Source organism: Macaca mulatta, chromosome 11 (assembly GCF_049350105.2).
Source record: "Macaca mulatta isolate MMU2019108-1 chromosome 11, T2T-MMU8v2.0, whole genome shotgun sequence".
Classification (NCBI taxonomy): Eukaryota; Metazoa; Chordata; class Mammalia; order Primates; family Cercopithecidae; genus Macaca; species Macaca mulatta.
This window is the reverse complement of record NC_133416.1, coordinates 110,073,573-110,217,751: the sequence shown is the minus strand read 5'-3', so window position 1 is coordinate 110,217,751 and position 144,179 is coordinate 110,073,573. Positions and strand designations below refer to the sequence as shown.

At 40.9% G+C, this 144,179-nt stretch overlaps 1 protein-coding gene and 1 long non-coding RNA gene across 2 annotated transcripts; both read left to right on the top strand.

The window, feature by feature from the left end:
* The first annotated feature begins 33,070 nt into the window (after positions 1–33,070).
* PAH (phenylalanine hydroxylase) lies at positions 33,071–105,844 on the top strand. The gene is made up of 13 exons (XM_001094859.5): positions 33,071–33,362; positions 37,410–37,517; positions 54,380–54,563; positions 71,987–72,075; positions 82,572–82,639; positions 87,645–87,841; positions 90,016–90,151; positions 91,210–91,279; positions 95,823–95,879; positions 98,343–98,438; positions 98,992–99,125; positions 102,224–102,339; positions 103,515–105,844. Exons 1-13 carry the CDS (start codon positions 33,303–33,305, stop codon positions 103,556–103,558), a joined length of 1,359 nt encoding a protein of 452 aa, XP_001094859.1. The 5' UTR covers positions 33,071–33,302; the 3' UTR covers positions 103,559–105,844.
* Positions 105,845–110,727: 4,883 nt separating this feature from the next.
* Positions 110,728–124,695, top strand: LOC114670929 (uncharacterized). Its single transcript, XR_003720774.2, has 4 exons — positions 110,728–113,157; positions 116,601–116,662; positions 123,810–123,914; positions 124,177–124,695. It is a non-coding gene; the product is annotated as an uncharacterized LOC114670929 (long non-coding RNA).
* Positions 124,696–144,179: the final 19,484 nt, after the last annotated feature.

The window sequence follows — 144,179 nt, the reverse complement described above, 5'->3', positions numbered from 1 at the left end:
GTTGAACAAGTACAAACAGACAGGAATAGATAACATGAGGTATATGCTAATCATCTAAGATGTTAGAAAATACTGTTTAGATCTGAAAATGATCAAGGTTGACATGGTCATTGATTCATCAAATAACTATGAAACATAATCAGAGGGGAATAAGACTCAACGAGTGCCTTCAATAAATTTGTGACTTAGTAGACATTAAAGGAGATGTATAAGAAAGTCCATTAAAACATGCAGTGGGGGCAGCCATGGAGAATCTTCTTCCCCGTGCTCCCTTCTTTTTGAACTCCCACCCTCCTGCATCTGCCAGACTACCCCCAAATAAACACACAATCTAGGAAAAAGTGCCGGACTTGTTATGCAAACACATCCTAATGCCATCCAGCCCCTCTTGCCCAACCAGATGGTCACCCCAAGCTTCTCCTATGTAACAATTCATGAGCAGACACTAATGATTTCAACATACACACACCCTTTGCCACACATTACTGTTAGGTGCAGTGAAAAGGCAAGTCACTTGAGACAAATCCCAGAAGATCCTGGAACTTTCTAGCGCTGTGACCTCTGGAAAGTTGCTCATCCTCTCTCAGGCTCTATAAAATGAGGGGGTTGAGTAAGATGCCTCCCTTCTGACTAAATAGAGAATACAGGTGTGGACCACATAATCCTCTAGTGGCAACCATTCTTTGAACAGACAAACTTGTTTTGCTGTTCTTCTCCCACTGCCCTTCCACCACAAGAACCTTCAGGGGGCAAATGATGTCATCAGTGAGACCAGTCCTTGCTGGTGCCAGGATTATGGCTTTTTGTAGCCAGAAGGCAATGTCATGGGGTCAGCATGACTTTAGCCCTAGGGACCAGGGCAAGAGATCGGCCATCGACACATCAGGATGCACATGCAAACAGATGAAACTCACCATTGTCGCCGACAGCATTGCTTGGAAAATAGGTTTCTCCTCTACTCCTGGGCAGTTTTGGGTCTGGAAATTGGGATCCCGAGAAGCTGTAATTTCTGCCAGTTGTGTGGGTCGTTCGCCACCTGCCGGTTGTTTCTCAAACTGCAGCTGGGACTGTGAACATTTGCAACTTGATTCATTCAGGACTACTGGATTCTATTCTGTTAATTCTTCTCCATACAATTTGGTGCAACCATAGAGCATTGTGCGGACTGAATGACGTTCTACCCTGATACTCCCATTAGAGATATCTGAGATGTTTGTTAATATTCAGATTCTGAAGCTTTATCCCAGATCCACCAAATCAGAATCTGGCAAATCGGCTCTTTTAACAAGCTACTTGGTAGTCCTTTTGTATACTAAAGATAAAGAACTATTTCTCTAGAGGTATTCGGGGTGATAAGACAGTCTCCATTACTCAGACTCATGAAGAACTAATATCTTCTGATAAAGAAGTTAAACTAGTCATGTAAATATATTAATACTTTATTTGGGTAAGAGGATGCCCTAGTGACTTGAATGGGAGGAGAGGCTCAGTAAGTTATTACAAAGATGGCCTCTGATACAGGCCCTGAAGAATGGTCAGAAACTTGCAGGGGGAAGAAAAGAGCCACAGGAACAACGTACCCAGCCCCGGAGCCTTTCGCTTCCTTGGCTTTCTCCACTCCAGTAGCCTTAACCTCCATTCCTCTTCAGTCACCCCTTTCAAGGCTGCATCTTGGGCTTTGCCTTTATTCAGAAGAGCCCCACTTTGGAAATCTTAACTTTCCATTCCGACTGTGTAGCTTCATCCTCTGATTCTTCCTTATCCTCACTTCTGCCCTGCCTCTCTCCAACCTCCTTTCCTGAGCTCTATTTCTTCCCAATCTGGTCACCCCCAACTCAGGCAAGCTTGATTGATTAACTCATAAACCTATAACTTATAAAATGCTTACCTTCCCATCCTAAAAGAAAGCTGATACACTCTTTGACCTTGTGACCACCTTTAGCTCTCTGCCAAATTTTTTGAACATTAGTCGACACCCACAGTTTCATTTATCTCCCGCTCTTCCCTCTGGAGTGCCCAGAGTGTGTCTGTGGGAGTCTTTCTGGATGAGGTGGGCTGAGTAAAGATTGTGGGTAGGCCTGATCCAATCTGTTGAGGGACTGAGGATGAGTGAAGGAGAACTTACTCTCTCTGACTGTCTTAGAGGTGGGGCAGCAGTCTTCTCCTAACTTTGGACTCAGACTCATACTGGAACTGTAGTCTGGGTCCACAGTTTGTCAACTGCAGATCTTGGGACTCCTCAGCCTCCATAACCACCTGAGCTAATTTCTTGAAATACATGTCCATCTACATCTAATCTCTTACTGGTTCTGTTTCTCTGGAGAACCCAGACTAATACACTCACCCCTGACTCTATTCTGCTACATATAATGGATACATCAGGTCCTACTTTACTTGATCATCTCAATGCATCTGGCCCTGTTGATCACTCATCTCTTCTTGAGATTCTCTCCTCCTTTGACTACCATGGTTCTCATCCTTCTGATCCTTTGTTTCTCAGTACTTAGTTTTTTTTAGTTTCTCATCCCCAGTGTCAAGTTTCTTATTGACATATGCTGCCCTTAGAGTTTAGCTTCCACCTCTTCTGCTGATGACTCTCAAATTCTTGGTTCTGGACTGACCTCCCTGGGATCTGAAACTAGTGTGACCAACATTGCTACTGGAGTATTCCATGGGTGTATCAAGGGCAACATATTTGAAACCGAGCTCATCATGCTTACTCCCTCAACTAGTTCCCTCTTTTTGTGTTCTGTATTTCAGGGCTTAGCACCACCTGCCCACACAGTCAAACCAAAATCCTGGGGTCATGCCACACTCTCACCACTCTCTCACAGCCACTCCACAACCACCAAGTCTTAACAATTATACACATGCACAGATACAGACACACACATATACACACACATACACAGACACATAGTATGTATATAATATAAACAAATGTACATAATGAAAACTCCATCTGAATTTAAATCATTTTCTTCCTCCCTATTACTATATCATTGCTTTACTTCAGTATTGTCCCAGCTGGTAATCATGCTTTTAGTTTAATCTCCCTCAAATACCTTTTCTTCACTGCCACCAGAATGATCTAACTAAATGTCACAGTCACACGTATAAAAGGCATCAGAATGTAAATAAATGGACCTTTATATTACAGCCCCAGACAAAGTGATCTTTACAAAGTATCACATACCCTATTGCTCCTCTACAAAACCTTTCAGAAAAGGATGGCTGAATAGAAGCCTTCACCTATCATTCTCCCCACAGGAACACCAGATTGTGTGACTATCCACACAAAAAAAGCATCTTCATAAGAACCAAAAATCAGGTGAGCGATCACATTACATGATTTTTGTTTTATATCACTGAAAGGGACACCAAAGTGGGTAGAAAAGACAGTCTTGAATTGCGGATGCAACTCCTCCCCCATCACCCCAACACTCCAGCAGCAGTGGCCGCATGGCTTGGAGAGAGAATCTCTGTGCTTTGGTAAGGGACAGCAAAGGGATTGTGGGACTTGGCATTGGAACTCAGTTCTGCCCTGCCACAGTGGAAAGCAACATCAGGCAGAACTCAGTCAGCACCTACAGAGGGAGTATTTAGACCGGGCCTAGCCAGAGGAGAACTGTCCATCCTAGTGTTCAAAAGTTTAGTTCCTATAAGTCTCAGTAACATGGGCTAAACAGCTCTTGGATACTAAATAAACTTGAAAGGCAGTCTAGGCCACAAAGACTGCAATTCCCAGGCAAGTCCTGATGCTATGCTGGGCTCAGAGCCAGTGGACTTGCAGGACACATGACCTAGTGAATCCCCAGCCAGAGTGGTCAAGCGAGTGCTTGTCTCACCCATCCTGCAACCCTTGGCAGCACAGCTCACAGCTCCAGGAGAGACCCCTTCACTCTGTTTGAGGAGAGGGAGGAATAAAGAGGGCTTTGTCTTGCAACTTGAATATTAGCTCAGCCACAGTAGAATAGAGTACTGGGCAGAGTCCTGAGGCCTCTATTCCAGGCTCTAGCTCCCAGACAACATTTCTAGACACACCCTGGGACAGAAGAGACCCCACTGCCTTGAAGTGAAAGACCCAGTCATGGAAAGAACCCCTGGGCCCTGAATAATGAGCAACAGCAACCAGGTAGTATATTCCATGGTCCTTGGGTTAGATTCAGACATGCTGGCTTCACGTGTGACCCAGCATATTCCTAGCTGTGGTGTCAATGAGGAGAGACTCCCTCTGCTTGAGAAACAGAGGGGGAAGAATAAAGGGGACTTAGTCTTGGAGCTTGGGTATGAGGTTGGCCGCAGTGGGGTAAAGTAGCAGGCAGGCTCTTGGGTTCCCAATTTCAGGCCTTAGCTCTTGGATGGCATTTCTGGACTGCCCTGGGCCAGAGGGGGCCCACTCCTCTAAAGAGAGAGTCTCAGACCTTGTAGCATTCACCACAAGCTGCCCAAAGAGCCCTTAGCCCTCGAGTGAAGATCAGTGATAGCCTGGCAGTACTCCCTGTGGGCCTGGGGCAGTGGTAGCCAGGGTGAGAAACCCCTCTGCTTGTGGAAAGGGGAAGGAAGAATGGGAAGAACTTTGTCTTGTGGCTTGGGTGCCAGCTCAGCCACAGTAAAAGAGAGCACCAGGTAGGTTCCTAAGGTTTCCAAACTCCAGGGTCTGGCACTTGAATGTTAAAGAGTTAGTTGTTTAATATCCTTCTTGCAGTATGGGCTTCCATCTCTGGACAAGCCTGGGGCTGGGAAGAACATGTCATCACTCTGGCTGGCTTTACCACCTACTGATTGTAGAGCCCTAGGGCCTTGAGTGAACATAGGTAGTAGCCAGGCAGTAGTTGCCACAGGTCTTGGGCTAGATCCAGTGCTGTGCTGGCTTCAGATCTGATCCAATGAAGTCCTAGTGGTGGTGACCACAGGGGTACTTGTGTCACTGCTCTGCTCCCCCAGCTCCAGACAGCTCAGCACAGAGTGAGAGACTCTACTGGTCTGGGAGGAAGTAAGGAAAAAGAACAAGAGTCTCTGCCTGGTAATTCAGATAATTCTTCCAGACCTTATCCAACACCACCAAGGTGGTACCTCTGTAAGCTTGCAAGCTCCACAGTATCACTTGGTTTGGAGTTTCCCCTACTGCAAATACAGCTGCAGTGACCAAAAACTTAGATTACCATATCCAAATGTATTAGAATATCTGGAAATCCTTTCCAAAAAGGACTACTACAAACAAGCCCAGATGATGAGAACTATATGAAACACCTAAGTCTTCAATGCCCAGACAACAATGAACTAGATGGTCAAGTATCAAGACCATCTAGACAAACACGACCTCACCAAATGAACTAAATAAGACACCCAGGAACCAATGCTGAAGAGACAGATATGTGACCTTTCAGACAGGGAAGTCAGAATAGCTGCTTTGAGGAAACTCAACATAATTCAAGATAACATAGAGAAGGAATTCAAAATTTTATTGGTTAAATTTAACAGAATTTGAAATAATTAAAAAGAATTAAGCAGAAATTCTGAAGCTGAAAAGTGCAATAGACATACTGAAGAATGTATTACAGTCATAAGGTAATTGACAAAGCAGAAGAAAGAATTAGTGAGCTTGAAGACAGGCTATTTGAAAATACACAAAGGAGACAGAAGAGTAAAAAAGAATGAAGCATGCCTACAAGATCTAGAAAATAGCCTTAAAAGAGCAAACCTAAGAGTTGTTGACCTTAAAGAGAAGGTAGAGAGAGAGAGATGGCGGTAGAAAGTTTTTCAAAGTTTAATAGCAGAACTTGCTGAACCTAAAGAACAATATCGATATTCAAGTACAAGAAGATTATAGAACACTAAGCAGATTTAACCCAGTTAGGACTACCTGAAGACATTTAATAATCAAAAAAGGTCAAGGATAAAGGAAGGATTCTAAAAGCAGCAAAAGAAAAGAAACAAATAATGTACAATGGATCTCCAATATATCTGACAGTAGACTTTTCAGTGGAAACCTTATAGGAGGCATGGAGAGAGTAGTATGACATATTTAAAGTGCTGAAGGGAAAAAACTGTTTTTTCTTTCCAACTTTTATTTTAGGTTCAGGGAATACATGTACAGGTTTGTTACATGGGTAAATTGTATATCACAGGGGTTTGGTGTACCAATTATTTTGTCACCCAGGTAGTGAACATAGTATCTGATAGGTAATTTTTCAATCTTCACCCTTCTCCCACCCTCCAACCTCAAGTAGGACTCAGTATCTGTTTTTCTGTTTTTTTGGCGTGTGTCTATCTTCACTCAATGTTTATTTGATTTTCTATTCTTGCATGAATTCACTTAGAATAATGGCCTCCAGCTCTATCCATGTTGCCACAAATGACATGATTTCATTCATTTTTATGGCATAGTATTCCATGATGTATATGTCCTACATTTTCTTTATCCAGTCTACCATTGATGGGCATCTAGGTTGATTACATGTCTTTGCTATTGTGAATAATGCTGCAGCAAACATGTGCATGTGTGTATCTTTATGGTAGAATGATTTATATTCCTTTGGGTATATAATATAATGCTGGGTCAAATGGTAGTTCTGTTTTAAGTCCTTTGAGACATCTCCAAACAACTTTCCACAGTGGCTAAACTAATTTAATTTCCCATCAGCAGTGTATAAACATCTCCCTTTCTCCACAACCTCACCAACATCTGCTACATTTTTACTTTTCCACGATCGCTGTTCTGATTAGTGTGGATGGTATCTCACTATGATTTTGATTTGCATTTCTCTAATGATTAGTGATGTTGAGCATTTTCTCATACACTTGTTTGGTGTGTGTATGTCTTCTCTTGAGAAGTGTCTGTTCATGTCATTTGCTCATTTTTAATGGGGTTGTTTGTTTTTCGTTTATTAGTTTAAGTTCCTCATAGAATCTTAATATTAGACCTTTGTTGGATGCATAGTTTGCAAATATTTTCTCCTATTTTGTAGGTCTTCTCTTTTCTCTATTGATAGTTTATTTTGCTGTGCAGAAACTCTTTAGTTTAATTAAGTCCCACTTGTCAATTTTTTCTTTTTGTTATAATTGATTTTGGAATTTTCTTCATGAAATTTTTGCCAGGGCTGATGTCCAGATTGGTATTTCCTAGGTTTTCTTCTAGGGTTCTTAAAGCGTTAGGTTTTATAAGTTTTAGGTTTTTAAAGTTTTAGGCCTTTCAATCATCTTGAGTTGACTTTTGTATATGGTGAAAGGAAGTACAGTTTCAGTCTTCAGCATATGGCTAGTCCTCTATCCCAGCGCCATTTATTGAATAGGCAGTCCTTTTCCAATTGCTTATTATTGTCGACTTTGTTCAAAATCAGGTAATTATAGGTGTGCAGCTTTATTTCTGAGTTCTCTAATCTGTTCCATTGGTCTATGTGTCTGTTTTTGTAACAGTACTATGCTGTTTTGGTTACTTTAGCCTTGCAGTGTGGTTTGAAGTTGGATAGTGTGATGCCTCTGAATTTGTTCTTTTTGCTTAGGATTGTTTTGAATATCTGGGCTCTTTTTTGGTTTCATATGAATTTTAGAATGGTATCTTCTTATTCTGTGAAAAAAAATGCCATTAGTAGTTTCATGGAAATAGCAATGAATTTATAAACTGTTTTGGGTAGTATGGCCATTTTACCAATGTTAATTATTCCTACCCATGAGCATGGAATGTTTTTCCATTTGCTTGCGTTGTGCCTGATTTCTTTCAGCAGTGAGATTTGTAATTCTCATTGTAGAGCTCTTTCACCTCCTTGGTTAGCTGTATTCTCAGGTATTTTATTATTTTTGTGACTATTGTAAATGCGATTGTGTTCTTAATTTGACTCCCAGCTTGGATGTTACTGTGTACAGAAATACTACTAACTTTTATACATTGATTTTTTTTTATTCTGAAACTTTGATGAAGTTGTTTATCAGATCTAGAAGCCTTAGGGCAGATACAATGGGGTTTTCTAGGTATAGAATCATAACATCTATGAAGAGAGATAGTTTGACTTCCTGTCCTATTTGGATGCCTTTTATTTCTTTCTCTTGCCTGATTACTCTGGCTAGGACTTCTAGTACTATGTTGAATAGGAGTGGTGAGAGTTGGCATCCTTGTCTTATTCCAATTCTCAAGCTTCCATCTTTTGCTGTTCAGTATGATGTTGGCTGAGGGTTCGTCCTAGATGGCTCTTACTATTTTGAGGTGCGTTCCTTAGATGCCTAGTTTGTTGAGGGTTTTTAACATGAAGGGATGTTGAGTTTTATCAAAAGCCTTTTCTGCATCTATTGAGAAGATCATGTGGTTTTTGTTTTTAGTCCTGTTTTTGTGATAAATCACATTTATTGACTTTCCTATGTTGAATCAACATGGCATCCCAGAAATATAGTTTACTTGATCCCTGTGGATTTGCTTTGTGATAGTTCCCCACTACTTTTGTATGATTTTCTAAGACTTTTTGTAGACCTCTAAGAATTTATGAATCTGGGTGCTCCAATGTGGGGTGCATATATAGTTAGGACAGTTAAGTCTTCTCATTGAATTGAACTCTGTATTATTATGTGATGCTTTACTTCATTATTTTTTATTATTGTTGGTTTAAAGTCTGTTTTGCCTGAAGTAACAATAGAAACCCCTGCTATTTTTTTGTTTTCCATTTGCTTGATAGATCTTTCTCCATCTTTTTACTTTTAGCCTATGGATGTCATTCATGTCAGATGGTTCTCTTGAAGACAGCATATAGTTTGGTCTTGCTTCTGTATCCAGCTTGCTACTCTGTGTCTTTTAATTGGGAGGATTTATCCCACTTACATGCTAGTTTAATATGGGAATATTCAGATTTGATCCTATCACTGTGTTATTAGCTGGTTGTTATGTAAATTGTGTATTTGCTTTACAGTGTCAATGACCTATGTACTTACTGTTGTGGCCAGTAGTGGTTTTTGTTTCCATGTTTAGCACTCGTTAAAGATTTATTATAAGGCAGGTTTGGTGGTAATGCATTCCATTAGCATTTGCTTGTCTGAAAAGAGTTTTATTTCTCCTTTACTTTTGAAGCTTAGTTTGTCTGGATATGAAATTCTTTGTTGGAATTTATTTTCATTAGGAATGCTGAATATAGGTCCCCAATCTCTTCTGGTTTGTAGGGCTTCTGCTGAAATGTCAGCTGTTATCCTGATAGGGTTTCCTTTGCAGGTGACCTGCCCTTTCTTCTCTAGCTGCTTTAATATATATTTTTCCACACTGACCTTAGAGATTCTGATGACTATGTGTCTTGGGGTGGTCATCTTGTATAGTATATCAGAGGTTCTTTGAATTTTCTGAATATGAATGTCTACCTCTCTAGCAAGATTGGGAAAATTTTTGTGGACAGTATTTTCAAATACGTTTCCCAAGTTGCTTGCTCTCTCTTCCTCTCTTTCAGTGATGCCAGTGACTCATAGGTTAGGTCTTTTTACATAATCCCACATTTCACAGAGGTTTTGTTTATTTTTAAAAATTTGCTTTCCTTTGTCTTTGTCTCACTGAACTAATTCAAAGAACAAGTCTTTGAGCTCTGAATTCTTTCCTCAGCTCGTTTGATTCTGCTGTTAATACTGTGTTATGAAATTCTTGTAGTGAGTCATTCAGCTCTATTAGATCAGTTTGGTTCCTTCTTAAAATGAAAATTTTGCCTTTCATCTCTTGAATCAGTTTACTGAATTTTTAAAATTCCTTGAGTTGGGTTTCAGCTTTCTCTTGAATCTCTACGATATTCATTGCCATCTAGATTCTGAATTCTATGTCTGTCATTTCAGCCATTTCATTCTCCTTAAGAAACATCACTGGAAAGCTAATGTGGTCTTTTGGAGATGAGAAGCTTTGGCTTTTAGAATTGTCAGAGTTGTCATGCTGGTTCTTTCTCATCTGTGTGTGATGACGTTCTTTAACTGTGGTGTCATTTGAGCAGTCGGTTGGCTTCATTTCTAGATGTTTTCAGAGGGCCAGGCTTTGTGCAGGGTCTGTCTTTGTGGCTAAATTCTTTCCCATGGTTTCACAGTGGGGTGTATTAGCAAACTATTTTTGCTGTTGTAGTTTCAGCTGCAACTCAGTAGATGGCACTTAAACATAAGGGCCATTAGACAGGCTCTCAATTTCATGGCTCCTCTGTATTTCCTCCTGCTTGCCTCCACCCTCTCAGTGCTCTGACAGTGTGGGCTCCTCTTCCAGTGAAATGCTGGCCACAGATCTTGGCTTGGCACTCCCAGGTTGCACACTGCAGCCCTGGGGCAAGCTTGGGCTTTTGTTTCCTCCCTAGCTTAAGGTCTGCAGGGGCAAAGACCTTGGCAGTGGCAATGGCAGGCCTGTCACTTATATCTGGGAGCTCCACCCCAGAGAAATGCAGAACCACTGCCAATTGGAATAATCACTTACAGGTGGGGTGGCTGCTTTGTAGTCCCAAATTGGGGGCCCTGCATGGTGAAGAACAGCAGGGAGTCAGGGTCTCACAGTGAAGAGAGACTGGGCTCCTGTCTGCATGGAAACTGCATGATGGAGCTGTGAGCAAAACGATCAGGGTCTTTGTTCACTCCCCAGCCCAAGAGTAGCAACGGCAGGTATCATGGCAGTGGTAGTGCCAGAAGGGTTGTCAGTTGCTTTTGGGAGCTCTGCCCTGGAGAAACACAGAGCTGCTGCCAATGGGAACATTTAGCTAAGGGTGGGACAGCTGTGTTGCAGGCCCAAGCCAGGGGACCCTGCTGGGTGAAGAGCAAGGTGTATAGAGGGCTCTTGGGGAAGACAGTCTGGCCTCTTTTCCATAGGTCTTCTGTGGTGTGCTGGAAATGTGAGTAAAGCACTCAGGTTCTTTGTTGTTCCTTTTTCAGCCAGAAGGCAGCAGTGGCAATGGCAGAGAGGCTGTCAGTTGCTTGGGTGTACTCTACTTGAGAAAGACACAGGGCTGTCAGTGGAAATGTTCAGTTGGAGGTGGGATACTTACTCTGCAGGCCCAAGTGGGGGTTTCTGCCTGATGAAGCGCAGGGTGTAAGGAGCTCACAGGGAAGAGAGACTGGGCTCCGCTCTGTATGGTGGCTGAGGCATGTTGGACATGTGAGCAAAGCAATCAGGGTCTTTGTGTGTTCCCAGTCCAAGGGCAGAAAGAGTTGATATGCTGCCATGGCAATGGTAGAGAGCCCATTAGTTATCTCTGGATATTCTACCTCACAGAAATGCACAGCCACCGCCAACTGAAGTAAGAAGGTGGCTGTGGTGGGAGCTCAGGTTGGGAGGCCCTGCTGAGTGAAGTGTAACAGGAGCAGGGACCAGTGTTAAGAATAATCTGGCTCGTTTTCTGTATGACATCTACTATGGCATGTTGGAGGTTTGAGACAGTATTTGGGATCCTCACTACCTCCCTGGCCTGAGGGAAGTAGAAGTGAGGGCCAAGACAGCAGACAGCATGCAGCAGCAACTGAGGGTCTGTCATTTACCTCTGGGAGTTCTGTCCCAGAGAAATGCAGAGCTGCTACTGGCCCAAGTGCTTAGGTGGGAATAGGGTGGCTGTTCTGGGGTCCTGGGCCAGTGGACTTTGCCTGAAGATATGAAGCAGAGGTGAGGCTTGCAGTCTGTCCACTCCTCAACATGGTGGACACAAACCCTATCCTGAGGGTGAGCAAGAGAGCTTGGCATTCCTTATTGGTGAAATACACCCCTACAGCAGGTGGTGTCGGGGTGCTCAGGGATCCAAGATTCTTGGGGATCCATATGAGTCTGAGTGGTAGCTCTGCCCAGATTCTAGGCAGCTGTCCATGTCAGTTTGGAGGCCTGGGAGGGAGAGGTTGCGGGGAGAGTCATAGGGAATCTCCTGTGCCCAGAATTGCAAAGATCTATGGCATAAGTGTGGTCACTAGGGGGCCTCTTGCTCACTCACCCTTTCCCCATGGTGGGGAGACTCCCTTGCTTCCATGCCAATCCTGGGTGGGCACCTGTCCTGCCTCATTCTTCTCTGCTCTCTCTGGTTCACTGTTGCTTCCTTGATGAATTCCAACATGGCTTCCTGTACAATCTTGTTGAAGAGCAGTACTAAAAGGAAAATTTATAGTGTTTACTCACAACTTTATCTCCATTCCATGAGAGCAGTGCACAGTAGTTGTTTCCAGTCAGCCATCTTGGCACCTCTCCTCTGGAAAAAAATGTTTATCCTAGAGTAGTGTATCCAGCCAAAAAGTTCTTCAACATGAAGGAGAAATAAAGACTTTCCGAGGCAAACAAAACCTGAGGGATTTTATCAACACCAAACTTATCCTACAAGAAATGCTGATGGAGTTTTTTAATCTGAAAGAAAATGATGTTAATGAGCAATAAGAAATAATCTGAAGGTGAAAAACTTACTGGTAATACTAAGCACAGAGAAAAACATAATATAATAAAATTGTAAATATAGTATATAAACTATTCATATCGTGAGTGGAATGATGAAAAGATGAGTAAATAAAAAATCATAACTACAACAACTTGTCCATACATTGAAAGTACAACAATATATAAATAGAAATAAAAAAACATTAAAAATCAGGGCAACGAAGTTAAAGTGTAGAGTTTTAAAATTAGTTTTCTCTTTGCTTGTTTGTTTATGCAATCAGTGTTAAGTTGGCATCAGATTAAATTAATAGATTATAAGATATTATGTGGCAGCCTCATTTGTACCCTTAAATTAAAAAAACAATGCAACAGATACAAAAAAAAAAAAGTAAAAAGCAAGAAATTATAACATACCACCACAGAAAACCACTTTCACTAAAAGGAAGACAGAAAAGAGGGAAAGAAGAAAAAGACCACAAAACAACCAGAAAAATAAGCAACAGAAATGGCAGGAGTAAGTCCTTACTTAATAATAGCATTGAATATAAAAGGACTAATCTCTCAGTATTAGTTCTTTCTCACACTGCTAATAAAGACATGCTCGAGACTGGGTAATTTACAGAGGAAAGAGATTTAATTAAATCACAGTTCTGCAGGGCTGGGGAGGCCTCACAAAACTTACAATAATGAAGGACAAGCAAATACGTCCTTCTTCACATGGTGGCAGCAAGGAGTGCCAAGCAAGAGAGGGAAAAGCCCCTTATAAAACCATCAGATCTCCTGAGAACTCACTCTATCACGAGAACAGCATGAGGGTTACTGCTCCCCCATAATTAAATTACCTCCCACTAAGTCCCTCCCACAACATGTGGGGATTATGAGAACTACAATTCAAGATGAGATTTGAGTGGGGACTCAGCCAAACCGTATCACTCTCCAGTCAAAAGACATAGGCTGTCTAAATGGAAAGAAAAAGTAAGTCTCAATGATCTGTTGCCTACACGTAACACACTTCTCCTAAAGACACACATAGACTAAAAATAAAGAAACAGAAAAACATACTTCATGTCAACGGAAACCAGAAAAGAGAAGGAGTAGCTACATTTAGACAAAATATATTTCAAGAGAGAGACTATTAAAAGAGACAAAGAAGATCATTGTATAATGATAAAGGGGTAAATTAATCAAGACAATATAACAATTGTAAATATATATGCACCCAATGCTGGATCACCCAGATATACAAAGCAAATATTATTAGAGTTAAAGAGAGAGGTAGATTCCCATACAATAATAACTAGAGACATCAACACCTCACTTTCAGCATTGAGGAGATCACTGATGCAGAAATTTAACAAAGAAACATCAACTTAATCTGCACTATAGACCAAATGAACCTAATAGATATTTACAGAACATTTCATTCAATGGCTGCAGAATATACATTATTCTCCACAGCTCGTGGATCTTCTCAAGAATAGACCATATTTTAGGTGACAAAAGAGTCTTTAAAAGTTCAAAAATTGAGATTATATTAAGTATCTTCTCTGACCATTATGGAAGAAAACTAGAAATCAATAACAGGAAGAATTTTGGAAACTATACAAACACATGGAAATTAAGCAATATGGTCCTAAATGGCCAGTGGGTCAAATGAATAAATTAAAAAAGAAATGGAAAAATTTGCTGAAACCAGTGATAATGGAAACACAACAAAGCAAAACCTTTGGGTTACAGTGAAAGCAGTACTAAAAGAAAATTTTATACCTATAAGCATCCACATTAAAAAACAAAAAACTTCAAATAAATAAGCTTACAATGCATCTTAAGGAACTAGAAAAACAAGAGCAAACAAAACCCAAAAGTAATAGAAGAAAAAAATAATAAAGATCAGGGCAGAAAGAAAGAAACAAAGAAAACAATACAACAGATCAACATAACGAAAAGGTGTTTTTTTGAAAAGATAAAACAATATCATCAAACCTTTAGCCAGACTAAGAAAAAAAAGAGAGAAGACCGAATTAAATAAAATCTTATATGAAAAAGGAGACATTACAACCAATACCACAGGAATTTAGAGGAACATTAGAGGCTACAATGAGCAACTGTATACCAATAAATTGGAAAACCTAGAAGAAATGGATACATTCCTAGACACATAAAACCTACCAATATTGAACCAGGAAGAAATCCAAAACCTGAACAGACAGATAACAAGTAAAAAGACCTAAGCCATAATGAAGTCTTCCAGCAAAGAAAAGCCTGGTACTGATGGGTTCATTGCTGAATTTCACCAAACACTTAAAGAAGAAATAATACCAATGCTACTCAAACTATTCTGACAAATAGAGGTGAAGGGAGTACTTCCAAACTCATTCTACAAGGCCATATTACCCTGATACCAAAACCAGACAAAGACAAGTGAATAAAGGAAACTACAGACCAATATCCTTAATGAACATTGATGCAAAAATCCTTAACAAAATACTAGCAAAAGAAATTCAACATCACGTTTAAAAGATCATTCATCATGACAACATGAGATTTATCCCAGGATACAAGGATGGTTCAACATTTACATATCAATCAAAGTGATACATTATATCAACAGAATGAAGGACAAAAACCATGTGATCATTTCAACTGATGCTGAAAAAACGTTGGATAAAATTCAACATCCCTTCATGATAAAAACCCTCAAAAAACTGGGTATAGAAGGAGGATACCTCAACACAATAAAAGCCATATATGACAGACCCACAGGTAGGGTCATGCTGAATGGGGAAAGACTGAAAGCCTTTCCTCAAAGATACGGAAAATAACAAGGATGCCTACTTTAACCACCGAAGTTCTAGTTAGAGCAATCAGACAAGAGAAAGAAATAAAAGGCATCAAATTTGGAAAGGAGAAAGTCAGATTATCTTTATTTTTCGATGATATGCTCTTATATTTGGAAAAACCTAAGTATTTAACCAAATAATAGAACTGGTTAAACAAATTCAGTAAATTTCAGTATACAAAATTAACATAGAAAATCAGTAGCATTTCCATATGCCAGCAGCAAACAATCTGAAAAAGAAATCAAGAAAGTAATCCCATTTACAATATCCACAAATAAAATAAAATACCTAGGAGTTAACCTAAGAAGTGAAAGATCTCTACAATGAAAACTATAAAACATTGATGAAAGAAATTGAAGTAGATGCAAAAAAATAGAAAGATTTTCCATATTCATGGATTGGAAAAAATAATATTGTTAAAATGTACATACTACCCAAAGCAATATATAGATCCAATGCAATCCCTATCAAAATATCAATGACGTTCTTCACAGAAACAGAAAAAAAAAGAATCTTAAAATTTAAGGAACCATGCAATACCCAGAATATCCAAAGCTATTCTGATCCAAAAGAACAAAACTGGAGGAATTGCATTACCTGGCTTCAAATTATAATACAGAGCTATAGTAACCAAAACAGGATGGTAATGGCATAAACAGACACATAGATCAATGGAAGAGAATAAAGAACATACAAACAAATCCATACATCTACAGTGAACTCGTTTTTTACCAAGGTGCCAAGAACATACACTGGGGAAAGGACAGTCTTTTCAATCAATGATGCTGGGAAAACTGGAAACCCATATGCAGAGGAATGAAGCAACATTCCTCTCTCTCATCATATACAAAAATCAAATCAAAATTTAAGACCTAAAACTATGAAAATACTGTAAGAAAACATTGGGGAAACTCTTCAGAACATTGAACTGGGCGAAGATCTCTTGAGTAATATCCCACAAGCACAGTCAACCAAAGCAAAAATGAACGAATGGGATTATATCAAGTTAAAAATGCTTTTGCACCACAAAAGAAACAACAAAGTGAAGTGACAACCCACGGAATGGGAGAAAATATTTGCAAACTCTACATCTGACAACCAATTAATAACTAAAATATATAAAGAGGTCAAACAACTGTATGGGGAAAATTCTAATAATCCAATTGAAAAATGGGCAAAAAATCTGAATAAACATTGTGAAAAGAAAACATATAAATGGAAAACAGGTATATGAAAAGATGCTTGATATCATTGATCATCAGAGAAATGCTAATCAAAACTGCAATGAAATATCATCTCACCCTGGTTAAAATGGCTTATATCCAAAAGACAGGCAAAGAGGAACCCTTGTATGCTGTTAGTGAGAATGTAAATTAGTACAACCACTATGGACAATGTCAGGTCTCTGAGCCCAAGCTAAGTCATCATATCCCCTGTGGCCTGAAGTAACTGAAGAATCACAAAAGAAGTGAAAATGGCCTGTTCTTGCCTTAACTGATGACTTTCCACCACAAAAGAAGTGAAAATGGCCTGTCCCTGCCTTAACTGATGACATTACCTTGTGAAATTCCTTCTCCTGGCTCATCCTGGCTAAAAGGCTCCCCCACTGAGCACCTTCTGATCCCCACCCTTGCCAGTCAGAGAACAACCCCCTTTTCCTGTAATTTTCCTTTACCTATCCAAATTCTATAAAATGGCCCCACCCCTATCTCCCTTCACTGACTCTCTTTTTGGACTGAGCCCGCCTGTACCCAGGTGAAATAAACAGCCTTGTTGCTCACACAAAGCCTATTTGGTGGTCTCTTCACATGGACGCGAGTGAAAGAGAACAGTTTGGAGGTTCCTCAAAAATTGAAAATAGAGCAACAATATGATCTAGCAATCCCACTGCTGGGTATATACCCCAAATAAACGAAGTTACTATATTGAAGAGAAATATTCATGCCCCATGTTTATTGCAGCATTATTCATAATAGGCAAATTTTGCAAGAAACCTGTGCCTATTAACAAACGAATAGATATGCAAAATGTGGTACGTATACACATGGAGTACTATTCAGCCATAACAAGAATGAGATCCTGTTGTTTGAAATAACATGGATGGAACTGGAGGTCATTATGTTAAGTGAAATAAGCCAGGCACAGAAAGACAAACTTTGCATGTTCTCACTTATTTATGGAGGCTGAAAATTTAAACAATTGAATATTTGGAGACAGAGAATTGAACAATGAGTACCAGAGGCTGGGAAGGATAGTGTTGTGGTGAAAGGGTAGATGGTTAATGGTACAAAAATATAATGATATAGAATGAAAAACTTCTAGTATTTGACAGCACATCAGGGTGACTACAGTCAATGATAATTTCTTGTACATTTTAAAATAAAAAAGCATAATTGGATTGTTTGTAACACAAAGAAAGAATAAACGGTTGAGGGACAGGATACCCTATTTTCCATGAGTATAAGCATGCAATGTGTAATGTGACTATTAAGCACTGCATGCTTGTATGAAAATATCTCATGTACTCCATAAATACACACCTACTACATACTCACAAAAATTAAAAATTAAAATAATGAAAAAGCCTCCCATTGTTCTTATAAGAACCCACTGTCTTTGAAGTTCCATAAGAGTGAAAAACCTGCTTTGCCGCCTTTCATGAACTCAGCACTCATCATGGTGTCTCGAACAAGGCAGATGTTCCATATATACTTGTTGAAGAAGTGAATTGAGTTGGTGGAACTAAAGCTGCTTACATAATGTAAGATATATGTATATGTAATACAGGAAGTGGCATGCAAAACACTTAATGTAATGGTCTCAGAAAAACTGTCCTTCTCCTGTTGTCATCTCTGTAGCCTCATTTGTCCCTTGGCATGGGCTCTCTAGGATCACCAGCGATCTTGTCATGTGAATATCTTCCTAGCCTCGAGCAATTGGGTCTTCTCTCCAAGGAGCCCACAGAGTCTGGTGCTTATTTACTGAAGAGCAGGCATTTAATAAATGTTCATTGTAGTTGATATTGATGGTATCATATAATCATGGTTGTTAACTTGCCAAAGTCTAGTGCCATTTCCTTCTCATAAGTTGTAAGTATAAGAACTGCACAGTGGGAAGAGCAGAGGCTCTGTACTGTTGGGTCCTAAGGGTTTGGGATAGTTGAGCAGGGTGGGCTTGACTTGGGAAGCCTTGAATGACAGACAAATGGTTTGGTTGGGATGGCCTGGGAGGTTTTTAAGCAGAGAGGCAACACGGATGATAAGTCTGAAACAATGGAAGAGGGATTGGAGGAGACAGACTCTGACTGCCTCACACCTCTTTCCTGACATCACTTTTTCTGAGCTTGTTCAGCACACACACCACATTCATTTATTCATTTATTCTTTCAACACAGACTAGAATGTAAGCCCCAGGATGGCAGGGGCTGTGTCTGCTTCATTTACCAGTGGTTTTTTGGTGTCTAGTACAGGGGCTGCCACATGATAGGAGCTCAATAAATATTACTGCATCAACATTTATTGGATACCTACTATGTACCAACAAAGTGGTGGGTTCTAGGATGCAAAAATTGAAAAAAGACTTAGTTTCTGTATTGAGGGAGTTAACATAATATTCCTTTTTGCAAGAGGGCAAGGAACAAGGCTGAATGCAAAACCGGAATATCAACAGGGTGCTGACCCAGAACAATGCAAGGGGCAACTGACTCTCCCCAGGGAAGGTAGGCAAGGAGATTGAGAGAAGTAGCAATGAAAGGAGAGCTCCCAAAATGAAGTCATCAGAGCTTTGCGTAAGAAACAATTCATGGACCTTAGATCAAGTAGTGAGGATTAAAGCTCTGTCTATGTGAGGTTTTGGCTAGTCTTTCTACCTAAGACATCCTTACCTCTCCTTTCTGCTTGGGAATCATCTTCCTTTCCTAATCATCACCATCAACCCTCGAGGCAGTCAGGGGCATCTGTGGTGCTTTCCCATAGTACTTGGCCCCACACAGCCAAGCTCTAACACCTACCCACCCCACTGCCATTTCCCTCTCATAAGCTTTAAGTTGTTGGGGGAGAAGGATATTTTGTTTGATTCACATAGTTCCTGTGTGGGAGTACATCCAAATTTTGGAAGCCTGTGGCTAATAAAACTTTGGGGCTCTATTTAAGGAAAGGAATACAAAATTTTAAATATAAAATTTGATAGAAAAATAAATATGTCTTTAGAACAAAAACCCAAGGAAATTCCACATTACTGAAGGCTGGCAAAATGCCACAAATTCCAGGTAAATTATATAATATTTTTATTTAAAAATTATTGAATCAACCTCTGTAGTAATTGTTTCTATATTTTTGGTGTACACTCTGATTATCTCGTAATTTTTACTCTCATTATCTTCAGAGAGAATAAAAAATTTATTTTTTCTATAACATGATTGAACTTTGTTTTTTTATTATTGATACTATAGATACCTAAGACATATCACTTCACACAAATATACTGAAATGTGTAGTTGTAGAACTACTATAGATTTGTGCCTTACAAACACAGGAATTATTGTAAATTGATTTCACACAATTCTCAACAGAAATGGGGAAGAAAAGGTGTGTGTTTTTGCTTTACTATCAAGTATATTCCTGACAAGGAGAGAAATTCTGTTTTGATCAGGGATTAGAGAGAACTAGACCCCATATTACATGCTCTCCAAACTTCTTCTCAAGACCTTAAGACCCAGTAACTCAGCATAGTGGACAGCAGGGGCATTCCTGGAATTTCTTCTTACACTTAGCCAGGAAAACAACTCTTATAAAAGTAGGTGTAAAAGATGTCAATATAACCACTATACACTACATTAATTTTCATCCTACCCTGTTCTTATCTGGATCTCAAAGATGTCTGTGGCCACTGGCCATGAGGAGAAGCATGATGGAGAGGATGTTAATGTGGGAAGAGATGGCAGTCATACCTGACTGTGGTTTAACTATCCTACTTTGGCAAATCAAAAAAAAAAAAAAAAGATGAAAATATGTAACCAGACGAACTCATTTCTAGGATTCCTCTAAGAGCCTCAGAGCTTATGTAGATGTGAGGCTCTAAAGCTTTAGTTCATTAGCTCCATGATGAATCTGCCTCTGCTGCCTGTGAGTAGGTGGTAAACACGTACTGAATGAATGAATGGCAGAAATAAAATAAAGAGCATTGAATTTGGATTCAGATAGCCAGTGTGACTTTGAACAAGTTACTTAACTACTCACTTTATTTCCTCATTTTCAAAATGGGGATAGCAATCTATAACTTACAGATAATGTATTTGAAAATACTCTGTAAATCAAAATGTAAAATACAAATAGAAAAATAGTTTGTAGAAACAACACATAATAGAAGGTCTCCTACTTAATATCTCAATGAGTCCCAGGTCCACAGGGATCTTCTCAATGGTTAGATTGAAGATCACAACTCAATGGATCTCTTTGTTCCTTCAAAATTAGAAATGGAGCTATCTCTGAGAATGGCATTCCCTCCATCCACTTAGCAGACTAGGAGTCATCTTTGACCTGTTTCTCATGCTGGCTCATATCTAAACTGACTCCTCTTTAAAATTTCTAAATTTTTCTCAAATCCATCCTATTTTCTTCATCTTCACCCTCAGTATCACTTTATTCCAAGGCATCATGGCCATTTCTCACCTGGACAAGTGCAATCACCTATTAACAGCCTTTGATCCCCTCCATTCCACTCTCCGCCTTGCAACCAGAGTGGTCTTGTAAAAATGCACAGATCATGGAGCCACCTCTGATTACACACTTCAAGGGCACTCCAACTCTCAGGATAAAGATAGAAGTTCCTTGCCATGGTTGACATGGTCTACCCCAAGGAGCTTTCCACTCACATCTTCAACCAAGTTCCCCATTGTTTCTACACCATGACCTTTGCTCATGCTATTCCCTCTGCCTGGAAGGTTCTGGAAGGTTCCAGGTTCTTCCCTTCCCTGTTCATCTAGATATTTCAACTTTGCTCTCTGAGATTGTGAAAACTTCCTAGGGAAAAGTTCTCAGAGTATTATGTACATCTCCTTCGTGGTTCTTGTTAAGATTACAAATTTGAATTTATTCCTGTGATTTGACTAATGTCTGTATTAGTCTGTTCTCATGCTGCTAATAAAGACATACCCAAGACCGGGTAATTTATATAGGAAAGAGGTTTAATTGACCCATAGTTCTTCAGGGCTGAGGAGGCCTCAGGAAACTGACAATCATGGTGGAAGGGGAGGCAAACACATCCTTCTTCACATGGTGGCAGGAAGGAAAAATGCCTAGCAAAAGAGAAAAAATCCCTTATAAAACCATCAGATATCCTGAAAACTCATTTATTACCATGAGAACAGAAGCATGGGGGCATGAGAACGCCCCAATTTGGGTGGTGGCACAGCCAAACCGTATCAATCTCCATTTCCTACAAGAAGCACAAACTTAGGAAGGCAGTTGTAACCATGAAACCTAGAACAGTGGCTCTCTTGCAGCAAAAGCTGAATAAATACTTTTAGATTGGATGGATGAATCTCATATCTAGTCCTCCAAGTGTCTCCTTAGCCTTAGAACTCAGCCAGCTTTTTCCCCTGGTGAGACAGACACAGAGGAATTAGAGAAAGAATTCATATCCATGATCAGGTCTGTGTGTTATCAGGAAACTGAGCACCATATGGCCTGATGGACTGTGTACCTCAGAATATGTGCCTCCAAATTTTTTTATTAGATGAGTAATGACTGCAGTCACCAAAACTTAAGCTTTCAAATGGTCGAACCTACCAAGTCCCTGCAAGGGTCAGGGGTCTCTAAGTGGACAGGGGTGTTTAGACCACACCCCTTCCACTAAACATTTTGCTTCCCTTGAGAACCAGAGGGAAAAGATAATGGGGACTTTCTTCAGCCGTGACATCACCATACCTGATATTTTCCTTTCTATCCCAGAAGAGTACAATATCTCAGATTCCTCATCCACACAATGAGAATACTAAAAACCTATCAACAGTAATTTATTGTACATTTAAAAATAACTAAAAGTATAATTGGATTGTTGTTACACGAAGAAAGGATAAATGCTTGAGGTGACAGATACCCCATTTATCCTGATGTGATTATGACACATTGTATGATTGTATCAAAATATCTCATGTACCCCACAAACATATAAAACTACTATGTACCCGCAAATATTAAACATTAAAAAAATTTAAAATAAAAGCCTATCTCATTGGACTGTAGAAAGTATCAAGTGAGATAACCTGGTTCCAATGTACCTGGTACTGAGTAACTAAGTGCTGAATTAATTTTTTTTCTCTCTCTTCCCAGGAGGAATGAAATAGAAAAAATAAAGCTGAAGGATATTTCATTCATGTTCAACTAGAAATCCAATATAGTTTTAGGCAAACTATACTTTCCCTTGCAACTGTACTTCCTTACGTACATGTAAGTGGGAAAGAATAAATGTGACAAACAAAATATCACTCCTGATTTCACAATCTAAACAAAACACTGCCTCTTTCTAGGTTTATGTTTTTTGTTTTTTGTTTGTTTTTTGGCATAAGGTTGGGGTGTATGCTTCTTGACGTATCTACATAATGAGGAATACAAATCTTTATATCTTTTATCAGTAACTATTCATAGTTTAATTGTGTAAATTTTAAAATATCACACTTTTATAATCTTGAACATACTTGTGCATATTTTTTCTACATTTCTGATTATACTAGTAAGCATTTAACACATAATGTGAACCAGGCACCATGCTTAGTCCTGAGAATTTAGAAATACAAATATTTGATCTCTGTCCTGAGAGTTCTTAGTCCAGGAGAGGAGACAGAAGAGTGGAAACAAAATCACAAGAAGAATGTGTGAGTTTACAGAGAAAACTGCCAGGCACTGTCTGAGTCAAGGAAGGGTGCCCACCTCTGACTAGGAGTAATGAGTCAGAAAAAAAAAAAATGTTTTTGAAGATGTACTGTACGAATTGACCAGGTGAGTATTGATCCTTACTCCTAAGCCTTCCATTTTGGCAGCTTCCCCTAGCTTTCACCTTGAATTTTTCTTCAGACCAAGTACACCCTGATAACCTTGGATTTGATGTCCCTTTCTCTGTTATCAATGGCTGAGCCTGCTCTGCCCCTAAGTGTCTTCTATTCCTAATCATATTGTTGCTCTGTCCTCTGAGCCATCAGACTTCAATCCAGTCCTATTTGTGACTTTGCTACCATAGCAATAGTCAGTGGGGTTTCGGTAAAGGTTTAGCAACCCCCCACCCGAACAAACAGTCTTTGCTAATTTTCATGATGTAAAGACTAACTCTATGACTGACTTCAAGTTACCAACATCATGTCACTGAACACAGAATTGGGAAGAGACGTGCAGTAGCGTATTATGTCATATTTCTACCACATAGATACAATGGACATAAAATAATGTTAAAAGCATAGATACTAATAAAATGCAGTAAAATAATTAGAAGTAATCTTCTTGGAGTATTTATTACCTTTGTTTTTAATATAACTGATTTAATCACAAATTTACATAATTTAGTTTTAAATTGTGGTTCTGTTTAGAAATATGCTCACAAAATTATTGATTAGTTCTTGAAAAATAGTCTCTGGAGCATCTATGTGAACTATCAGGTTGGTGCAAAAGTAATTGTGGTTTTTGCATTTTTTTAATGGCAAAAACCGCAATTACTTTTGCACCAACCTAATACTTTTAGCTCACAACTGGCTATGAACCAGTGACATGAATTTGTCCTGCCTACTTCTCCAGAATCAGTTTATATCTCTCTCCTTTTCACTCTCTTTACCCCCACCACAACTGGCTTATGTATGCTACTCAAAAAAAGTCCCATTTACTCATACATTAGAGATTTTGTATAGGTGTTTCCTCTACCAGAAATCCCTTCCCCCAGCTCTTTGCATTTGGAGCCTTTCTATCACTCAGTTCTCAGCTCAAATATCATCTTGTTGAATAGATTTTCCCTCAGCACCCAACTTAAACCAGTATCCCCATATAGTCTCTTACCTCTTTTTAAAACTCAATGTCTTCTTGGTCACTGTAAGTATTGAGTTTATCTTGTCTTTTGTGACTATTTGTTTAATGTTCATGTTTCCTAATAGGATGTGAAATCACTTTGAGTAGTAACCTTGACTGTCCTGTTCATCACAAACAGGGTCTGGCACTTAGTACATCTTCAACAAACATTTGTTGAATAAATGTGTGCATGAATGACAGCACTCAGTGATCTCACTCTGATGTTGCCGAGAAGGGATGATAATGCAATGGCTTCAGAGTCTTGAGATCATACATATAATGTATATTATATATATATTGATTTGTACTTAAACTTTGATCAAATGCACTTGATTTACTAATTGACTTTATTATGACTCAACGTAAAGGCTAAATTCTGCTAAGAATTCCTGGAATAGCCTGCCTGAAATCTTATTTTAATGAAAACCATGACTTCATACCTTGATTGCATTGGATTTATGTGGGCTTTGGCTGCTCTTTAGATTTCTGGGTTGTCTGTGAGGGAAAAGTTAGACTAAAAAGAAGGATGCCATGGAAACAAGGTTCTGAAGAAGTTCGTGAGCCATGCTGACTTTTTAGGAAGTTCCCTTAGTGTTTGCAATGAGACATTGCATTTTTCTCTGAAGTCTGATGAAGAAAGAATAGTTTTAGGACAAGTAAATCCATCTTAAATATCATTCCATGTCTCTTAGATTGTTGGGATTATATTTGGTTGTGAGTGACAGAAACTCTAAAAAAAAGAGTTTAAACAAAGTAGAAGTTAATTTTTCTCATAAAATTCTAAGTCAGCAGTCTAAGGCTGCTGAAGTGATGCTTTATGGTATCAATAACCACTAATGCATCTTCTATCTTGAACCTTTCCTCCTTTGCCCTGAAAAACATGGCTCCATTCCTAAATTTACCTTATAATTCAGTATGGCTGCTCCTGCTCCAGTCAGCATTTTTCCAGCCTGCAAGAAGGAGAAAATGGAAAGAGAAGGGTATGCCTCCTCTATGGGCAATACTTAGGCATTGCACAGACTACTTCTCCTTGCATTTCTTTTGTCAAATATTAGACCTGGAGTTACACTCAGCTGAAAGAAAGGCTGGGAAAGGCAGTTTTTATTCTATAAAGGATTGGGGATAACTAACCTTGAGTTTCTATTTCCATGAGAAAAAAGGAAAGAAAATGGAGAACCTAGCTGTATATGCCACAGCTCCCTTTTTTTCATATCAAGTTGCCAAGCAGTTCCTAAACATCAGTGTAACTTCTAGGCAGACTTTCTACACTTTCATAACATTGGCAAATGAGTAAACCAGGGACCCAAATGAATTCACACAGTTTATTGTTCAGGGCACAACAAGCAACATTAGGTCCATGTTTTCATTGATTCTCCTTGTCTCCCAAGTCCATGGGTAATGCAGAGTGGATCCAGGTGGATGCCAAGCGTACAGTTTCACAGCCGAGAATCACTGAGCTTGGGACATTCTGATCCATACAGAAGCTGATGGCAAATTCCTCATCCTCCTCTACAAAGACAGGCATTGTCTTTACCTTGGCATGGAAACAAGTTTTCTTCTGATGAGATGTTGAAGATTTTATCATTATGGAACGTCTTCAGAGATGCAGATGTTCTCTATAATTATTATACGTGTCAAGAAATAATTCTGCTGTCTGACCCAAAGAGACAAACTATCTCTAGCCTCTAAAGGTCTTTGCTGTGCATGTATCCTTGAAAAGGTAGTCCAAGACATGTGGAAATGCCATGGAAATTGTCTCTAACATCCCCATTTCCTAAATTCTGTACAAATGCATAAAACTGGTTAAATATTTAAGGAAATAGCTTAATCTTTAAAAACCCATCAGTCTAGTTGCTGCTAATAGTACATTGAATGTGATTGTTTTGTTTTTGCTGCTTTGGAGTTGGAAACTTTCTATACAGGACATGCTAAGAGATGAAGAATCCCATTTTGTGGGATTAGACTCAATACTCACTGTAAGGATTTATAAGGACAAACCAGAAGACTAAAACAAATGGCTGGAAAGAGAATTTCACTAGAGATGTACCAGTGTGCTGTGACATTTTTCTTTTGCTTCCACTGGAAGGGGAAAAGGGTTCCCTCCTCTTCACCTTATACCAAGTTAGGGAGGTTAAAAAGAACCTACCAGAGAGTTTGGCCTATGTCCTCTGGACTTTGGGGGTGTAGAAACTGCCTAACTCGTGTATAAAGGCAAAAACCTGGATAACTTCTTTGAATATTGAGCATAGACAGAGAAGAAGCTGGACTCCACCACTGGCAGGACAAAGGTATGTTTTTCTTGAAATAGGCTGCACAGGGAAATTACCCCAAAAGAAAATTGATTGTGGGATGGACCTCTTTAAGTCAGGTAGCATTACCTGGACTGTGAGACCATGTTGAAAAGCCTCTGGGAAATCCCCAAGACATGTATAAAATACCCCATTAGAGAAATAATCAGAATTTAGCCATCTTAGGTATAGACAGTTCACAGAAATTACAATAGAAATTACTTTTAAATGTGTATAAACATTGCTCAAAATAAGGTACATTCTAATTTAAACTATAATGTGTTTTTTCCCCCTCCAGAATGGTGAGAATCAAAAATTCTGGTAAGTTCTCATGGATGGTCTATAGGCCACATGTCTGGGTACCTAATATTTATTCTGGTCCCACAGCAATAAATTCATAAGTGTTCTTGGTTCAAGCAGTTTACATTAGCATGAAGAGCTTGAATATGATTAATGAGAAGTTTGTTCAGCCATAAGGGTACCCTGTGCTATATCCTCTTCACCAAACTGTGCAATGTGTGAGTAAGATTAATGTGTTCTGCTGAAACCAAGTGTGTTGTATACAGTCAAGTCTCTGTCCAGAACTGATTTAGTCTCATGCTCATCAGGCTGTGTGTGAAGGGGAAGCTGAGCTTCCATAAGGTCTAGCATCTCTCATTCACGCAGGCATTGTCATCCACAAGTGTGTATGCCCTGCTGAAGATTGCAGGCTGTAAACGTACATCCTGCTTGTTCGTAGGTGATATTGATGACCTTTTGTGCTGTGAATCTTGACTCAGCAGACCTCTTGATTTAATCAAGTGATGTCTGGTCTTTCTGTATATCTGAACTTACTTCTTGACATTGCCCAGTGGTGAAGTATACAATGTCACATTGGGTTGAAAAGTATAGGGAAAGTGGACATTCTTTTATTATGTTGGTAAAGTGTAAGTTGGTAAAACTCATATGGATTGATAGACTATACATAACTGTTTAACGGAGACAGTCCAATTTATATCTGTTTTTTTTTTCAGTGTAATTATAACTAGTACCTCATTTCACTATCAAAACATTCCCACATGGATAATAAATTATATGGTCATCCTTTAAAGGGTAATTTGTCAATATGTACTAAAATGATAAATTCTCATATCCTTTGACACATAAATTCAACTTAAGGTATTATTTCACATAGATATCTTCTGACATATATGTAAAATGATACATACAAAGTTCTTCATTAGAGCATTATTTGTAATGTGAAAGATTAGAAACAACATAAATGTTAATACTTACCAACAGAGTACTGATGAAATAAATTATGATAATCCACATAAAAATACAATGGAGCCATTACAAAAGAATAAAGAAGGTCTTCATGTAGTAAGCAGGGTGACCTCAAGATATATCATTAAGTTTAAAGTTTAAAATGGCAAGATTTACAGCCGGGCACAGTGACTCACACCTGTAATCCCAGCACTTTGGGAGGCCGAGGTGGGTGGATCATGAGTTCAGGAGATTGAGACCATCCTGGCCAACATGGCGAAACCCTGTCTCTACTAAAATACAAAAAATTAGCTGGGCATGGTGGTGTGCACCTGTAGTCCCAGCTACTAAGGATGCTGAGATGGGGGAATCACTTGAACTTGGGAGGCAGAGGTTGCAGTGAGCCGAGATCGCACCACTGTATTCCAGCCTGCCGACAGAGCGAGACTTCATCTCAAAAAAAAAAAAAGGCAGGAGTTAGAATCATGTATGGTACACTACTATTTGTGTAAGAAAAGGAGGGAAGGAATATATGCACATACACTATCATAATTATTTGCTTAAAAATCTCTAGAAGAAACTGACAACATTGGTTACTTTTGGAGAAGAGAATCAAGTGCCTAATGAACAGGGGAATGTAAAATAATTTTCACTAGGTTTTACATTTTGATGTTTGAGCCATATGAGTGCTCACCTTCTCAAAAATAAATGAAAGAAAAATGATATCTAAAAGGAAGAAATTATATAACTTGGAGATAATAAAACTTGGAGTAAAAAAATAAAAATATAGCAAAAAAATAAAAATACAAGGAATAACTTTCAAATCACAGAAAGGAAATTTGACCTATATATCTAGCAGAAAGTTAAAATAGGCTGCATGGTGAGATAATCCCAAAAAACAATTGACTGAGGGTGGACCTCTTTAAGTCAGGTGGTATTACCTGGACTGTGGGACCATGTTGAAAAGCCTCTAAGAAATCCCCAAGGCTTGTACAGGTAGATCTACAATGCAGGTAGATTAAAGATCTAGATATGAAAGATCTAGATGATAGGGAGAAGAGCACCTCTTTGGAACTTTGGGATGGGGAAGGACTTCTTAAACAATACTCTATACTACAAACCACAACAGTTTTTTAAAGGATGGACTTATTATTTCAAAATTACTTGTTTTATTGTTTAATCACGGAAGGACACCAGTTGACAGTTAAGTGACAGTGATTGGGAGGCAATGTGTTCAGTGACTGAGCTAATATTTGGACCATAGAAATTATTGCAGCAAATCTATAAGACAGGAATCCTAGTAGAAAATGGGCAGAGAATATGATGATAAACTATTCACAGCATGGGAAATCTAAGAGGTATAAATACATAAAGGATGCTCAGACTCATTAGTTATGAGAGAAATTAAAATTAAAAAAAAAAACACACCAGCTCTAGCTGATCAGGTTGGCAAAAATTCTGACCTTTGGAGAACACCACATATTAGATATATCCAGCAATAGGAACTCTTTTGCCTTCGGGTGGACATAGAGACTGGTCCAAGTCACTCTAAAGGGCAATCTGGCAGCACTTCGTGAAAGAGTGTATGTTCCCTGTGATTCATAATAACCCCACTCTTATATCCCAGAAAACTTCTACCCCAGGCCTATAAAGGAAGAAATATAAGGAAATGCATCACAGTATTGTTTGGAGTGGTGAAAAATTAGAAACGGCTTAGGTATCCATAACTGGAAAATAAAGAAGTCAAATGTGGCAGATACACACTGGGATATTCTGAATCAATTAGAAAAGCAAAGAACTAGATAAATATTCAGCAGCATGGCTAGATCCTAAGAACACAGTTGAAAGAAAAAAGAAACTATGAAATCTACAGTACATCCATAGATTATAGTACATCTGTAATGCCACATCACATATCCATGAAAAATAGACGAAAGATATGCACAAACATTTCTATGTATTTTACAAGTTCAAGGCCAAATGTCATATTAGAGAAGTTGCCTCTGGGGAAAGGCAATGAGAGTGAAGAATTATGATAAAAGAGAACGAATAAAACAACAAGAGATAGGTCATGTAGGTTTTGTTTCTGTGCCATGAACTCATGGATTATGATTAACTCAACCTTCTGCACATGAAGATAAACAAGAAAGAACTGATAAACCTGCAATGGTTGGGTAATCTTCAACTTCCAAATCAGTGAAGGTCAGCTCTAAGTTTGCCAAGTACACAACTTCTCATCTTGCGACATGTTGCCCACCTCTATGCAGTCTTAAAAAAATACCTCAGTGGTCTACTGATTTGACTGTGGATGCTTCTTCTAGATGTGCCATTTTTTTCCTCAATTTCCTTAGTATCCAGCCCTACCCTCATTATAGCAACACACTGCATTCCATCCAAATTGAACAAAAAGCTTAAAAATCATCTGCAAGTTTATTGCACAAGCAATCTCTTATCTTAGTGCATAAGTAAATGTTTCCTTTTTGTCAGAATAATTTTTTTAAAAGAAGTGATTAGATTTTCTTCTCTGAGTTAGCAGACGATTAAGTGTGATTTCCTCTCAACCTAGATTTGGGGCATTTTTATGTGAGATAGGATTAAAAATTCCATTTTTGTACAACCATTTAGAGAAGAGTTTGGCAGTTCCTCAAAAAAACTAAAAGTAGAGCTACTGTATGATCCAGCGATTCCACTCCTGGGTATATACCCATAAGAAGGGAAATCAGTATATCGAGGAGATGTCTGCTCTCTTATGTTTGTTGCAGCACTATTCACAATAGCCAAGATTTGGAAGCAACCCAAGTATCAATCAACATGGGTTTAAAAAAAATGACGTACTTTTATACACAATGGAGTACTATTCAGCCATAAAAAAGAATGAGATCCTGTCATTTGTAATAACATGCACAGAACTGGAGGTCATTATGTCAAATGAAATAAGCCAGGCACAGAAAGCCAAACATCGCATGTTCTCACTCATATATGGGGTCTAAAAATCAAAACAATTTGATTAATGGGGCTAGAGAGTAGAGGGATAATTACCAGAGGTGGGGAAGGGTAGTGAGGGCCCGGAGGCGAGGTGGAGATGGTTAACAGGTACAAAAAAATATAGAAAGAATGAATAAGACCTAGTATTTGGTAGTACAACAGGGTGAATATAGTGAAAATAATTGAATTATACATTTAAAAATACCTGAAAGAGTATAATTGGGTTGTTTGCAACACAAAAGATAAATGCTTGAGGGGATGGATGCCCCATTTTCAATGATGTGATTATTACACATTACATGCCTGTATCAAAATGTCACACATACCCCATAAATGCATACATCTACTAAGTTCCCACAAAAATTAAAAATCAGAAAAAAGAATTGCATTTTCAGCTGTTATGGGGAGAAGAAAGAAAAGCTATCATTTTGTTGCCCTAAAAATTATGTTGTCCTCATTTCAAACAGGAAAGAAAAAGTATTTGAGAGCCAGTGCAGTGGCTTGGTGTTGGGCGAAATATAGATTGAATTTGGGCCATTCGTTTAAACTTCCTGGGCCTCAGTTTCTTGCCTATTAAGAGGGAGTGCATAGTTCATGGGATTGTTGAGAGGAAGAAGTGAAACCATGCATGTGGAGAGCCTGGCACAGTGTCTAAGACAGAGTGTGTATGCAAATAAGTAGATAACATTGTTTGCTTTTCTTTATTGCATGCCTGTAATATTTTTGGAGCTGTCACATTCATTGCCCTCAAGTAGCATCAAGAGATGAAATGAAGTTTGTAAGAAAACCCGGAGGCTGAGGAATACAACATGTTTTATGTCTTCTACATTGAAAAATACTGGAGTCAGATAAAGAATACATTCTCCTGAGGATGGAAATCAAGATCTTGGCCTTCAATATTTAACAACATTGATCTTCCAACTTACTATGGGAAATATTCATCAGGCCCCTAAGTGTTCCTTTTGGACAGAAATTACACTTGTTATATCTGTATTCTTAGCAGACAGTAGAAAGTCTGGTACATCATAGAGGCTTAAGGAATCCTAAATATCCCTTAAAATTCTCATTTTAAAGACCAAAAAAAAAAAAAAAAAAAGAAAAAGAAAGAAAGAAAGAAAGAAAAAACAAGCATGGACTTGACCAAATCAGTGGTAGAACCAAGAGTTAAACCACTTGTTTTGAATCCTAAACCTGAATTTTTATTATTTTTGTTTATTTATTTATTTATTTATTTATTTATTTATTTATTTTGTCAGATGCTTGGTCAAAGAACAGTGGGAGGAGAGGGACGGGTTTCCAGCAACCTTTATTATTGGCTTACTTTCTTACAGCCCATTAATTTCTCTTGGGAAAATATTAAGCAGGCACTCAAGGCTTGAGGCCACTGAGTTTTTACATCCTTTCTGAACCTCTGAACCTGCTTTCCAGTATTCTTTTATACTTTGTTTTACCTGCTGGTCACTAATGCCTCACCTCAGTCTTCTCCTCTAAAAGTGTGGTTAATGACATCTTTCTGACTATCTGAAGACCACTGGCCAAAACCCACCAGCTCACTCATATACTATTCCCCTACTTTACTTTCTTCAAAAGACTTAGCCCTGCCTAAACTTATTTATATGTTTATTTTCTGCCCACCAGAATGGCAGCATGGCTGGGGAGGCAGAGTCTGTTTTGTTCATTGCTGTATTCCCAAAGACTAGAACACCACCAAGCACACAGTATAGGTCTCAGTAGTTATTTGTTGTCAAATTTATGTGGACATGCTTTTAAACAATATCTTCCATTTACTGAGTGTTTATGTGGAAGAACTGCACTAAATTTTAATGCATTTCTTTATTCCTATTCTTAAAACTTTCCAGCAAGGTGGCTCTACCACCCTCTTTTCTGAGCTTCAGGAGCAGTTATGCGAACAGCTGGAGAATACCAGGCTGGATTTAAACCCAGATGGCTCTTACATTTGCTCTTTACCTGCTGTTCTCAGCGTTCACGTGACCTCTAGCTGTAGTTTTCTGAAGTCAGCGCACAGCAAGGCACTGTGCTTAGAGGTTAACAGAAGGGAAAACAACCACAAAAATCTAAATGAGAATCCTGACTGTTTCAGCTGGGGGTAAGGGGGGCGGATTATTCATATAATTGTTATACCAGACGGTCGCAAGCTTATTCCAATTGCAGAGAACCCGCTTCCCAGGCTTCCGAGAGTCCCGGAAGTGCCTAAACCTTCTGGGGCTTGGGTGGCCGGTCGCTGCCTGGTGTCTTCCCATTACCCAGGGCGGGCAGCCAAGTGGTGCCTCCCGCATCCCCCACACTTTCCCTTAGCCCTTCCCCTCCGGCCTGTCCTGGGCAGGTGACCTGGAGCATCGGGCAGGCTGCCCTGGCCTCCTGCGTCAGGACAACGCCCACGAGGGGCGTTACTGTGCGGAGATGCACTGCGCAAGAGACACCCTTTGTAACTCTCGTCTCCTCCCTAATGCGAGGTTAAAACCTTCAACCCCACGTGCTGTTTGCAAACCTGTCTGTACCTGAGGCCCTAAAGAGCCAGAGACCTCACTCCCGGGGAGCCAGCATGTCCACTGCGGTCCTGGAAAACCCAGGCTTGGTCAGGAAACTCTCTGACTTTGGACAGGTGAGCCACGGCAGCCTGAGCTGCTCAGGTAGGGGAATTTGGGCCTCCAGAGAAAGAGGTCTGAAGACTGCTGGTGCTTCCTGGTTTCCTAAGCTCAGTAAGAAGTCTGAATTCTTTGGAAGCAGATGGGAATGTCCAGGAAGTCAACAGACAAATGTCCTCAACAATTGTTTCTAAGTGGGAGAACATCTGTCCTGGGTGACTTTCACAGGGATGAGTGACCATTGCTTTAGGGGGTTGGGGATCTGGCCTCCAGAACTGCCACCAATTAGTTGTGTGTCTTTGGACAAGTTACTGTCCCTCTCTGTTGTCTGTTTACTTTTCTGTACACTGAAGGGGCTGGTCCCTAATGATCTGAGGTGGGATGTGGAGTCCTTCTAGATTTCTTTTGTAATATTTATAAAGTGCTCTCAGCCAGGTGTCAAAATGGCAAAATTGTGAGTAAGTATCCTCCTTTCATTATGGGAAGAAGATGAGGCATGAAGAGAATTCAGACAGAAACTTACTCAGACCAGGGAGGCAGAAACTAAGCAGAGAGGAAAATGACCAAGAGTTAGCCCTGGGCATGGAATGTGAAAGAACCCTAAATGTGACTTGGAAATAATGCCCAAGGTATATTCCATTCTCCAGGATTTGTTGGCATTTTCTTGAGGTGAAGAATTGCAGAATACATTCTCTAATGTGACCTATATATCTACCCATGGCAAGAAGTCTACTCCTGGACTCTGAGATTCAGTCATAAAGCTAGACCCGGGAAGCAATGTGAGTCTGTAGCGCTCTGTCATCTGTAGGATTAGGGAGAAGAGTTGTCAGTAGAGAACAGGGAGGCTGAAGAGAAAAGAATGGTTGATGTTAACGTTAATATAACTAGAAAGACTGCCCAACTTTGGACTGATTTTTTTTTTTTTGAATCTTTAAAAAAAAAAAAACTTCTTATGAAAATGGTGCATGGCTCTTAGGAGATAGAACTTATTGTACAGAGGAACAGTGTGAGAGTCAGAGTGATCCCAGAACAGGTCCTGGCTCCATCCTCCACGTAGTTTTGTTGCTGCTGGCAATAGGGTCCCCACAACTGTAGGAAGCGGTTAGGGGCAGCGATCTCATCAGGAAAGGATGGGGGTTTAAAGTTCTTTATAGAGCACTTAGAAGATTGAGAATCCACAAATTGTATTAATAACAAACAAATAGTGTCTTGTTATATAGTAAATGTGAATTTGCAGACACATTTAGGGAAAAGTTATGATTCAAAAAAATAGGCTGCATATTTATCAATGGTTCTAAAATTTTCTATGGTTAAGAATCACCCGGGATGGTTTTGAAATGGCAGTTTCTAAGACAACCTGATTTAATAGGTTGAGGTAAAGCCCAGGGAACTGCATTATAAGCTGTTAGCAGTGGTATTGACTAACTCTATGGTGACTGGACCAGAGTAAATCTTTTACTTCGCAAGAAACAGAGGACTAAATTCCCATATTATGTCCATAGCAAAGGGAACTATATAGAACAATTGATAATTTGGAGCTGGAGTTCTTGACCAGCCTCCACTACCTATGTGGCTTCAGGTGAGTTACTTTCTCCCTTTGGCTCTAAGTTTTCCCCACCTGTAATGTGAGGGAGTTTAACTAGATGAGCACTAAGGACAAATCAATTTCTGTTGGTTAATTATTATAAAGTACCATGCGGGCATCAAATGTCAAGTGGAAAGCATAGATAAAGAAGTGATTGTGCACCTGGGCTGAGGGGCACAAACATTTCCCAAGAGAAGTGAGATCCAAAAGAGCCTTTAAGGAAGGTGAGATCTTGGAAAGGGAAATTTGGTGATTACTCTAATGAGGAGCTAAAAAGGCAAGAAAGAAAGCAGCTTGGCTGGAAAGGAGGTTCTGTAGTAGGCCTCCAGATATAAGGTACCCCAGAAACTGCCAAACATCAGCAAGAAGCCATGGGGAGGGAGCGTTTGAGGGATTCTAAGTAGAAGAAGGACACGAGGAAAAATGTCAGGCTGGATCCATGCAGGCCACTAAGAAATGGATTCAGGTGATGGCAGTGGGAACGAAGAAAGGACCTGATGCCCAGAGGCATTTCTGGAGAAGACGAGATCAGACTTGTGATTGGCTGAACACACACTGGAGTGGGGTGGGGATTGGGAGGTGACTCAGCTTTAGCCCAGGTACATTCAAGTCTGAATTGCCCTAGTCAAAGGTAGCACCTGTTGACGTGTATCAGAAATATCTTACTTTTCTTGGAAGCCAACAGGAGAAAAGTGTTGCCAAGTGAACTAGAAACAGGAATATCTTTTGTCATTTCACAGACACTGGAAAGAAGACTCAGTGTTCTTTGGTAGGAAGAAGACTGAAGTCAAAGAGTCATCTGTACCTTTCTGGCAGGGTTTAAAAGGGGGAAGGGGAATAGAGGCTGCAAGAGATTGTGATTCATGGACAGTATGCAGAGATCACATGACCTGGTTTCAGATCCTGGCTCCACTGCTAACTGTGTAATATAGGCAAGTTACTTAACCTCTCTAAGCCTTAATTTTGTCATCAATAAAAGGAGGCACTTGGTGCCTAATAAAACCTACCTCTTAGGTTGTTGCCAGAATTACATGAGATAATCCAAATCAAGTGATTATTATAATACCCGGAAATTATAGGCTCTAAATAAATGGGGTATTAAGCAGTTTTTTAGAAAGATAACATCACGATCAAAATAGGGATATTTAACGGTTTAGTCTTCCATTTCATTTGAAGCTCCCTATAATCACTCTTGCTGAAAAATTTGTTTTTTCCCTCATACCTCAGTTTCATGGGGATGTTTTGGCAAAACTCTGCATTTTCTGAGTTGAAAGAATTTTTTGCTAAGGGTCATCAGTATTCATGAATTCTGAGCTTGTTATTCTGAGTCACTAAGAGTTTCCTAACACAGCCTTCTCTCATTGAGATGATGTAACATCCATTCCATTAATTTCATTAACTTGCTTACAAGAGAGTAATTGTTCTGCAAATTTGTTTCTTCTCAGTTTTAGATACCTGCTGTTTATTGTGGGCACACATAGAATTTTATGTATTATTTTTAAACTTAGGCTAATGTTTTAGCAAACTCTGGAATGTCAGTCCTAACCCCAACCTTGGTTTTCTGTCACGTGCACATAGTAAGTGCTAGATCCTGGACATTCTTTTAGATTTAGTTTAAGACTAAGTTTATTTTCTAATGGATTATTTGTATACTTTCATGGATTTTGTGGCTCTTTTTCAACAATTGGATATCTCAGATCTCAGCATATGGGAGCAAGTTAATGCATCCCGAGATCTTTGCCAAAGGTCAAGAGGTCATTTTTGTGTGTTTATAATATTTTCATCATTTTTATATATTTCTCAAAATTCTTTTTAAACTGTTCTTTTCCTTTTTTCATCATCTGAATACTGTTTTGACAGAGCTTGTTATTAGCATGCTTTTACAGATAGAAAACGAAGAAAGCTGAGTGATTTGCCCAAAGTAGTCCACCTGGAAAATGAAAGAGAGAGGATTCCAATCTAGGTCTTAGGACTCAAAAGCCTGTGTATGTTCCATTTTTAGTACTTTTCACACTGTATTTCTCAATATCTTTCTGGGACATTTTATAAACCATATTATATCACCTCTAAGGATCTTTCAGTTTGTTATATATGTGTCTATTAAATTAGATTGTGAGCTCCTAAAAGATAGAGCATTGTCTTACTCATCTTTAAATTTCTCAGAGCCCAAATAGTGTCTGGAACCTAGTAGGTGCTCATTAAAAGTATCGAATTTACAGGATTGAATGGTTACATCAATGAATAATTGAAGCTTCCTTAAATTGATAACTGACTCAGTGGCATCATTGATCATTTAATTGCCTTGGACTTACTTATTTTCCACCACACTACATATTTCTGTATGAAATATATATAGCTCGTTGTATTGCAAGATTTAACTAGAAGAAAGAGTTCATGTTTGCTTTGTCCATGGAGGTTTAATAGGAATGAATTGCTAAACTGTGGAAAATATTTTAACCAAATGCATCTTATCCTGTAGGAAACAAGCTATATTGAAGACAACGCCAATCAAAATGGTGCCATATCACTGATCTTCTCACTCAAAGAAGAAGTTGGTGCATTGGCCAAAGTATTGCGCTTATTTGAGGTCAGTGCTACATTCATGTTTGTCTTGGATAATGTCGTAGCAAACTTCCATGTTATTTTCTAGTTAGATGCAATGAAAAGAACACAGGATCTGGAACAGGCAGATTTGAATTTCAGCTCAGGTTCTTACATTAACCAACTGTGTGACCTTAGCTAAGTCATTCAATCTGTCTGAGCTTCAGTTTTCCATTCATAATATAGTGCTGATAATATGTGCCTTGTCAGCTTCAACAGGAACTTTGTGATGAAATAATGTGTTTTGTAAAATGCCTAATCACATGTGTGATTAACTATAATCATATGTGACACATGTGATTACATTTCACATAACATGTAATCACATGTGTCACATACGATTACAGTTAAAGACTAGACAAAAACGAGAAATACATATTAATTCTTTTATTCGCTAAATTAATATTGATTGTCTTCTATGTGTAGGTATAAAATAATATGCAAGACACTGTTCCTTGCTTCAAGCAGCTTAACGCAAAACTATGTTTTAGAAAATAGCTAATGTTCTTCAAGACATTGGTAAATGTTTTATGATTAAAGTGGTTCCATAATTAATAAACTTGGGAAACTTGGGCATATTATTTTACCTGATTTCTTTATTATAGAACTTTTAGAGTCTCTAAAACTAATTATACTAAGTCGTTTAAAGAGAGAAATGTATATATTATTTTCCAAACTTACTTGACTGTGGATCCTTTTTTATTTTAAGAACATTTATTAACATCTTGGAACAGAGTTTAGGAAATATTGATTTGGGTGTTTGCTGGGCAGCCAAACTTCACAGAATTCCAAATAGGTTTCCTCATCCAGATTCCTCCCAAGTACTATGCTAATATTTTTGCTGGGATTTTGTCCCACCTGAAAATGCATTGCTTTATACTGAGATTCCTGTGACCTCTCTAGCTGATTGGGAGGCAGGGGTAGCACATTGGTCAGGGTTGTGCACATAGTTAGTGCTCAGTGTGTTTGGGCATGCAATCAACAAATCGTTTTGTGGCATGACTGGATATGATTAGATATCTTGTGAAAACCTATGATGTTCTCAGCACTATGGGTGGGGAGGAAGATGGGGGATACACAGAAATTGTAAGGAAGAGAAACTGCCTCCTTTAGGATCTATCAGGGGAAGCAAATATTCTGAGTAGCTGGGGAGGGAAGGCAGAGCATGAGAAGTTATCTCAGTAAAAGGTAACTTTATAGACATGATCTTATTCAGTCTTATGAAAATAACATGAGGTAGGAGCTATTTCTGCTCCCATTTTTCAGAGGTAGAAACCGAGGCTTAGAGGGATTAGGTAAATGTACCCAAGGTCAAACAGCTAGTAAATACTGAAGACATCATTTAAACCCAGGCATTCTGACTCCAGAACCTACAGACACTCTTAACTGCTATTCAGTACTGCCCCAGACAGAATGGGCTTCATAGTTTGCAGGGCCCAGTGCAAAATGAAAACGTGGGGTCTCTTCCTCAAAAACAGGAAACAACGCTGTTAAAAGTACTAGAATATATAACTTTGTCCTGTCTTCTGTGGTCTCTCTCATGTCCTGTTATGGTGTTTTTGATTTGCCATTTAGTTGTGCTCTCCTTCCCTGGGCACAGTGGCCCTCTAACTGCTGGGTTCCCTCTCCAGCCAGTGCTGGGCTGACAGTTAAGCCTCTACCAAGGATGGGGAAATCCATGTTTCATTTCCGTGGGCCTGCTGCACCAACCCACAGTGACAAGCTATCCCCCAAGAGATTGTAACCTCTGGATGGAGAATGGAAACAAAGCTTGCCTAAAGCCAAACCACCCGCCAAATCCCCTGCCAGATCTCCCAGGGTTGGGGGAGAGTGGCAGCTGAATATGAGCTTCCCCGCAAAGGCCATGCCTCCAGGTCATGACGCTGGGCAAACGGCAGTAGTGGTGGTGAGGGAAGACCAGGGAGGGGAAGGCTGTGTGGGCCCAGAGGTCCAACAAGCTTGAAAGCAAGCCCTTAGAACCATGGCTGAGAAGGTAAGGAGAGGGCAAATGGTGTGATTACACATGAGCTGAGTCTCCAAATACCCAGCATGTGCTTCATTGTCCCATTGGACTTTGCTTATCAAACACAAATTCAAAAGTCGTTATTAAGAATTTCAACTCACGCCTGTAATCCCAGCACTTTGGGAGGCCGAGGCAGGCGGATCACGAGGTCAGGAGATGGAGACCATGCTGGCTAACACGGTGAAACCCCGTCTCTACCAAAAATACAAAAAATTAGCCGGGCATGATGGTGGGCACCTGTAGTCCCAGCTACTCGGGAGGCTGAGGCAGGAGAATGGCGTGAACCCGGGACGTGGAGCTTGCAGTGAGCCCAGATCGCACCACTGCACTCCACCCTGGACTACAGAGTGAGACTCTGTCTCAAAAAAACAAAAAAACAAAAAAACACAAACAAATTTCAAGAAGGTTGCAAAGAACATGAAGAACATGAAACCCCAAGTGTGATTCCTGTGGGCCGACACTGGACACTGGTTGCACATCCCAGAAGCTGGCCCTGACCTCACACCTCTTTTATGAAGCTTTCCTTGAATTAATTACGATCTTCTCAGTGTTCCCAAAGCACTTCTTATGTTTAACTGCAGCACTTCCTTGTTTGCTCAGTGTGTACATTTATGTCTAGCCCTGAGGATGGTTTCTTCAAGAAGGGAACCTTGAGTCATGTTTATATCCTCAACAGAATCTGAGTTTTATATATGTTGTGTTCAGTTAAGAATGAAATTCAATCTAAAGAAAATTTTTTTAACTTAATACATTTTTTAAGTTAAAAAATGTTTTAAAAGTATCTTTTCACTTTTTGAACCAATTATTATTATTATTATTTTTGAGACAGGGTCTTACTCTGTCACCCAGGCTGGAGTGCAGTGGCGCGATCTCAGCTCACTGCAACCTCTGCCTCCCAGGTTCAAGCGATTCTAATGCCCCAGCCTCCCGAGTAGTTGGGACTACAGGCACATCATGCCCAGCTAATTTTTATAATTTTAGTAGAGACAGGATTTCACCATGTTGCCCAACCTGATCTGGCACTCCTGGACTCGAGTCATCTGCCTGCCTTGGCCTCCGAAAGTGCTGGGATTACAGGCATGAGCTACCAGGCCTGGCCAGAGCTGGTTAATTTTTACCCTGAGTTTTTAAATATAATTAAATCTTGTGATTGAATATATGAATAAGTAGAGAAAAGAGATCTCCTATTTAGAATTCCAAACAATTTAAGTAGTGGGTTTTTATAGTGACTTTTTTTCCCAAAAAGTACCACATGGAAGGGGGAGAAAAGTCTCTTTACAGTGGTGACATGTGACAAAGACACCTCAGCCATGTGACCAAAATCAACATTATTCAAAAAGAAACTGAGTATTAAAATAAACCTTTCCTTAATAGTAAAAAAATAAAATTAAATTAACATAATCAGTGATGTCATGTTGATAGTATGAATTCTTGGTAGGATGAAAATGGTTCATTACCCCTGTGGTCTTCCTCCCCACAATCCATAACCTCCATCTAACCATGAGAGAAAAAATCAAATGAATCCTAATGAGGAACATTATCCAAAATACATGACCATTACTCCTGAAAACTCTCAGGGTCATCAAAAACAAGTACTGTCTGGGCGATTTTCACAGCCGAGAGGAGCCTAAAGAGGCATGAAGATTCAGGCCAGGCATGGTGGCTCACGCCTGTAATCCCAGCACTTTGAGAGGCTGAGGCGGGCAGATCACCTGAGGTCAGGAGTTTAAGACCAGCCTGGCCAACATGGTGAAACCCCGTCTCTACTAAAAACACAAAAAATTAGCTGGGGGTGGTGGTGGGCACCTGTAATCCCAGCTACTTGGGAGGCTGAGGCAAGAGTATTGCTTGAACCAGGGGGGCAGAGGTTGCAGAAAGCCGAGATCGCACCATTGCCCTCCAGCCTGGGCAACAAGAGTGAAACAACATCTCAAAAAAAAAAAAAAAAAAAAAAAAGACATGAGGACTAAATGTAATGTGGTATCTTGAATGAGATCCTAGAACAGACAAAGGACTTTAGATATAAACTAAAGAAATTTGAATAAAGTATGGTCTTTAGTTTACAACGTGCATCAATATTGGTTCATTAATTGTAACCTGTGTTCCACATTAATGTAACATGTTCATAATGAGGGAGACTGAGTCCAGGTTATGTGGAAACTCTCTGTGCTATCGTTTCTATTTTTTCATAAATCAAAATTATTCTTTAAAAATTGCCTTAAAAAATTAAACCTGGGGGAGGAGAATTTATGTCTGAGTGAGAGCAAGCAATGAGTGTAGAGAAGAGGGACAGCGTTTTCTGAGCAACAAACTGTCCATGAGAAAGAATATATCTGTAAAATGCACCTAACTTTTTAGCTTTTATATTAGATAATCAGCATTTTCTCCTTGAGATGTTGCCCCTTAGGCCTAAGTCAGAGTTAATAGATTAAATAATAGTAAATGAACAGAATGTTTTCAACCTAGTAAATAAACAACAAGTAACTAAATTATCAGAACTGGATGGAATGCACTCAAGACGTGTGTTTGTGTGTGTGTGTGTGTGTGTGTGTGTATGTGGTGGTGGTGGTGTGGGGGGGCCAGGAAGGGGGGCACATGAATGTGTGTGAACTTTGGTTGAACTCTCTGAAGCGTTATCCAGAATCTCAACTACACAGGTCAGTAAGTGATGTTATTACACCCATTTTACAGAAGAGGAAACAGAGGTCACTATAGTGGGTGACTGAAGAAGGGTTGTTAGTGAGTATTGATTTTTTTTCCAAGCATACTTCAGAAGTTGCTGTAGACATTGTATAGGCCAGTATGCTTCTCACCTTAGTAACAGCCTGGCAAAATGTTACAATCACTCAAAGTGCTGAGTTAAGGCTGGGCATGGTGGCTCAAACCTGTAATCCCAGCACTTTGGGAGGCCGAGGCAGGCAGATCACTTGAGGCCAGGAATTCAAACCAGCCTGGCCAAAATGGCGAATCCCTGTCACTACTAAAAGTACAAAAATTATCTGGGCATGATGGCGCATTCCTGTAATCCCAGCTACTCAGGTGGCTGAGACATGAAAATTGCTTGAACCCGGGAGACAGAGGTTGCAGTTAGCTGAGACCACCCCACTGCACTCCAGCCTGGGCAACAGAGTGAAACTCTGTCCCCCTGCACCCCCCCCCAAAAAAAGATGCTGCGTTAAAAGAATCAAATTCTAGTATTTGTGGAACCATGTTATGCAATGAGCTGGGCACATATGACTGTTGATTTAATCCGCATTAAACTAAGTGAAGGTAGTGCTCTCACTTTATGGATGAGGGCTGAGGTTCAGAGTGGCTGAGTAATTTGCTCAAGATCACACAGCTAATGTGCAGTGGAAATGGCATTGAACTATGAATCTCAGATTCCAAAACCCATGATCTTTCTATTACACCCCACACCTCTGCCAAATACAGATATCCCTGAACATCTGAATCACTCTGGAGTTTTTTAAAAAATGCAAATATCCTGGCCCCAGTCTCCCATTCTTGGGGGAAGGGGGCAAGAGTGTCTGTCTCTGGGTATTTTTTCTTTCATATTGAAAAATGCATTTAAATGCAAGAAAATTAACTACTAATATTCCTTCCATCTATTATCAACCGCTGTTAACATTTTGACATATCACTTTCAATTTTTCCTGTATAATTGCAGTTTCAAAAATTACAAATTAACATATTGTTTCTTAAGAAAAAAAAATAGAAGATAAAGCTACAGTCTTCTCTGATCTCTCCTCTATCCTGATCATTCTACAAACTTTCTAGCCAAGACAGCATCATTATGAGTTTAGCATATTTCCTTCCAGGCCTTTGGAAAAGTATGTTGATATTAACAAATGTCATACTGTGCACATTGGTCTGCAACCTCTTTCAGTGAGCACAATGGAGTGGCCAAGAGGATGGACTCCATGTATGTAGGGCTGTGGCTTAGAAAGGGTCACTTGTCTTCTCTGTGCTTCAGTTCCTCATCTGTAAAATGGAAACAGTAATCGTGTCTGCTTCATAGGGTAGTTCTAAAGATTAAATCACTCAATGCATGTGAAACCCTCAGAATGTTTATTAACTGTTAAGTAAGAATTACTATATATATATTTCTTGAATGCAACATTTAAAAATGTATACATGTTGACACATACAGAGCAGGTTCATAACTTTTAACTTCTAAAGTATAGTTCTTAATATATGTATATCATATTTTATTTATCATCCCTCTATTTTTGGCATCCATGGTGTTTTCTGTTTTCTGTAGTCACAGACAATTCTGCAGTATTTTGTTCAATTTTTTTGGTAAGTAATATGCAAACATTTATTTTGAGTAGATACCTATAAGTGGAATCTGGTCCTAGGATATAGACATCTTTAGTTTTAATCAGAACTACAAAGTTTTTCTCCAAATGTCCTGTAAGAATTTATACTCCCACTGGTTTGACATGAGAATACTGATTTCCCTATAGATTTAAGAATATATGCTTATTATTGCCTTTAATCTTGGACAATATAATGAGTGAAATGCAGTAATTTATTTATTTAATTTTCATTTTTCTGATTATCAGTGAGATGTAGGTCATGTTTCATAACATTAATGATTTGTCTTTTTGTAAATTGTGATTTGTCTACACATGGTTTTTTTTGGCAAATGTGCCTTTTTCTTACTGATTTTTTGACATTTTATATGCTCTGAATACTGTTATGTGTGTTACAAAGATTTTCTCCCAGTCTTTCTCATTTTACTTGGGTTTATGGTATAATTTGTCATGTTGAAATTTAAAATTCTGATATAATCAACATTTTCAGTCATTTTTTCATGGTTTTAGATTTTTGTTTGTTTGTGAATTTTTTTTTAAACTCCACTGGTGACTCTGATGCCCAGCCGGGAATGAGAACCATTGTTCTAAGCTGTTGCCCGGGAAGGGGTTCTTGCTGTGTATGAGAGACTGTGTTATCACTTCACAGGAATTAAGTCATATTTACTACTCATCACAGTGCTATGGGGAGTCAGAGATGCCATACCCATTTTAGAGAGGAGGAAACTAAACCTCAGAGACTCAGTAGCTTGTCTAAGGTAGAGAAGGTGGTAGGACTTCAGAAATTGACCTAGGTCTATTGTGCTAAAACCTCCGGGCTTATATATTTTTTTAATCAGAGAAAAACCAATTGCTATGAGAAAGCAGAAGGACACAGCAGTTATTTTGCATCTCTTTTCGTTGTAAAGAGAATTATCTTTAAACTGCGAATGTTGAAACAAAATATTGAGAGCCAAGAGAAGCATGGCTGGTAGATCTTGGGACTCTGTCCTTGGACTAGTGACTTCACCCCATCACCTATCTGTTACTTACAAAGGGTTGAATCAGGGAACTATCTGGGGCCAAGGTTTTATGAGGAATCAAGAGATCACTGTTTGCCCATAGATGAATTCATATCTTTGGTACCAAACATTATAGTAGCCCCATGTTATGATATAAAGAGTAGGAGGAATATAGGCTTGATATTGGGCATCTAAATCCCAGATCTGCCAGTGATTAACTTATTGATCTTGCTATGCCTGGTGTGACTCTGAGGCCACAGAAGATGCTCACACAATTTTTATTCCTTTACCCCTTCCATGTGTGATCTATGAACCCCATTAGGAATCTTCAAGAAAGCGTGAAGATGAGAAAGATGTTGGAAGACTAGGGAGAGTAGAAAACCTTGATTTTAAAGTTTTATTTTTTTAATGAAAATCTAGAATGAATGACTTGCATTGTTCATGAACACTTATAGAAAAGTGGCAATGGCCAATAATAGCTGGTGTGGAGCCATTTGCCAGAAGAAAAATAACTTGGCAGAGTGGGGGATTGTGGTGCACATAGTGTGCTTGTGTATTTACACCTCTCCCAACATCTTTGTGAATGAGGTGGAGAAGTGAGTCATATATGAAAATACGGACAAGACCTTTAAGCTGTGGAGTTTACAACACATTTCTGGACCCTATAAAATGAAATTAAAGGAAATAAGTGGCAAAACAAATGAAATAATCTAGACTATACTTTAGAGCAGTGTTTCCTAAACATTTTTTTTGGCAAAATTGGTATGATAGTAGATGTTTTATCAGAAAAGAATTCCAAGGGTCATTATATCTGAAAAATTCCACATCTAGGTTTTAGAGAGCCATAGTACACATGAACTTATTAAAGATTCTGAGAAGTTCTGCAGAGAGGAAACCTGTTCAGTGTAATCTCACTCAGCATTTCCTATATGTATTTACCATGGGACCTTGTTTAGGGAAGATCTGTTAATATCTTCCAGGCACCAGTGTTCCACTAAACTTATGCTGTTTTACAGTTATGAACTCCAAACTATCAGCGATAACCTAGGTTTGGGGTTAACCTGGCATTGGGAGTAAGAATATATCATCTAGAATCAGACTGTTTAGATTCAGAACCCAGTTGCATAACCTGTAAGCTTGATGACCTTAGGAAAATTATTTAACTTTTTAGTGGCTAGGTTTCCTCATTCTAAAAATTAAGATAAGAAGTAGAAGTTCAAGTGAATTGGGGCCAAATGATTAGGAGTATACCAAAACCCTTACCTGCTAACCTACAAACATCCCACTGACCTCCGTAGATTGTTCTAACTTTCAATTATTTATGCATTGGTTTAAACATTTTCTGTAGCGCTCTATATTTTTAGCCTCTGCTAGCTCATGTCCATGCCTTTTAGGAAAATAGTCTCCTGAGAATCTTTACTCTAAGTGGCTTAGTAATGGGATAAAAAATGAGAAGCAGGCTTCTGGGGGAAGTACACTGTTCACCTTACCATGTATTCTCTGGGGAAGGGAACAAGCAAACAAGCAGATATACAGAGCTCTGAGCTCCAAGGCCGTCTCTGGCATATATGGGTAGGTTCAAAGACAGCATCATTCAATTGATGAAGACACCTACGCTCAGACTAGACAAGCTTCCAAGAACTAGACACTTAGAGCCAAAAACTGCTTCAGAATTTACCCTCCATTTTTACAGTAGACAGACCTTTGCTTCCAAAAGGTCTGTCCTCAGACTGGCTGCAGCCCTGGCTCTCTCCTGCAAGGAGTCTCCTCTGAGTTAGGCAGCCCAAACTACCTGGAAGGGAGAGTGGAGGAAGAAATAATCTCATAAAGAGGGAGGTGGCTGAAAGAAAAAAATGTCCAAAGAATCACACCAGAGACATGCCAAGAGGAAGCAGGAATGAGATCCCAAAAGATGGTCTTTGGGGTGAGAATCCCATGGAAGGTCCAGCTTGAATCTCTCCAAGATCTCCTCCTCCAGACTAGAGTGGGGGATAATCTTGAGCTCCCTATAGAATTTAATTGTGCTGCTCATACTTTCTTGAATATTTTTAGTTTCCTATAAATGCCAGTGGGTTTAATTTCCATATTGTTGGTCAACTGGGGCATTGTTGGCCCTCCCGGAAGAGGAAATCAGTGAAACATGTAAGAACTTCCATCAGTATCTCCTTGCGACTTCTCCAACTTTTGCAACTACCATATCTCACTCCAAATGTTGTTGTTGCCCCAGACAGTTCCTGTCTCGTCCCACTACAGTCTAGTCTTAAAACAGCTGCCAGAATGCGTCTTTTAAAACATGAATCAAATGATATCTCTCTTCTGCCTAATTACCTTGCATAGCTTCTTATAATGGCCAAAATGGCCCTCCATAATCTATTCCTGGTAACTTCTCTGCCTGGTGTTTTCACACCCCCACTTCCTGCTCACTCTGCCCCAGTCACACCGGCCTCCTTGTTGGTCTGCCCTCACGTTGTGCATTCTCTTACTCCAGGACCCTTGCACTGGCTGTTCCCTCACGTTTTTCTCCCTCACTGATTTCAGGTTCATGCTTAAACATTACCTGTTTATTTTTTTATGACTTCGTCGCTACATTGTTTAAAAATAGCACCTCCATGAACAATGGTGTAGCCAGTCCCTTTCCAGCTTCATCTTTCTCCGTGATGCTGACCACCATCTGAAGACTATATATTTTACTTCTTTACCATACCTACCATTTATCTCCTCCTTCGAGAACATAAAGCTTCACGAGGGCTGAGATTTTTTTTTTCTGCTTTTCCCACTGTTACACCCCAGCACCTAGAACAGTGGTTAACACAAAAAAGGTGCTTAACTGAATGAATTATTGAACGTTCCTGTCTATTTACCTAAGACCGGTGATTTAGGACATTTTTTTGTAAATTTCTTTGATATTGTCCCCAGCAACCTCTGAAACAGGCCAGGACATAACTTCACTTAGGTTTACTCTAAGACAACAGCACGTAGCACATAGTGGTCCAAGAAGATCTCCCTTGCCAGTCTATTCTCATCTCAAAAGATGCCTAGGCCTTCCTTCTTTTTGAAGTGTGCTCTCAAAAAAAATAAAAATAAAAAAAAAGAGCTGAGAAAAATTTAGGGTGAAACAAATATTGAAGAATAAAATGACACATAAAATGTAATGTGCTCCATCTTTCAGAGAAATGAGCATCTATACCAAGTTGAGGAGGCAGAGTGTAAGGAATACCTACTGAATATCTATTAATGAAGACAAAAATTGTTAGGTGCAGACAAAAATTGTTAAGTGCTTTTGCTTTTTTAAACTGTCATTAAGCTGCCAGGTAATATTATCATCTTAATTTTAAACACAGAATACCAACTTCAGAATGGCCAATTAATATAGCCAAAGGTAGTGAGTAGCAGAACCAAAATTTGAACTCAGATAGCCCACATACTTGCAAGATACTGTTCTCTCTTTTCAATGAATAAAATAGAGGAGGAGGAGGAGACGGGGTGCCCAGTTTCTGGTCAAGAGAAGATCCAGAAAGAAAAGCCAACTTTTCACCATTATGAAGTCTGTTTCTATAGTTTTATTTACTTGTGACCAATCCCCCTTTAGAAAGACTTTGTTAAAGGATAGGAGAAGAAAGGGGTTTCTGGTGAATACTTAGAAAAATTGGTGATTCATTTCACCTTGCCTGTATCTTCTGTTTGAATCCTGATTAAGCAAGGTTTTATGCTGCCATCTTTTATGCATAAATTAAATATTAGACAAATCATGAAATTGTTTTTGAAAAGTTCAAGCCTTTATTGCCTTCCCCTAGATGTCCACTTGGAGTAGTATCAAGAGTGCTTTCTTTATCCCTCAGCAAAGATGTGGTGAGTGTATATGGGTCAATTTGTAAACCTACACAGACACTTGTTGAAAAGTAAAAATTCATTTGTTAAAAGTATGATCCTAATCAGGCTTGTAAATTAACTTTCGAGGCTCTCTTAGCAATCAAAATTATTGGTTTCTAAGGATCCATACTAGTAAATTAGAAAGACGCCAATAAGGAAATTACATGCCAAACTGGAGGGTTGTTTATTAACAAATTGATTCCAATGGGAAAGAAATGATTTAAACAATTCAGCTCTATGTTCAGTATGTAATTAACCAGAAACTTCACTCATGTAAGACTTCTGCCAAGTAAGTAGCAGTTACATATAATCTCATCATAACTTCCACGCCCCACCCCCCATTTGTTAGCCTGGGCATCATATTTTAAACATTTTTTAATAATCACATGCCTATACCTATCATAAATATTTACCCCAATGGTTATCATTATAACCACTTAACAAATAAAGTTAAGGTTTCATTATAAAAGTAATAAATGTGGCTGGGCACAGTGGCTCACGCCTGTAATCCCAGCACTTTGGGAGGTCAAGGCAGGTGGATCACGAGGTCAGGAGATCGAGATCATCCTGGTTAAAGTGGTGAAACCTCTTTCCTACTAAAAATACAAAAAATTAGCCAGGCGTGGTGGCAAGCACCTGTAGTCTCACTTATTCGGGAGCCTGAGGCAGGAGAATGACATGAACCCGGGAGGCGGAGTTTGCAGTGGGCCGAGATCGTGCCACTGCATTCCAGCCTGGGCAACAGAGCGAGACTCTGTCTCAAAAAAAAAAAAAAAAAAAAAAAGCAATAAATGTTTCTAGGAAAGTTGAACTATGATTTTAAAAAAAGAGAAAGAAGGAAACAAAAAAGTTGAACTATGATTTTAAAAAAAGAGAAAGAAGGAAACAAAATCACCCCTAAGCCCTTCATCTGGAGACCGCCACCGCACTCAGGTCTTGAAGTGCTTACCGACACGTTTTTTAATACATGTTGTTGTTTTTGTTACTCACTTTTTAATGATTGCCTAATCTTCCATTGTGTGATTATACCATAGTCCACTTCATCATTCCTCTATTATGGGAGTTTAGTTAGCTTAGAAGTTTTGGTGAAATGCTATGTGAATTTTCTCATAAGTTAAATCTCTAACACTAGAAAAACTGAGTCATGAAACATAAATTGTTTTATTGTTATCCTCAAAGCTAGAAGCTTCTCTGTGGAAGTGGATGCTTCCAGGGGTGGGGTATGAGTGAAGAGCACTATATCCAATGGTCTGCTTCCCAGAACTTCTTCCCTGCTCCCCTTCCTTCCCAAACTCTCCCACAAATAAGCATGCCAGAGGTGTGTCCATTCTTGGTTCTTGAATTTGCTGTGCTCTCAGCTCTGCATAAGGCAGGAATTGGTTATGTGTTCTTTTGAAGTTTCATCTTAGGTAAATAGTAGGTGGAACCTACCCATTCTCTTTCTTCTTGAGCCAAGAAGGATGACATTGCTCTTTGCTTTGTTTAACAAGTAATCTGTGTTTGCCAGAGAAAGCTTCAGACCTGCCGCTGTCTCTCTGGCGTTACCTCCCCACTATTCTCTCTCTCCCTAATGGGGGCCCCTCTGTGGGTTTCCCTAGCCACAGTCCTCAAGGGTGTGTTGCCTGCAGTTGAAGCCATAAATAATGGCTGCACCATGAGCCTGTTTGAGGTTACTTATTGTATTTACTACATCCAGAGGTTTTAATTATTTGTGTTTGACATAATGGTAGTAATAATAATAAAAGTTAGTATTTTAGTGGAGTGCTCACTGTATATATGCCTGGCAGGAAAGGCAGTGTGGTTAAAAAACTAATGACTCTGAGATTAGGAAAAAAAATGGGCCTTGTTCTCTAGCTGCTTAAGGCAAAGCACCTTCATCTCTGATTTTATCTTTTTATGTCTCCTTTAACCTTTTCAAAGGATTGTTGGGATGGTCATAGAAAAGAATTCTGTACTATAAAGTGATACTTAAGTGTGAAAAGGCATCACTACTGTTCTTTTGAACTTTATACCATTAACGATTCAGGCAATAGATAAACCTCTTCAACCACAAGTTCAGTGAATTTTAATTTTTTGACATTTTAGAGTTATTTAAGTTATATTTTCAGATACTTTCTGTCCATTTAAATATTGGAGTAACCCCTATTATCTGTTTGTTTTAATAAAGTGTATATGATACTCCTTGTTTTTCTCCATAATAAATAGTATTACCAAGGAAATCACACACTTTCTGACTAAGTAGCAGATAATTTGCTAGGCATTTATGTTAGAGGACCAACTAAAATAAATGACTTTTTTGGTAATAACCATAAGAACTAAAATATCACTATCTAAAGACATTGAAATTGAGAAGCTGTAGTAAATAATCATTATTTTCGCGTTTTTACGGCATTTAATGAAAGCAGCTTCCCAGCTCTTCGCACGAATGTGGGAGTGGGGTGTTTCCATACTTAGTAAGTGCTTCCAGTAGGAAAACACTGACTGCAAGTTGACATCTTTGTGTTGGGGGTTCAGTGCATTTTAGTAGACTTTGCCAAGTGTTGCTGCTGACCAACATTCATTTTTTTAGTTCATTTCTGCTTCAGAACCAGTGTAAAGAGTGAAGGTTTTGCAAGAAAACTGTGGCATAATTACACATGAGCTCCAGTCCCCCACAGCCTATGCTCAGAAAGGGACAAGACAGATATAAATAAAACTCTTGAGTCATCCAGCCTAATTTTTTTAGGGGATGCATTTGGACAAATTATACAACCCACCTTGTGCCTCTTATCTATGTCTGGTGATTTTGCATCTAGCACTCAGCAGATGCCATAGTAATCCAAAAGAGTCCAAGGAATTTGGTTCTACAATTAGGGAGCATTTCAGACATCAAGCGAACTCTGATACGCAGGCAGTTATTACCTTTGAGAAAGAAGTTATCGCCTTTTTCTGGTAATACATCACAGCTACATGCCTTAAAAACTCTAAGACTATTTATACTTGTGATGTTCCAGCACTTTTTGAGAGCATTTTAAAAATTGTTTTTTCACGGAGGTGTTTAAGAATAGTCAAGAATAAATGTCAGTTTGAATTTTATATATATATATATATATACACACACACACACACACGAGTTAATGTGAAAATATAAACAATTATTACAAATCAGTAAAAAATCTCTGTGATAAAAAAAATGGTATAAACTGGTAATTCGTTAAAAAAATGCAAATGGCTACTAAACCTAGGAAAAATGTTTAGTGTCATCAGCAATTAAATAAAAAAATTGAGTAATGAGTTATTTGCTGTTTTCATCTGTCAAGTCAAGAATATTGAAAATTCTTCAAGTTAGTACAGGTGGGAAACATGGATCTTCTAGTGGAAAGATAGAAGAGATGAGTATAGTCTTTCTGGAAGGCAATGGGACAATATATAAATAATCTTTAAAGGGTAGTTTCTGATTAAACAATTTGACCCCTAGGCATTTATTCTGAGAAATCAGACAAGTAGGCAAAAATTTATGTATAATGTTGTCCATTATTTCTAGTGGCAGAAAAACAAGAAGCAGCACATATATCCATCACTATAGTATTGGTTAAAGAATTTATGACTGCATCTATGCAGCAGATCATCAGGCAGCCATTAAAAATGGTCTGATTAGGGTAGGAATGGCTAATGTAAAAGCGGGAAATATCTTATTCATCCTTGCATTGTTCGAGTACCTAGCTTGGCCCATAATATTTGATATAAAGATGATATTCCTCAGGGAGATATGATGTGCTCTTTTCTTCCCATTGGATTCCTGAAATTCTCTTTATTTAGCCACATAGTGATCAGTGTAATAGTCAAATCTGAGGGTGACATGGAATATGATGAACTTTTTTTCCGTTTTCTTACCCACAAACTTTTCTCATATCCTTGGATAATTTTGATCCTTTTGAGGAGATTATAGAAGATGTCCTGAACATAATGTCTTCTTACCACTTCCACTCCCACCAACGTGGACATAGCCACATTCACGTCTTGTCTGCATTTCAGCACCAGCCTCTTGACAGGCTTTGCTTGGTCTATCTTATCCCTTAAAGTTTGTTCTCAACATAGAAGTTAGACTGATCCTTTTAAGCCTATGAGATCATATTATTCCTCTGCTCAAAATTTTGCAAAGACTCCTATTTCTTTCAGAATCAAAACCATAGTCCTTAAAATGGCCTGCAATGCCCTGTGATTATTCTGACACTGTCTCCTGTTATTTTCCCCTTGACCTCCTCCACTCTCGTCAACCCACCTTGTGGCTGTCTCTTCAACAGGCCAGGCATGCTGCCACCTTCCGGCCTTCATCTCCCTCAACTCCTTTAGGACTGTACATAAACTGTGCCATCCCAATGAGGCCCCATGTGCCTGCCCTATTTAGTCCTGCAATCTGCCCTCACCCTGCCTCAGGAATGCCCATTTGCTTCCTCCTGCTCTGCCTTGCATTGTTGCCTTAGACCTTCTCATTATAACATGCACAAATGAGTTTCTGTGTGTTGTTTGTGTCCCCTCAACTTCAATGTAAGCTTTATAAAGGAAAGCATCTTTATTTTGTTCACTGATGGATTCCAAGCTGCTAGAAGGATCATTGGCCACTGTTGGGTGCTACAAATGTATATATTTATTGAATAGCTTGAATGCAAAGTAATTATATATATACATATTATTTTATTTATTTATTTATTTATTTATTTATTTAATTTTGAGACAGAGTCTCGCTTTGTCGCCCAAGTTGGAGTGCAGTGGCACGATCTTGGCTCACTGCAAACTCCACCTCCCTGGTTCAAGTAATTCCCCGGTCTCAGCCTCCCAAGTAGCTGGGATTGGGATTACAGGCACACACCACCATGCACGGCTAATTCTTTTGTGTTTTTAGTAGAGATGGGGTTTCACTATGTTGGCCAGATTGGTCTCGAACTCCTGACCTCAGGCAATCCACCTGCCTCCGCCCTGCAAAGTGCTGGGATTACAGGCATGAGTCACCGCACCTGGCCTACATAAACATATTAGTGGTAATTATATGAGATAATTTTTACTATGTGCCAAGTGGTGCGTATGTATCATATCATCAACATTCCCAATGAACTTACGAAGCAGGTATAATTAAGACCAGCAAGTTACAGATGGAAAAACTGAGGATTAGAAACATGAAAGTACATTGTCTCACAAGCAATAAATTTAGATGTTAGATATAAATCAAGTAAGTCTGATCCCCCTATTCAAGCAGAACAATGTTGCTTCTATCTTATTTATTTATTGTAATTCCATAGAATTTCACTTGGGAAGTGGGGAGGTTTCCTATGTAAATATTTGTGGCAACCACTGTCTTAAATATTTTAACCAAATCAAAATCTTACAGTGGCAACTCTAGGCCTTTAGCAGATTTTCATGTGATTAAATTGTGACATGTGAACTAACTGCCCCACCTCCTGCCACTTAGTACTTGGTTTTAAAGAAGAAAAAGTAAACAAAAAAAATTTGCAAATTTAAGGACTCTTTTCTACTCTTATAAAAACAATTGTATTCATGAAGTCTCCATTTTGTTGTGTTAGGTTTTATTGTACTGGTTCTGCATCTTTGACCTGGTTAGTTCCAGTGACTGTCTCCTCACCCTCCCCATTCTCTCTTCTAGGAGAATGATATAAACCTGACCCACATTGAATCTAGACCTTCTCGCTTAAAGAAAGATGAGTACGAATTTTTCACCCATTTGGATAAACGTAGCCTGCCTGCTCTGACAAACATCATCAAGATCTTGAGGCACGACATTGGGGCCACTGTCCATGAGCTTTCACGAGATAAGAAGAAAGACACAGGTAAGAATTAGAGGAATTTTGCAACATAAGTAACTCCACACTGTCTTCATAAAATAACAGCAAGATATATATTTAACAGCATATTTAAATATATGTATATTTAATATATATGTATTGGAAATAATGCCTTGGAAGACTGTTTGGGGGATTGAGCGGATATAGGTTGGGGACCTAGGCAAGTGCGTGGTATATTTTAGACATATAATGAATTTTAGTTCTTTTCCCCCTTCCTAAAGATAGCTATTTCTTTTCTCTTTTCTTTTCTCTCTCTCTCTCTCTTTAACTTTATAAGCTTTTAATTTGTATTTATTTTTATTTTTCTCTCTTTTTTTTCTTTTGACTTTTATTTTAAATTCAGGGTTATAGGTACAGGTTTTTTACATGGGTGAATTGTGTGTCATGGGAATTTGGTGTACAGATAATTTTGTGACCCACGTAATCAGCGTAATACCCAATAAGTAGTATCTAGTTTTCAACAAAACCCATGAAAACAAGCAATGGGGAAAGGAGTTCCTAGTCAATACATGCTGCTGGGATAACTCGAAAGCCATATGCAGAAGATTGAAACTGGACCACTGCCTTTTACCATATACAAAAATCAACTCAAGATGGTTGAATGGATTTTTGCATCTTTCCATTCCAACCAGAGGGATCTCCCCATATAGCTCCAGTTCATAACATGCCAATTCCAGAGCTGGAGCTACCTGGCTTCTTGTTACTAGGGCTTTCATTGTCATTTTCCATCTTCTTATCTGTCTCTTCTACTCATACAAGCTCCTTGTGGGCAGGTACACTCTTACCTATATTTGTATCCTCAGAGTTTAGCACACTGCTTGGTACACAGGTGCTCTGCACATATTTCCAAGTGAATGACTAATAAAGGAGTTGTCAAAACTTGCATTGTCCCATTATTTACATACTGAAATGCTACCCATCCTCTCGGGATTGGGGGTGGGGGCGGGGAAGGGTGATGGAGTGTAGCAATTATAAGTGTGGGCTTGAAGTTGAATAGCCTGTGGTTCAAGTCCTGCTTCTTCCACCTATTGAGTTTGATACCCCTGACAAATTGCTTTAACTGCCCTGACCTCAATTTTTCATAGGGCTTTTGTGAGGATTAAATGAAGTCATACATAAACAGTGCTTAGAACAGTGCCTGGTGCACTGTAGGGCTGGACAAATGATACCATGTGATTGTTATTATGATTATGATTGGCCTGAAAGCAATACAGAGGAGCAAAGTGACTGCTTTTTAGGGCCTCGAGTATATTCAAGTGAACCATTTTTTAATAGACGTTTTATTTTATTTTTTATTTTTATTTTATTCTTTTTAGACAGAGTGTTGCTCTTGTTGCCCAGGCTGGAGTGCAATGGTGCGACCTCGGCTCACCGCAACCTCTGCCTCCCAGGTTCAAGCCATTATCCCGCCTCAACCTCTCGAGTAGCTGGGATTATAGGCATTCGCCACCAAGCCCGGCTAATTTTTGTATTTTCTGTACAGACGGTCTGTCACCATGTTTGTCAAGCTGGTCTCGAACTCTTTACCTCAGGTGATCTACCCGCCTCAGCCTCCCAAAGTGTTGGGATTACAAGCGTGAACCTCTGCGTCTGACCTTAATAGGCTTTTTAAAAGAGCAATATTAGGCTTACAGAAAAATTGCACAGAAAGTACAGAGAGTTCCCAGGTCTTTCATCCCTACCTCAGTTTCTTCTATTGACATCTTGCATTTGTGTGTTTTTTGTTTTTTGTTTTTTGTTTTTTTTTTTTTTTTTTTTTTTTTAGAATTGATGAGCCAATATTGATATATTGTCTCTAACTGAAGTCCATAGCTTACATTCGGGATCATGCTTTGTGTTTTGTAGTTTTATTGATTTTGACAAATGCGTAATGTCATGTATCTACCATTTCAATGTCATACAGAATAGTTTAATTGCCCTAAAAATGCCCCATGCTCCAGCTATTCATTCCTTCTTTACACACTCCTTGCAGCAACCACTGATCTTTTTACTAGCTCCATAGTTTTGCTTTTTCAAGAATGCCACATAGTTGAAATCATACAGTATGTAGCCTTTTCAGACTGGCTTCCTCCATTTAGCAATACATATTTACAAATCCTCCATGTCTTTTTGTGACTTGATAGCTCATTTCTCTTTGTTCCTGAATAATATTCCATTGTCAGGATGTATCACAGTTTGCTTATGCATTCACCTATTGAAGGACATCTTGGTTGCTTCCAATTTTTGATGCTTATGAATAAAGCTGTGAATAAACATTTATGTGCAGGTTTTTGTGTGAAGATAAGTTTTCAACTGATTCAAGTAAATACTTAAGAATGTGATTGCAGAGATGAACTTCTTTAAAAAATTATTTTTTTCTACTGTAAAATCAAGTTTCTTTCCAAAACACTTGGAAAGACTTTGGGTCAAGAGGAATTCAGGCACCATAGCTGAAAGAAGCATTTGAATAGGCAGAGATGCTTTAAAATGAGACAAGATCCACCCCGTAAAATAGGCCACTGAAACATTTTTCAAAAGGTAGCTCCGTGGTCTTTCTAGGAGACTCATCTCTGCCTTCATTCTCCTGTAGGTATAACCAAGGTAAGGAAAGCCCACCCCAGTGTTCTGGCTTTGCAGAGAGTGGGCAGCCATGCAGATGGGCTCAGGTCCCTGGAGGGCAGGCACTGGGAATTCCTCCCTGGATCATTCCTATCTGCCTTCTTTCCTTTTCAGCCTCCCAAGCTGCTTCCCCAATGACTGCCCTCTCTTGCTTTTTTCCGGCCACCTGCTCTCAACAGGAGCTGCAGACCCTCTGGACAAAGGGCCTGCCAGATCCTGGGGCAATTCAGCCTCTGGTTGGAGCAGGTGGAGGCTGGGCCAGCTGGGGCCATGAGGAAGGAAATCAAAGCAATTGACAGGCAGACAGCCAGCCCCTGGAGGAGCCAGGGAATATATAGTAAACCAGCTGGAGAGCCGGCAGCCTGAACTGGAGGCTCAGAAAGGAGGTTCTTAGCGGGGACATAGAGGGGGAGTTAGGAGTGCAGACTCAGGAACCACGTTGACCACACTTGGTGTGACTTTGAGCAAATCATTCACCCTTGCAGTCTCCCACTGTATCAAAGGGGAGTCACAACAGCCTCTGCCTTATAGGATTGGTGAAATCACACAAGTGAAGCACTGGGAACAGAGCAGAGCATGTTTAAGGACTTAAAGATATTCTCTATTCTTACCATTATCATCATTATCGTTATAAACACTGGCATGAGCACAAGAGCTACCGAAATGCAGCCTGTACACAGCTCCTTTTTCAGAGAGTCTGGCAACTGGAAGGTGACCTGAGAGGTCATGCAGTCCTACAGACCCCTTCATTTTTCATTGTAAAAACAGAGGCTGGGACTTGCCTTAAGGCAAAGAATGGGTTCTAGGGGGTCACGGGCAAGGGTGTGTTGAGAGCTGCTCTGTGCCAGGCACAGTGCTAGGAGAGAAAGGGTCAAACTGCCTGTTCTTAAGGAGCTCGCAGCCTGGCAAAGGAGAAGACACACCCAGGTAAGTAGAATAGAGGAACAGGTGCTGTGAGAAAGACAAGGTTGGTGCAGTTCGGCCTGTTCCCTGCTTGTGTTTAGCTCTGAGAATCCAGGAAGTATGAAAGTAAAAAAAGCTAATGATATCTCTTTTTTTGAGATGGAGCCTCACTCTGTCGCCCAGGCTGGAGTACACGGGAGCACAATCTCTGCTCACTACAACCTCCGCCTTCTGGGTTCAAGCAATTCTCCTGCCTCAGCCTCACTGAGTAGCTGAGATTACAGATGCATGCCACCACACCCAGCTAATTTTTATATTTTTAGTAGAGACGGGGTTTCGCCATGTTGGTCAGGCTGGTCTTGCACTCCTGACCTCAGGTGATCTGCCCACCTCGGCCTCCCAAAGTGCTGAGATTACAAGTGTAAGCCACAGTGCCCAGCCTAAAAAGCTAATGTTTTTACATAGAGGCATCATGTAATAAAAGTTGGGCTTATTGGAACCTGGAGGAAGCACAGGTTCATTTCCCTAGCAAGGATTCTCACGTCTTTGCTCAAAATGGCAAGGTTGTTGATATTTGAAGTGGGATGACATTTTCCCTAGGGAAGAAAAACTGGCTAAGACCAACCCTTTAAAACAACATGTGTTTTGTGACCCTTATTTCTTCAGATGATTGGTCACCCAATCCCATAGTGGCTGCCCCCACCTGACCTTAACTTACCTGTAATGAGACAGCTGATGCTGACATGCCACAACCTGGCATCTGCCAAGAAAGGCTCTTTGGGTTTCTGTGACAGTTTCCATGAAGTGGGGTCTGGGCCAAGAAACAGGTCTTTTTAAGGAGAACAACCATTTCTTTGCAAAATCGCCCTTTCTATAGGACTCAGTGGGAGAACAGTCAGAGGAAGAAAAGCATTGTAGTAGATCTGAACCTTTGATTCTTTCTCCGGACAAAATGCCCTTTTTATTGAGGGGCACAGATCTCAGAGGTGAGTCTGACAGCAGGTTCAAGTAGGAGAAATCAATTAAGCTAAACCACTTTCCACTCTAGTTTTTAAACCATTCAAAAAGCCATGTGGGTGATAGAAAATAAAAGTTTTTTAGTTTCTTAATTGCAAAAGTTCCCCACCCAAAACAGCTTAAGAGAAGGTTAATTACGGCGACATGGTAAAGAAACCCCAACCTTCTCAAATGCCTCCTGGAGAAGCTGATGTGAATTTAATAGGATTTTAATCCAGAGAGTCTTTTGAATACTTGAGGTCTATTCTCCTGCTACCCTCTTTCCTGATGACTTCAAATCCTTCTTCAACCCAACATGAAAGAGCATTAATATCTTTCATCGATCAATCTACTAATCCTTTTACCTTTCCCTTTGAGTCGACTGCATGACATTACATTTAGTGGGGGTTAGAAAATTCCTATATGGAGACAGATTGCAGCCAGGAGAAGCGGACAGACACAATGTCTTGGGTAGACAGAGTTATAGGAACATCACCATTTGAGAAATATGTTTGCAGTTATTTTCCAAGAGCGGATAAATATCTGTTGGGTTTTGTTTAATTTATGGTGATTATAAGGGGAAGAAAAGTGGACTCAAATTACCAGAACAACTACTGGTTCTGTGGAAACCAGAAAGACCTATCTGTCTGTCTATCTATCTATCTATCTATCTATCTATCTATCTATCTATCTATCTACGTTGCCTGGGGACACTTATGATTGCTATGAGAAGACAAAAGCAACATCATTATAGTCATTCCTTCCCTCTTATTGCCCCTTCTTGCCTTCTTGAGCTTTTTCTGCTTCAACATTTCTGACCTGAAGAACAGTGCTGAATAAAGCTGACATTTCAGAACAATTGGGGTTGAAGGGAGGATAGGATTCCTTAGAGGGCTCTGAAAAGCCCCTGGGATTGTGGGCAAGATAGTACATGGGTGTGCATGCATATTTTTTAGGAGACAAGATTTTTCAAAGGGGCTATGGTTCCCAAAGAGTTAAGAATTTTTAGAGAGAAGCTGCTTAGGGCTGGAAGGGAATCCATATGGTTAGAGTTTTTCTCCACTCCCACCACCTGAGCGTTTCTTTCCTCTCTCCTTTCGTCTGCTTGGCTTTTCTGTCTCCACCTTCCCACTGCCCTCTTCTCAGTTCTAAACCTGCTCCCATGCATTTCACTTTGTGCATTCCATGAGTGCCTTTCACAGCTGTAGATATATGTGGCTCTTTGTCTGCAGGAGACCAAGTATCTGCATGTTTGCAAAAACACAGGATTGACTGCCTTTTTCAGTCTTTACCTGGATGCTTGCTGGATGTGCTGATGTAGCACTAAGTCCTGGCAGCTGGGGAGGTCACTCGTTTCAGCAGACTGCCTCACTGAGACAAGCAGACTCCAGCTGAGAGGATCAGCCCATACAGGGGGAGCTGACACCAACCCAGGAGCGGGAAGCAGAGTCTCTTCATATCCTTGGTAGACTGTCTTCTCCCTGCGGTCAGTCACAGGCAGCTCTCTTCATTGGCAAAGGAAGATCCTGAGCAAATGCTATTTCTGTAGCCCATCTAGTTTGCCAGGTCACAGAGCTTCAAGCTCAGGAAGATTAAAAAATTATAAGGAGGCTCTCATTCTAAGAGGAATCCCTCACTGGTATGCCACATCCAGTGTTTTCCAAATTCTTTCACATTAGGTTGTCTCATTTAAGTTTTGCAACAACCAACTCTGACAGCTAAAGCAAACATAGCTAAAGCAAACATTCTTGTTTTCAATATTAGAAAACAAGTCAGAAAGGTATAATTAAAAGATTGCATGGATGTTGCAGTTCAATTCCTGGACTGTAGCTGTTTGGCCAAGTTGCTGTCCCTCTTTAGGCCTCAATATTTTCATCTGCAAATGAAGAAATCCAGGTACCAGTGTGGTTGTGTGGATTATATGATATAATTTGCATAAAGTGCCTAGCATGTAGGGCCCATGCAAAAGGTTACAAGTAAACTTACCCTTAAGTCTCTCATAAGGATACACACACAATGAATCTTAGGGTTGAGCAAGTCCAAACTCCCAAAACTCTTGATGTCTGATAAACAAAGGCAACCGCAAAATGCTATTTGGGTCAGTCCAAAAGATAGCGAAAGGTAGAAAAAAATTAGACAGGGAATACATTTTCTCTGTGTGACAAGTGTGTTCTCTCAGTTGAAGAAGGAAGTAAAAGGATATGGAATGACTGTAACTAAATGTCACTGCCATCATGCTGGATTGAGGGAGTATTGTCGTGACGCACTAAGGGCCATGAATTTAGAGTCAAGAGCCAGGATTTGGGTCTCCATCTTATACACTACCAGCTAGGTTTGAATTCCATCTGACACCCTTCCAGATGGATGACCCCTTGTCCTTAATCTGTGAAACGGAGCAAAGACCCACTCTCCCAATTCGTGTGATTCCTTGAGGGGATTATGTGGAGTACCCTGTGCATTAGGGTGCTTAAAGATCAAGTTGAACTTGCTTGAGTTGAGTAGGCCCTTGATCTTAGACATCCTTAAGCTTCAATAGGGAGAGTTCTCTATGATTTATAACCCCAGCCAATAGCAGGTTACTTGTCACCACCAGTTCCATGGACATAGACACTGACCAGGCCAATAATAATATATAAGGAATTGGTCGCAGCCACCACCTCATTGAAGCCAGGCTTACCTAGCAGCCACGGAGACAACTTCATGTGTGGGATTGTATGATGGGCCCTGTGAATGATCTCACATTTCCAAATACTTTTTGTGCTTAACATCATCCACTTGGTGCTATATTACACATGGCACTGGCATATGATATAGAAGGTCACCTTTTCATGCAGCTTTTCTTTCTCCTTCCCTTCTTTCTTCCTCTTTCCTTCCTTACTTCCACCATCCTCTTTCCTCCTTGCTTCCTTCTTTCTTCTTTCCCTTTTCTTTTCTCTTCTTCCTTTCCTTGTACCATTCTGACAATACTCAAAACCAATAGCCTCTTTTATTTTTCATCCTCTTTGACATTTTTGTAGCATCTGACACAAATACCCCCCAGGAATTCTCTCTTTCCTTGGTATTTTATGAATTATGTGGCCCTTACCTTTTAAAAATCTTGACTGTTGGAATTTTCTTCCTTCTCTTACTACTCCTTCTCAAACAGCACAGAGTCAGCGTTGCCAAATTCCTCTCTCATTCACATCTATCTCCTAATTCAGTTATCATTTATGCTACTGATATTGATTGAGTGCCCACTCGGTGTCAGTCACATGATAGGATGCAATAGTGAAAAAGACAGACATGGTGCCTAGACCCATGCATTGTATAATCTAGTAGGTTGTGGCTACATGGCATAATACATGGCAGTGATAGAGAAGGTGGCATGCCTCAGGAGTAGTCTTAGGAGGTGCACTGAGGCACTGAGTCCAGGCGTGGGTTCAGTTGATGAGAAGAAGGGGAGCAGGGCCAAATAAGTGCTCCTGGAGTGACACAGCCAATACATGGAGGAGGCTTTAGGTGTCTTCTGTTAGGCCCAATGTTGGCTGACCATAACTAGAGTTGTCAGTGACAGGCAACCAGATCTCAATGCAATGGTGAGCTCTCAGAAGACAGAATTGGATATTTGGGGATATAGGGGCCAACCTGCCAATGGATAATGTTTATGAGATACATAGTATCTTAAAAATGATATTGGGAGGGTAGTTGTAATTTAGGGGGTGGTTGGAATAAATGGCCCTACAGGTTATTATTTTATTTATTCATAATTTCACTCATATCCATTCACTCACTCCCTCTGCTTATTAAGCACAATTTCACCCTTCATGTGTGAGATCCCTTTTAGTCGTCTAGTTCGGGGATTCTTATTTTTCCATGTGAACAGAAAGAACAGATGCTTTGCCCTAAAACCACTACTCCTGACTTCTGACCACTGCTGTCTCCAGGAGGCAGAGAGTAATAGCTGGGCACCATCAGCCAGCCTTTGGCTCATCATTCTTGCCAAGAGCTTCCTGAAGAGCATTCCTTCTCCAGAAAGAAAGTAGAAGCTACTTAAAAGAGAAAAACAAAACCCCTACAAGTCTTGCTCCTGCAGGATGTTGGCAAGCCGTCTCTTCTTCCTTTGTGGGAGCTGTGGAGATCAGCACGCAGCAACTGCTTCTCTGCGCGGCTGGAGGCCACTGCCTAGAAGGAGACATCCGGGAGCCTGGGAGGGGGTGGTGAAAACAGCCTTCTATTTCACACCCAAGAAACCAGGATTTATTGCTCTCTCTGAGACAGGCTGGAGGCAAGCCTGGGTGCCTTGCCGGCTAACCCCTGGGGCTGGTGAATGTCGGGTGGAGGGAGGGGGTAAGATTGGACTCAGCCTGCACCTTGAGCTGCTGTAAATTGAATGGGCCTTCTCTGACCCACTGGCCAGGAAGCAGGTTCTGGCCAGGCCTGGGGGGTCTTTTGCTCAGTGACGCTCCTGAGCCAGCCGCCCCTTGGCGTCCTGGCTAAGCATTTGACCCCGACTTAATGGGACCACTACGTGGGTGTCCAGGGCCAGCTCTCCAGCGGGCTGCTTCCTTTGGAGCCAAATCAATATTTATTAATGATCTGCCCCCACCGGGTGCCTCCGCTCCACAGAGGGCCTCTGTTGCCCCAGCCTGCCCAAGTCATTCATTAACCGTGAAGCCCAGCCGCCCACCCGAGAGGCTGTTGAGGGGCTCACAGAGGCCAGCCCACCGGCCGAGGTATTTGGCAAGGCCATTAATGAGCTAATCTGATTTAACTTTTCAAAACAGAGGTCTGGGTCGCTGGGGTCAGTCTCTATTTCCAGCTTTGTGAGAGAGACTGGGTGGGGGAAGGGACCTGCAGCCCTCAGTAAAGAAAAGAAGGGGTATGTGAAGGAGAACTTACGTTAAAAAGAGACTATCCCTAAATCCAGGGATGCTTAGGATGGGGCAGGCCCAAGGCTGTCCTAGGGATCTTCTTCAAGCACCTTTAGAGATCTACTTTAGTTTGTCACACTTCCTTTCCTTCTCAAGGTGGGAGAAAATGAATCTAAAATTTAAAAGCACTCCTTCACCACCACCACACCTTTATTCAAAGCCCAGCATTGCTTTTTGGTGAAGTGCATTGGCTGCAGAATTGTTCTTTCAGCTCAGCTAGCTCAGTGATCTTGAGCAAATCACTTTATCTCTTTGAGCCTGTTTGCTCATCAGTGAACAGCAATAATGTCTACCACCTAGGACTGTTTTGAGAATTAAAGGAGATGATGAAAGTAAGGCACTTAGCACAGTATCTGGTGCATAATAAGCTCTCAAGAAAATGTAACTTTAGAGGAAAAAGGGTAGCCCTACCTTTTTGCCTGAGAAAAATCAGAAAAGCCCAGGTGCAGAGGTTAGAGACACAAGTACAGACTGGCTTGGCCTCTAGTGGCCTCTGAGACCACTATCTTAGTCAGACAAGCAACTCTGGAGTTTATTATGAGGCTCAGGTGCAAGGACTGATGTCACAGGTGCACCTGTTTTGGGTCAGTTTCTTCCCACTCCAAAGAAGGAGGCGGGCAAGGGCTCAGCACCTTGCCCATTTCACAGATGCAAAGCCAGAGACTCAGGAATTAAGTAGTTTGCTCAGACTCCCATGTTGTGTGGGTGGGAAAGATGAGACTTGAACTCAGACCTGCTGGCTTCAAGCCCAGGATGTGCACACCCTTCACACAATGTAGAGAGTCAGTACATGTGTCAAGGCTTGGCACTGAGTTTGTCTGGGGTCCTCCGTGGTCTCTCCTGAGGTCTTTGCACTGCCTGTTTCACAACTCTGCAAGATGGGAAGTGAGCCACATCAGGGATCGATCCCCAGTCCCCGACACCCAGCACCCAGGTGCCTCTCCCCGGTCTCATTCCTCAGGCTTTGTCCCTGCTCTCCAACATGATAGCTGGTGAATTTCTCTTAATGGTTAGGCCTGACCTGGGTCCTCATCCTACCATAGAAGACACATAGACTGTACCCAAGGGCATTAACTTCACGTGAGGGAATAGATCAAAGATGGGGCTGGGCTGCTGCCTGGAGGAAGTAAGCACCAGGCCTTCTCACCCTTTCTCACTTGCCCTTCTATAATGATAATAATACCACTACCAGATACTTATAAGCACTTGCTGTGTGCCAGACAGCATTCTAAGCACTCTCCATACATGAGTTCATTTTAATCCTCCCATCAACCCTCTGAAGGACGTACTGTTATTATAGCTATTTCGTAAATGGGAAACTAGGGAACAGAGGGATTAAGTAATTTGCACAAAGTTCCAAAGTTCCAAAGTTGAGATTGGAGCTAGATTGGAGCTAGGCGGTCTGGCTGCAAAGTGTGTATGAAGAGCCCCCAGGCTTTGCCACTTCTCCAGCCTGGCTGTGTTTTGGACCTTTTTTTGAAGATGGTGGGGTCCCAAAGCCACCAAAGGCCCCTGGACTCAGGTGAGCACCCTGCAGCTTCGCAGTGCTACCTTGGGGTCCCTCACAGCCTCTGTGACAAGGTGCAGAGCTCAAAGGTCTGGGATGTGGCGAGCTGTTTTGATCTTTGTCTTCTTTTTACAGAGACTTGAATCATCTGAGTCTTGGCAAATTTTCTCAAGTTCTTCAAATTTTTTGTTTTTGTTTTGTTTTATTTTGTTTTATTGCTCCGACCAAGAGAGCTGAACGAAGCCAGGTAGCCCAGGAAGAATTTTCCTTTGGATAAGGGAAAAAAAAAAAAAAAAAAAAGTCACCCAGAGCTGGAAATACGCTGGTTCTGCTGCCCTCTGGCGTTCGCTGGGCGCCAGCCAGCCCACACAGCCCCAAGTCAAGGTGGTGCACCCTAGCTAGGTTTATGGGGAAGAATGTTGTTTCTCTGGTGGGAGGAGAAAGGGAAATGAGGCAGTGCATTTGGGAACCGAACAAATGTGGTGACTGTATTTCTGAAAAATAAATGAGGTTGACACATTGACTGAAGTGAAGCTGACTTTTCAAGTATCCTCTGGCCAGTCTCAGCCCTTCAGAGGATCCCACGGGTCTCGGAATAAGAAACTCAAAAGGGCGTGACGCGCAGATGAATCTAATACCCACATGTCACAGAAACTGAAGCCCGAGATTAGAAACCTCTTAATATCAAAGCTGGACAGAGAACCAGCTTCCTGATCCCAATCTCTGTTCTTTCCTCCTCCCTCCTCCTCCTTTAATCATCATCATTAAAATCGTTGTCATATTAATGGTTAACACTGATAAAGCACTTATTATGGGCCACTGTGCTAAGATGTGTCGTATTGCTGCAGCATTTAATTCATCCAATAATATGGAAAGAGCATTTTAATTCATTTTGTGAATAGGGAAACTAAGACTCCAGGAGATAAGACACTGGCCAGTTGCACAACAAAATAAGTGGCAGAGACTTTCGAGGCTTGCTGGAAAACTTTCCACTCTGCTCTCTGCTATGATAAGCTAAGGACAGAGTAGAAAAAATTATATATATATATATGTGTGTGTGTGTGTATATATATGTATATGCATATATATACACATACATATATAGTATGTGTGATGTGTGTGTGTGTTTATATACATACACACACATATGTAACTCACAGCTGAGCAGTAATACTATCTACTATGTGCCGGTATTGTTTTCCATGAATCATGCATATTAACTCATTTGACATCGTGTTGTTCTTATAAAGCAATATTTTCTAGTACTACTATTATCACCATTTCAAAGATAGGAAGAGTGAGGCACAAAGAGATTTAATAACTTTTCCTGGGCTCATAGATAGTAAACGCAGAGATAAGATTCAAACCTGGGCTGTCTGGCTGTTGTAAGACTCTTAACCATTGCTGGACTGACTATTCATGACACAAATAGGAAACCAACTCTGGACTAGGGCCAGATCCTGACTATCCCAGACTCCATTGAGCCATGCCAAGGCAATGTCAAGTCACCAGGGTCTTCCCTCTGGGGTCTAGAGGCAGAGGATGTCATAGTAAATAGCATGTTGCCTTTAACATCAAAAAGACAAGAGATAAGTGTTGGCAAGGGTGTGGAGAAGAGGGAACCCTTGTACTCTGCTGGTGGGGATGTAAGTTGGCACAGCTATTATGGAAAACATCATGAAAGTCCCTCACAAATGTAAAATATAAATACCATACTTTCCAGAAATCCCACGTCTGAGTATATATTCAAAGGAAATGAAATCAGTATGTCGAAGAGATGTCTGCACCCCTTATTCATTGCAGTATTATTCACAACAGCCAAGGGAAACAACCTACATATCTATCAATATGTATCTATCAAGGTGGATTAATGAAGAAAATGTGATACCCCCAAACACACACACACACACACACACAATGGAATATTATTCAGTCATAAAAAAGAAATCTTGTCATTTGGGACAACATGGGTGAGCCCGAAGGGCGTTATGCCAAGTGAAATAAGCCAGACACAGAAAGACAAATACTGCATGATATCACACATATCCAATTCAAAACGTGTTGAATTTATAGAAGCAGCGAGTAGAATGTTGGTTGTCAGGGGGTAGGGTGATGAGAGAAATTGGGAGATGGTCAAGGGTACAAAGTTTCAGTCATAAGATGAGCAAGTGCTGGGGGTCAAATGTATGGCATGGTGACTACTGTTAATCACACTTTACTGTGTACTTGAAATTTGCTCAGAGAGATCTGAAGTGTCCTGGTCCCACTCCATCCCCACACAGGAAAAATGACTACATGAGATGATTAATATGTTCATTAACTTGATCATGGTAACCATGATGCATGCATGTATTAAATAATTACATTGTATTTATAATTTTATAATATAAATATATATATAAGTGTTACATAAAATATATGCAATAGGCCAGGTGCGGTGACTCACACCTGTAATCCCAGAACTTTGGGAGGCCGAGGCGGGCGGATCATGAGGTCAGGAGTTCCAGACCAGCCTGGCCAATGTGGTGAAATCCTGTCTCTACTAAAAATACAAAAATTAGCAGGGTATGGTGGCACGTGCCTGTAGTCCCAGCTACTTGGGAGGCTGAGGCAGGAAAATTGCTTGAACCCGGGAGGCGTAGGTTGCAGTGAGCCGAGACTGTGCCACTGCACTCCAGCCTGGGCGACAGAGGAAGACTCCGTTTCAAATAAATAAATACTAAAATATATGCAATATATACAAATATAATTGTGTGTATACATGTAAATTTTACAATTGTATGCAATTTTATACAATTGTAATTTTATATTATAAAAATATATCCATTTTTTATTGTTCCATTATACCCCAATAAAGATGGGATTTTTAAAAAAGAATTTAAAAAAGAGCATCCCCATAACTTTCCATTTCCTTTTTTTTTTTTTTTTTTTTTTTTTGAGACAGAGTCTCGCTCTGTCGCCCAGGCTGGAGTGCAGTGGCGCAATCTCGGCTCACTGCAAGCTCCGCCTCCCGGGTTCACGCCATTCTCCTGCCTCAGCCTCCTGAGTAGCTGGGACTACAGGCGCCCGCCACCGCGCCCGGCTAGTTTTTTGTATTTTTAGTAGAAACGGGGTTTCACCGTGGTCTCGATCTCCTGACCTTGTGATCCGCCCGCCTCGGCCTCCCAAAGTGCTGGGATTACAGGCGTGAGCCACCGCGCCCGGCATAACTTTCCATTTCCTTATGCTTCTTTATTCTTCTTCTTCAAGAATTTCCTTACATCGTCACGTATTTATATTTACTTATTTCGTGTTGCCCCTGCCAGAACGTAAGCACCACAAGGATGAAGACTCCCTTGTATGCACCCCCCAGTGCTTTGTGCTTAGTATGCAGGAGGTACTCAGTACATATTTGTGGAATCTCCTTTGGTGATTCTAAGGGTCGCCTAAGTAAGAAGGGGGTGCAGCAAGAAAGGACTTGGCCTGCCTTATTTCTGGGGCCAGCAGTTACTGACAGAATTATGAATGATTCCCAGGCAAAAGAGAAATGATGAATGAATGGAGCCAGGCTTCCTCCACAGTGCGGGGATGGGGTTATCCGTGGTGCTGAACACCGAGGAGAGAAGTTAGGCCCCCTTGTCCAGGTGGGTGCCAGTCATTGAAACCCCGCAGTGGAAATGTCCTGGAGAAACAAGAAAGATCTTAAAGAAGATCCTGAGCCCTGGATGACTCTGAAGTGCTGATTCCTTTCTCAAGGCCTTGCAAACCTGGGTGGGAAAAACCCCCATTCTTGGCACTGACAACAGAGGTTCAGTGTGCAATACAAATGCTGGACCCACAGAGGAAGGAGAGCTTGGGGAGGAGTGTAGGTGACAAGGTGGGAAGCCACGTTCCTCACCAAGTGAGCAGAGCATGGTATTGAGTCACCCGAGACTCCAAAGTTTCAACAGTTGGGACCAAGGAGATCTATCAAGAGACTTGCCCTCACTGTTCCTCAGTTTCTTCATCTGTAGAATGGGATAATAATAATACCTACCTCAAAGGACTGTTGCAGAAATTGAAGGGGGTAGCATATGTGAGATGTTTAGGGCAGTGTCTGATACACAGCAAGTACTACAGAAGTGTTACCTGGAACGATGGCTGCAGCATCTGCTTCTGTTCTTGCTGTCCATAGGGAGCCAATCTGGAAAAGAGGGCTGGGCTTTAGGGCCATGGAAACCTCTGGGCAGGAAATCTGGCTTCAGAGCCAGCCCTCCTTATCAGTATGCTCTGCCACCTTCCCATGAGTGGCAGGATGGATTGGCGATCAAGACCAGAAGCCAGGGAGTCAGCTGGACCTGTATTTGAATCCTGACTCCACTGTTTCTTAGCAGTGTGTGTATTTGGGTTTGCACTAAACCTCTCTGTACCTCAATGTCCTCGTCTTTAAAATAGGAATATTAATAGTACCCAGCTCACAGGTAAAATATTTAGAACACCATTCTGTGTTAGTTTTATTGCTAACATGGGTGGTAGAGAGCCTAGGCTCCTCAGCTCTGCAGAAACCAGGGTCTAAATGGACCTTGATGAACTGCTGGAATCAGCTCTCCTTGTTTTGCTGTAATGCAGCTGCTGCTCCTCCTGAGGCTCCTGTTTAGATCATGGATGGAATTTCCCCAGATTGGCCACTAGATGGCACGCATGCTCTTTCCTGTCCCATCTAAGTAGGTCAGAATCATGAATAATGGGTATCAGATGGAAAGTCGTGTTTTATGTGCCAGACGCTGAGCGGCGCCCTTTGCCTGTTTTCTCATCACTGCCCACAGCAGTCCTCAGATTCAAAGAGCTACTCCACCAGAAATGCTACACCAGAAGTGCCTGGCACATGGGAAGGCTTCAAAAACACATTTGCGGTTCTTCCTATAGTTGTGTATCCCAGCTGTTTTATTCCTCCTCCTCCTGGAGGAGGAACTGAGACACAGAGAAGATAAGTAGGCAGATGGAGCCCGGGTTCTAAGCCAGACCGGATGCTGATTGGAAGTTCAGCATCTTCCCCTCAACCTCATTTCAGGGGAAGTTTGGAAGCCTTGTGCTCACTTCAGGGTTCCCACCACATCTATTTTGGCTCTCTGGATTCTTTTTGAATCTACCATTTTCTTAGTCCTGGTGTGATCTTAAACCAGCTATTTAAAATTTTAGAGCCTCAGTTTCTTACCCGCGCAAGAGGGGTTATCATGCCTTCCTTATTTTGGAGGTACCTCAGAAATAGCAACTGTACCAAAGCAGGCCCTCTGGATGGTGGTTACTGCTGTCAATACCTTAAATGTTAACATAACCAGGGTGAATCCATTAGTTCCTTCCTTCACTCCTTTCTTCCCTCCGTTTCTTCCTTCCTTCCTTATCTTGTTTTCTCCCTCCTTTCTATCCTTTTCTTCCCTCCCTCTCTTCCCTCTTCCTTCCTTCCTTCTTTTTCTCTTTATGCCTGGTACAACAAAGTACCCATGGTTTCTGCCCTCATGAAACTTACAGTCCAAAATGCCCTTGTCTCTGTTCATTCCTGGGAAATTTTCACCTGCAATGTGTCTTGTTTCCTGTAACCTACAGGGACGTCGGTGCTGCCACCTGCCCTTCTTCCTGGGCCCCTCTCTCTGCAAGACCCAGGTGTTGTAGTTCACCCTACTCAAGCCCAACCCCTTCCCCACTACACTGGCTCAGAAGCAAGTCTGAAATCCTTTAGGTGCTGCAAGGCATCTTCAGATCCCAACTACCTGACTCCGTTCGCTCTGCTTCACAATGGCTTTCTAACTGGCTTTGCAATCAAAAGATTTTGCTGCAGTGCCTGGGGCCTTTGGGAGGGAAACACATAATGGGAAGATGGGATCTCATGAACTTGTTTACAGTAGAACAGTCTGGTTTTATATAATTTATATTTTGGGCCTATATGTAATATTCTGCTGCGAAGGCCGGACACAGTGGCTCATGCCTGTAATCCCAGCACTTTGGAAGTCCAAGGGGGTGGGTCACCTGAGGTCAAAAGTTCGAGACCAGACCAGCCAACATGGTGAAACTCTGCCTCTACCAAAACTATAAAAATTAGCCAGGCGTGATGGCACGCACCTGTAATCCCAGCTATTCGGGAGGTTGAGGCAGGAGAGTCGCTTGAACCCAGGAGGCAGAGGTTGCGGTGAGCTGAGATCACGTGCCACTGTACTCCAGCCTGGGTGACAGAGGGGAAAAAAAATTCTGCTACTAAAGAAAACCATCAAAGAAAACTACCATGACGGGTGGGAGGGAGATGAATTTTGAGATAATTCAGAGAACATCTCCATGAAAGATAATGTATTTGGGAATGGGTTTTAAAACTGGTTTCTAAGGAAAACGGAGTTTAACTTTTAAATGATAGTAATTTGGGGGTTATCTGAAAGCCAGCCCACTTGCCATCACCATTGACTGGGATTCCCGCTTCTGATCTCAGCGAGGCCTTTGGCCATGTCCTGCCAATCTGCACTCAGGACTTTGCCTTCTCTGTGTTTCAGTGCCCTGGTTCCCAAGAACCATTCAAGAACTGGACAGATTTGCCAATCAGATTCTCAGCTATGGAGCGGAACTGGATGCTGACCACCCTGTGAGTCCATGGCCCATAGGATGAGATTCTTTCAGTGCCTCTCCTCCACTTCCCTCCCCTCCTCCTACCTCCTCCACCTGGAGCAATGTGCTTGTTCACTTGTTCGACAAACACTTATTGTGTTCCTATTTACACGAGGGCTGGGAAAAATTAGCAAGACATTATTGTCATCATCATTATCATGGTCATTATTATTGTAGGAGCAAATATAAATCACTGTCCAGAAACTATTGTCTCTATATACTAGATCTGTGTGTGCACAAACACACACATAGATGCAAATCATCATTGCTTCTGCCTGTGTACATCTATGGAGGTTTAAATCAAGTGCTTGGTAAACAGCAACCTGTACTTACAACTCTGCCAACTGCAGGGGGCAGGGGGGAGTGGCAACATTGAAACTGGATCTTAAAAACTGAGTGGGAGATGTTGGTCAGATAAGGAACAGAGAGGGCTTATGGCTGAAAGAACAGTGTATGAGATACCAAGAGTCCTGGAAGCATCCACAATATTGTGGGAATGACTGGTTGGTGCATTAAGTATGAGAATGAGAGATGCGGTTGGGGCAGTGGGTTGGGATCAGATTGTAAAAGGTCTGATGGACCAGAAAGAGGAACACGGACTGGGCCTGTGTCTTGCAGCCATGGAGGCAGGTCCTTTAATGGTTTTTGAGTAGAGGACTGGGTAGGGGAAATTTCATCGTTCCCTCTACTCTGGGGCAGAGGGTCTGGGAAGGAACAGCCCAGGCTGCGGTGGCTCGGGGCCAGGTCTCACAGCCTCCTTTGGTGGGAAGGGCCACCATCCTGTTGCCTGCCCTTTATTCTCTGCCAGGCAAATGACTCCTTAATCTTTAAATGACTTGCAGCCATTTACATTGGTGAAGGTTTAGCAGAACCCAGAGGAAGCGTCTACACTTCCACAGGAGTTTGTTTTCTCCTCACATTTATGTGGGTCTTTACAATCAGCAAAGGATGTTCGCAAAGGCCTTTTTCAGGAGGCAAAGCAGATGCTTCCATCTTACAGAACTAGTGAGGCCTGAGGAGCCTGATGACTTTTCTAAGGCCCTGTGCTATACTGTGAATCCTGAGAGCTCATGGTGCCTGGAGACAAAGGCCTGGCTAGTGGCAGAAATTCAGGCTCTTTTACAGAGGCCAAAGGCGAACTATTTCAGAGGCAGGCTGGCCTTTTGAAATATGAATGATTGGTGCTTCTTCTAATTCAAATTGTAAAACCCATTATAGTGGGCTTGAAAACACAGAAGAACATGAGGAGGAAAATGAAAAGCAACCATAATTTTAGTTATTTCTGTTTTTCTCTCTGGCCTATTCTGCATTTTTTAAATAATGAGAAAGCATATATAAACAGAAACAAAGGTGAATTTCCTCCCATCTCCCAGACTTCAAAACAGAAAAAAAAAAATCACCCATTATCACACTATTCTAAAATAATCAATAAATCAATATTAATATTTAGGTGTGCCTCCATCCTTCCTCCTTTCTCTCTGTCTCTCTCTCTCTCTCTCTCTAAATATATATATATATATATGTATATATGCACACAATTTTGTGTGTGTGTGTGTGTATACGTGCCACAACTTACTAACCAGCACCCAATTGCAAACGTATAGGAAGTTTGAGTCTCGCCTGTGCATGTTCATGTGAACTTCCAATGGCTTCCTTGAATATTAGCTGTGAAATTAAACTAAGTTATATTTAAACTAAGGATAGGAATTACATTTAAGGCTCTTAGTATATATTACTTAAATACTCTCCCTCTCCGAAAACTAAAGGTAAATTTGGGGACTTTTGGCCCCCATTCCATCCTCCTGTATACCATGTAGCCTACTCCCAGGAGCCCTGGGGTGCCAAGGTTGCTCACGTGGGACTCTGCTTTGTGTACCTGTTCAACAGGTCTCTGTCTGGGGCCTCTTAGCCATCAACTCTGTCCGCAAAGCATCTCCAAAGATACCGGTTCTCAGAAAAGCTATCTGTTCACCTCTGACCCCATCCAAGGGGTCTGTCCAGCAGGGCGTTATTCTCCTCTTACCAAACTCCTGTCTTCCTGCCCCAAACGGGCATTTTTCCCATTGGTCTCACTCCCTTTTCATTTGGGGCAGTGGAAGACGCCAGCACAAAGAGATTGACATTTTTCTCCCTGTATCCTCATGTCCCCTCCAAAGCTGCTGGCACTGGCTTTAAAAGTCTCTGGAATTCATTGAGCTTTAAAAGCCACGTCTTTGACTCCCTGCCCTCTCAATGTTATGAATTTTATTGTAAAAATACAACATATCAGGTACACAGTTCCCTGAAGACGAGGCGCCAGGCTCTCTCTGTTCCTTTGGTTTCTCATCAGATCCCAGGGAGGTGGGCCAAGGACAAAGCAAACCCTCCAGCGTGCTTTCCCAGAGACCCCGGGGCCCACACGCCTGGCCTCAGTGTGTGACTGCAAACAGAAACCAGCACAAGGAGTGGCGCAGGCAGCGGGTGTTCTTCTCCAAAGGACCCTCTGTTCTCTCTGTCCCGTTGCATCCTGTGTAATCTCTTCGTCCCTGAACCCGGCCGTTGGCAGTATGCATGGATGTGTGACCCAATATCTCTCATCAGGTCCTGCTTTGAAAAATGAAGTAAAGGAAGGATTGTTTCCAAGATAGAGGGAAAACGGCCTCTGCCTTTCAGTTTTAGCTAAGTGAGAAAATGAAATAGGAAAGCGAGATTCCCCAGTGACCATCTTGCCTCCTTTCCCGTTCTTTCCCAGTCTCCTTCCTTTCCCCTTTCCCACCTTGCTTGCTTTTTTCCACAAGCTTTTATTTAGCTAATGATATTAGGAGCTAATGCTTCTTCAGCATGGTCTATGTGCCAGGCACAATGCTAAATGCTTGGCATTCCTTTTTAAGTTTGAATATTATCACCGCCCTACGAGGGCTGTACACCTCATTTTCAGATGAGAAATCTCAGAGGGAGAGGGCCGTGTAGCATCACCTGTACGTGAACTATGTCTCAGGCCATATAAAAGACAGGGGGTTGAAGTGACGGATAAGACATGATCCCTGCCTCCCAGGGGCCTGCAGTTGTACAGTAGAGGGAGAAGGGGTGTTGATTGTTCTCAAAGCAGTGCAGGAGGGAGCTGGAATAGCAACTGTAAACTTGGCAGGCAGAATCTAACCGGTTCTACTTAATTTCCATTTCCAAAATGTACTCCCCTTTCTGTCCATGTTGTTCCCTTTACCTAAGAAGTTTTCTCGTGTCAACCTACCTGTTCTTTCCCCACTTGAAAACCTCTATTCATCTAAGGTCTAAATCACATATGTTGCCTCCCTAAAGCCTTCTTCCTGTCTCTTCCCAGACTTAAGTTTTTCACACTGTTACTCTGTTACTATCGCAGAGATGGCAACTATCACATTGTGCTTTATGCTTTGGGTATAGAGTATCAGCTCACAGTAAGTTTACTTCTTTATGACTTACAACCTCATGGGAGGCACAAGATACTCTATGCAAGTGAAAGGGCCATATGCATGTTTCTCAAACTATAGTTTATGAAAAATATCCCATGATCAAAGAGAGAAACTCTGTATTCTATAACCCTACTTCAAATATGCAAATTCCATGATCTCATCAGAAACTTTGGAAAGTCCTGCAAAAATGAAACCCAGTCAATGTAATGTTTCCTTAAACGTATTTACCCATGGAACTCTTTTTAATGAAATGCCTAGCAACATTATCTTGAGTGGTAGTTTTCCATGGAATACAGTTTGGATAATAATTAGTCAAATAATAACTTTAAAAAGTGCATAAATGCCAGGTTTCGTGAGTCAGATAGCATGTGCTATCATTTCTAAGGTCACTGTGGACTGGAATGGTTAGGGAGGTCTTCTAGAAAGAGGAAGATCTGAGTCTAGCCCTCCAGCAACCAGAGCAAGCTAACTGCTCAGCAAACAATCCCCAGATCTCCATGGCTAACCCAATAAAAGTTCACTTCCAATGTGGGTCAGTAAGGAAACTGCTCCACACGGTCTTTCAGAACCAAGGCTCCTTCCACAGATGGCTGTACCCTCCTTCAACTCCTTGGAGCCCACTCATTCTGCCAGTGGATGGGAGAAGAAAGAGTGAGAATTGCTTCTGGGAAGTTTTCATGGGCCATGTCTGGAGATGACTCACATCCCTTCAATCAAATTCCATTGAGTAGAGCTCAGTCACATGCCCATTACTAACTGCAAAGGAGATGGGGGAAAATAGTTTAGCAATGTTCTCTGAACAAAGGAGAGAGGACAGATCTTGGGGAGCACTAGCAGCCTCTGCCACATAGACCCCAACTCCAGAGCTACCTATTCCAGTTTACCTGGCAGCTGCACTGGAGTCTAGGCTACAGATCTGCAATAGCGGGGGCTTCTTAGTGAAGAAAATATCAGCCAACACAACTGTCCTTCTGTGTATATTTCTATTTCTTGACCCAAGTCTTTGAAACTGTTTTTGTTTGTTTGTTTGTTTGTGTGTTTGTTTGTTTTATGGAGTTTCACTCTTGCTGCCCAGGCTGGAGTACAATGGTGCGATCTTAGCTCACTGCAACCTCCACCTCCTGGGTTCAAGTGATTCTCCTGCCTCAGCCTCCCGCATAGCTAGGATTACAGGTCTGTGCCACCACATCCAGCTAATTTTTGTATTTTTAGTAGAGAGGGGGTTTCGTCATGTTGACCAGACTGGTCTCAAACTCCTGTCCTCAGGTGATCCGCTTGCCTTGGCCTCCCAAACTGCTGGGATTATAGGCATGAGCCACCGCGCCAGGCCTGAAACTGCTTTTTAATCTTTCAAGGTGTGGACATCAAGTTTTCCTGCTCTCCCGTAGGAAATTTGTTCTCCAGCAAATTGTCCAAGAACAAGACTATGTTTTTCAATACTTTTCTCCTTTTCTTTTCCTTTTGCCCACCTAGTTTTCTCCACCTGAGACCTTGTCAGAATTAATTCTAAGAGTCAGTCAGCTAGTTGAGTCATCAAAGACTTGTTGCATTCTTACTAAGTTTCTCTATCCAAGCATAATTTGCAAAAAGTTAAAAACCTAACTGTCATGCAGGTATATAGTGAACACCTGTCAAAGATCCATTTAGCTCATTATTGAGGGAACCAGCAAGATGACAAAGATAGTGCAGAAAAGATACGAGAGACCAAAGTACATGTGGTCATTGGAAAAATAGAAAGCCAGAATAAGATCACAAAGATGGATGCACAAGTGATTAATGTTCCATAAGGCAATAAAGCCATAATCATGTGTCTTATCCTTTCTACTAGACAGAAACAACTTACAATTTGATCATCAAATGAATATTTTACAACTTATTGGTCTTCTAGGAAGCCAGTATCTACTTTGAAGTGGTTGTAACTTTATAAGTAGTAAATATATGTCCCCTTAGAGCACAGAGTGAGCTTGTGAGACAATGATCTCATATGACATTTAAAAGGCACACAGTAATTTGTTTGCCCTTTTTCCTAGGTTTTGCATATATATATATTTTTGTTTGTTTGTTTGTTTGTTGTTTTGAGACGGAGTTTTGCTCTTGTCACCCAGGCTGGAGTGCAGTGGCACGATCTTGGCTCACTGCAACCTCTGCCTCCCAGGTTCAATCAGTTCTCCTGCCTCAGCCTCCCGAGTAGCTGGGAATGCAGGCATGCGCCACCACGCCTGGCTAATTTTGTATTTTTAGTAGAGACAGGATTTCACTATGTTGGCCAGGCTTGTTTCGAACTCCTGACCTCAGGTGATCTGCCCACCTTGGCCTCCCAAAGTGCTGGGATTACAGGCATGAACCACCACACCTGGCCTGTTTTGCATAATATTTTCAACAGCTTCTGCTTGGGGGTATGCTGAATGTGCTATGCCCCAAAAATCCAGTGATATGTAAGAGAGTTTCCTGAGTTTAATCATTATTAACACATGTGAGACCATCTGAAAAGAGAAATATACAGCACACTGAGGGAAACCAATAAATTTTGGAAAAATCCAGGAAGACAGAAAGAACAGGTAGTGACTTATTGGTCTAAACAAGTGGGGAAGAGGGTCCTACTCTGGAGCATCCTAGGAAGGCCAGAGTAAGTCAGCACAGGGCTGGACACATAGACAGAGCTGGATCATGTAAAGCCTTGTGGACCATGCTAAATATTTTGGACAATAGTCTAACAGCAATGAGAAGCCATTGAAGGACTTTTGAGGAGGTGAGTGGCCTCACCAGACTTGAGCTTTATAAATCTAATTTGGGCTGAAGTGGCGGGGTTGAGAGGCCACTTACACAGCAGCTACAATAGTCAGGCAAGAAATGGTGGTGGTCGAATGCAGGTGCAGCAGTGAGAATGAAGTTGGAAGGACAGACTCAGATGTTTGAATGGTAGAATGGGCAGAAATTGGTTGCTGGATATGAAGGAAGAGAAAAGGGGGAAGTAAAACAATAACTCCTAGCTTATGGGCTTGGGCAACTAGGTACATACATTTTTCCAAAATAGGCTTCTTGGCCAATTGTAGGGTGAGCAAAGGAATTAGGAACAGTCGGTAGTCCCCTAGTCTACTGTTTGCAAGTCCTCCTTGACCAGTATCTCTAGGATGGGAATGGCAGCTACTTAATAAATGCCAGTTAGTTTGAACCTTTTGTCTTCTGTGTTCCATCCTTCCCCCAGTTGTCATGAAACGTTATGGAAAATGCAAAATGCCTCTTGTTATTGGCCTAGCCAATATACACAGCAAGGTAAGAATTCTGTAGATGTTGGTTTAACAGCCCCATGTGGCTGGTGGGGATCACTGACCCATTCCAGAGTATATCTTTTTTATGTTCTGAGCCAGACTTCTCTGTCTTTGGATTTCCCGCCATTTTGCACAAATGCATCATTCTTTGAGCGCCTACGATGTGCTCCGAATTTTACTTAATGTGCTGCTGACATTACCTGACTTAAACTATACAACACTGTGAAGCAGGTAGGATTGACAGTCTCATTTTACTGATGAGGAAACTAAGGCTGAGAGATAACCTGGCCGCCCCCAGGCCATGCTCCTAATGAATAAATGAATTAGTATTCCAACACAGCTTTTCTGACTTTAAAACCCGTGTTCTCACTAGCCTAAAGAGAGCACTTCTGAGGTTTAACCTTAACTATGATATTAGGAAATGATGGGATAAATATCTGTCTACAAGAGTACTCAACACTTTTCCATATATGTAGTTACCCTCTCCGCTAAACCGACACACACACAAATTATACCTCTGAATACATGCAGACTCCAGTTGATGTCATGACTTGCGTCCTGTAGAACTCTCTCGACTTTCTCCCGTCTTTTCCTATCCCCTCTCCCTCCCCTTCACCACTCCTTCACCAACAATATATTTTCCTGTCAAAACATATTTGGTTACATGCAGTGCAACCAAAATTGCCGCTATTAGTTTAATTGAGACAGGGTGATTATAAATAAATTACATGCAGTGCTACTGAAATTGCTGCTATTAGTCTAAATTGAGACAGGGTGATCAGTCATCACCAACTGTGATTTGATTCAGAATGTACTCCACATGGACAGCTACAGAGGCCCTGTGATCATCTGGTAGCCCAAGGGATGCGAGGCCAAATCCCCAAGAGGCTGGGCTTCAGGCCACAGAGATGTCTGACCACTGGTAACTGAGAAAGCAAAACTCCTTGCAACCTGGTTGGTGGGGGCCCCTTGCAGGCTGATAATGAACTTCTTAGAAACCAGGAGCTGGAAAGGGTCATGGTTAGAAGCCTTCCCACATGGAAGATCTGTATAGTGCTTTATCTGTGTGTGTGTTCCTGTATACCAGTGTGTGAATCTCCTGCTACTTCACTAACATGATTTGAGATGGATGTTGATACTATTTTCTTTATTTCTTATTCTAAAAGAAACCCATTCTCACATTCTCATGTGAATCTCCTGCTACTTCACTAAAATGATTTGAGATGAATATTTAATACTATTTTCTTTTTTTCTTATTCTAAAAGAAACCCATTCTCACATTAGAAAACTTGAAAAGCATAAATAGTTTTCAAGAATACAACTGTTAGTGTTACTTATTTTTCCCACTACCTGGAGGTAACATTTGTTAGAGTTTGGTGTATTTCTTTAGTCATTTCATTTATATACTTACATATTTCCTCTGACCTAATTGATATATGACATAACTGATAATATCAACTGGATATACAGTATTACATTAGCTTTTATTTTCACAAGTGGAAAATCTTTAAACCACCTAGGCAAGGTACATGAAAGATAAACAATAAAGGCAAATGGGGGTAAGAATTGTTCATGGACATCTCATTCCTAGAAGCAGCATGATGAAGTGGAAATCCATGGATTGAAGGAATTCTCTTTTCTTCCTGGCTTCCTACTTCAGTGCTCAAATCTCAGCTTGCCAGCCTAGGCAGGGCCACAAAATCCAAATGGAGGTGCTAGTTCTGTAGTTTAGGGCCTTTAGGCAAACGGCTCCATGGGCTTTATATTCTTCAATTCGACACCAAAATATAGAAATGGACCTTTCTCCAAGGTGCCTTACAGGGTCAGAAGTCTACCTATTATCCTTAGGGCCTGAAGAAGGCTATTCATTACTAACTATTCAATAAGAATGGCAAGTGAGAATGACTGTAACAATCAAACCTTAATGACTGACCAATATTACATTTTTATTTTGAGCCCCAAGTATGGAGATGTGGACAAATAAATGTTCTTTGATTAGTCCAGTAGACAGGTTTCTAAAATGGTGTGTTATTGATGCTTGGAAAGTAAATCATGCTGCCCAGTTTTTTTTGTTTTTTTTTTGTTTTTTTTGTTTTTAACCACATCATCTCAAACCAACTTATCTTCACCGAGTAGAAATGAGGCACAACAGTAGTTTTAAGTCCTCAGATTCCTAAGCTTTCTAATCTGTAATTAATGATTAAAAACCATTCAGTGCTCTAGGGAAAGGAAGAGTTATACTTTGTAATAACCGCGTCATAAAATCTTTTCTAAACAGAGTAATCACATTATTTATCTGGGATTTAGCTTTGGAGTGAAAAAAAAATGTGTAGTAGTTTTACTTCACTTTTCAAGTGTGAAACATTTGGATATTTCTATTTTTCAAAATATATTCCAGGAAATAAACTAATTAACTCCTTTCCTCCCTCCCTTCCTCCCTTCCTTTCTTCCAACAAGTGTCTGTAGTTTTTTCTGTGTGCCAAAATCAATGCTGCAGATTCTCAGAAGAAATTACATTATATTACATTGCCCTCTGTGTCTTTACAATTACTGGTAGGCCCTGATATATATATATATCAGAGAGAGAGAGAGAGAGAGAGAGAGAGAGAGAGAGAGAGAGAGAAACTCTGCCAAAATAAAAATTCAACCAATCAAGCAACCAAAACAAAAAACAATATCTAAAAATCAGGGAATATTTCTCTTTTTAAAAGCTCCTTTAAACATTACACTCTGTGATATAAGCTTTTGTTTTGAATTCACTACTGCCTTGGTTTGGAGGGAGAGTGGAGCAGAGAAATTGTGAGCTAAAGTGGTGGATGGCATGGCTTACTGGGAAAGGCTTGGAAGAACCACAGCAGAGTTCTACAGCAATGACATCAGTCTCTTGTCTTACTGAAATTTAGACTGCAATCAACTTTTTTTGGAAAATTGTCTTTCAATCAGTTGGAATCCCACTTCCACCCCAAACACTCAAAGACACACTTAGCCTCTTTTCACTCAGAAATGAGTGAAAAGAAATGAGCTTACAAATCACTGGGAAAAGGCTGCCTGTGAGTCAGCTTCAGAGGAGAAGCCATTATCATCCTTTTTAGGTCCTGAGACAGACTCTCAGTTAGCTAGGCCCCTGCCAGGTTGTAAAGGCTGACAATTACTGATGGTGATCTAAATCCTAGCCTCACCTCCACTATGGCTCCACTTCTCCGAACCACCATTTATTCTGGAAAGAACAGGATAATCATACTCGTCGAACTTGCAAGTTTGTTGTGAGAATTATATGTAAAATCAGTTCCTAGTACTCACAGATGGGCACATAGTATATATTTAATAAATCGTATTTTTAAAAATTGCAAGAGCAATAAGCATGTACCTTTTTCTATCAAGAAATTAAAAGGTAGAGCTAGACACATACCTCAATCAGGAATTAAATGGATATTGTATATCTTCATCATAGACATCCATCCTATGAACTTTGCCTAATTTAGCAAGTGTGTCAGTCAGATATGCTGTAGATGAGGTTTCTTTAAGAACGGAGCATGCACATTGGAATCCACAGCAAGGAGGCTCATGCTAAATCAAAGGAGTTACTAACCAGGTGTCACTCACAATATCTGGCAGGAGAGCTTATCCTAAGTTTAACCAAGACTTTAGTTTTAGGGTATAAACAAGGGAAGGAGACATGCACTGTCATGGCTCAAGAGCCCCCGTTCAAAGCATTCACAAAGGTACCAGACCTCTTTCTATGAAGCCTTGAAAATCAGGTGTCTCTTTTCTCCTAGGGTTTTAAAGATCCTGTGTACCGTGCAAGACGGAAGCAGTTTGCTGACACTGCCTACAATTACCGCCAGTAAGTCTGCCTTGCTTGTTGCAGGGAAGAGAGAAAAACACACCCCTAGCCTGTTTCTCCCTTGCCCTCACCCAGTTGAGAATGGAAAATACCAGCTTGAAGAGTCCTGCCTTCTGTGTGTGCATGTGTTCACGTGCGTGCGTGTATGTGTGTGGGGGTGTGTTTAAACCCTCCCTTTAATAACATACGATAAAAAACGATTGCTGCTAGACAAAACAAAATTACCCACTGTGCTGGGGCCCTGCTCTCTCCCAAGCTTTGTTGTCTAATTACTCAGTGGTGTCTGCAGTAATTAGAAAAGGCCTCAGTCCTGAATAAAACAGCCTCCGGTCTTCTGCACATTAAACAGGGAAGAAGGAAAGAGAATCATTTACATTCAAGAAGGAGCTGGCTGCTTTACTGAAATAATGAATCATTCAAGATTTCAGGCCAGCCAAACTTCAGCTTTCTACTTTTATCTGGTCTGACCCAGCTGTGAAGGACAATTTTAGGATTTTTTTTGTTTTGTTTTGTTTCTGTCTGAGGTTCTGTGTTCCTCTCCTACCCTATTGTAGCCAAAAGAAAATGCAAGTATCAAACATGTTTGAGAAGAAAACAGCTTTGCTCTTTTGAGTCTTAAGGAACTACAGAAATGCCACCATGGGAAACATTGTTTTGACAAGTGCCGTTATTGAGTTAAGGGATTAAGAAAAGACATACACAAGAAGAAACGTAAAAGTTGTCCAGAATGCTCATGGCATAGTACTTTGACAGCTTTGATAGAATCTCAGGGAGATGGAGAAGATGATGGGCCTTTCTATACTGAATACAAAGTTACTTTCAACATGGAAAAACCTCCAGAAAAAGAGAGGGAAAGTTTTTTTCTGAATGACTTTTGGTAGTGGAAGGATTAAAAAATGTGCTGTCTTTGGTCAGATCTAAGCCCATCTGGGCCTTGGATCCTGCTGAGCAGGATTCACAGAAGATGGTGACCTCCCTCTCCTGACCCCACCTTTGCCCCAGCACAGTCAGGTGGACACCATCAAAGCGGGTGCAGGCAAGAGTCCTTCAGATAGTCAGCAATAACAGATCATACTTGTTATCTTCTTGCTATGTGTCTGGGGGCTTTGGTACATGCTTTGTATATATCATTTTGTTCAGCCTTAATAATAATAACTTCTCATTTTTCAGATGGGGAAATCAAAGCTTACAAAGGTTCAGTAAGTTGCCAACATCATGTATCTAGTATGTGACATAATCAGGTTTTAAACTCAGGTTTGTTGAATTCTAAGGGTATTTTTAGCCACTCTTCTGAGTGTCTGGGGACTCCTAGAGTCTAGAAACTGCACTTCATATAATCAAGGAGGAGGTGCTTAGAAAGTACATTCACTTACTTCTGGGTTGCTGGGACTTGGGGAGAGCGAAGACAGATCCTCCTCAACCTCCTTCTCATAGAAATGTGAAACCTTATGAAGAAGAGTGAAATTGGTGAATCACCTCACAATCCTGCATGTTAATCATTTACATTGGTTATTGAAAATCATCTATAGATGGCTGGACTCTCAGAAGTACGTTAAAATTTTTTAGTCAATTTCTCACGTTTTATAGATGAATCCCAGATGATTAACTGATGTGCCAAAGGTCGTGTAGCTAGTTAAGGGTTCGCCTTTTAAAAAATTCAAAGCCTATTTCAGATCTTACTTTATCTCATGTCATTTAAGCTTTTGATGCTGTTTTTACTATGTCTTTCTTCTTCAAAATAGTCTCTAGTCTTACTAGAGTCTATTAGTCTCAAAATAGTAAATAGTCTTACTTCAGGGTCTGATATAGTTCATCCTTTTTTTTTTTTTTTTTTTTTTTTTTGCAGATTCTACTTTGTGAATTTGCCTACTTAAGTGTATTTGTGACCCCAAAATTGTACACTTTCACAGTCATTTCCAGACTTGCACAGAGCAGGAGAAAAAATTTGATTCTACTGAGGTGTATATCTCCAACTGAGGTCAAACAAGGCAACACTCTACCTTTCTGTTTCTACCCTCATTTTGTCAACCTGTGTCCTTTACATGGTCTGTTTAGTGTCACATTTTTAACATTTTTGTGCTTTCGTTTGTGATTTGCTTTTTAACAATTGACCAAGGTCTCACTCAGTTAGGAAGCAGCAGAGTTAGAGTTGAGATTCTCCTGCTTTTCCCAGGAAAGCAGGGAGTGCTGAGCCACTGCTATCAAGCTTGGGATGAGCAGCCCCAATACCTGCATGAAGGGGATACAGCTGTCACTGCTTTAGACTTCAGGGACTGGTGCTAACCAGATTAACCTGCAGAAAAGTGGAATCAGAATCTCAAATAGTTATGTTCAAGCTAAATGGAAGACTCCAGAGTGAAGCACCAAGGCCTCATCTCCTCAGGTTTTCATTTAGATGTCACCTTCTCAGCCATGCCCCTCTCTACACCCTATGTAAAAGTGAAAACCCATTCTGAAACTCTTTATACCTTTGTCCTTTTTTTCCTCTGTAGCATTTCTCACCATCTAATGGAGTTGTGTTGGCTTTCTGTCTCCCTCTACTGGAAATGTGGACTTCATGAGGGCAGGGGTAATTGACTGTTTTGTCACAGTGCTCAATTAACATTTGTTGAACGAATGAATTAATCCAAGAGACCATATAAGAGTAAAGATTCAAAATGGTGAATTGGAGGCAGAGCCAGGAATTGTGTCTAGAACCATATGGAAGACTGCTACAGCAGGTTTTGATGATATTACTGGAGTGGAGGTTGGGCTTTTAAGTTTTATCTAGGAATAGATAAAATGGATCATAGGAGCTTATATTTTTCAGCTGCAAAACAACTCAAACATAAAGGAAAGCTCTACTGGATACTATAAATGAAGAGTTTAAGGGGGGTCGTTTAGGCTCAGGCAGGTCCAGGATTCAGTGTCTCATTATTTGCCTCTCTGACTCTAGTGTCCTTTGCTTTGGCCTTGCTTTCAGACTTTGGCCTCATTTCTCTTGGAGAGGGAACCTAGCACCTCTAGGCTGATACCTCAACTCAGTTAGAGGTCCTGTCTATTTCCAACAAGGTCAATCACAGTTCTAGCATTGAGTCCACTGACTCTGATTAGGACATAGGCCCATCTGTCAGCCAGGCACAATGCAGGGGAATGAGGGATTTCAATTTGCTTAGCCTGGTCACATGCCCACTTCTGAAGGTAGGAATGGAGTCTCTCCTCACCCGAACCTCACAGACTGAGAGGGCAGAAAGGTGCTTTACTGATGAATGGGGAACAGATGTTGAGTCCCTAGAACAGCAGGTGTCAACCAGCAGAACATCTTGGTGCTCAGGATGTTACCATCTCTTGAAATTTGTGCCAGGAATAACAGATGCCTTTCTTTTAAAATTAGAATCAGTAATAATGGTAATGATCAATTATCCAATTGTTAGGATTTGTCAGTACTAATACTAGGTACTTTATACATAGTATTAGACTTAAATTTAAATAGTTACTTATGTTTAGCCCATGTAGCAGCTGCAGATTAAGGCTTAGAGATTTTTGCTGAATTGCCTGAGCTGATACAGCTAGGTAATGGCAGGGCCAAGGATTGAACAGTCTCTGTCTGTTTCCAAAGTCTATTCGTCTCCTGTATCAGTTCTTAGTCTTGATAATGGCACGTTCTTGGGCAAGAGCTTACCTGATTTTTTTTTTTTTTTCACCATCACTGCTGGTTACCACAAGACCTTCTGAACTTGTCTGGCTTTCAATACTTAAGCAAAATGCTATCTTTTTGCCTAATCCCTGTCACTCATCTGTAGACAATAACGAAGACTGTGCTCTAATGCGTTTAGATGAGGTACAATTCTGAAAGGGCAAGAAAGACCTAATCTGGAGCCTAATCATGATCCATAATTCTGAGATAAGCAGTCTCACTTTGTCCCAGACTCTGTGTTCCTGTTAGAGAAATAGGCCTGCAGCCTAGGGAAGAGTCACTGGTCTTTGAAGTCAGGCTTTGTTTGGTTTTCATCTGTTTGTGCTGTTCAGAACACAGCTCCTTCCCAGGTGGTTTTCAAAAGGACTTTTACAACGAATGACTTTTAAACTATAGTTTGCATCAGAGTCACGTGGGGAGCTTACTAGACTCCAGATACGTGAGCCTTCCCTTCCCCAAGAGATTCAGAATCTGTGGGGCCTGGCATATGTACTTGAACAAGCTCAGTGTAGAGAAGGTGTAAGGCATTTTATACCTTAGCATGGATTTATAAAATTTTCTCTCCTTTGTTCCAATATTTATTATCCTTGATCTAGAACTTATTTATTTATTTAGTTTTTTTAATTGACAAATAAAAATTGTGTATATTTATGGTGTACAACATGATGTTTTGATATCTGTATACAATGTGGAATCTTACTTAGCCTGTATTTAAATACCTTTATAACTTCACAGGAGAAGAAATATCAAACCCAATAAGTGCATGCCTACCAAACAAAGGGGATCTCAGATTCGTGGCCTACATATTAAATCCAGTTCAGCCCACTGGTATAATTGCTTTAGTTAACACCATAAAAATACACTATTTTGCTTTAACTGGACTTAGATGCCCTGGTTTAGAAAGGCAATGCATTCTCCAGCTGGCCACCATTCTCCTTATTGCCTTATTTCTGAAACTTTACACCTTTGTGATACCTGACTGGCCCATGCAGGTAAGTGAATTTCCACCCTAGGTAAGCAGTTAGAGAATTGGAAGAGTAGAAAAACCAAGTGATTTCCTGAAAGTGAGAGCAAATCCTCAATGCAGCCTGTATCATTGCTTAATCAAAGTGGTTAACCATTGCTTAGCCAATTTCATGTGGGAAATCAAAACAGTAATGTTTCCTGTATCAAGATGTGTAATTTTTCTCTTTCAAATAATGTATGAAATTCACTGGAGCAAGTGATGGCAGCTCACAGGTTCTGGCCTCCGACTCCCTCTGCTAACCTAACCTGCATTCTGCTGTGCCCTTGCCCTGCTTGAGACACCTATTTTTGTCTGTATTCTAGTGGGCAGCCCATTCCTCGAGTGGAATACACAGAGGAAGAAAAGAAAACCTGGGGTACAGTGTTCAAGACTCTGAAGTCCTTGTATAAAACCCATGCTTGCTACGAGTACAATCACATTTTTCCACTTCTTGAAAAGTACTGTGGCTTCCGTGAAGATAACATTCCCCAGCTGGAAGACGTTTCTCAATTTCTGCAGAGTAGGTCCACATGAGGGTCAATGACCCTGCAGAAAGTGGGGGCAGGATTGAAGCAGAGGAGAGGGAAGGGGAAGACGTATGTGGAGGCGAGTATGAAAGCATGTGATTGTAGAAATGCATGCAGGTTGATTCCTCCAGGAAGAACTCAGTTTCACTGTGCTCTACCTTCCCTCCAGTCTCTACTGTGTTTATCCACTTTCATTCAATCAAACACCTGAGGCTGTGGATTTTGCTGTGTACATGTCCCTGAAAAGTATTTTCTTTCACACTTAAAGCCCAAGCTGTTTCACTGAGTTTTTTGTTTTTTGTTTTTTCCCTGTAGCTCCTGCTGTGTTATGAGTTAGGAGTGTGTGTTTGTGTAAGAAATGTGCTATTTTTGGGGATGGTGCCAAGAGCCCTGAGCTCTGAGTCTGTGCATCTGGTATGAATCCTGCCTTTGACACCCTCCAGCTGAGTAAACCTGCCTCAGTTTTGTCATCTGTCAAATGGACACTGTATCAACGCTTTAGCTTTTCCCATAGGGAAATTACGAGAATGAAGTAAGATGCTGCATATGAAAACACTCAGCACAGTCTTGCATACACAGCAGGTATTCAGTGAATTTGGACTGAATTGAAACCTGAGTAGCTCAATAGGTAAATACATTGAGTCGCAGGCCTCTCCATACAGTATATGTTCAGGGGAAATAGGTGTTATTCTTTCTGCTAAGAGGATGTTAATTTAGCAAAAACAAAACAATGAACTAACACATATTGAACACCTACTGTGTGCCAGGTAGAATAAGCAAAAGTAGGGAGACAGACTACAGGTTACAAAAGTTTCTATATATCAGAGCTGTGCAGAGATGAGCCAATCTGGGGACAATGAGCCAGGGAAATTACTTGGCAGGAAGGGAAGTTGTAGCCAGGACAGATCGGGGGTGAGCTAGATGACCTTTTGGGTCCCTTCCATTAGAAAGTCTTTGCTTCTTAGATAAAGAGTGGAGTAAGGGTCCAAGCAGAGTGTGCTTCAGCCTGAAGACATAGAGAACAGGGGGCAAGAGGCAAGGAGATCTCAAAGACTTCTTTAGCTAATTACTCCCATTGCCATGGCCAATAATAAGAGTAATAAAACAGTAATACTAGCAGTTGGGAAGCTATATAATAGTAATTAAGAGAACAGACTTTGAAGCTAGACTACCTATGGCTGTGACCTTGAATGAAACCTTTAACCTATCTCTGTCTCAGCTTTCCCATCTGTAAAGTGGGCATAATAAGAGTGTCTACTTCATAGGGCTATTGTGGGGATTAGTAGCACACATAAAGTAGCTTAAAAGAGTGTCTTACATACAGTAGGTAATATATAGTGTTAGCTATTATTACCATTATCACTGTCATTGTCCTTATCCTTTAAAGTTTGGAACAAATTGAGAGACAGATACAGTAACCATAGAGATGGTGATCAGAGGTCAACTTTAAAATTGAGCGATTTAGAGAATGTGATATAGATGTGCACACAAATGGACTTGCTAATATTTTACCCCCTTAATTAGGTAAACTTACCTGGCAATTCATGCAGCACAGTCCATTGCATGGCCAAGAGCAGACTGGAATGAGGTCCTCTGTGAGCAATCAAAAGAGAAAGAGCAGTACAGAAAGAGTTAAATTGATAATATTCATATTTTCTTCCCAAATGCTCCAGTCAGACAGGTCACTGCTACTCATGGGGTGGACTGTGTGGGGTGCAGGACAGAAGCTGGAAGCACTCTATCCATACTCTTACCTTCTGGGAAATGAGGTACAAATTCCCTTTTCACTCTAGAAGCAGGAGAAGTAGGGAATAATTGTTCCACCCTAACAAATGGTAATGAAAGCTAAATTTATCGCATGTTTCCAATGTGCTAGACTCTGTGCTAAGTACTTTATATTCATTAGCTCTTTTTATTCTTCAAACATCTCTAAGAGGTATCTGTCTACATTATGCAGATGAGGAAACTGAGGCTCAGAAATGTGAATTTACTTGATCAGATCACCTAGCTAGAAAGCAGCGAGGCAGACATCTGAAGCCAAATTTGCCTAGCATCAAAGCCTATGTCCCTGGGCAATTATGTGTGCTACTCCACTACCTGAAGGTCTCTTAGTACTTCTGGCTCAGTGGTGAAGAGCTTTGAGTTTTCTTTCTTCTTTGCATCCCAGCTTGCACTGGTTTCCGCCTCCGACCTGTGGCTGGCCTGCTTTCCTCTCGGGATTTCTTGGGTGGCCTGGCCTTCCGAGTCTTCCACTGCACACAGTACATCAGACATGGATCCAAGCCCATGTACACCCCCGAACCGTGAGTACTGTCCTCCAGCTACTAGTTGCCAGGCACAATGAGCACCATCCTTTCCTGCTGCAAGAATGAGATTTGGGTTCATTACTGGCTGGTCCATAGGACTAGTTGTCTAGACTGTTTGCTGATAGTACTAAAAACAACTCATCTATTCTGGAGATTTTCTCCATCCAAGTAGATAGACCAGACTGATTAGAGATTTGGGCATCCTGTGATCCAATAACTCAGAACTCCCTTGGCAGTGAGAATGAGAGATCCCAATCAAGTTCCAAAGTCAAAGCTATGAAATTGCAAATGAGAACAGGAACAAGTGGCAGCCAAGCTATCTCAATACCTCCTAAGTATACATCTAGATTACTCTTATCTTTCTTTGCCTAGATTGTGTATTGGGTAGAGGGAGAGAATGGCAGCCATTATGCTTCTTACTTGGGTGTTTAGTTATCCCCTTAGTCTGATAAAACTTATGCAACTTATAAAAAATTCAGTAGAACATCCAAAATTATTTTTCCTTGCCCATAAAGTTCATTGCTACAAATCCAAAAAGACCTGTTCCAAATGGACATAGCACATAAAATATTAAGTAAAGGTAGGTTTTCTTCCCTCACTGCTGTCCACCTCCAGACTAAGAGAAGAGCAGCACTGTTTTTGTTTTAGTTCCCAGTGGAATAGCTGAGCATATTGTATCTGCCCAGGGAAGTCAATACCAGGGAGAAGACAGGATGAGAAGTGTTCATGACTCATAGCTTGCTTAGGTATATGGGAGCATGTCCACAGAAATATTAGCTCTTCTGCCCTGTACCCCACTGGGCATACTCCTAAGACCCTTGGCTGCTGTGCCCTGCCCTGTACCTGTCTCTTATTTTTCCTTCCTTTTCTTCTTTTTATCTTTTACCTTACCTTTTCTGATCCCAACCTCTGCATATCAGTTTTTCCTGGGAGAGAGATTATAAGCCTAAAAGAGTTATTTCCATTCTTTCTACCCATTCCTCACATGGAAAGACTGAGTCTGGCTTGGCTTAAACCTCCTCCCCTCCAAGCTCTCTGTGCTTTCTGTCTTTCAGTGACATCTGCCATGAGCTGTTGGGACATGTGCCCTTGTTTTCAGATCGCAGCTTTGCCCAGTTTTCCCAGGTAAGGAATGGATTTTTTAGCCTTCTAATTATAGGTCTGTGACCTGAATTTCTCAAATGAGTTGAGCCCAGGGAGGGGCCCTCATGCCCTCTGCAAGAGTGGAAACCAGGTACAGTTCTATGATCCCACCTGAAATGGGTGAGTGGTTCTGGGAAGCTAAATACCCATTTCAGAGATCAAGCATGGGGTTGGTGCATCACTCATCCTCTGAATCATATGTGTGTTCTTCAATGTACTAATCTCATTTTTCCTGCTAGAGCCTTTCATGCATGAAAGCCTCCCTGATGCCCATGCAGGAACTACCTCACCTTCTTCCAATCTCTTAGTGCATTCCCCTCACCTTTTCAGGGCCATTGTAACTTTCTGCCTTGTCAGGCAGTTATTTGTGTATATGCTTGAATTAAGTGAGATGACATTACCAAGAATTCAATGCTGAAACCCTGACTTACAGTTAACAAAGAAATAAAAATGAGCTGAATATCTTATCACCATCATCAAAGCTGCAACCCTGCAACCTAGAATTTCATTCATCTTTCACAGTGGTTAACAAGCTCAAAAAAAAAAAAAGCTTTTTTTAAAAAAATTTTTTTATTTTTATGGCAGGGTCTCACTCTGTCACCCAGGCTGGATTAGAGTGCAGTGGAGTAATCATGGTTCACTGCAGCCTCAGTCTTCTGGGCTCAAGCAGTCCTCCCACCTCAGCCTCCTGAGTGACTGGGACTACAAGCACATGCTTTCATGCCTGGCTGAATTTTTAAATTTTTGTAGAGACAGAGTCTCACTATGTTGCCCAGGCTGACCTCAAACTCTTGACCTCAATCCTCCCACCTCAGCCTCCCAAAGTGAGAAGATTACAGGCAAGAGTCACCACACCTGGCCAAAAAAGAAAGTTTTGGGCTGAGTAAAATAATTCTACTAATTCTCTCCAGGCACTGAGAGGCAGCCTAAAACCATGGTTTGGTAGCTGGGATCATGAGAAGGTTGAATGGTGTTCTGATGTACCAAGGCTCCAACCTTGCCACTAACCAGTTGTATGACCTGGGTTTACATTATCAGCCACCCTGTGCCTCCTTTTTAATAAATGTGGATCAGTCAAAAGCCCTCTGCACCAGCCAGCTTCCTCACAAAGAAGCATGAGGATCAAATGGAATGACCTATGAGCAAATGCTGAGCCAAGTATTGGGATTTCAGAATAATGGGATCATGTGTGAATTTAATGGGCATTTTCCCTTAGCTGAAAGAAATAAACATTCCCACGGTCAAATAAGGAAGCTACCAGTAAATATTTGAAACAAACAAACAAAAAACTGGAATTTATTGCTTGCTAAGTGAGGGAAAACTGTACTTGTAAGATGCAGCCTCTCTAAACAAAAGGAAAAATTACTTTTATGTGAGGTTTGAGGAATTATGGAGTTCAAAGATTGTTGGACTTTTGGAAGTGGGAGTGTTTAGGGATTAGTTGAACTTTAACTGTAGAAGGATCACCAATGACATTCAGAAGTGTGGTTAGGCTGCCAAGATATCTTTGATTGCTTGGGACAGTTTTAAAATCTGGATTTGTTACTATGGCCCCAAAGCAATCAGTTTTTCCTTGAAGAATAGGAAACTTTTATTCTTACCACCAGAAGCTAGTTTATGAAGTCAGAGGCTAAGTGGCAGTCCTTCTTAAGCCATTTCCACTTGGGGAACCCCACAGAAGAGTGGATGGTTACTCAAGTCAACAAACAGGAGCTCCTGGGGCATCAGTGTCACATGGTTCCAATTTTGATCTGGATGGTCCCAAGGCAGTGAGACGTGTTGAAAGTTTCCTGAGAACATTCCTTGTTAAACAGAGGAAGGACTTGCTTCCCACTACAGTACAGGATGGAGTGGAACTGAAGCACAGGGATGTTGGGCCCCTTGTTGTAGGCAAGCTCTAGGCTCACAAAGAATGGTGACTAAGAGAACAAGGCGCCATTTTGGTCTTGGATTTATCAGTGGTTTCTAGCTGAATTGAGACTGTGGTATGTCTGGGCGGGTAGATGGATTGGAGATGGCTGAGGGTCAGCAGAGCAGATCCAGGCTAACAATTTGAATTCGGTTCACTCTAAATCAGAAAGCATTTTATAAGCCTAATCCAAACCGGGCTCTGGACTTGGCCCAGGGAGTGATACAGATATAGACCATGTAGCTTCTGGCTTCAAAGTGAGTCTAATCATAGTCTTCATCTCTGTCTACACCCACTCCTCTGGTGATCTCACTCAATTTCATTGCTTTAAATACCATCTCTACTCTGATGATGGACACATTTATATCTCCAGCCAGGACTTCCATCCCAAAATTCAGACTTACATATTGAACTGCCTATTCAACATCTCCCCTTGGATGTCTATAAGAAATCTCTATCATACTGTCCAAAACTGAGTTATGGATCTTCCTTCGCAAACCTTCTCCAGGATAGCTTTTTCTCTATCAGTTCACAGGAACTCCACCCTTCCAGCTGATCAAACCATAAGTACTTTGGGACATTACCAGCTCCTTTCTCTCTTAACCCCACAACAAATCTTTCAGAAAATCCTGTGTGTTCTACCTTCAAAATATGTGTAGAGTCTGACCATTTCAATTATGTCTACTGCTACCAACTTGGTCTCAGCCACTATCATTTCTCATCCTGGTGACTGCAGTAGCCTCCTCATTGGCCCCATCTAGTGGTCTCTACCCTGGCCTCCTCCAGTCTCCTGGTGTCCCATTTACCCTCAACCTCTCCAGTGTCCTGGTGTCCCATCTACACTCAGCCTCTCCAGTCTCCTGGTGTCCTGTTTACCATCCACCTCTCCAGTCTCCTGATGTCCTGTTTACCCTCCACCTCTCAAGTCTCCTGGTGTCCTGTCTATACTCAGCCTCTCCAGTCTCCTGGTGACCTGTCTACCTGTCATCTCTCCAGTCTCCTGGTGTCCTGTCTACCCTCTGCCTCTCCAGTGTCCTGGTGTCCTGTCTACCCTCTGCCTCTCCAGTGTCCTGGTGTCCTGTCTACCCTCCACCTCTCCAGTCTCCTGGTTCCTGTCTACCTTCCATGTCTCCAGTGGCCTGGTGTCCTGTTTACCCTCAACCTCTCCAGTGTCCTGGTGTCCTGTCTACACTCAGCCTCTCCAGTCTCCTGGTGTCTTGTCTACCCACCACCTCTCCAGTGTCCTGGTGTCCTGTCTACACTCAACCTCTCCAGTGTCCTGGTGCCCTGTCTACCCTCCACATCTCCAGTCTCCTGGTGTCCTGTCTACCCTCAGCCCCTTCAGTCTCCTGGTTCCCTGTCTACCATCCAGTCTCCTGGTGTCCTGCCTCTACCCTCAACTCCTACCATCTATTCTCACATAGCAGCCAGAAGGAGTACTTGATAACACAAGTGAGATCATGACCTTCTATCTGCTCATTACCATGCAATGGCTCCTGTTTCACTGAAAGGAAAAGCTCAAGCCCTAAAATGTCTAAAAATATTCTACATGATCTGGCTTTGGACCCCTCTTTGATATCACCTGCCACTGCCCCCTCACTAATCCTGCTCTAGCCACATTGGCTCCTCCCTGTTTCTTGACCCAAACAACACTTCCTTTTCTTGGGAAAGAAATGCAAGCTTTTGCACTGGCTATATGCTTGGCCTACAATGTTCTTCCCTCAGATGTCAGTATAACCAACAACCCCACTTCCTTCAAGTCTGTGCACAAATATCACCTTCTCAACAATGCTTACCCTGGAACCCTATTTAAAATCGAAGCCTCCTCTCAATCCCCTGGAGCTCTTAGTCCCTCTTGTTTATTTCTTCTTTTGTTTCTTCTTTCCAAAGAACTTGTATTTTTCTAACATAGTTATGTATACGTTCATTATTTATTGTCTGTCTCCACTAGAATTCACAAGATGCCTTTACTGATTTTATACACTGCCTGGCACATCGAATGAACTTAATATTTCAAGAATGCATTAATGTATACAGTAAGAAAGACACATACGCACAAGGCAGGCTGCAGTAAGTGCTGTAAAAGAGACAAAGAGACCAATAGAGGAATTCTGCAACAGAAGCTGTGGTGAGAATTAATCGATGACGTGTTAGACTCTCCAGTTATATGTATGCCTGGACCGATGTCACCACTTATCTGCAGTTCTCCTGTGAAGTTTCCAGGGTACATGATTAAGACTCATTTAACACTCCAGGAATGTTCTGCTGATGAATAATCACTGAGCTGGAGTCAAGAGAAGAAGCTTTAGATACTAACCAACCCTGTGACCATGAGCAAGTCACTTCCCGTCTCTGTGCCTCAGTTTCCTCACTTATAAAGTGAAAACAAAGGACTAAGTGAGGGTGAAAGGGTCTCCCTGCCCTGGAGATCTGTGATTCTATAACATGTGGGCAGGAAAGACTTGACACCACACTCAGGGTCCATGTGGGCCGTTCTGAAGGCATCTGGCCACCCATCACCTTTTTATGGCCAAGTACCAGGTTGGCTCTATGGGTGAATGTTAAAGACGGCCAGACACCAGCTACTCCAGTGACTCTGTTTTCCCCCAATTACAGGAAATTGGCCTTGCCTCTCTGGGTGCACCTGATGAGTACATTGAAAAGCTCGCTACAGTAAGTCCCTTCTCTCCCTGGGTGGATGGTGGGAGTGCTATAGGCTATGGCCCTCAGGTCTTTGAAGCTTTGCTACTCCCCTGGAAGCCAGGTTATCTGGGGAAAAAAAATCAGAATGTGGTGGATTACATTTGCACAAGTGAAACTTCACATTTTGATTGATTTCTCCTTAATAATTTGATTTTGAAATCAGCTACCTGCAGATGTTTACATCTCTTAAATTTTAAGCGGTATCTTGAACCCACCAACAGGCTATAACAGTAGCCCTTGAAAACCTTTGGCATAAAGTGTGTGTATGAAGTAATCTGGATCCAGAACTTTGAAGAGGGAATGTTTACATCTCTACTTTCACACCAGAGCATGCATTAGGATTTTTTCTTTCTCAGATACGAGGGAGAAACAGGGGTGGGCTTTCCCGTTATTGCTGAACACTTTCCTCTCCTGAGTATATTTGATGACACTTGTCCACTGGGGCTATAGAAGCAGCAATTCTGCATAGCAGGTGATTTCCTTCCTTCATACTCATTTCTAATTTTACTACATCCCACCCCAGCCACTAGCCACATTGCCTGTGCTGGAAGTTGAAAAATAAACGTTTATAATTGAATTATGGACTGCCAATGAGTGCAAATCTATTATTAAGATATATCAGTTTTAGAAGCTTATGAACTCGTTCCGTCAGAAAGGCTAAAAACTCCCAGAAGGTTATTTTCTCACTGACAGCTGCTTTTAGGCCCTGGACAAGTGGCTTTTTCTTCCTTATCTCTAAAAATGAAATGCAATAGCTCATATCTTGCCCATCTCAAAAGCAACTAAAAATTTAACTATTTAAATTTAATTATTTAAATTTTTGTGAACATGGGTTTTTAAATGCCAGAGGCTTCAGAGATACAAGGAGCGGCTTTCAAAGAAGCTACAGAGCTGGATAGAATTTCTCATTTCTACAAAGAAAATAAATTTGGAACTCAAAGCATCATGTTATCTACCATAACAATATTAAAATGACTTATCACCAATTCGACTTCTCTAAAAAATTGTTACTGATTGGAAAAATGTTACTGGTTGGTTGGGGAACAGTTCTGGATTCTTGCTGCCCTTAATTTGCTGTGTAACTACATGCATGTTGCCTTACCTTCCTGGGCTGAAGACTCCTTACCTGTATGTGAGGAGGTCAGACTGACTGAGCTCTGACAGCCCTCCCAGGTTTAACATATTCTAGTCCAATAAACAGATGTAACTAATAACCTACCCCTAATTCTCCAAAACTGTGACTGTCTCTAGCAGCTAACTGAGCTCTGGGTTCCTCTTAGTCCCAGAACTCCCATATTCTTTTTTTCAGGCCAACTCTCTAGGACATATTGGCCTGTGGGTTATTGAAAGAAAAATACTTGGTTATTTGGGGAGATAAATGCAGTAGTTGACTTCAGAAACACCCCGAAGTTTTAGCATAGATGATGGGAGATTCTCCTCATTGATTCTATCACTACCTAATCTGCTACCTCCCACTGTTGTGCCTGATGAGCTCTACTAGCTTCAGAGCATCTGAGGAACATCTCCATCTAGTTGACACCACAGACAAAAGAGATAGAAGAGTTCCTGTCATATGGAGAACAAATTGTTGGAGGTCTCCTTTTGGGGCTTCTTAGTACCACCTGATATTTTCCATCACTCTTTACATTCAGCCAACATTCGATTCAACAGGTGACTGGATAGAGTGAGACACAGGACACACAGACATGATCACAGGTCATGCTGATTTAGAGAACAAACCTGCACAGGCTCCTACGTGGGCAATCTTGTCCGTGGCACTGGGGCAGTTGCTGCCTTCTCCTTCTTTGGGATGTGTACTAGTCAAGGATCTCCAGAGAAAAAGAACCAGTGAGATGTATAGAGAGAGAGATAAAGAGAGAGAGGGGAATCTGAGATGGGACTTATTAGGGAAACTGGCTTACACAGTTATCGAGACTGAGAGGTCCCACAATATGCTGGCTGCAAGCTGTAGAACTTGAAAAGTCAGTGGCGTAGATTATTCAAAGTTCAAAAGCCTCAGACTCATGGAAGTTGATGGTATAACTCTCAGTCTGAGACCAAAGGCCTGAGAACTCCTGGGTGGTGATGAGGTGCGAGTCCCAGAGTCCACAGGCCAGAGAGCCTGGAGTTCTGATGTCCAAGGGCAGGAGAAACAGGGTATCCTGGTTCTAAGAGGGATAGAATATGAATGTGGCTTTCCTCTGCCTTTTTCTTCCATCTGGGATTCCAACCCATTGGGTGGTTCCCACCCACATTGAGGAAAGATCTTCCCCACTCATTACACTGGCTCAATGCCAATCCCCTCCAGAAACACCCTCATAGACACACCCCAAAATAATGCTTTACTAGCTATCCAGGTATCCCTTCATTCATTCAAGGTGACACATAAAATTAACCATCACAGTGTGCTCTCAGATTGACTTTCTATTCCAGATTTACTGGTTTACTGTGGAATTTGGGCTCTGCAAACAAGGAGACTCCATAAAGGCATATGGTGCTGGGCTCCTGTCATCCTTTGGTGAATTACAGGTATGACCTTAACAGGAACCAAGGATGGATTTAAAAGTGGTGGGTACAGAAAACCATTATTGTGCTTTCGTTATTGTTGAAACCCTATTTGTATCCATTTTGACATGCAACCTGGGTACTCATTCAGTGATTGGTACCTTAGCAGCTATGATTTGATTATGGCTGTGGGTGTTACAGATAGAAATGGAATTGCAAGTACACGTATCTCTGGGGAGAAAGGGCCTCCTGATTCCAAGACTGACCTATGCATGCAGCCTTGTGAGTATGCAAACACATGCCAGAAAGTGTGGTTGGCTCCCACATCATCTATTGACCACCTTACTTGAAAGTAATTGGAATGAATTACTCCTTTCTCCCTTGGCTGTAGGTTTTAGATGAGCTATGAAGGGTAGAACCTAGTATGTGCAAAGTAATTTGGCTCACTGCATTTGGGCCGTGATATAGAAGGAATCGGGGTGAGATGAGAGAAGGGGCACAAATGGCCTCTGGGATGCAGTAGGGAATACTGATCCTTATTTAACAGTGATAATAACTTGTCACTTGGGGTCTACAGCACTGCTTATCAGACAAGCCAAAGCTCCTTCCCCTGGAGCTGGAGAAGACAGCCATCCAAAAGTACACTGTTACGGAGTTCCAGCCCCTGTATTATGTGGCGGAGAGTTTTAATGATGCCAAGGAGAAAGTAAGGTGAGGTGGTGACAAAGGTGAGCCACTAGCTCTGGGGGCCTCCTGGCTGGTGGCACTCATCTGTGGGTGGTTGGCCAGGAGAGTGGACTCCAATGCCTACTGCAACTTTGTACCATAGACAGTTTCTCTCCCATGTTCTCTATCCTCCCTCCTTTTTTTCCATTCTCCGTTGGAAGGTTGGGCGTGCTGACCTTTGCACACACCCCTGCCACCTGGTCCCTGTTCAACGCAACCACCAAGTCCAGATACTGAACCCTCCTGCATACAGAGAGGCCACAGAAGTCTCCCCACAAAATCAAAGAAGTCTTATAACCTAGGAAGTCCTTTCATCACTTCCTTCTCCCAAACACCTACAAAACGTGCTTCCTCCTTTGTATCTTTACCCAAATTTAATCTCCGTATGTCTTTCTCTAACCAACTTATTTCTACTCATCCCTGCCAAGTATTACAGTGCTTCTGTAATACTTATTAACTTGTAATATATTACATAAGGTAAGCTCTATGAGGGTAGAAATTTTGTTCTTTCTATTTTCTGTTTTTCCTCCGGCCCCTAGAACAATACCTGACACAGAGTAAGCACTCAATAAATAATTGGTGGAGGCATTAATCTCAGAGGCAGTTCAGCAAGAGGCTGATGGAGCAGTGCTGGGACTCTGAGACTATTGGCCCTCTGAGTGCACAGTTCCTGCACCCAAGCAGGAGACAGACTGGGCAGAGGGTCAACCTGGACATGGATATCCTAATACTCATTGTATGTTAACACTTAAAAAAATCTCATCAGTGATGGATGACAGGCATGGGACATACGGGCCTTTGGGAGTCTGTGAAGCTGAGTGTGTTAGCTTTCAACCCTATCTATGGACTCTGAGAGGTTGGAGGAATGGCGGGGAGTGGTGGTAGAATTAATGACTTCTCAAAGAAATTCACACTTTTGAAAAGAGAGACATGAGGGAGAAACTCAAAGTCACAAATGAACATACATCTTAGTTCTTCCTTTCTAAATCCAAATTCCATCCTCCCCAGGCCCCTCACAAGGAAAGATGAAAATTATCCCTTTGACACAACTCACTCACTTACCTTATATTTGCAAGGTAAGATTGTGGGATAAGACAGGTCCAGCTAACATTTGTTTGAGAATCCTTTGGAATAAAGAGACCTTAAAGAGGACTAAGTTTCTTTCTTTTAAAATAGATATTCCTTAAATTATGTCTACTTCTATCTTTAGATAATTAAAGGTAAAATGCTGGCCCACAAATCTACTTGGTTTGGCCTAAAATGACTGTGTCTCCAGCTCTGTCCAGAGCTCTCAGGTCCTTCCTGCTCTGCTTTCTTAGTTCTCTCCTAAACTGGAAGCCTAGACACTTTCCAGCACCATCCTCCTCTTCCTCCAAGGCCCAAGGTTTGGACCCAGGCATTGGGGCTTAGAGGCAGTGCTGATGAGCACCCTGTCATACCAAGATAATATTTGGATGGGCCCTCCTGGACACAGCTCTCTAATCAGCATGTGATCGGTCCCAGACCAGCAGGGAAGAGCTTGCCAGGACACAGGCCTGTGAGTACCAAGGCCTCAAGGGAAACAACCATGAAAACTCCATTCTGCTGAGAAGTGGTTCAGAGTCAAAGAGAATGCTAAAGGACAGGCTTCAAAACAAGGAATCTGTGCATCCCTTTGGATTCTCTCAGAGCGTCCCAGCCAAGAGCAACCAATTCTAACCACTTGGAATTTCAAGATTCAAATTGTAGGCAGAGATGTGATTGGCTGAGCAGGGTTCACATGCTACGTCTTCGCCAGAGGATGGCTGGCACCAAATACTGACTTCTGGACTGATACACACCTAGTAGGGTAGGAGTAAATCACCCAAAGCAAAAAATGAGCTGCTTTATGGGAAGAAGGAGGAAGAGGTGCAGAGCAGGCAAAATTACAGATGTGTAACACATGGCTCATGCCACTAGCTGGACTGAGACTGCTCTTTTCAGAGAAGAAGAGGTGGAAATACATACCTGGCCATTTGTTCTTCATTAAAGGTAGCAACTAACACTGATGGGGCACTTACTCCATAGTATAACAGCACTTGCTGCAACCCCCTGGGGCAGCTATTACTCTTGCCCCGATTTTACAGAGGAAATTGGGGTACAGAAGAGTGGTCCCCTGTGCCCACGGTCACAAGGGCTGTAATAGACAGAGGCAGGGTTTCAGCCTAGGCAGCTTGACTTGGAACTTGGGGAGCCACTCTTGCCAAACTTGGAGGTCCCTACTGTCTCCTGTAACACTGTATTTTCAGTACGGCAGCTTATATGTTCACCAGAGGCCAACTTAGAAATTTGTGATTACTTTGGAACATCTTGTTATTGGTATTGCATGATGTCCCTCATAGAGGCCCTCATGGTGGATTTCTCCCAGATCCAGGAGTAAGGTATTGGGAAGGCAAGAAAGCAAAGGGTCCAGGCCAGAGTCAGACTACCTGGGTTCCTTCCCAGTTAGTTAACTTACTGACGGTATTGCCTTAGTAGTCACGTAGCCTTCCCAAGCCTGTTTCCTCATCCATAAAATGGGTATGGTAATGGTGCCTTTCTGCTAAGGTTTTTGTGAAGCTTAAATAAGAAGGATATTTGTAAAGAGCATTGGGCAGTTAGAACTTAACATAGTTCTTGGTACATAGAAGGTGCTTTCTTCACCACTTGAGAGCCATTTCCCTCTGCATTGACTGTCAAGCATTTCAGAGGTTTTTTTTTTTTTTTTTTTTTTTTCTATATATAGCATTCTTTAGCTAGATTTTACTCACTCTTGATTTTATTTAATGATAGGAGTTTGTGGCTTTATTGTATTCAGTGCTTTCACTGTAAGCTACCTCTGTCTTCTTGGAGCTAAGTGACTAAATATGTGTATATACGTGTTTGTACATACGCATACACACAAGAAGGCTTCCTAAGAAGACTCACTAAAACTCCATTCCCCTCCTCAGCCCTGGCTGTTGAAGACCGTGTTCTAGGGAGGTGTCCGTATTCCTAAAAGAGAAGTAAAATGTCACTGAGAATTCTCTTAAGATTACCTTTCTCCAAATGGTGCCCTTCACTCAAGCCTGTGGTTTTGGTTTTAGGAACTTTGCTGCCACAATCCCTCGGCCCTTCTCAGTTCGCTATGACCCATACACCCAAAGGATTGAGGTCTTGGACAATACCCAGCAGCTTAAGATTTTGGCTGATTCCATTAACAGTAAGTAATTTACACCTTACAAGGCCACTCTGTTTCTCAGTAATAGAAGACTGTGTTTCCTTACCATTGCCATAGGAAAAATAAGAAATTTATTGAAATATTTAATTAAGGAGAAAAGCATCTCCATTTAAGCCATGGGTTCACTGATGGAGAAGAGCTTGACAAAAAGATAGGAATTACCTTTGTGTCCTTTTTCCTTTGACCTTCCTAGATTCCACTCCACCTCCCATCATCATTCTACCTTTCCACACTTAGCCTGTCACCACCATGTTCCTTTTTCTCCTTCACCTCTCCATCCCTTCTACTCAAAGTGACCAGTTGGTATCACTCTTCCTGGTTCTATCCACTTTATAAGCTGTCCAGTGGCTCATCTGTTGACCTTCCACTCTTCTTTTGTAATGAGAATATTATAATAATTGCTCTTAAGAATGTCACAGGGTTACTTCATTTATCACCTGATTATCTCTCTAGCGCTTCACATTCTCTTCCAGCAACAGTGATCAATTTTTAGTTCTCATGCTCTTTCCTGACTCTTAACTCTTGCCCATGCAGTTCTTTATGTTTAAAATATTCTCCTTTCCATTCTCATTTACTTGGTATGTGAGAACATGGCATAAATGGAAGGCTGCCTCACACCTTCATCCAGTGATCTTGCCATCTAAATTGAGTTATCTGCTTAAACCATGGATTCTAAACTTTGAATGTGCATCAGAATCAAATGAAAAGCTAGCTAAAAATTAATAGCTTTGAGTCATAGCCAAGGCTAAATTTACCAAATCTGTGATAACTCTTGGGAGTTTATAGACCTCAGGTGATTCTGACACTCGAGTTTTGTGTGAACCATACTATTAGGTTCAATGATTTTGCTTCCTGAAGCATCTGTAGATGGTAATGTAAAAGAGGAATGGAACGGCTAATAATTTGCCTGGGGAGAGACCTGTTAAGTCCTTCCCTGGGAAGTGACCTATGGAAAAGGGATGCTGATTACATTAATGGCTCTGGCATTTTCTAAAACATGCAAGTACTTATACCATAATGAAAGCTCCTTGAAAGTTGGGGTGGTATCCAGCTTATCCAAGAAGCCCACTTATCCCCCAGTGCTTTGCACTGTGGATACTTGAAGAGTGTTTGTTTATTATATGAGTGGCCCATTTTGAGGGTGTTTTTCTTTGTAGGTGAAATTGGAATCCTTTGCAGTGCCCTCCAGAAAATAAAGTAAAGCCATGGACAGAACTTGGTCTGTCAACTGTGAATCTATTGATGGAGATCCAACTATTTCTTTCATCAGAAAAAGTCTGAAAAGCAAACCTTAATTTGAAATAAGAGCCTTAAATCCTTTATAGAACAAGATGGAGAAACAACAAATAAGTCAAAATAATCTGAAATGACAGGATATGAGTACATACTCAAACGCATAATGGTAAATCTTTTGGGGTCATCTTTGCTTTAGACATGATAATTCCATACTCTCAATTGAGTTAAATCAGTAATCTGTCGCATTTCATCAAGGTTAATTAAAATTTGGGACCTGCTTCATTCAAGCTTCATATATGCTTTGTAGAGAATTCATAAAGGAGCATATAAGGCTAAATGTAAAACACAAGACTGTCATTATAATTGAATTAGTGGGCTTCCTATAAATCGTAACCTATGAAGTTTATTTTCTGTTGGAGTTAACTATGATTCCAATTACTGCTTTGTTATTGTACCTAAGTAAATTTTCCTTAATTCAGAAGCCCATTAAAATATTTATAAGCATTGAACTTCTTTAGTATTATATTAATATAAAACATTTTTGTATGTTTTGTTGTAATTACAAATACTGCTGTATAAGGTAATAAAACTGTGCACCTAATCCCCATAACTTCCAGTTTCATTTTCCAATTAATTATCAAGTCTGTTTTGGGAGACATTTTGAAGACATTTATTATGCAGCAGATGTTGACTAAAGGCTTGCTTGGTAGATATTTAGGAAATGTTCATTGAATAAATAAGTAAATACATTATTGAAAAGCAAATCTCTATACATGTGAAAATTTTATTTGTATTAGAAATAAAACATTAGTAGTTTAAGCAATTTTGCTGTTTCAGATATTTCCTGGAATGAAATATTCTTCTCACTGCCTTAGAAATACATTAGCTAGATAATTTTGTAACATGAGAAAATGGCCAGAGGCTTATATTTCCAACCCTTTGCAGGGGCTCCTTGTGACATTCAAAGTCATGCCTGGACAGGCAGCAGACTTTGACTTTTGTTGATTGTGTGTTTGCCATGAACACATGAATATCTTAGAAGCAATGGGGAGAAAAACAATGTCTTTAAAGCTCTGAATTTGAAATTCTCACACTACTTTACATTTTATTTTGGAAATTGTTAAGTCTTAAAGAATTTCCATAGTGTTTCTTCAAGTATAGTTCTCAGATCAGCTGTAGTATCATCAACAGTAAATTCTGGGTACCTTCCCAGCTCCACCCAATTTGAATCTCTAAAGATAAGGCCCAGATACCTGTATTTTAAGTACCCCAAAATTATTATTTTCATTATTCATAGCCAAATTCTATCAGGTACATTCAGTTTGAGAAAACCTGACTTGTGCTGGTCAGTCTGCCACTGCCAATGATGCCAATGTAGATAAGCTGTTTCCCTTCTTCAGACCTCAGTGTCACTCTAACAATGAGGGAGTTAAACTTTATAAACCAAGGTCCATTGCAGCCTTGAAATATGATTCAAGTTTTCACATGTGTCTTTATATAGCTATCCCTGATCCACTAATAGGGTGTTACAATACCTGCTTACATAAACAGCTGGAAGGAAGGAGGAATTTACTGAATGTGTCTGAAATTTCATTGTTTAGAAGTTGGAATTTTATGCCTGTATCTATGTTCATGCCTTTGTAAAACCCACTGATTTTAAAAGTGAAAATGGACTTTTTTCTCTGGTGTTACTCTAAACACCAAACAATCCCTGCAAAGGGATTATTCTGATGTTTCTTTATTTCACATGAAAAGTTAATTGTTGACTCTGGAACTTAGATAATATTTTTGACAATATTGAAGAGTGAGTTTTAGTCCAGTAAAGATGTTTTAATGAGCTTGAAGGTAAAGTTTTGGTTAAGTTAGGATTTTCACAGGAAGTTACATACTGAATGAAATATAATGTTTGTACTTTTGGTAATGTGCTACTCAGTTCTTAACTCTTTTTTATCCAGATATAAAAGCCCAGTCTATAGCAATGGGATTTAATAAATTTCCAATATGTGTTTTTATTTGTTTAATTTCTAGTAAATGAGCAATATTTTAGAAACAGTATCAGTCTTTACTGACAGATGATCTTGCTGAGTGCAATCCAGAGAAATACATAAAAAATTCCAAGTGTGAGGCGTTGATGTTTAATAAGTTTCTGAAAGTAGGAATCTGAATTTTAATTGTAGGTTTCTAAGTTATATAATTTAGTTGTGTTTCAAAAAAATCCACTAATAAAATATCAGCTTTATAAAAACAGAAACCTTGACTTTATTTTCACCTCTGAAACCATTAGCACTTAGCACATAATAGATGCTCAATAATTTATTTTAAAACAATTGCTGAGTGAGCTGCATCACAAAGAAGGTAGCAAAGATTGTTGATCACAAATAAACTATTGTGTAAGAAAAGTTTAGAAACAACTAAATTTGTTAATTCAAGATAGATTAGAGACTTAAATGTTAGACCTAAAACCACAATAACCCTAGAAGAAAACCTGGGCAATACCATTCAGGACATAGGCATGGGCGAGGACTTCATGTCTAAAACACCAAAAGCAATGGCAACAAAAGCCAAACTTGACAAATAGGATCTAATTAAACTAAAGAGCTTCTGCACAGGAAAAGAAACTACCATCAGAGTGAACAGGTAACCTACAGAATGGGAGAAAATTTTTGCAATCTACTCATCTGACAAAGGGCTAATATCCAGAACCTACAAAGAACTCAAACAAATTTACAAGAAAAAACAAACAAACTACCCCATCAAAAAGTGGGCAAAGGATATAACAGACACTTTTCAAAAGAAAACATTTATGCAGCCAACAGATGCATGAAAAAATGCTCATCATCACTAGCCATCAGAGAAATGCAAATCAAAACCACAATGAGATACCATCTCACACCAGTTAGAATGGTGATCATTAAAAAGTCAGGAAACAACAGGTGCTGGAGAGGATGTGGAGAAATAGGAACACTTTTACACTGTTGGTGGGACTGTAAACTAGTTCAACCATTGTGGAAGACAGTGTGGCAATTCCTCAAGGATCTAGAACTAGAAATACCATTTGTCCCAGCCATCCCATTACTGGGTATATACCCAAAGGATTATAAATCATGCTGCTATAAAGACACATGCACACGTATGTTTATTGTGGCACTATTCACAATAGCAAAGACTTGGAACCAACCCAAATGTCCATCAATGACATACTGGATTAAGAAAATGTGGCACATATACACCATGGAATACTATGCAGCCATATAAAAGGATGAGTTCATGTCCTTTGTAGGGACATGGATGCAGCTGGAAACCATCATTCTCAGCAACTATTGCAAGAACAGAAAACCAAACACCGCATGTTCTCACTTACAGGTGGGAATTGAGCAATGAGAACACTTGGACACAGGAAGGGGAACATCACACACCGGGGCCTGTTGTGGGGTGGGGGGACAGGGGAGGGATAGCATTAGGAGATATACCTAATGTAAATGACGAGTTAACAGGTGCAGCACACTAACATGGCACATGTATACATATGTAACAAACCTGCACATTGTACACATGTACCCTAGAACATAAAGTATAATTAAAAAAAGAAAATTTATAAATTAGTCAAAATTGTGATTTTTTTTTTTTGAGACGGAGTCTTGCTCTGTTGCCCAGGCTGGAGTGCAGTGGCATGATCTCGGCTCACTGCAACCTGAGCCTCCTGGGCTTAAGCAATTCTCCTGCCTCAGCCTCCCAAGTAGCTGGGATTTCAGGCACGCACCACCATACCTGGCTAATTTTTGTATTTTTAGTAGAGACGGGTTTCACCATTTTGACTAGGCTGGTCTTGAACTCCTGAGCTCAAGTGATCCACTCACCTTGGCCTTCCAAAGTGCTGGGATTACAAGCATGAGCCACCGTACCCAGACAAAACTGCGATTTTTTAAAAAGAAAGATATTACCCCTTATATCCAGTTTAGACTAGATTATGGATAGTTTGTATTTATGCTGCTTGGATAATAACTGCACTATGGTAAGTGCTTAATAAATGTTTGTTGATAAATAAAGATAAAAAATTACACCAGCAAAACTTCACTGTTGTCCATAGTCAGGCTGAAATGCTCAGAAAGCATTGAGTGACTTCCCTAACATTTGTAAAAAAAAAAAAAAAAAAAAAAAATCAAGGAAACAAAATTAAGAAAGAAATAAAAATGTATTTGGCAAAGGAAAGATTAAAAATGTGTTTAAAGTACTCTTCCCAGTAAAGTGTGCGTGCCCCCTCCACACACACAAACACACACACACACACAGATGGTCACTGCCTTTTAATAGATTTCCTGTGAAGTTTCAAAAGTAAAATTGCTTGAAACTTGAAAGTTGCTAAGAGTAGATTTTAATGTTCTCACCCTCCAAAAATATAAGTATGTTAGGTGATGGATATGCCAATTACCTTGATTTAATCATTTCACAATGTGTGTGCACATATATGTATATGCATATGTATATATGCATATATGTATTGCACATATATATACACACACTACATTATACACCATAAATATATGTAATTTGTATGTGTGAATTTTAAAACTTCCTTTTAAAAAGATGTGCTTCTCTGAGAGATGGGATTCTTAAGTTTCCAAGAAAAGAAAACATTACTAAAGAAATCATAACAGACTGTTAATTTTTAAATTTGCCTAAATGAATAAAAGATAAATAGTAATTAAGCTTGAACTGCGGTACTTATTTTTCCCTAGATCATTCTTAGGTGGTACATGATGCCCAGAGGAAGTAAGTGGATCAGCATCTTTCATTGACGTTATTAAAATTTTTCTATAGTTTGGATGCCTTTAATTTACTATTCCTAGAAGTAGACATAAATTAAGGAATATCGATTTTAAAAGAAAGAAACTTAGTCCTCTTTAAGGTCTCTTTATTCCAAAGCGTTCTCAAACAAATGTTAGCTGGACCTGTCTTGTCCCACAATCTTACCTTGCAAATGTAAGTGAGTTGTGTCAAAGGGATAATTTTCATCTTTCCTTGTGAGGGGCCTGGGGAGGATGGAATTTGGATTTAGAAAGGAAGAACTAAGATGTATGTTCATTTGTGACTTTGAGTTTCTCCCTCATGTCTCTCTTTTCAAAAGTGTGAATTTCTTTGAGAAGTCATTAATTCTACCACCACTCCCCGCCATTCCTCCTACCTCTCAGAGGCCATAGATAGGGCTAAGTTGAGAATTCCATCAGCAAAGGCACAGAGCAGCTGGCCCTTTCCCTAAGACCCACCCTGCCATATATTGGAATAGAACACAGTTTAAAGCTGTTCGTTAGAGAGTCACCAGGCATCAAAAACATCCCAAAACAAAAAATTAGCTTGAAATAGGTACCTAACTTTGACTGCAGAGTAACTGTTGGTCTAGAAAGGCTTTCCATCTCCAGCAGCACCCAAATACTGCTTCTGCCCACCTTCCCCAAATCTGTGAAGATAGATAAACTCTGTTTCCTTGGCCTAATAAAATAAATCAAGTTTGAGAGTGAAAAAGGAGGAAGCAGAAACTTTCCCAAACTTTCTGTTCCTAGAATGTCCTTGGGAAAGCCACGGAGGCAAGAGACTCTCTTTGAGGTCACTCTTGTGAAAAATAGCTACTAATTTCTCCGCGTGGAGTGCAGCCTGGAATTACACAACAGAGGTTTTGTGACTGTGAAATCCACTGTATTGCTCCAGGAATATAACCTCTAAGACAAGGCACCTCAGCCTGGGGCAAAGAGAGAGCGGAGCAGACTATCCATGCCTTCCAGAGTGGAGATTCTCAGCACTGAGGACAGCACGCACATTTGGTGCCTTTACTGAGGGCAGGGAAGTGGGTGGTAGGCCTGAAAGCCATTTTTTTTTTTTTTGAGACAGAGTCTTGCTCTTGTTGCCCAGGCTGCAGTGCAGTGGCGCGGTCTTGTCTCACTGAAAACTCTGCCTCCCAAGTTAAAGCAATTCTCCTGCTTCAGTCACCCAAGTAGCTGGTATGTACCATGACTCTTGGCTAATTTTTTGTATTTAGTAGAGATGGGGTTTCACCATGTTGGTCAGGCTGGTCTCGAACTCCTAACCTCAGGTGATCTACCCGCCTCAGCTTCCCAAAGTGCTGGGAGCCAACATGCCTGGCCGAAAGGCTATGTTTTTATAGAACAAGAGTCGGGCATGGGAAGAGAATGAGTTAGTACAAAGACCCGTAAACAAGATTATGACAATTATTTTGCTTACAGTAAACTTTGAATAAATTTTGGCTGCATAAAGACCAAATGAAAAAAATGTGTCATTTATCTCCTTAATGACAATGTCCAATGTCTTATATTTTACACAGACAAAAATCAGGTACCATTAAAAAAAAAAAAAAAAAAAAGCAGTGCACTCCTACATGTTAACGATTTGGGATAGAGATAGAAAGACGTAGCATATTTCAGGAGACTGCTCTGGTCATCCCAATTCAAATGGCAGTTTTTCCATCAAGCTGAACCTACTTAAATAGACTCTTAATCTCCCCAAGTCTCAACTTGTTATCCGTAAGGTGGAGAAGATGCATGTCTATCTTATATGGTTGTCACGAAGATCAAATAACATATTGTGTATATGGAAGCCCTCAATCACTTCCAATATTATCTAACAACTTTAAATATTTATTATTCTTATTTAAAGGGCAAATGGGCTCTAATAAGAGTTGGTTATTATTACTCTGATCATCTTGATCCAGCAACATAATCCCAACTGACCACTCTCTCCAAAGAGATGACAACTGTAAAGAAGCTTCCAGTTGAGAAACGAATTTTAATTAAAGTACAATTTAAACCTTTTAACGCACACTGCACATGCACACACACACACATACATGTACACACATGTGCATGTGTTATGAACAATAAAATAATAAAATTTACATCAACTTGAAACTAAAACTATCTTGAAAATGGCAACTTTAGAGATTGAAATTGAAATTTCGCATTTGAAGCTTAAGGCAATAGACCTTCATTCATCCACCCTCATTTCTGACGTTGTTCTTCATTTTGCAACCTCCTTTCTCTCATGAAGCTGCAGCATTACCAGACTTGTAGATCATAACCTTCAAGAAGTCAGCATTTGCTTCACTGCTAAAGACATTTCTTGAAATGATCTGTCTCTGTGTCCCCAACCAAATCACATTTTGAATCCAAATTGTAACACCCACAAGTTGGGACAGGGACCTCATGGAAGGTGATTAGATCATGGGGGTGGTTCCCCCATGCTGTTCTCATGATAGAGAGTGAGTTCTCATGAGATCTGATAGTTTTATAAGGGGATTTTCCCCGCTTTGCTCTGCACTTCTCTCTCCTTCCACCATGTGAAGAAGGACGTGTTTGTTTCCCCTTCTGTCATGATTGTTAATTTCCTGAGGCCTCCCCAACCATGTGGAACTGTGAGCCAATTAAATCTCTTTCCTTTATAAATTATCCATCTCGGGCAGTTCCTTTTAGCAGCGTGAGAACAGACTAAAACAATTCTTTCAGCTGGGGGTGTTGTGCAGTGCACGTTTTATGAAATAGTTAACGCTTTAACATAAACAACATTGATTTAAAAAAAAAATCATGCTACAGACAGGTTGTTTTACTAAGGAACCAGCACAAGAAAGCATGACTTCACTTTGCTGCCCAATTTTAAGGTAATTTTGGAGAGTGAGATCTGGGAGGCTTTTTGTGTTTCCAGGAACAGGAAGTGGAGAACAATTTTTAACATAAAAGTCGCTGGCACTGTGGCCATTTCACCCTTTGAGCACATTGCAGCCTACAGAAAAAGTTAATTTAGAAGGCAGAATAAAAAATTATTGCCGGGCGCGGTGGCTCAAGCCTGTAATCCCAGCACTTTGGGAGGCCGAGACGGGCGGATCACGAGGTCAGGAGATCGAGACCATCCTGGCTAACACGGTGAAACCCCATCTCTACTAAAAAATACAAAAAACTAGCCGGGCGAAGTGGCAGGCGCCTGTGGTCCCAGCTACTCGGGAGGCTGAGGCAGGAGAATGGCGTAAACCCGGGAGGCGGAGCTTGCAGTGAGCTGAGATCCGGCCACTGCACTCCAGCCTGGGCGACAGAGCCAGACTCAGTCTCAAAAAAAAAAAAAAAAAAAAAAAAAAAATTCTTGCAAAATAGGGTAAGACAAACCAGTCCCTCAAATATGAGGAAGTGATAAGAAAGCACCCTGTTGCTGCAGGAATATTGCTCCATCCCCACTCATTAAAGGATTGTAGAACAAAAGTTGCTAAAATCTGCCACCAGGTGTATAGTTTGACGAGGGGGAAAGATAATCCATTAATATACAAGGTTTTAAAACTCAATGTATTGCACTTTTCGGGCTTAATTCCACAAGTTTTTATTTGAAAATAAAATAAATGCTTTATTCGGGCTCAGTGAAAGACTAGACACATTAAAATGATTAATGCAAGGGCGATGCAGCAGAACCTCTATTGCTCCACCGTGTGTAGTTGATTTAGGATATTAGTCTTTTTGCCTAAGCACTGCTGGATTCCTCGACCTCTTTTTCTCTTCCTTTCCCAGGAACGCTCCAACCTGAAAGGGAGCGCCTTGCACGCATCAGTCCTGACTTAGAATCAGCTTAGTTGGAACCAGAAACACGCTGCATTAATCTCAAGAGATTCAACCCTCATCGTTCCACAAATTTAGTTTATATTTGATGAACTTAAAGTTGCATCCCGTCAACATACAGGTGGGGACGGTGGGTTTAAAACCAGTCCCATCCCCAGTTTGCCTCAGAATCCCCAAGGCCAGCATGACTGCTTGGAGATCAGGAGTGAAGCTGGGAATGACCATTTGGCTACTGCAGCCCTCACCTTGCGCTTTTCCGCATAGATTTGTTTTGTGGGGCAGGGGAGAGAACTGGGGCGGTGGTGGATAAATTCTGGGGGACCGGGGAAAAGAGAAAATGAGAGGTGTCCGAATAAAGTTTTCTAAGTCCTCAGAGAGAAATGGCACTGACGGAGAACCCGAAAAGAAACATTCAGATTCTCCCCAGCAGTGATTTGCGCTGCAAAGGGCGCAGAAACGCGGCTCTCAGGCCTTGCCTGCGAGTGGGTTAATTAGAACCAATCCAGGGTCTGCAGCCCCCGACTCCTCCCTGCGGTTTAGCAGAAGGTAGGCGGGCTGCCCCAGACCTTAAATACCCACGGGTCGACGCCGGCCAGAACCACGGACAGCTCCCGCCCTGTGGCCCTTGTGTCCTCCCTGCGCTGTGCCGTCTGCAGTTTCACCCGGAGGACGAGGAGTGTGGCTGCAGATCGGGTCGGCCTGCCCTTGCTCTGCTTCTTCCCCACCCACACTTGGTGGGTGTCTTCTAGGCTGCCCAGCCTTGAACTAAGCACCCCAAGAGGAGTTAGAGCCCGAGGGATGAGAAAGAGGCGCCCGATGAAGATCTAGGTCAGTTCCTCTCTGGGAGCTCAGCTACTGCGCCCGAGAGGCAGCGCTCAGACAGCGGCGAGGAGGCGGCCGCGGAGCCCCCGGAGGAGATCCGGGATGAAGGCCTGCTTTGAAAGTTTCCCACGTCGTTCAGGTACTACTTCATTTGAGAACTCTGTTTGCTCACGAATGAGAGAGAGACTAGAGACGTGTCAGAGGCCTCACTGTACAGTTGAACTGAGGTTTCCCAGCATAACAAGTGCAGTCCTCATCCACTTTCCCCTCCCCATCCCTTCTCCACGCTCTTTCTAACTTGGTTCTTCACGGAAAGAGGTTGGCCAGATGTGAAATTCACTCATCCATCACCCTTCCCCTTTTCCCAGACACTGGGAGGTCTTCACACTCCCCACCTCCCTTTTTCCCAGACCTGCCAATCTTCAGGTCCCATGGAGAGAGATGAGAAGAAGGTTGGGTCTCCAGGGTCCAGATGGGTTGGGACCTGGGGGTTCTCTCCTAGTGGAAGGTGGAGAGGGAGTGTGAGATCCTTCTGCTTCCGGTTGGTCTTTCTACAGGCTTCTGTTTTAAGTGCAGGCGAGAGCTCAATGAAAAAGTCTGTTTCTCCAAGACTGAAGAAGCTTTTTGCAGGTGCAATCTTTGTTCAAAGAGTTGGACCTTTCTTTGTGTATGTGTGGGGAGGGGTGTGAGGGGATGAGTGGGGAATTCTGGGAAGCATATTTTAATACATTTGATCAATGGCTTCCAAGTGTTTTGTCTCTGTTAACCCCCAAAGGACTCAGGGCTAGTCCTAGAGAGAGTGGGAAGCTGGACCTAGGCAGTGGGGAGAAGATAGAGGAAGGTGGAAGGTGGCCACCAGGTTTTCTTCTTGGTTGGGCATTAGAATGGGAATGCAGACATGCTGTTGTCTTTAAGGATTCAGAATATAAATTACTGCTATTGGTTATGGGCATCTAACTAGAATCAGAAGCAGGAAGTGTTTGTAAAAGGGTGTCTGGAAATCTGAAAACTAAATATTCAGTTAGGCTTTACCTACTTAGTTGAAAAGAGAGAAAAACAACCACCTGATATCTTCAGGCCAGTGCTGCATGCTCTAAAAAGACACTATTTGGGGAGTACAAAAGAATACACCAACATGATCTCTGCAGCAGATGTTGCAATACAAGCCAAATGTCCACTAGTAAGAGATTGCTCAGAAAAGTATTATCTATGTAATAGAACATTGTTCAAGAGTTCAAAATGAAGTAAATCTATAAATAATGACCTAGGGATGTCTATGACGTATTTTTAAGCAAACATAAAGCATGAACACATTTCCATTTTTTGAAAAACGTTATTAATGGTGTATAGGTATGTACATGGCATATATGTATATTTGTATGATCACAGAGGATAAGAGAGACCAGCAACTGGGAATGTTGCTGGTGGTTACTACTGGCTCTGAAATGATGGTCAAACACTGCTCTTGCTCTTTACCCCACATACTGTTTTAAAAAGAAGAAAGATAATGTGATCAAAGGTAATTCGAACTTGTTACTGTTGCTGTTTTTATTTTTATTTTAATATTTTATGTAATAAAAAATTACTGAAATTTGGGCCGGGCGCGGTGGCTCAAGCCTGTAATCCCAGCACTTTGGGAGGCCGAGACGGGTGGATCACGAGGTCAGGAGATCGAGACCATCCTGGCTAACACGGTGAAACCCTGTCTCTACTAAAAAAATACAAAAAAATAGCCGGGCGAGGTGGTGGGCGCCTGTAGTCCCAGCTACTCGGGAGGCTGAGGCAGGAGAATGGCGTGAACACGGGAGGCGGAGCTTGCAGTGAGCTGAGATCCAGCCACTGCACTCCAGCCTGGGCGACAGAGCGAGACTCCGTCTCAAAAAAAAAAAAAAAAAAAAATTACTGAAATTTGAGGATAAAAAGCAAGTCGTGAAGATTTCAACGACTGATCCATCTCTCCCTTTCAATCCCTTGAAGTAAAGATTCATCATCTAGAATTCAGACCTGCCAAGACCAAAGATGCTTTGTCTCAGGTGAAAATTTACATGAAATGTAACATTTCTAAGCCGATTGTCACCATGTTTATTGATGCCTTAAAACAAGAGCTCAGATATGGACATGGTAACCCAAAAGAAAGAGGTAAATCATTGTATTTCTCTAAGCAGAGGCTCTGAATCTAAATCAGAGGCTCTGAGGATGGAGATAAAGTTCTGCCATTTCCCTGGATTGGCTATGATTACAAACCTGTTCCACTTTAAAGGCAATTCCTGGAATTACCATGTGCCACAGTCTACACACAACTTTGCTATTTTGAATCTTTCTAGCTAAAGAGAGAGCAGAACATCGTGGTTAAGCAAGGGCTGAACATGGTTTTGCCATTCACTCAATACATGACCTTAAGCAAGTTATTCATCACCTTGTGCTTTGGTTTCCTCATTGGTAAGGTGAGAATATAACAGTATCCACCTTATAGGTTTGATGGGAGTGTTAAGTAAGACAAGCCTGTAAGGAGCTTAGGGGAGAGCTAACTGTAGTAGTTATCACTAATCCTACGTGGAAAAAATGCAAATCAAGGAGAGTTGAAACTTGTTGGAAGCAGATTGGTCCTTTTTGGGTAAAAAATATCCATAATGAACAAGAGGGATGGAGCTGGAGATTATAGGTTAAGGAACCTGAGGCTACAGTCTGCATAGTTAGATGGAATAACGTGGAAGGTTTGAGTCAGGACCTCTGGATTCAACTCCCAGCTGTGCCATTTACCAGCTATTCCCACATGAACAAATATGTTACCTCTCTGTACTTCTTGTTAACTACAAAATGCCAACAATAATACACACTTTCTATGCAGACTGTGAAAATTAAATGAATTCTAAGCATTCAATACATGTTAACTACCATCTGTCTCTTACCCTCTAAAAGCAAAATTGTTTCAGATGCTCTCAGTGACCCTCCCCCCGACCCTTCTGCCCTTTCCTCTTTAGTGCAGAATGGCTGACTGCCAACTTCCAGCTCCTGTTTCTCTTTTTAAAAGTTTTATTCAGGTTCTAAAGCACTTTGCCTTTATGGTAGGCCAAAAGTTCCTAGGAATTAATAACTTCCCATCATTCCTCTACCAATGACCAGTAAGAACTGGTAGAGGCTTTCTCCCTCACTGACTCTCAGAGGCAGTAAGTTCAGTTGCCCACAATAATAGCTGCCTGCTTGATGACACTCCGTGTAATTATTACCTTTCTTTATCTGTCTCTATTTCCCATTTTTCAATTTTTAGTTTCCAGCTATACTATTTTCACCAGGATCCTTTTCTCAGAGTCTGCTTCTGAAAGACCCAAACTAGGACACATGTGCATATGATGATAATGATGACAACGACGAAGACAGTGATGATGATGATGATATGATGATGATGATGATAGTGTGCGTTACTCACCCAAGCTTCTGCATTGCTTTCCCCCCCCAAGATTCTCATCTATATGCCCTTATCCTATAAATGATTAATTCTAATGTCTCCTTTTTCTCTCTCTTACCTTGGGTATCTTCTTTTCTCCTTCTTATGGTTTCCTTGTTTCCATGGAAAAATACAAGATCTTGACAACTGCCATCACCTGGTAACCAATCATGAATCTGGTATGGACCACTTTCACCCTGTAAGTAAAATGCACTTGTTTATCTTAATTCCACCTTAAACGTATTGGTTATACTCTTGAACCTTCCAAAAAGAAGATTCCAGGCAGGCTTTTTATCTGCACTGAAAATAAGTCCCATCATTGCCACTATCATGCAGGAAACTGACAGGCAGATCCCTATCTTTCCTAAGAATATGGCTAGAAATTTAGGCCAATTAATATGTTGTACTATAAAAACTGTAACCCCAAATATATAGACAAAGAAAAATTGAACTCTCTTGTTCACATGTAACTTGGAGAGAGTAATTCCACGTAGTAGAGTGAGTAGTCTGGAGTGAATAGTCTGGGCTGGGTTTACATCTTGCCTCCTCCACTCCTAGCTGGGTAACCTTGGGGAATTTATTTAACCTACCTAAACTTTGGTCTCCCAGTTTGCAAATTGGGGATAATGAAAATAATACATACTTCACATTCTTTTTGGTAAGGATTATATATACTATATATAGTAATACTTAATACAGTGACATATAGTTAGTGTCCAGGAAATGTTAGCCCTTGTTATTCCTATTGATAATAATAATAAACAGCAATAGAATCTTGCTGAGGAACCATAAGGGACCTCATGGTACATACCGGATTTATAAATCTCAAAGCTGAAAAGAGACCACAGACATTCTGCAGCACAGAAATTCCCCAACTGAGGTCAGGTGAGGTGACCTTCTCAAAAACACAGGATTCGTTTCAACAAGGAAATGTAGTGATTGCTTACTGCATGATAGATATGATTGTTGATATTGGGTTTGTTACTGTGGGTACTACAGGCTAAGAGGAGAGCTAGTTTTTGGAACACAAAAAGGCTATAATTTCAGGCAGAATCTGTTTATTGGGATCTAGCAGGTGTCCACGAATAATACCTAACTCCAGCTGAAAATAGAAAATGATTTCTCTTTCCCAGGCCAAGAATATTTCCAGAAACCAATCTACTTTGGAAGGGGAAGTGGGGCTTCTTGGATAAAGTTTCCTGGAGAGAAAAGGAGTTCTAATTAGTATGGGCACTAAGGTGAGGGTAGATAGAAACAGAGAAGGGAGTAGCATGCTTCTGTCTGGTCACCCTCAGTGGGTTGATATCTTGATCAGCTGGTTGGTCAGTTCCTCGGACAGAATGAGGATCCACAACATGTAGACCATATCACTGCCTAGGAAACACACAGTGGTGCTTGCCCTAGGAATTTCTGCCCTTTCTTTCCAAGACCCCACATTGGAGGCTGTATCCAGAGTGAACTACTGAAATTATTTTAGAACTTTTAACCCAAATAAAGCTGGGCTGCATTGTGTCCTATTTTAGAAACAGTACTTCTTTCTAAAGAAATGTCATCCTGGCAAAAAAAAAAAAAAAAAAAAAAAAACCCAACCAACCAACCAACCAAACAAACAAAAAACCTTGCGGAGCAATATAGTTCTTCACTGGAATCTTTGGAAAGGACAACTTATGGGAAATTCCACTTCTTGCCATAGAGTAAAATGCCCTGATGCACCACAAATTGCTCTTCTCTCTTTTGCCTGTACTTTTTATCAGTCTCAAACCTCCAGGTTTTTCTTTCTGTCTCATATTGATCTTCCTATCCCCTGACTTTCTGACTCTAAAGATAACAGTGTTATGGTACACACCATGATCTCTGAAACCAAATTGGCTAATTAGCTTTGAAGCCCGGCACTATTATGGTTTGTTTGTGGCCTTGGAGAAGTTGCCCAACACCGGTTGACGTATATTATATTAACTTTTACCTTGTGCCAGGCAGGTATTAAGTAACTAGCCCAAAGTTACTTAACTAGCTAGTGATAGAGCCAGGACCTGGCTCAAGTAGCTTGACTCCAAATCTCACGTTTTTTATTTTATTTTATTTTTTAGTGGAATCTTCCTCTGTCGCCCAGGCTGGCACAGTGCAATGGTATGATCTCGGCTCACTGCAACCTCCGCCTCCTGGGTTCAAGTAATACTCCTGCGTCAGCCTCCTGAGTAGCTGGGATTACAGATGCGTGCCACCACACCCAGCTAATTTTTTTTTTTTTGTATTTTTAGTAAAGACAGGGTTTCACTATGTTGACCAGGCTGGTCTTGAACTCCTGACCTCAAGCAATCCTCCCACCTTGGCCTCCCAAAGTGCTGGGATTACAGGCGTGAGCCACCATGCTTGGCCCAAAGCCCAGATTCTTGAGGACTATGCTGTTCTGCTATGTTATGCCTGAGTTTTCTCATCTTTAAGATGGGGATAATAATACTGCTTCATGGCAGGAAAAATAATGTACTGGGGAGTGTTAAGGCTATAAATGTATTAATTCCCTTCTGACATCAAATGATTTTCATGGTTGCATTTTACTGAGTCAACTAAAATTCGGAGACATTAAGTTACTTTTTTGTAGTCTCCCTGGTAAGTTGCTGAACAGAGCTGGGCTTAAATTTAAATCTACACTATTTCTAGTTGAGGCATTCAAACTCATACTCAGCCATCTGAGGATGATGTAATATTGGGTGTGTGATTTTTACCTTCCTGGGCCTCAGTTTTCTCACCTTCAAATTTAGGGTGTTCACCTCACAACCCATGATAATTATAAAAATTAGATATAAAAATGTAATGTGTAGACCTTCCAATGGCATGGAAATGTTACGTGTAGTATTGTTAAGTATTATTGGGACTTTCTAGAAGTGTTTGCCTAAGTTGCGTGGAGCTGGGGAATAAACAAAGTTTCATGGAAACAGCAGACACGTCGAAATCACCCAAGGACACCACAGATGGCCATTCAGCCTACTGGGGGATCTAGTAAGAGAACTTACTGAGGAGAAGTTAGAGGGGAGGCTGCTAAGGTACCTGAGACCAGAGACACAGGAAAATTAGCTGTTCTCGCTGCACATGTGGGGATGGGAGGAGAATCCCTGTTCTGCTGGAACAATAGTGCTTCAGAGAGGCTACTACTCATGGTGAAGAAGGAAACTTTAACAGTGAGGTCATGAAGACCACAATCACCTACACATCCAATCTTCCCTTATCCCCTGTCCTAACAGAATCACCGTACTTGCCTTTCCTTTGAATGTGGGTTGCCTCAGGCATTTGTTCAACAAATATTTGTTAAGCACCTATGATGTGACAGACATTATTCCAAAGCATACAGGCAAGATTTCTGCTTTTATAGTATCTGTGTCCTGATATAGGGAGGCAGGAGGGGAGACTAAAATAAACAAATGAAGGATATGATTATTTTGTCTGCTAAAGACTGTGAAGAAAATAAACATCTGATTGCTTATCAAAATCATCTTTGGTCATAGATCATGATATACTTTTGCCAAATAACCTCAAGGTGCTCAAAGAATTGAGTGGCATTCCTATATAGTTTCTCAGCACGTGCAACTATAAAAAATTGGGAAAAACCCAAGCAAATATAATCAATACTGTTCCTGTTTCATTTTAGTAACAAATACATTTTATATAAACTTAAACTAAGAGGGTTAAAAAATTTTCCATCTTTCTAATTAAAAAATGCATTTCCAATTATAGTACACTTTTTTGGTTAGCAATTATTTATAAATTGTGTATTAATAATATTTGTAAATATCACTCAATCCAAAACACATTTTAACCTTCAGGATCTTAGAGTCATGGAAAAAAATTTTTAAAGAGGCTTAATTTATATTCTTTTTTTTGTGAAGATCAATAAAATGCTCTTAGGAATAAAATATATTGCATTACAACAAAATTTTGTGAGCAATATGAAATGAAAATATGGTTTCCAGAAAAGAGGACAAACATAAAATTTCTAACTATTAGCAAAGTGCATACCACAACTTTTGGCTGGATTACTGTGAGAATCAAGTTGCAATGGAATCAGATTTCAAAGGGATACAAATAGAATAATTAACTAACTGTTTTATTTTAAATGTGAATATTTTAATACACCAGGGATTACATTTTTTTTGACATAGGATAAATTTTTAGATGATAACTTAAAAATATCTGAGGGGTATACACATTTGCAAAATTCTTTTAGAGAGTGTGTAAGATTTGAATATCACGTGTGTAATCTTTAAACTGCACTATACTTAGAGGCCTCTAGATGGAGTCTCTCCTCACATGTTGCCCCAGTTCCACAAGAATAACTTGGAAGGGTGGAGAGCTCTCATTTGCATTAACTGCTCCACAAATTATTAAAAAGGCCTTGATGGGAAGCTCACTGGAAGGAAAATGTGGCATAGTGGAAATAGCAGTAGATTTTGCTCAGTATTAGTTTTCCTGATTCTTCTCTTAACTAGTTCATTGGCTCTCTGAGCCTCAGTTTCCTCATTTGAATTATGAGTGGTAGGATACATTCATATAAAGAACACAGACTCTGGGATTGGACTGTCTGAGCTCAAATTTCAGCTTTGCTACTTACCATCTGGGTGACCTGATATATGTTTTTGATATCTCAGGGCTTTCTGTCTGTCATCTAATAACCTTAATAGGAATGATAGTAGTACCTATTGAATAGAGTTGTTGTGATGATTAACCAAATTAACATCTATAAAGTGCTTTGAATAGTGCCTAGCACATAGATATAGTTATTACTTATTACCCTAACTATTAATATTACTATAACCATTAACATGGCTTTTGAAAAAATGAAAATGAACAATGCATGGGAAATGCTTTAAACCCCATGGCTGCTACACAACTAAAAGAAATGCTAACAAATCACATTAGCTATGGTGCTTTCAGCAGCAAATTACAAAAACAGAAACAAAACTAAACTGGGTTTAACCTATGAGGAGATTTATTATTTCCTATAACAATAAGCCCATATATGTGACAGTAAGCCCACATATGTGACATATATATCAGTGTTATAATTCCAGGCTCTGCCCCATGAGGTGTTGTCTTTGTGCTCACAGTGTCTTCCCTCTCACTCACAAGACAGCTACTACTGGAAGCTGAAGCCAGGTACTTCCTTTTTCCCTTCCATCTAATTGGCCAACATAAGTCAGGTGCTCACCTCTGCATCACAAATATTTCTTAAGGAAGTTCCATGCACTGATTGCCTTAATCCCGGTGTCTGAACTGACCACTGGTCCATGGGATACTGTGACTAGGTTAGGACAATCAAGATTCAGACCCTGGAACTGGAGATGTGAGTCACGCGTCTGTCAGTGTCCCAGCAGGGAGCAGACAACACATTGAAACTAGTTTAATGAGAATTTAATAAAGTGACTATAAAGCTGTGGTCAAAGTTTAGGGAACTCAGCAAGGGATGGTGCAGTGTCCAGGGCTGGCAACAACAGGAACCAATACTGCCCTCAGCCTGAGGATTAGGGGGCTGTTATTAAAACACAAGTGCCAAGAATCAGATAGGGAGGGTTGCCCAAGAGGTTCTTTGTGCATTCATAGAGGGATGCTGTCAACTTGCAACTACCTAGGAAAAAATGAAACCAGAAGAATAGATACCCACCCTCACTCTGAAAGCCACGTGCAAGGAAGCCATTAATGCCATCAATGCACACCCATCACCAGATCAGGCACTCAGATTCTAGGTCACACTGGAGAAGGATAAGCAAATGGAATTATGAGCATAAATGGACATTGAATACACATGAGCTGTACAGAGGAGGGCACAGATACCTAAACAAAATCATATCCTGTTAGGAAAGAGGAAGAGGAATGCTCGTTAGACGTCTAACACAATTCACTATAAGTATTCTTTTTCAAAATAAGATTGTTCTGTTTTGGTTTTAAATATAAATTATCTACAATTGAAGATATCTTTAATTTTTAAGTAAAATTCCTCCTCAAAGGAGAGGCACAAAAAGATAATAAAAAAAGCTGAACTGTCACTTCTTGATGAGAGATTCAGGGAAAGATGGATGTCTTGACCTTTCAGGGAAAAGTGAAGAAATCCATTCCCAGAAGGGATTGCAAAGGGAAGTGGCTGTTCCCTTGATAAGGCCAAAGAGGGCAAGCCTAATGAGGCCTAAGCCAGTTACATGGTGTAATTTACTGAATGGTGTTGGCTGCCTTGCAACGTTTCAAGGCAATCTTTTTGCAACACATGATTAGTAGGAAAAAGAGATTTGGATTTTGCCATTTTCCAAAGGAAATTTGACTACATTTAGTAATACAGAAAAATGTTCTCTTTGGAAAGGCTCATATTTCTATGCAAAGTGGTGTCCCAAGTCAGAATTTACACAATGTATTATTGCATAGTGTATGAGGATCAGCTAATTAGTTCTGAACTAAATGTCAAGATAAACAAACCCAACCTCTAAAGAACTCCAAGAAGCTCTGTGACTAAGTGTCACCATCAAGGACAAGAAGAGTCTACACCAGTGATTCTCAACACTGGCTACGTATTAGAACTTTTTGGGAGATTTGAAAATTTTCTGGGCCCAGCTTCCACCCAGAGCAATTAAATAGGAGTCTCCTTCAGTAAGGTACAGGCATTGGTACTTTTTAAAAAGCTCTCCAAGTGATCCTCATCTGCTTCCAGGGTTGAGAAGCTCTGGTCTATAGGACGTCTGTATTTCCAGTAGATGCAGCATGCTCAAATCAATCAGATCAGTTGCTGTGCTGATGCGTCAATTCAGTCCAAGTAGCCATGTTAGCATGTAGAGCCTATGACTGTTTTGCTGTGTCTTTTAGCCAGATATTGAGCCAGCACAATAGAGTGGTTAAAAAGGAGGGCTGCCTGGGGTCAAATTCTGCATCCACTCATGGGTTATGTGACTTTGGAAAAGTCACTTAACTCTTTTGAGGCTTAGTTCCATCATCTGTAAGATGGGGGCAATGGTAGGAAATACAACACAGATTGTGCTGAGTATTGACTTAGAAAATATTTATGGAAGTCTTAGAGCAGTGCCCATCACAGAGTGAGTCCTCACTAAATGTAGTCACGTGTCTAGATTTAAGCCAACTGGAAGTCCCAGGAGGATCCCTACACCTTGCCCACTGGCTTTGTAGAGTTCTGTCTGGCAGGGGGTTGGGGAGGAGAGGTTGTTGAAGTAACTGGATATTTTGGCCCCTCCCAATCCAGAATATATGCATCTATGAGATGCTTTGGAGTATTTCTGCATGACAGGTAAGGACTTTAAGAATGAAAACGACTACTATTTCTGCCAATAATTGTCACCGTTTATTGATTGCATCAGGTACCCTGTCAGACAGTTTCCATCTTCTCATAATCTTCACAAGAATCCTACAGAAACAAGATGTACACCCTGATTTACAGATGATGATCCTTCAGCCCAGAGATGGTGAGTAACTTTCCCAAGGTCATCCAGCTAATAAATGACCAAATTGGGATTTAAACCCAGGTGTCTCTCGCTTCAGACCTCATGCTTTTTAAACAAAGCCATGTTGCCTGCCTTCAATGACATTCTCCAACCTTAGGACTGTGGTAATTTCTTATCTTAGGGGGAAAACAAACAAAAAAAACCCCTAAAACAAAATCTCTGGCTGAACAAACGGGACGTGTCCTAAAGATGGAGCCTTCTCAGCAAATCTCTTCCTTTCTAGGTACCACAGGTCTAGAGAACAGAAGTTAAGGGCAGACATTGTGGAACTGGCTTTGGGCCGTGAAGAGTAAGTAAACCCGTTATGTAGTATTCTGGGATCCAGAGCCTTCCCTGGAAGGGGACATTTTTAAAGGGAATATTTTTCATCATGCAGGGTGGGCCAGCAGGTAATGTTGCTCCATGAAGAGAGGGCAGTGTCTGCCTTTGGTGCTCCTCTGAAGATGGGCTCTCTTTACTGATGGGTTCAGTGGTTGGGAGTGATCAGTGGGCGGAAGGCTGCTCACAGCCCATCTCTTAAGAAGTTAACATAAGTCAATCCATACAATTAGTTCAGAAACCCACTACCTACCTACTCCTGGGAAGGCTACCAGAACTATTATAATCTCACTTTCTTCTGGCCCAAATGGAGATAGATACTTGGTCACACGTGCATCTTTACTGAGTTTAAAAGTGCTTATGTGAAGTATCTTACAAACATAACATTTTTAATCACATTTATAAAAATATATTTAATGAACTCATCACAATGACAAAATGTCGATAATAATAGCCTAGGTTTGTTGTTTTTTTTTAATGTGCCAAGCTTTACATATATTAACCCACTTAAGCCTTACTATAACTCTATGAAGTATTGACCTATTTTTTCAGCTGAGGAAAGTGTAGCCCAGAGATGCTGAGTAATTGCGTGATGGATTGTGTGGTATTTCTCTATTATCTATCAGGACCCAACAGGAACAGAAGGAATACTCAAATTGACTAAACTGGGAGGAATTCATTATGGGGACTGGATACAAGCAATGGGCAAGTCGTAAAAAAATATATATATATAAAAGGAATAGGCAAAGCCCCACCCCTAAGCTTAAATGGAAAGAAAGACCTTTAACAGTAGCTGTTACATTGAGTAGAGGGAGGTAGCCAGGCCACATGGCCCAGCAGGGAGGCAGCTAGGGGAATAAATATGCCAATCACTCCCCTCTTTCCCTCTGATCTCCTGCAGCACTCTCCATCGGCTGAACCCAACTGGAAGTCAGAGGGCAAAGGGTCCATGACTCAGTCCATTCAGGCTGACCCGCCTGGGACTCAGAGCAGAGCAGACAAGGGTGGGGAAGGAAAACTAATGCACTTGGAGAAGCAAACGGGAAATATTCAGGCACATCTGACATCAGTTTGGCCAATCAGCTCCCCTCTCTCTGACTGTGAACACAGAGATACAGAAACTGTCATTAGAAATGAATAATGTTAATGATCCATGACAGAAAGCTCGTGAATTTAGCTTGTGAATTTCTGCTGCTGAGGAGGCTTGAGCTGCTTTCATTCCTTCTACACATCGGGATGGGAACTCCCCAGTGCCTTTCTGATACATGGTTACTTCTGCTTCACCTAATCAAAGGCACTTACTGCCGCTCAGAACCTGAGGCCTCCAACTGAACAATGCCCAGGTTTTCTCTCCGTCACCTCCTGTTCTCTAGTATGAGTAGTTAGATTACTGCTTTTATGTCTGTCTTCCCAACTACAGTCCACAAAATGGCTCATATTTAACAGTAATACAAATAAAGAGAAAAAGGAGAGAAGACAAGAACAAAAAGTAATGATTTTAGAAACTTGGAAAGTAGAAACTTCTTTGGTATGCTGCTGTTGAAAACCACTGGTCTCACCTTCCACTTTCTCACATAGCTGTTTCAGAGAAAAACTCAGTTATACTTAATTATAGGGCTGTAATTTTTATAGGGTTGGTTATTCTGGTTAGCCAAACTTACTGGTTATCTGTTGAGAGCCTTTGAATTTTAATTCTAGCTGACACATTTGTTAAAATATTATTAGCTTTCCTTTCTTCCTTAATGAGTACTGAATCTTCCCGGAGAAAAAGCTCCCAGTCATTTACCTGGAATTTTTATACATATTTGCAGCAGTTCTTTGAGCTCCCTAAAGAACGTAATTAGAAACATAACATTCACTCAGATTTTCTGCCCTTCTTTGTAATAAGTCAATGAGCCAGTCATTTATTCCACAAATATTTGTTGATACCTATTGCGTGCCTGTCTCAGCAGTTCTCCGAGCAGGGGCTACAAAAATACAAAGATTGTCTTTTCATGAGGAGCAACTTGGAGTCTTAGCTCTTGGTACTCCCTCTGTCTAGTAATATCCATTTTTATACTTAGTATTTTAATAAATAACTCTTCCTCAAATTATTTTAAAACACATAGTAACAGAAAAAAATTATTTATTTATTCTACTTTCTCTTAATTACCCCTGTGGGGAGCTTGGCAGGGCAGACTCTGGGTTTCCAGCCAAGGTCTTTCTGTCCACCTGGGGGCAGCAGACCCTCACACAGAAAAGTACCTTGAAGGAAGCAATTGGCTTTCTGAGCTCCTGACTTTCAAACACAAGTCTTCAAAATTGTGGATCCATGAATATTCTAAAGACTTATACTCGAAAGATGCTTCCAAAATCAAATAAATTTGGGTTGAACCAAGTTCAATAGGTTTAAACCCTGCAGGACTTCTCACAATGTTTAATATACTTTTTTTCTTTTCTTTTTTCTTTTTTAGACAGTCTCACTCTATTGCCAGGCTGGAGTGCAGTGGCGTGATCTTGGCTCACTGCAACCTCCGCCTCCCAGGTTCAAGTGATTCTCCTGCCTCAGCCTCCCGAATAGCTGGGAGTACAGGTGCCCAGCGCCACGCCCAGCTAATTTTTTTATTTTTAGTAGAGATGGGGTTTCACCATGCTGGCCAATCTGGTCTCGAACTCCTGACTTCAGGTGATCCACCCGCGTTAGCCTCCCAAAGTGCTGAGATTACAGGTGTGAGACACTGCGTTCGGCCTAATATACTTTTGTTGTACAAAGCAAGATGGCATACTTGCTCTGTGACTGGCTCTGTGCAAAGTACATTACCCACAGTGGCCTATTTAAACTTGGCAATAACCCTATGAGATAGGCACTAATTGTGTTCCCCATTTTACAAATGAAGAAACAGAGGCACAGAGCTTGTAAGTGGTGGCTGAGTTTGCGGTTTGGGCCATCTGGTTACAGAACTTGCATGTTTAATCATGACACCATAATGCTGTGGAATGGGAAAGTCCAAGAGGGGGAATTTGACATTCAGTGTTTCCTAAATTTATTTCTTCTAATTGACATCAAGGACAAGTATGTAATGGGGTACTCTGATAAATGCTTCAATAAAGCAATGGCTTTATGCCACCCCTCTTTAAAATATAACTAAAAATGTAAGTCCACAGGCCCATCATATAATTGAACAGGTAATGACTGAATTTTGATTTGATGGGAAGACTCTTATCATGTTAATCTAAGTTCTCAAAGTGAATGCCACTAAACCAAGACTCTTCAGTGTATTTGAAGTATGTACAATACCAGTCAGAACTGGGACTTCTCAGGAAGAAAAAAGGGTATATGGCACACAGGTAAGAATAGAAAGCCACAGGTCTAGCACGGAAGATAAATATGGTGTGGAATATGTTGGGGAGATGGAAAAAATGCTCACTTGTTCATGGAAGTTCGAAAATAAGACTGAGATTCTAAATAATGCTGGAGTATTGCAGCTGGAACAAGCATGACACCTATGGCCAACTCAAGGCATAAATCTAAAACAATTAAGGGATAATATGCCAGCGGGTTGATGCCAGGTAATACTGATGGTTACCTTAAACAATATTTTCTAAGCTTCGGTTTTTTACATACCAACTTCATGATTTTTTTCTATCAAGATACCACTACTATTATTTATCTAGCATTTTAAAAATTGTCTTATATCTTTGCTTAAATTTATTTTTAAACCTTAATATCTGAGAATTCATGATTTTGAAGGAACAATTATATTGTTCTAATATATAAATTTTAAAGTTAACATCTTTATTCCATCTAAAGTGTTATGTGTACTATTCTTTGGAAATCATTTTCTAAAGGATTAAAAACTTGCAAATGTTGGAAAAAAAGGAAAAGGGAGAATTAAGACTGAGTTAAAGAAGGTGAAAACAAAGTTGAAGAATAAGAATAAAGGTTAGACATGAAATATACTTGTCTCTAATTTGAGGTACAGCGTGAAATTCTTTTTGTAGATTGTTCTAAAAATATCAGTTGTTCTTTTCCTTGTATTTTAATTGAATGATTAAATAAACAGATGACCTAGTTTCATTAACAGTATCTTTTTCTTAGTTGTGTCTGATAACTGCAACAAAAGTATCAAATACTCCTCATATAAATTATCAAATCAAAAGGTTATTCATTATATGGAATGTTTTGTTTATAACCATCTGCATTGCAGCTTTGAGTTAACATTAGCTTGGCTGGCTTTTATTTTTATTTTTTTGAGACAGAGTCTCACTCTGTCACTCAAGCTGGAGTGTGGTGGCACAATCACAGCTCACTGCAACCTCAACTTCCTAGACTCAGCCTCTCAAGCAGCTGGGACCACAGGTGCCTGCCACCATACCTGGCTAATTTTTTGTTATTATTTGTAGAGATGAGGGTCTCCCTGTGTTGTCCAGGCTGGTCTCAAACTCCTGGGCTGAAGTGATCCTCCCACCTTAGCCTCCCATAGTGCTGGGATTACAGGTGTGAGCTGCTGCACCTGGCCTTGGGTGACATTTTAGAAATCAGCTTTGAATTTTTAAAAACTCATCTTGTGCTTCCAATAAGGAAAAGACATATTAATGTACTACAAAGTTCACTTTATTAAAGAATATTTCATCATTCCATTGATTACCCATGGCACCAAACATTCTTCCATATTGACATTAGACATAGAAATTGAAACACAGATGACTAAACCTGTTTCAACAAAATGTGAATCAACAGATTATTTGATAAGAGCAAGAGACATCCCCTACAGCAGTACTCTCCACATAACTTTCCATGATGATGGTAATATTCCACACCTGCACTGTCTAATTCAATAGCTTCTAGTTACATGTGATCACTGAGCACTTGAAATGTCTCTAGTATGCCTAAATAACTGAGTTTTTATTTTATTTTATTTTATTTTAATTCATCTAAATTTAAGTGTAAATGACCATGGGTGGCCAGTGGCCTACACAATGAAATGTGGAGCCCTGTAGGGTAGCAAACCTTTTGCTCAGGATCCTATCTTTTAAAGAGGGTTTGGAGAAAATTCATTCACATTTGACTCCTTTTTTTAATAGAGGAAGTCTCATTTATGCCTATATTTTAATAAAATGGCTTCAACATTCTGTTTGATAATTAGTCTTCTAATTGGTCATGATCAATATATTTACACAATGTCTTTCTTTGTGTTTTCTTTTTCTCTACTTTCTAAGTGTAGATCCCATGATGGATAATGGGTAATAAGTCCACGGGCCGACAGGCAATAAGAATTGGATGGAATGGTGAGACTCTGTCTCAAAAAAAAAAAAAAAAAAAAAAAAAAGAATTGAATGAAATGAAATGGATGGTATATAAGATCCTAGAGGTTAAGCTGCTTATATTCCCATCAAGCTAACTCCTAACTAGTTTTATTGCCTGTTAAAATACTCTCTTAGACAAACAAAAGTAGAGCAATTCCAACTATTAGAAAAACTAAAGACATATTATCTAGGACCTAAGTTTTTAAAGGCCTTCTAGAAATGTTTGAACCTTAGGAAAAAACTGCTTTGGTTCCAAAACATAAAAAGAAAATTACAGAATCAGAAGTAACATTTAATTAGATAACTACAAAATGTAACATGTTAACCAACCAACTGCAGTTTCGCTATTTTGTAGCTAATTTAAATTATATTTAATTTGGAATGTGAAACATGGTTGACATTAACATGCTTGATAGATTTTACGGCCCTACAATAAAAAGACTGCTTAAAGTGCTGAAGAAAATGGCAATAACACACCCTTCTGGAAGCCATATGAAGTCACCAAGCTGCCAGCTTGCAAGCCCCAAATGATGTGTTCATTGCCTAGTTAAGTCATGTCCAAGAAGGTCAAATGATAAGTTCCCATAGTTGCATAGAGGTGTGTCCTGACTAGAATTTTTATCTCTTATCTCCCATATGAGGGCTTTTGCACCCAATGTCATGCAAAGGCCCTGAATCACCTGCATCTGGTTCATCAGGATGCTTGCTAAAATCCAGATTCACAGGCCATACCTCACATCCACTGAATTAGAACCTCTGGGCTTCAAATCCAGGAATCTGCATTCTGCCCCACACAATGCTAACTATCATTTTACCTCTTTCTGGTGACATACTTAGCTAGATGGCTCTAGTCACTTCAGCTAGGCAATTTGTTTTCAGTGAGTTGATTAATTGGATTCCATTGACCTGTTGACCCAATGTGGATATAACAGGTCCAAAAGTGGTTTCTTTTTTTTAAAATGACCCTAAAATGGAGAAACAATAATACTTGGATTCTTCCTCACCAATGCCATGGGATCAAACATTCCAAAGCTCTCTTAGAAGAACTGTGGAGACAAAATGCCAGGAGACAACTGTGAAGGAAGTACTGAGGACAGACATGGAAAAGCTCGCTTGGTAAAAGCTCAGGGATAACCATAGCAGCCACCCAAGATTTTGTTCTCTCTGCTTCTCTGGCTTCTTTTCCTATATGTTAGGTCAAAATGGTGGGTGTATGGATGTTCTACATCTGTCAGTGCCAGGCACTGTCCTAGGTGCTGAGGAATCTAGGATGAGCAAGTTAGACTCAGTCCTTGTCTTAAATTTGCTTATAGTGTAGCTCAGGAAGAGGCAAACTAGGCTTTAATCCCAGCCTTGTCACTCACGTGCCGTGTGACCTTAGGTAAGCCACTTCACCTCCATGCATTTCTGCTTTCTTATTTTAACTTCTCATTCATCACAGCCCCTACAGGAGCATCTGTGGCCTTAGAAAGTCAGTGGGGTTACCATCTACATTGATAATTCATGAGTGTGTGTGACTGTCTTCCCATTAGCCAATTCTTGTTTGTGGAGAGTTAGGCCATGCCAGCCCAGTGAAAAGGCTGTCTTCTCCTTCTGACCCCACCCAGGGGCCCCTGGGGCCAATTACATCAACCTTTTCAGAATTTGCTCTCCAAATTAGCTCGTGTGTGCTCTGGCTGTGTGAGAGGGTCACATTCATTACCTCATGGATATGAGGGCTCCAGCAAAGCCCCAGGGGAGCTGTGTAGCCCATGACAACCTCCTCCAAATGCTTTCCGAGGAGCTGCAGCAGGATGCCTCCCCCCTGCAGTGCCTCAGGTCCATACGAAGAGAAAAATGATCCCAGAGTCAAAAGATTCACTCCCAAAACAGTCCAGGGCTAAGGAAAACCATGAGGGAGAGCTGAGGGAAGAAGGAGATGAAGATACAGAAAAAAGTGACCTCTGTGGCTATTAAGGGAAAACGCTAATTGTTTCAATCACAAGCCTAGCCAAGTCTGGCAAATTCTGATAGAGGCATCATTCACATTCACGTTTAACATTCACGTTTAATCTGGGGTTTCCAATTGCTAAATTAGTTCAGAGTACACACTCTGGGAGAGCGTACACATATCAGTCAATTTGACTAACATGTAATGAGTACCTATTATGTGCTTGACATCATTATGTGTGTTTTGAATGCAGTGGTGAAAAGTCATCTTTGCCCCCATAGTACGCACATCCTAGCTACGGAAAACAGAAAATAAGAACAAACTAGTTAAATAAAAAGATACACATGACATAATTTTAGGTAACGATAAGTGCTAAGAATAACAGGATAGCAGAGAAGGGGATAGAGAAAAAAGAATAAAAAGGCTGCTCTTTAAGAAGTGGCTGAGCAGGGAAGACTTCTAGACAGAGGTGACATTTGGGCAGAAACTTAAATGAAGGGGGGTGGATCTGGGCAGATATTTGAGGAAAGAACATTTCACACAAAGGAAGTAGCCTAACCAAATGCCTATCAGAGGCTGCCTGCAATGTATTGTATACACGTTATAAATATTTGTTTAGTTATTTTATAAAATATGATACAGGTATTTTTACTATTTGAAAAACCTGGGGCACAGAGAGGTTAAGTGGTGTGTCCAGGGCAACACAGCAAGTTAAGTGGCAGAGTTGGAAAGTGACTCTAACTTTTTGCTTTTTAATCCTTTGCCAAATTATTCCTGGGACTAGGCACTCCTAAGATTCACTAGAATCTGATTCTCTGCTCCCTGCTAGCCCACCCCTCCCCCACCCATGTAAAGCACATTTCCCCACCATCTTAAGCTTGGGTGCAGATCCCTAGAGACAGAGCTTGGTATTAATGCCTGACTCTCATAAAGAGTTAGATGAGAAACTACTTGAGGCATGTGCCGCAAAATTTCTGGGTCTGAAAGCACCTGAAGGCATGGTGGAACTTGTCCTAATTGTAGCAGTGGTAAAACCAGCCTTTCCCAGGCACTCAGTTAGACTGCTGACTCCGTGGTCTGATTCCATTTCTGTCTTTCTGGGGAGAGCTGGGTGTGGGAGGGGGTGTCAGTTACACCCTCCCTGACTAAGAAAATGTGCAGAATGGAAAGACAGCCATTACCCATGGCTGGCCATCGCCTCCTTAGCAACAATAGCCGTGTACACACTCACACACAAACACTGCACCAAAACAAGCAAAGGTCATTCTCTCTAGACACTTCCAAGAATGATCTCAATTTTTCATAAAACAATGTTTATAAATTAGATGGAACCCCAGAGTAGTCCGGGAACAGAAATAACCATTTTATGAGACTTCCTGCCATCACATTATTACTTGTTTGCTTTAAATAAGCAAAATACAGTGTGTAGTGGACTCTAGCCGACCCCTTCCGGAGTCAAGCAAAGACCTCTTTACAAAGACCCCAGCAAGTGAGTCTGAATTGGGAAGGATTTTTGGTACTGAGTGGGAGGAGCACTTTCCATTCTGGGCCTTTTGACTAGAAGCATCTTAAAGGCAAGAGTTGTGCCCTATTCATCTTTCCATCCCAGGACTTAGCACAGTTACTAATACAACATATGTATTAAAGAAATGATTTTCATTGTTGAGTGAGTAAATATGTTACCAAATCAATGAATGAAAGGATGAATGAATGATCTGATCCCCAGGGCTAAGTGCTGAAGAAAATGAAAACACCCAACAAGAGATACAAACACATTTGGGCCCTTGTTACATGTCAGGCTCTATGCTCAGAGTTTTATATGTGATGGCCATGAAGAAGCATCCCATGCTCTTCACCCTTCTTCCTGCTCTTCCTGGCTTTTCCTCAATTCCTTGGGACCTCCATGCAGCAATATATAGCCCCTGACACAGACTACTCTTTCATTCTAACTCCAGAATTTCCTTTTCCTCTTCATCTATAAAAATCCCCGATATCTCAGTCCCCTGAGTGTAAGTGGCTGTCACAAAGAAAAGCATTTGATAAACTAACTGCCTTAGGTTGACTTTCCTCAGAAGCAGACTCTGAGCAAGCATACAAATGCAGGGGGTTTATTTGGAAACAGAGGCTGGGAAGGAAAGACAGCCAATCAAGGCTCACAAACTTAAGCCAGCTACCAATATGGGCAACCTGAGTTGAAAAATCTTATGTGAAAACTCTGAAAAATGATAAGAAAAACATGCCACCTATTCTGAGCTATCTCACCCAGGGACAAGAGAGCTGGAGTCTTTATACACCACCTTGCCAGCCCTTGTTTGAGGAGTGCTAATTCTCTGGCGTAGCCAGGCTTCCTTGCACAGAGGCAGACTAGGCTTTTCTGGGCTTTGGAGGAAACATTCCAGTAAAGTGATGCAGATACCTACGGTTGGAAATACCTGGGGCACATTAAAGTGTTGAAGCTGAAGGAGTGTGGGTAGGGCACTGACAGCATTGGCCACTATAATTTTTATTGGGTGAAATGACTGACCACAAATTTCCACCCCTTGTCAGAAGGATCTGACCTTCTAAGGAAGGGTTTGGATGGGGCAATAATTTGACACAAATAAATGTGTCTCTTGTTCAGGTTTGGAAGATGAGAGGGAAGTATAGAAATTCATTTGACCATGGAAGGGTCAAATGAGTTTCTACTTACATATGGCAGATATATGAGCTTCTCTTGAGATTACAGGTGAGATGAGATCCACTTTCATAAGGGAGTAAAAATGCAACCAGTATTCCTTCTACTGGAAACTAAGTAGCCCCTATGAAACCCATGCCTGTAAGCAGTACCTGGATATCTTTCTGCTACCAGAGAAATTCTGTGGGTCCTCAACAAGTGGGTGTGGAGGCCTAGCATGGAAAGTCACTTGCCCAGTGTTACACAATGGTTAGTGGCAAGCTGGTTTCATCAGGTAGTTCAGCCAATAAAAGAGAATCACACTAGGTCTGTCAAGCAAAAAGGGATTTAACATTGAGTAATAAGTCTTTATAAAATCACTGAAAAGACTGAAAGGGCAAGTTAGGAGGATTAGCATTAGCTTTTAAGCTGGGGTTCCAAGAGTCATAACATTTATGAAGCTCTGCCTGGCTCAGAAACTTGTTATCTCCATAGGCCTGAGGCAGGTAAATTTCAGGAGATCATTATAAAAGCATTCCTGCATGATATCACATGCAACTCCTTCCGGAGGAAAACGATGGCTTTGGTCTGTCTTTCCCCTTCCACATCTTATGCTACTGCATCTCACTGGCAGACTGCAAGTCATATTTAGACTAAATCATATTTAGACAATGGAGGCAGAGGAGCCTGGGAAATGTAGGTCCTTGGCTTCCAGCCCCTGAGATTCAGGGGCAAGCATTAAGTAGGTAGAAATAAATGCAGATGGTCCAAACAAAGCAAAACAACATCTAGCATTGTGATGAGCCCCGGTAAGTATAGGAGTGAACCTACACAGGAGAGGGAACATATGCTCAGTGGTACATGCCTCTCCTAAAAAATAATATATGGGGAACAAGGGCAAGGAAGAGAGTCAGCACTGGCCAGAATTCTGTACCTGTCCCTGCCTTTGACAGCAGTTCTAGAGACCCAACACTGGAGTATTTCCAACATCATCATTCAGCCCATAATATTCATTGTCTTCATTATTGCTGCCTCCCCACACCTATCAGTTCATAACGCTATACCCTGATTGTATAGTGACAAACCTCAGAGAAAAACTTGGGGGCTCTCAGGGCCTGTGGCCACAAATGGAGCAGTTAGATATGGGCATCCAGAAAACCTCCATTAGTGAAGCCTACAGATGTTCATCAGAGACTCTTGTCAATGCCTTATGGGTGTACAGATATTTGGAGTAATGCAGCTTGTTAATATCCATACATTTGGGATGACTTGGTTGGGGTTATGGCTCTCACACTAATTTGATGCATGACTTTGGGCAAGTTACCTTAACATTCCCTCCAGGGAGAATGTTATTGGGCTACATTATCTGCATTCCCAGTTCTAGTATCTTCACGCAAAACATCTTATCTTAATTACAAGGTTACAACATTTCTCTGAACCCCAAAGCATGGCAAGGTTTCAAGAGAATCTGAGACTTTCTATCTTCAGGGGAAAGGTTCTGTTTAAATATTTCCCTCCTGATCATTTCTCCCTCAACCAAAGTTAAGATTGACCCTTTGAGACCAATATGGTCACTATAGTGTTTGGTTCACAAACGAACATGTAAACTCTAGTGGACAGCATAATTTTGAGTCATTCATTAGAAGCCAACCCAAAGCCCCGAATCATGTGTTGAAAACAATCCTTGTGCCAAACTGTGAAGACAAGAAGACCTCCGTTTTCTTGCAGATGTCCAATACCTTCCTATCGTCCCCCTGCTTCAAACTCTTCTGGTATGGGGACATCTCATGTTCCTAACCTCTTTCTCATGAATCAAAACTTACCAGGTGTCACTCCTTCCTAGGATTTTGCTCTCTGTTCTGAGGGTGGTTTATGTCAGATAATCAAATTCTTGCTCATTTATTAATGAACTAATGTATCTCATCAAATGCTTAGAATATTAGAATCAATTAAAATGTGACATTCATGGTAGGTTTATTAGAAGTATTGTCACTGTTATTATTATTATACTAAGGTAATCATTATTATTATTGATGATGATAATATAGTACTTTGCTTTTGCAGAGAGCTTGTGGTCTTCAAATCACCTTACAATTGATTTTCTAAGGAGGAACTAAGTCTCAGATCAATTCAGAGATTTGCCCAAGATCACCTAACTGATCAGTGACGAGCTAATGGAAATAAAACCCAAGTCTCTTGGCTTCCAGCCCATGCGCTTTTATGGCATATCTCACTATTGGGAGGAAAAGCTGACAGAAGGCTCAGAGTAGGTATGACTAAGGAGGGCAGATGAACCAAGTGAAAGAACTGACTTCATGGTAAGTCCCAATGTGCCATTAGGCTTGCAGTCCTTCACAGCAAAATACCCAGAAATAAGACCAAGTAACTGGTTCACAGGATGGTCTGATTTCTGAGGTTTAGAGGTAAACATTTATTTCTAAATATATCAACCTGGTTTCCTGCTCTAGAAAGCACAGGCAGGGCCACCATCTTTGTGTAGGTTGGACAGTGCAAAATCCATGGGGGTTCCATTTACAAGATAGGCACTGTAGATTTATATACTTATGATTTAAAGTTTTAAGAAGACGACAGTCAAATGCCTCATTTTTAACAAAATCAATGTATTATGACATTTTTATAATTGTCATAATTATGGAATGAGTTGATGGGATGGAAGAGATGGAAGTGAAGTATCTTGCGGAAGAAAGCATTTTTAAAATTCTTCTGATCCACTCAAAGGCAGAGAGGTGGTGTCTGTTATAGACACAATCCAGGATCCAGATAGATGAAAGACATAGAAGAGTAATTTGGCTTTTATTCATTTACTTATTAGTTTATTCATAAAATGACTCATTCATTCATGCATGCATTATGCATCATCAATTTAAAAAGTAGACTTTGAGTGATAGCTTGTGCAAAACATTGTGCTGACACTGGAATGCTTAAGACCAAATTCTGGCTTTCAGGGAGTTCAGCCTGATGGGAGAATCAGACTAGTAGATAAAATGCCTAGGGTTTCATGAGGACTCAGAGGCCAGGAATCATAACCCAGCCTTGCATGGTAGCTGATCGACAGGGTTGGGGAAGTCAGGGAAAGTCCCTTTCCTTCTTAGGAGGTAGCATGAAGGTGTTCCAGGCTGAAGGAGTAGCAAGTGCAAAATCCTGGAGTAACAGTCTGTGTCCTCAGCAGGTGACACAAATTTGCTCATTTAAACCTCATAACAACCCTATGAGAGAGGTACCATTATTATTCTCATTAATAGAATAAAGAAAGGCACGGAGAGATTCTGTTAACTTGCTCAAGGTTGCCCAGCTGATAAAGAACAAACCTAGCGCTTGAACCCAGAGAATCCAGCTACAGAGACCACACTACTCTTGTCTGCCTCTTGAGAGAGAGCGTGGGCACTTTGGGAGAACCCTGAGAAAGTCAGTTTGGCAGATGCTCAGCCTTGTGGCTGGTGGTGGGACAAAGGTCGAAGGAGAGCAAGGGTATGAGCCAGGCGAGCCTCAGAGCCTGAAGGTGGTTTGGTTTAGGGCTGCTTGTAAGAACATGAGCCCGGCTCTTCTTTAGCTCCAGCTGGTGACTCCGCCTTTCCCTTCGGCTGCTTCCCGGAATCCACTGCCCAGTCCCCCGAGGGGCATATACCTAACAAACTATGGGGACCCCAGAAAATTACTCATCTTCCCCATCCCATGTCTGTTCTGACTCTAGAGACATTTTCCAGAAGTTGCTTTGTCAATTTTTAAACTAAATGTTCATCTACTTGTTTTGTTGCTATGAGGCTCTTTTCTCTGAAACTTGAGTGATGGGAAGAGTGACCCAAAAACTACATTTCAGTTATTTGAGCTCCGGTTTAGATCGATTTCAGCTCATTGTGAGTTTATGCTATTGTGTTATTGTGCTACTAAAGTTCCAAGAAAGCTGGAAAGAATACACACATTTCAAAATATCTGTTACTTGCCCTCTTGAAACTTTTGATCTATTTGGCCAGAGCCAAAATGTATCCTTGGGAGATTACTAGAAAAAAATCAAATTAAAACTCAGTTGAAAAACTAACTTACTCTGTGCATACTTTGTGTAACAGCCCATGAAAACCTAACTTATACTGTGCATATTCTGTGTAATGGCCTATTAAAATCACTATGCAAATTCTTGCCATTGTTCATAGGGCCTGATCAAACGAGCAGGGAGTCCTTTTTTTTTTTTTTTTTTTTTTTTGGTTCTGTCCTGGGCTAAATAACTAGATGACTATTTAATCATTAGATACAAACACTTACCACTAAAATACCAGATCATTACACACCCACAAGTTACAGAACATGTTTTAGCAAACACTAGAGTATCTCTAATACATAGCAAAAAGATCTTAATAAAATGTTCCTTCGGAAAACCAGTTTACTGTAGGTATTTTGCTATGGATCATGGAAAGCAAAGATCTGTCACTGTGGTCCATTTTCTGGGGACATTAGCTTCCTTGTTCGAAAGGCAGCTCATGCAGTGGAAATGTTACTGACCTGGGAGTCAGGAGGACACAATACCAACTTCAGCTCTACCATTAACTTAACTCTGGGCAAATCACTTTGTAAGCCTCTGTTTCTTGTATGAAATGGATTGGACTCTATGATTTCTGAAGATATTTGCTGTTCACCCAATTCTACAGTGAAAAAATACCAAAGCCTTGATAGTGATAGGGATAGACAAGACTCAACTGACCTTAAATTTTATTTAGGTCAGAGCTGTGCAAACTTTTTCTGTAGATGGCCAGGTAGTAAATATTTTGGGCTTTGTGGGCCAAAGTCTCTTGATCACAACTACTCTGCTGTTGTAGCAGGAAAGCAGCCATAGACAATACGTGAATAAATAAGTGTGATTGTGTGCCAATAACTCTTCATTTATAGAAACAGGCACAAGCCAGCATGCCGGACTTGGTCAGCGGGCTCCAGTTTACCAATCCCTGATTTAGATGATGGCAGTCCTAGAGAGAGTTGGGAGAAGCAATGACAGCAGAACCTTGGCCCATCTCAGAGATCTGATCAAGCAGGGAAGCCTGCAACATGCTCCGGACCCAGCTTGCAAAGGCCAGTCCACCTGTTCCACCTCCTGGGCACCCAGGAACAGGCTCAAATGTGTCTCTCCCCCAGGGATGAAAGAGTTAAGGAGGCAGGGACAGACATGATTGTTTCTTTCTAGGGAAGCTGTTTGGAATTGGGAATTTGCTCTGCCACACAGCTGGAACTCATTACTGCTCATTACAAGTTTTTTAAGTTAAAAAGTTTTATTTAGGCCCCTGCAAAGGTTTTCTTAGGCCAAGAGTGAAACCTCGTGCTTCGTGCTTGCACTGCAAGCTCTCTTCATCCAAGCACTCCTGTCGGGGCTGCCCATGAGAAACCATCCTACCTTCATGCACGGTGCCCTCCTCACCCTCCTGATGCCCCACCTCTCCCCTTCTTTTCTTCTAGTATCTTTCATAAAATATCAGTCCACAAACCTCCTCACTGGCAAGGAGGACAGGCTTTTCAGCAATATGGAAAATTGCATAACTGAACAATAGAAACATTCACCTTCTTGTTAGCTAGGACCAAAAAATACTAATGTTTTAGGTGGATTCCAGAATCTCTCACACAGAGTCTGTGGTACAGACACAGAGGGTATGGTTCACAGACCACTGAAACTCAGGCCAACACATGTTGGAAATAAAGTGGAAAAAAATAGAATCTCTTTCCTTCTTTCAGGTTAATTCAGACAAAGGAGGCAAGAGGTGGTTTGGCTGATTGGAATGATGGTATGCCTCTTAACTAAAGCCCAGTGAACAATAAATAGCCCTTAGCTAACTATACATCTTTGTTTTGGTCTTCTTTTTACTTTTTTTTTTTACTTTTAGGCTAAAGAAAAAAAAAAGGAAGGAACCAGCTGGTGTCAGGGTTTGATACATAATGTTTATCAAACAATGTTTATCAAATGTTATTTCTGGGATCCCATCTATAGGGTGACAGTTCTGTGGAATGGTAATACTTTAGGTTCACAGAATCTACCCTTCAGCACTGGAGATTCAGAATCATCACAAGTCAGTTGCATTCCCCATCCCATGCTTCACCAAAATGGGAAAGGATCCTCAGATTTGTCAACAAGGCTCTGACCAGACAGTTTTTCTGGCTAACCTTCTACTTCATCAGAAGACTGCTGAAAGGAGTAACCTTTCTTCGAAGCACTATGTTAAAGATCTACTAACTCTAGGTAACAGTGGGTTACCCTGGTCGAATTAGCTATCCTTTCAGAAATTTGGTAGCAAGGCTATGTGTAGCTGGAGTAGAAATAGGAATCAGAGGATCAAGAGATAAAGATTTAGGTTCCAGCTCTCACTGAATAAATTCGGCATTCAGATTAAGCCAATCAAAGTATGCCCAAATTAGAAAGGACATAATAATGCTAGTCATATTAGTGATAATACACATTCTCTCGGTCTTTACAGTGTACCAGGCATCATGCTTAGGGCTTTTCAAGCATGATTTGAGGCAGATACAACCACTCTCATTTTACAGACAAGGAGACTGAGGCTCAGAGAGATCAAATGATTGCTCAGTGACACATGGTGACCACATAGCAGAACCAAATTGCAGGCCAAGTTCTAGCTGATTGTAAAGCCTGTGCCTTTAATCTTTACCCTGAAGAGCTGGAGACTAGTAGAAACTCTGCCACCCAGTAGCTAGATAAATCCTTTTTCCTCCCTAGGCCTCCACACCCACCTTTACAGTGAAGGGTTTCAGTGGATGTGGGAGTGTGGTGGTGGCCCGGGACTCTGTGTCAGAGGTCCAGCTCATTCTCTTCTCTACAGGCAGACAGAAGAGACTTTTAACTGCAGGGCTGCTCTCAGTTGGAAACTTCCTTGCCAGCCTCGCTTTCCAGATCCTCCAGAGCACCCAATACATCAAATACCTCTCATTCCATGAAGCAGTGCCCTGAGCTGTAAGTGCAGGGGTGGTTCGTAGTCTCCCCATTCCTGATTGCTCTGTGCTTTGCTAAATGAATTACTCTTGCCGTGCATCTCTCCAGGGTTGAGCCCCACAGGCTCTGTCTGTGAACACTCTCCCAAGAAGGCCCTCTTCCCTGCAAGGGCACCACGCCAGGCTAAGATTCAGCCAAGAGCCAGGATGGAGATATAGCGATTATGAAAGCATTTAAATATGTCTGTATATCATGATAAAAGCAGTTGCTCTAAGGTTCCTGCACAATGACTTTAGGACCCCAGCCACTCTCCTTGTGCCTGCCCCTGGAACATCCTAGAATCCAGCCACTGAAGGGTTGATGCCTGGTCCTGAGAGCTGCTCCGGTCTACTGCTAACATCAGAGTCACGAGCAGAAGCTGCCATCACGGTCCTTACATATTTTGAGTATCACGCCTGGCCCCAAGCCACCAGCACTACCCATGGGAAGAGCAGGTGGCAGTCTCTGGGTAAACACTTTTAGGGGCATTAGAGTATCTCCTTCTCCAGCCACTCGCAAATGCTTAAAATTGGACAAAACTTTTCTTAATAATATAAGTAGAAGAGAGTCTTACTCTTCATTCACTTATTCCGTCATCAGATATCTGATATGTACCAAGTTCCTGACTAGTGTCGAGAACACAGCTGAATATGAGTACAAGGAGGAGAGACAGAGAGAGAGAGAGAGAGAGAGAGAAATGAACATGTTACATGTGATACAGCATGACAAGCTCTTAAGGAATGCACAAGATTCGTTCATCAGATAATAGTTATCAGCCCTGACAGTGCACCACGCTGTTCTAGGTGACAGCAAAACCACCGAGAATGAGACAAGCTTCCTCTCTTATGGGGAGACACAGACAATAAACATGAAACAAATATATCAATACAATAACTGCAGAGTCGCTGGTGCTATAAAGAAATTAAAACAGGGTTAGTGAATCACTGGGGGAGGAGACTCGAAGCCCATGCTGCTCAAGGAAGGCCTCTCTGAGGAGATGCTGTGTGCGAGGAGGACTCCCTAGAAGTCAGCCAGGCAAAGACCTGGCCAGAGTTGGGGGAGCTGTGGAGGAATTGGCAAGCCCCTAAATGCTGCCAGAACCAAGAGGAGGAGCAAATATTCTGCCTGGGAGTCAAGGCTTCAAAGCCTGTAACATAAAATGTGGCATTTATGTGAGATGTGTCCTAAAGGATGGAAGTTCACCAGGAAGAGGGCACGAGGAGATGAGGGGCTTGGTGAGAGGCAGCAGAGCATATGTGTTGACAAAGCAAAAACAGTTATGTGGGGCAATGTGTGCAGTGAGTGGTAACCAAACCACTCCTTTGGGGTGGTGATTTGGGACATAAATTCACACCAAAGGATAAATGGCTGGTATTAGCTTAACTGAAAGCACTTTTTGATAATGGAGAGCATCTTGAATATTTTGTAGTGTTTGTGGGGTAGTGGGAGAAGGTAATAAGAAGTCAGAGAAGAAAGGGGAGGATGGAGGCACACAGCAAAATGACCCTCCTCCCAGATGATCCTGTACAACCCTATTGCAGCCCTTCTCAGGGCAGGAGGCCACTCTGCACACTGCCATGTCTAGTCTGGCGTACTTGAAGGCTAGTGAGGGGACTCAACCCTGTGTCCTGGAGCATTGGAGAGTTCACAATTCTTCCCTCTGGAAGTTCCTGCAGAAATCATCTTCAATTCTCTCCCTCCACAGAAGGGAGCACTGAATCTCAGAGAGGTAGAGAAACTTGCCCAATATCACACCGCTCAGGTTTAAGTTCCCCTGCTCCCCAGCCCCGCTGTACCCCTTCAAGCTGCTTATTATCCACACTACAGGTTCCTTGTTTAAAGCAGTTGTTCTCAATCTTTTTCCTGCCAAAGCACACATAGTGGGTATCATTTATGTTTTTGACAGATGCCCTGATATGTGCCAAGAAAAAGCCCTGTGAGATAGAGCTCCATTGTAGGATGTGTATAATTCACAGCTGAGACTCCAATGCTGTCCCTTCTGCACTCCAGAAAGCACATTGCTATGCAAATGAATAACTGGGAGGCTATTATAAAAGGGATCAATTTTGAAAATTATTAATGTGCTTTTTCTGCATTCTAATTGCAGCATTCCTAATTTCTCCTCAATTCTCTGCAGATTGATACACTGAGCCATGCACATACTGGGAAAAGCAAAAGAGTAAAGTCTATTATTGTCCCCATTTCACTTTATCTTCGGTAAAGTTTTACATACCCATTAATAACTTTTACTTACATCTACGTGCCACCTTATTTTAAGTGGGTTTGGGATCAGGTCTCTCTCAAATCTGTTTTTCACTCCACTCCAAGCCCTCAAATCCTGCCTTAGTAACCTTTTGTACTCATGAAGCCTTACCTCCTGCCACTAGGTGCCATAACTCAATCCCCGAAGAGGCTTGATTCTCCCCTAACATAGACTCCATGCGTCCCCAAGGAGTTCAGTCACTGTGGCAGAGAGCGTCCCTATGCAGAACCAAATCATGAGTGGGTTCTATACACCAGCTGGGAGTGAGCAGCTGGTTTGTTATGTCTAGTATTGGCTGATAATTCAACTCAACTATCCATCGTGTTCCCCTCCCGACCATCTTGAATTATATAATCCAGGCTCCTGCTTGCTGGCTTAGGAGAGGAAGTGGTACTAGCTGAGTTAGCTCTTGTGGGACCAGCATGGCTCCCACCTTGCCTCCCATGGACTTCTTAAACACTTCTGCATTACTACCCATGTGCTTTCTGAACTTGTTATGAAGTCCCATCTCTTCCTCCAAGGTGTCTCAGAAGATGTCCCAGGTCAGTGAATTAGTGGTCTGAGTTCTAGCTGCAATTGGACTTTCTTTTCTGAAAGAACAATTCAATTTTTAAAAATTTCAGAAGTCAAGAAAGGGCCTTATGATAACTCATCTTGTTCCTCCCATCTGCTGATTATTCTATATCTGTTTCTGACCTTGGCCTGATATACCTTCCTAAATTTAGTTTGAGCATTTATTAACCTACACAGAGACAGGGTAGCCACAGATCCATAAATCCTAATAGAACTCTCAT

Coding starts and splice junctions, on each gene's coding strand:
- PAH (XM_001094859.5), top strand. CDS start 33,303: ATGTCCACTGCGGTCCTGGAAAACCCAGGCTTGGTCAGGAAACTCTCT. Junction 91,280..95,822: donor GCTTTGCCCAGTTTTCCCAG/GTAAGGAATGGA, acceptor CCCCAATTACAG/GAAATTGGCCTTGCCTCTCT. Junction 98,439..98,991: donor CATCCTTTGGTGAATTACAG/GTATGACCTTAA, acceptor TGGGGTCTACAG/CACTGCTTATCAGACAAGCC.